The following is a 122535-nucleotide window of genomic DNA, read 5'->3' as shown; positions in this document are numbered from 1 at the left end:
GCCTCAAGGCCAAACTCCGTTTATATCCCTCCGCCGAACAGCCTCCCCCTGGGAACCACCCATTCTGGACAACTACCACTGGAGCCCAGGGGTGCACACAGTGACGTCCCTGCCAACCTGGGAGATGCTGGCACGGGCCCTCAGATCGCACTCGTGACCTCAGGCAGGGAATTCTGCAGGCCAAGGTACAGATGGCTTGCAAAGAGCAGGGTCCTGGGGCCCCGGCGCGGGCGGGGGGTGGGGGTGGGGCAAGTGCCTTTTGTACGGTGGGCAGAGTGGGGTCCTCTAAGAGCCCCAGCACCCCTGGCTCTGACGGAGGACCGCGCACACTTCGTGGGGCAGGGATACCACCTGGGCGTGCGTGCTGATGTGCCCCTATCTTGTGCCACGGGGGACATTGCCAGTCTGTCGCTGCGCTGAGCCCGGCTACCGCGGGAGCCCTTCGTGTAGGCGCCGTCGCCGGGTCTGGGAGCAGCGCTGTGGGGCTGGAGAGGTAATTTAAAATGTCCCACCATTGGGAACCTGTGATCAGTCCTCCCAGACCGAAGGGCGTTATCTCAAAGCGGGCCTGCAGTGCTCGAGGGAGAGGGACCCAGAAACCAGCCCCGAGGACCCTCCACCCACCATTACGTCCCCACAGAGTCTAGCATGGGGTCGACACCGCTCTGGGGAGCCTTTGGGCCCTGAGATTCTGAGGGGCACGGCCCCCTCTGCCCCTCTGGAAAACGGCAGTGAAAGCGTTTGCCGTGCCTACCTCTGGAAACAACATGATCAGAAAATGCAAGAGACGACGATGTGGGTGCCTCCCGGGGGTGACATTGCCCCTGGGGTATTCCTGGAGTGGGGGCCTAGGGGGCCCGCTCAGCTAGCGGGACCAGATGAGCTGTTGGGTCTGCCACCGGAGTGGGCCACAGTCAGAGTTTGGGTTCCTGAAAAAGCCCCCAGACCTCCACCTGAGCAGTCCTACCCCTGCTCCAGTCCCCCTGTGACCCTTTCACCCTGCAGGGACTGCTGGCCAGGGCCTTGGGAAGCCCAAGCCACAGCCCTGACTAAACGTTACCCACATCCTGCTTAGGAGGTAGAAAACTGCAGAAAACTGTAAGAAAAAAGCCTAGTAGTCTACAAAGTGGGACTGTTGTTTTTTTTTTTTTTTTTTAGCTTATCAGAGGGGTGAGGTAGTCAGGCAAGCAGGTAAACTCAATTGCAAAGAGTGACAAGCCCGTGTCAGGAGAGAGGGTCCATAGGCTATTTTCGCTTCGGCAGATCACGGGACGAAGTGGTCCACATGTAAGCAGGTGAGAAAATACCAAGTTTGAAAAAACTTTAAAGGTTAGCGTGACGGTTTGGAATCATGACGCACCCCAGGCACAAGGCGGGGTGGGGTGGGGTGGGGGGCTGTATTTACTCATCAGCTCTTGTCCACGGGCCTCTGCTGGATGCATGCGAGAAAGATCTAGAGGAGGACAGTAGGCCCGTGAGATCACCCCTCGGGGCTCCCGCCAAGTTGCAGAGTGCAAATTAAGAAAGCAATACACATTCACAGCGCATCAAGGACACAAACTACCTCTCCGCAGAAAACCCTAAGAATATCTAATGGTAGACTGTTTATGAATCCCAAGACTCGGGGTTAAGATGTCAATTCTACCCCCAGTGACCTGTAAACGCAAGGGCATTCCAATCAAAAATCCAGCAGACTGTTTTTTGTTTGTTTTAGAATTTGGCAAAGTCATTATAAAATCTTTATGGGCATAAAGAGGATTTAGAACAGCCAAAACAATTCTGAAAAGGCACCGAGTGGCAGAATATACACTGATTTCAGGCTTACTGTGAGAACCAGCAGTAATCAAGCCAGTATGACTGGTGTAAGAATCAGCATACGTAACAGTGGGGCACAACGGAGAATCCAGAAATCGACCCACGTGGCCGTAGTGCTGAGGTGATTCAATAGGCGATGCCAGAAAATGGGAGGCTCCGGATGGACAAAAGTAAACCCCCAGCTCTCACGTCATATACAAAGATGGACTCAGTCCAAGCCATCAACTTAAAGGCATGAACTGAAATTATAACACTTCTAGAAGAAAACATGAACAAAAAATACCTTTGTGACTTTGGGTCAAAAGATGGCACAGAAAGCACTCGCCACAAAAGAAGGGGTGGACAAGCTAGACGGGGTCAAAAATGGGAACTTTTTTATTTTTATTTTTTTTAAGTTTATTGAGAGCGAGGGCATGAGCAGGAGTGGGGCAGAGAGAGAGAGAGAGAGAGAGGGGGAGAGAGAGAATCCCAAGCAGACTCCATGCTGTCCGTGCAGAGCCCGACACGGGGCTCAGTCTCACAAACTGTGAGATCATGACCTGAGCAGAAATCAAGAGCCAGACTCATAGCCGACTGAGCCACCCAGGCATCCTAAAACGAAGAAGTATTCCTCAAAAGACGGTGGCAAGAAAGAGAAAACACGAGAGGAAATCTTCTCATATCATCTATCTGGAATTGAACCGCATCCGAAAGACCTCACAGACTCTCAAACCACCCAGTAAAATCTGTGCACTTTACTAGAGGAGACGTCCAATGACACATACACACATGAAGAGAGTCTTTAATGAAATGCAAATTAAGAGCCCAGTGAGGGGCACCTGGGTGGTTCAGTCAAAGCAGGCTCCAGACTCTCAGCTGTCAGCACAGAGCCCGACGCGGGGCTTGAACCCACGAACCGTGAGATCATGACCTGAGCCGAAGTCGGACGCTTAACCGACTGAGCCACCCAGGCGCCCCGATGTGGGCAGATCTTGATAAGAAACATATGCTTCTCCTCAACCTAGTGATGCCTCTCCTCTGTATCCACAAGAGGGGAATGAAAACATTTGTCCACGAAACGACCTGGACACGAATGTCCACAGTGACTTTATTTGAAATAGACTCCAAATGGAAACAACCCAAATGTGTATCCGACAGGGACTGGACAAGTAAATTGTGATGCATCCGTGCGGTAGAATGCCACCGAGCAGTAAAAAAGCATAAACCCCTCGTGTGTACATGCATGCACCCTTTTGGCTGGAACTAAAAAGCGTTGTGCTTCGTGAAAGAAGTCAGACTCAAAAGCCTGAACATTGGGTGATTCCATTCATAGGATAGTTTGGAAAAGACAAGACTGTAAGGACAGAAAACATCACTGGTTGCCAGGGCTGGGGGTGGCAGAGAAGGTGGGCTGGGAAGGGGCACAAGGGAACTTTTTGGAGCGATAGGGATACTCTCGATCTTGATGTGTTGGTGGTTGCACACGTTTGTCACACAGTTTAGAATGAATTTTCTTGTGTGCAAAACCCTGCCTCGGTTAAAAAACAATGATTTTTTAGAAACATTAAATTTTTTTTTTAATTTTAGAGAAGGAGTAAAAGTGGGGAGAAGGGCAGAGGGAGAGGGAGAAGAAAATCTTAAGCAGGCTGTGGGCTCCGCACAGAGCCGGATGCGGGGCTCAATCCCAGGCCCCTGGGATCAGGACCGCGGCCAAAATCAACAGTAGGACTTTCTTTCTTTCTTTTTTTTTTTTTTTTAAATTTTTTTTTTTTAACATTTATTTATTTTTGAGACAGAGAGAGACAGAGCATGAACGGGGGAGGGGCAGAGAGAGAGGGAGACACAGAATCGGAAGCAGGCTCCAGGCTCTGAGCCATCAGCCCAGAGCCTGACGCGGGGCTCGAACTCACGGACCGCGAGATTGTGACCTGAGCCGAAGTCGGACGCTCAACCGACTGAGCCACCCAGGCGCCCCAACAGTAGGACTTTCAACTGACTGAGCCATCCAGGCATCGCCCCCCCCCCCCCCCCCCGCCAAATTTAAATCAAATAACCAAAGTAGTGGAGGATGCTTGGTCCCCCCCAGGACCTCTTAGAACACGCTGCGGTGTTTCCCTAGAGGAAAACATCTTTCCTCCCCCAATTAGGGATTTACCTGATCCCCAGCATCACCGTTTACTAACTGGGTAAATACTTAGATCTGGGAAAGTCACTTTACCTCTCTGAGACTTAGATTCTCTCATCTGTAAAATGGGCATAATTCTTACCTATCAGATTGCTGATCGTATGTCAGGTACTGAGTGCTGTGTCTGGCTCCAGAAGTAATCATTATTCCTTATAATTACAGCATAGTTGGCTCTGCCCACGGAGGCTGCAGGCTACCAGAAGGGTAGCATGGTTCTTTTTGTATTTGTATTTTTCTCTTCTCGTCCCTTGACCCCCAGAGGCACCAGCTGGGCTTCTGGGCTCCCTGCTTCCCTGGCCCTGGCTGGCGCGATGCTGGTTTTCCCCAGGCCACCTTTCTCCAACCTCTGCTTCAGAGCCCTAGGCGTGCTGGTGAGTTGATCTCTGGTTGCCGCAGAAGGCGCGTCTGCCCCCCAGACCGGGCGCCCCTTGCGGGCGGCACTTTCTCTCGATAAATGGAGTACTTGCAGGATACACGGTGACACAGGGAGATGGTGGGTTCTCTGCCTCCCTGCAAGGTCCCCCGGGGCCTTGTCTTCTCACGAGACCCTCCCCGGGCTCTGTCTCCCAGTCCACAGCTCTTTGCATGACTCTGGGAGCTCAGCGGTGAGGGCCCAGCGCGTCCCAGGGCCCATGGAAGGGCCTCGGCCTGCATGCGGTGCTGGCACACATCCACACAGTCCTGGTGCAGGAGGAGGGGCCGGTGGCCCTGAAGACAGGCCCTGTGCCCCGGACGCGCAGTGGAGCACTGCCAGGGAGGTGTCATGGACCCGGTAGAGACCTCCTGATGAAGGGGAGCAAGGGACAAGGTGGCTCAGCCAGTGGGAGGGCCACACCCCGCCCTGGTCAGTGGGCAGAGAGAAGCGGGGCTACAGGAAGCGGCACCCTGAACCCACCGGCAGAGGCCCGACTTCCCCGGGGCCCTTGCCTCCCTCCCAGTCTTGGTCCCTCTCCTTTCCGTAACAATGTCTCCCTGATTTCCTTGTCAGTGTCGCCTCCAGAACTCTCCCTACCACGCCCCCACCCCCCAGACCTGATTGTCTTGTCAGAAAGGACTCTGCTTTGGCCCGCCTTTCCTTCCTACTTCTGGTCTTTCCTCAGGCTGTTGCCAGAAGGAGCTGCCTGCTGCAGTCGTCAGCAGCCCCATCCGTTCAGAGGGGCTGTGCTGTTGGCGGCGAGAGCATGGTCTTTGGAGCCACTGTTGGGGCCAAATCCCAGCCCATTAGCTATGTGCTGGAGCCCCTTCTCTGAGCCTCAGGCTCCCTTCGTAGAGCTGAGAGGGGGGCGTCGAATAAGATCGGACTTCGCAGGACTGGGAACGGTTAGCATCTCCCAGGGCTTCTGCCTCCATGAAGCCCTCGCCCTATCCTCCCAAGGCGAACTTGATGGCCTGGAGAGCGCCAAGGCGGTCAGCCTGGCCTGCTTGCCTTTCTGTGTCCAGCACAAGCCCTACGTTAGAACAGCGTTGTTACATGTATTTCTTTCCATCCCAGAGTTCCTCGGGAAAGAAGAGAGAAGGTATTGTTGGCCAGAGGCGCCTGGGTGGCTTCGTCGGTTAAGCGTCTGATTCTCGGTTTGGGCTCAGGTCATGAGCTCCCTGTTCACGAGATCGAGCCCCAAGTCGGGCTCTGCGCTGCCAGCATAGAACCCGCTTGGGATTTTCTCTCTCTCCCTCTCCCTCTCTGCTGCTCCCCTGCTCACGCACACAGACGCACACACTCTTTCTCTCAAAAATGAATACATAAATTATGAACAAAGAAAGGGTACTCCCGCCTAAAGCCTTGCCTTGCTGTTTACCATTCAAGCCTCTGTCACTCCCCTCGGGAGCCCCCAGCGGCCTCAGCTGCCCTGTCTCTGTGCTGCTGTAGCACCCAGGGCATCCTTTTGGGTGTGACCTATCCGTCTCTACCGATAACCTGAGAACCCCCGAGAGCAGGGGCTGACAGCTCAGAGCCTGGCACACAGCTGGCACACAGTAAATGCTTATTGAATCGTGGGCGGAGGCAGGAAGCACCGAGTGGACAACTCTGGGGGAGTTTCCCATCAGACCCTAGTCTGGACAAAGGGCTCTAGCCTGGGGGCTCCCCCTCTTACCTGAAGGACGTCTCCCCCCTCCTGCAGCTGCAGACACGGTCGCACGGGGCCGACCCGCCCGTGCTGCCGGGGTCACGTCCAAGGCGGTGGGTGACCTTCACGTCCAGCTGGGCTGTCGGCTCAGCACCCCCCTGAATGGTATCCACAGAGGCCTGGAAATCCACTTCCGGGGCAGCCCTGGCGGGGGAGGTCTCCCATTGTAGGGTTCCTGCTCACTCACAGGGAGCCATTAGGCAGATAATCAGGGCCCCACACCCTACCTTGGCCAAGCACTTGCTGAGAGGAAGCTAATAGAAGTCCTGGAACCCCACCACCCATGTGGGGACAGGTCTGAGGGACACCCATTCATCGGGGGGCTCAGGCCCTCCATCCCAACCTCAGGGACCAGGCTCGGAATCTCTCCCTCCCTCGCCCGGGTTTTCGGTTTCTGTGCCCAAAGGCTCACATCCACCTGAACGGACACATCTAGGCCCAGCTGGCCTGCACACTCCTCACTGCCATGCAGCCCTGACTGCAGTGTGGGGGCCTGTGGGAGCCAGGGGGAGCTCAGGTGGTCCCCCCGCATCCGCAGGCCTGGGCTCATGCAGTTCCCCTGCCTTTTCTTTACTCTTCTTTCAAGACTGGGACCAGGTGTCACCTCCCTAGGAAGCACGGGTGAGTTAGTGGCACTGTCTGTGTGCATCTGAAGCTGTCTGCATCCCCTGCCTTCACGTCCCTCATGGTCTCATGAGTTTCACCTGACTATCCCCTCCCCTGGGCTGGGGCTCCTTGAGGGCAGGGGCCAATTTTTCATTACGCAGTCATTCAATCAGCAAACGCTTATTGAGTACCTACTGGGTACACCGGGACCACAGAGAGGTGAACGAGACAGATGTGGTCCGTCCCCACGGGGAGCTTATAGTTTGAGGGGGAGGCAGATAACGAACGAGTCAGGAATGAAGTGAGGAAGATCCTTACAGATCACGGAAGGGCTAGGAGGAGCCACACCGGACAACAGGGTAGAGAAGAAAGGGGTCAGCTGTCCTTGGGTAGGATGGTCGGGGGCCTCTCAGAGGGAGCGGTAACTGTGCTGAGACCCGGGGATGGGAAGGAGCGGCAGGCAAGGGCTGGAAGAGCGTCGTCACCGCTGGGAACAGCATGAATGGGTCCATGGCTCCCTGGCTTGTCAGAAAACCCACGTATTGTCTGAGTGAGGACCAAGGGAGGGCCTCACAAAGAATGAGATGGCAGCAACAGCGGGGCCTGTGGCCAGGGCAGGGTGTTGCGCAAGAGAATGATGGAACACGGTTTTGAAGTCCTCTTCGCAGGGAACGAAGAGGAAGTCAGGAGCAAAGACGCTGCCGTTAGCTCAGAAACGGTGGTGGCCTGGACCAGGGGGTAGCAGAGGAGGAGGAAGGAAATGAGAGTCAGGTGTTGGGGAGGGATTGGCTGTGGGGTCAAGGGTGATGCCCTTGGGCGAATGAGGCATCGTGCTGGAACAGCCGGGTCATGATGCGCTAGGACTGAGGTGTGGGGGAGCCCTGGAGGGAGCCCTGTTGAGAGGCAGGAGCTCGGGGGCAGAGGGGAGGGCTAGACAGGTAGGTGTGGGGGTTCTCAGCTTATTAGGGGTATCTGACAGCAGGATGCTGGAAGGATGGCCACCGGGAAAGAGCCGTCAGGGGTGAGCGGACGGCCCGGGCAGGAGCCCGGTGAGTCTCTGACGGTTAAAAATCAGGCGCCTGGGGCGCCTGGGTGGCTCAGTCGGTTAAGCATCCGACTTCAGCTCAGGTCACGATCTCGCGGTCCGTGAGTTTGAGCCCTGCATCGGGCTCTGGGCTGATGGCTCAGAGCCTGGAGCCTGCTTCTGATTCTGTGTCTCCCTCTCTCTCTCTGCCCCTCCCCCGTTCATGCTCTGTCTCTCTCTGTCTCAAAAATAAATAAACGTTAAAAAAAAAAAAAAAATCAGGCGCCTAAGCAGTGTGTGTTCGCCCGGTGCAGGACCCTGCTGGCCACAAGATGACAGCAAGGGCCAGATGGGCCTAGGGAGACCTTCAGGCATGTGTTACAGGTTGAATTGTGTCCCCTCTCCCACTCATGTGCTGAGCACCCAACCCCAGTACCTCAGAATGTGTCTTTATTTGGAAATAGCATCATCGTAGGTGTGATTAGACAATATGAGGTCAAACCAGAGCAGGGTGGGCCTCTAATCCAACGTGACTGGTGTCACCCTAAAAGGGGAAATTTGGACCCAGAGACACGCACACAGGGAGAGGTCATGTGACCATAAAGGCAGAAATAGAAATCCGAGGAGGATCTCTAAGCCAAGTAAGGCTGACAATTGTTGCCAAACCGCCAGAGGCTAGGGGAACGGCCCGGATCCAACTCTCCCTCGCAGCCCTCAGCAGGCACCCCACCCCACCGACACCTGGTTCTCAGACTGCTGGCCTCCAGAACTGGGAGACAAGAAATTTCTGTTGTTCAAGTCACCTAGTTGGTGGTATTTTGTTATGGTGGCTCTAACAAAGTAGCAAACTGGCCAAGAAATTCAGAAAGGAAAAAAAAAAAAGTCACATGCCAGCTTCCCAGAAAACTGTGAACTTGCTGAGGCTGAGGGCACTGTGTGACCTTGGGCAAATCACGTGCCCTCTCTGGGCCTTTCCACCCCTGACACACTGAAGAGCGGTTCTGAAGTGAGCCATATGCTGAGTGGAGAAAAGCCACCGAGAAGGAAGACGGGCTGGGTAGATGGGGGAAGTCCAGGGAAAGAGGAAGGAGCCAGAAGGGAAAGCAGCAGATGCCGAGAGCCAGGGCGAGGCTGGGCCCTATGAGGTCTGTGACTAGCTGGTGCGGAACCGCACAGGGTGGCCATGGCCCTGGCCGTCCCGTAACGACGTCCCTGGCTCTGCTCGGTGCAGGACGAGGGACATAGTTCCAGGGAGACGGATGTTCCTGTGCCCGCCGGGGGCAGCGACATGGCCTGGCTCACCTCCTACTAACAGAGGCCACTTCTCCGCAGGTGCTCCCGAGTGTCCGGGGCAGCCACAGACTCCAGCAGCGTGCCCTGCTCCGGGCTGGGAAAGTCCGGGAACCCCGAGTGTGGCCAGGGGGGCCTCTGACCGAGCAGAAGTGGAGGTGCCCACCAAGAAGGGGCTGGGGCGGGGGCGTAGGTGAGACCCGGGACGAGGGCACGCGTTGGAGGCCGAGAGGGTAGAAGGAGGGCTCTGCAAGGATTCTGAGTGGGCTGCCCTCTAGGGGTGTCAAGGTCCCAGCTCAGGGGCAAATCCTGGGGGGAAAGGAGCTCAGGGGATTGTTTTACCTGTGTCTGAGCAGTTAGATGGAGGGAGGGGCCTCTTAAGAGGCCTTGGCTATGCCACTTGGGAGGACATTGATACAAGGCAGGGTCCACCAGCACTAGGACTGCCAAAGCCTGCGAGGTGCTGTTGAAGTGCGAGGGGTGATATCTAGGGGCTTCTGCAGAGCTGATGGGGAGGTGGGCGGGAGGGGACCCTTGGTAGAATGGCAGGGGCTGACAGCACAGCTCTTCCCTGGGACCCACACATCTCCAGAGATCCCAAATGCACATCATGATTGGATTCCTCATTGCAGTTGGTGTAGGAGTCCAATTCTGCATCTGGGTTAACGTGAAGGGTGCAGCAGGGGGCAGAGGCCGAGGGGCCCGAGATGCCGTCTGCAGGAGCTCCGGGAATCTGTAGGCTAGGGAAATTGGGAAGGTTCCTGGAATGCCACGGCAGGGGGTGGAGCGTCCCAGAGCCACACGGGACTAAATACTGGGCAGGGGCTCTGGACCAGGAGCCTGGAATGCTGTTTTCTGCCACGTGTGTTAATACTGAACTTGGGTCTGACGTCGGCAGCTTGTCAGTTTGCGAGGTGCTGTCACTAAATGATTTTGTTCTGTTTTATTCTCCCACTTTATACGTGTGGACGTCGATGTCCTGAGAAGTAAAGGGACCAGTAAAGGGAAGGTGTTTGGAGCTGGAATGGGCACCCAGGTGCAGGTGGGGCTCTGTCCCTTTCAGGCCAGGAGGGAAAGGATTTGTCTAAGTCCCCTGGACTGGAGAGACACAGGTGACTCCAAGGGCCGTTCTGAGGGACACCTACTCCCTGCCTCACTTCAGGTGCCCGAGGGCTTGGGGGAAGGCAGAGGTGTGGCTGGGGATGTGACCATAGGGGAGAGAAGAGGGGCATTATGGCTGGGACAGTGCCCAGGGACCCCGCTTCCACTGCCTAGAAAATCCCAGGGCCTCCACCTCAAGTCTTTTCTTCTTTAAGAAATTATACAAGAAATTATATGCTCATTATTGAAAAAAAAAATCTGGAAACCAGATGAGAAAAAAAATCCATATTCCTACTTAGCAGCAATCACTGTTACCCATTTGGTTATCCTTCTAGACACATGCAGATATGTGCACGTATGTGCATGCGTGTGTGCACGTGCACGCATACTCACACGCGCCTGGACGCTATCGTGCATGCCATCAGAAATAGGCCTCCCTCCCCCTCCGCCCCTGCGGCGATGTAAGAGGGACAGCTTGCCAATCTGAAACATGTCAAGCCGCCTTTTCATCCTTAATGACACATAATACCCCATTATATGGCTAGATGATCATTTATCTAACCAAATCCTCTGGTACTGGAAATTTACATTGTTTTAAAATTTTGCTATCATAAACAATGACATAGGGTAAGTCTGTTTCCACTTACCTGGTTTTTCTTAGGAGACATATCCAGAAGTGAATCTGAGTGAAAAATGTACCCAAACCACAGTCGGAGGGCCCTGAACGTATATTTCCCGATTAAGGCAATTGGGAAAGAGTGTTCCAGAAAGGCTGTTCAGATTTTAGTCTCTCCAATGGTATAATAGGACTGTAGCCCAAACATTCTAAATTTGGATTTTCATCATCTTCTCTCAGAACTCTTAGAGAAGTCTTAGGCATCCAAATGGATGACATTGCCAGAACTTTTTGAATTTACTGTCTGCACGGCAAGAACTTGGCATTCATAGCGATGTTCCCAGAAGCCTAGCGCATTTGAGGGGCCTTCTGGATCACCACCACAGCTGATCTCATCTTGCTAAGCGGTCAGCAGGATAGAGGGGGACAGAATACTGGTCGAGGAGGCAGGATACCCAGGTTCTAGTCCGACTCTGCCTGTCTTCACGTCGGACCACCTGTCACCCGTCACCTGCAAGACAGCGAAAAACATCTCTGGCCCGATCCTTTCATGGGGCCGTTGTGAAGATGGTGTGGGAGAGTGGCCAGGAGAAGTTTTTGTGTTAGCCTGTTCCTTGTGTAATGAGTCGCCCAGAAAATAGGTATGGTAACAGTAATGTGGTTTGCATTCTAGATGAATGTTTGGAAATGGGTGCTTGAGTGTAGGGGTATATATTGCTAACATTTATTGAACACATACTATGTGCCAGGCACTGTGCTACGCCCTTCACCTAATATCTCACTAAATCCTTACGACAACCCTACGAAGTTGGTGCCGCTCTTATCCCCACTTCACAGATGAAGAACTGAGGCTCAGAGAGGTTGACTCACTTGCCTAAAGCCACACAGCTAGCAAACAGTAGACACAGTCTCCACATAAGCAGTCGAAGAGAGGCCATGCAGTTGACAAAACACAAGCCTGGGATTCTGTATGTGGGACAGCCTGTGTCATCCAGTAAGTGACAGTGTTCACTAAAAGGGCTCGATCTCAGATAACCCACTTACTGATTAATCTAATGCTCTGGCTGGGAACAGTTCTACCGAAGCGGAAGCTGAGAGAGTAACGAAGGAACTGAGGAGTGTCACACGATGAACGGCTGAGCCCGGCTGTGAAGCCACCAAATCTGTCCTTCCGCCACACCAAGCAACGGCAGACCTGGAACATGGTCGGGGCACAACAGTCCCAGCCGCTAGCTAAAACCAGGCAGTCAATCGACGCTTTTTGCAACGAATGGAATTAGATCTCCTGCTGCTCGTTTTCTGTAACTTAGAAGGAAATGCAACAAAATATACTTCACGCAGAACTTCCCTGACCTGTGGGTGAAACCTTCCATTCTCCAGGGCTCAGCAATTGAACTAAAAGCTCACTCAGCAATTGTTCCGGCCATAAGCGTGCCGGATTGTCTCAGGGCCTTGAGGCCACTGCTATGTCCATGTGGAGCAGAAGGGGGTGGCGAGCTGGAGAGTGAGGGGTGGAGGGGCCAGAAGAAGCAGAACAGCCCATAATGGACAACATGTGTGCTGGAGCAGGGCTCCCAGCCTCAGGGCAAATCTTGTAACCGAACGTAGGCACTATGGTGGGTGGGGACCCATGCCAGGCAGAACAGGGATCCACTGTTTCCATAGCTTCTGATATTTCCGGAAGACACTCCAAATCTTGATTTTTAAGTTGTCGCAAGACATATACTCCAAAGATCAAACGCACCTACCGATGGTCTGGGTTTGCTCCTTTGGCCACGTGCCATCTCTGGTCTGCTGAGCTGGCAAAGGGGGGCTGGGCTGGACCCTTCCAGAGCCACCAGCACCTTTTCTCGAAGCCCCTCCTGTCCTCCTTTGTTTTCTCTCCTAGTGCAGTGCATGCAGTTCTAGGTCAGATTACTTTCAAGGGTCGGGACCTTACAAGGAGAGTCTGTTGGTGATTTTTATCACTGGGAACCCCACTTATTCTCTAGTTTGAACTTAGAATCATCATAGACTGTCCAAGCGGGAAGAGGGGGGCGTGGTGAGTGGAGGGGTGAACAGAGGCTCAAAGAGAGGAGGGACTTCCCCTGGGAGAGGTCGCCAGTTGGGGGCAAGGCCAAGTGCCTCCTTGGTTGTCCCCTGGCAGGCCCCTGGGTCGTCCTGATCGCCGGCCCTTCCATGCTGTCCATGCTTGGGGCTTGCTGATTGCCCACCTTTCTGCGTGGGCAGCCATGTTTGGGGGCCCATCCCCATCTTAGCAGAAGTGAACAGATCTAGGAGAGCAGCTAATAGGCACCATTTTCCCCCTTTCTATGGGCAGGAAGAAAGAATTGAAGCCACCATTACCCTGGGTCAATTATCTCCAATGGCAAATAAAAGATGAGCTGAATGGAAAAAACCAGAGCTGGGCTATAGCAATTTAATACCAACTCTTATAGTCTAAGCAGCCACAGATTGCACAGGACAAGCCTGTGGTCCGATAAAATCAAACTTATTGACTTGGTGCGGTGAGCAGGTGCGGAATGCTATATGCCAAGAGGCAGAGGGAGTGCCTTTTCTAGGGTTTGGGTTTCTACTGGAGAGTTCTGGAAGGGTCCAAGGGAAATAGGGGTCATTTCTGGATTGGTGACTGTTTCTGAGGCAGGATGAGGGATTAACCAGGGGGACAGGGTGCTCTCTGGAGGCAAGGGTGACTTAACAACTGAGTATCCCCAGGAATAAATCAAAATAGCAACACAGATCTGGGGGGCTCATTGGTAAGAGAGTGATCGTCACTCAAAGACGGGGCGAGTACGGCATTTTACAACCGTTGCTTGACCTTGGGCAAACCAGCATTTCCTGTTAATGTTGCAGCTTGGTTTCATCTGTGTCTGTCCCCCAGCCTGATGCATGGCAGGACTGCTTTTGTTTTCAGTCGGAGGTGATTTTCACACTTTTAATCCTATTCGGGGGGTGTTTTTATTCCTCGGCCAAGTCAGCGAAAATTAAAACACAATTAGCACCACGGCATCTCTGTTGCTATTTTAATTTCCTTTTGCATATTGAAATGGCCCAAAGGGAACACAAGTAGTAAGGAATGGGTCACTAGGCACTCAGCAAGGGTCTCGACCAAAACCACTTGCCTCATGAAGATTACCCTAGAGACTATGCCACGATTTGGGCCAGAGTGAACGAACATTCCAGGAATAGATTCGTGCCTTGTTTTGTGAAAGTGGTGCAATGATAGGAGTTGGGCAAAGAGAAGTCTCAAAAACTCATGGTTCCCCCAGTTTGGTGGAAAACGGACTGTGGATTTGTAGGTGCCGAGATAGCGTCAAAACACCTGCTATTTGTCTCCCGTGAAGGATAAAGAGCATCCCAGATAGAGATGGAAGGACGGCACTTTCCCAGGCACTTTCCCCTCCCAGGTGGGAGGGAGAAAATATGCAAACAGTGGGTACCCTGTGTTAATAATCTCTGATGGCAAAAAAAAAGGCTTAGCTGGGTGGAAATAACCAAATGCTGGGCCAGCCCAAGAGTATACAAAAACTTGAGCCCTGTGAACCTAGGGGGCTGGTGGGCTTCTGCAGGGCAATCCCCGTAGAACTAGGAAAGTCCCAGACAGGATGGAGTATCCCCATACACAAAATAGGACCTTTGCTGTCTTACAAACAACATTACATCTGAGCAGACATTTTTTTCCAAAGCAGATGCACAAACGGGATAAGCACACGAAAAGATGCCCAAAATCATGAGGCATCAGGGAAACTCACATTAAAAACCACAGTAAGAGGGGTGCCTGGGTGGCTCAGTCCGTTAAGCGTCCGACTTCAGCTCAGGTCATGATCTTGCAGTTCGTGAGTTCGAGCCCCGAGCTGTCCGCACAGAGCCTAGAGACTGCTTCAGATTCTGTGACTCCCTCTCTCTGCCCCTCCCCTGCTCCCTCTCTCTCTCTCTCTCTCTCTCAAAAATAAACATTAAAAAATGTTTAAATAAAAGAATAAAAACCGCAGTAAGATATCACTTCACGCTCACTAAGATGGTTATAATTTTTAAAAAGACAGACATCAAGCGTTGACAGGATGTGGAGAAATTCACACCCTCATACGCTGCTGGTGGGAATGCAAGATGGTGTACTTGCTTTGGAAAACCGTCCTCAAAGGGAGTAATCCGATAACCCAGCAATTCCACTCCTAGAGAGCTACCCCGCAGAGTTGAAACATGTACGCACACAAAAACTTGTACATGACGGTTCCTAGCAATATTATTCACAAAAGCCAAAAGGCAGAAGCAATCCAACTGTCCATCAGCTGATGAATGGATAAACAAATGTGCTGTGTCCATAGAATGGAATATTACCTGGCCATAAAAGGAATGAAATACTGACACACGTTACAACATGGATGAATCTTGAAAATGTTATGCTAAGTGAAAGAAGTCAGGCACAAAAGCACATGTTATATGATTCCATTTACATGAAAAGTCCAGAATAGGCTTTGTGTGTGTGTGTGTGTGTGTGTGTGTGTGTGTGTGTGTGGTGGCGGCATAGGGCAGAGGGAGTGCTGAGGGAAAAGGAGAGTACAGGAGTTTCTCTTTGGAGTGATGAAGATGTTCCGGGATGGGCTATATTGCACGACTCTGTGAATTCTAAAAACCCTTGAATTTTGTACTTTAAACGGGTGGATTTTGTAGTCTGTGAATTGGATTTCAATAAAGCTTTCATATAAAAATAATAGTGGGGGAAACTGGGTGAGGGAACTCTTTGAACTATTTTCACAAATTGTCTGTAAACCTGAAACGTTCTAAGATTAACCCCTTATTTTTAAAAAACTTACAGATGAAGTGAACAGAGACCAGACTGATTTCCTGGCTTCCCAGGACCCAGTCTTTTCCAATCCCTCTATCCCAGGCAGCTTGAAGAGGGCAATAGGGAACATATAAACCAGTGACACTCAGCCCTCAAGCTAATGTTCAGAGGGAAGGATGCAAGCAGGGCCCAGATAAACAAAAGCAAATGGGAGGGTTGGCTATAAATGTTCCAGATCCAATGTAAGCAAAGGCAAAAAACGGACATGGTGCCTAGATAAGACTTCCACAGGAAAAAAGGGAGGAAGGAATCAAAGAAGAAAGAAACGAGAGAGAAGAAGGAGAGCCTACAAGGGAAAGATGAAGCATCCATTCTGGAAGAAGACACCCCCAGGAATTGGAGAAAACAGACAAATGTTTTGCGTTCTCAAGAAATTAGAGATGACTTGAATTATCTGAAACGAGACATTCAAGTCAAGACGAGGCAATAGAATGAGTTGACAAGGACGTTGTGGGGACTAAGAAAAGAAACCAAGGACAAAAATAACACCGCACTGCGAATGGTTATAGTAGAGTCAGATCAAGGGTATAATTGACACGATAGCAAAATGGAAGACAGATTTGAGAAAAGTCACACAGCCTGGGGCAGAAATTAACCCAATGTGCAGTAGAGGTAAACTCGGAGACCGCCAATCCTCCCATGGGAAAGATACACCAGCAAGCTGTTTCACCTCTCCTCTGATTTCTCATCCATGAAGTCGTGCTAATAACAATATCTGCTACACAAAGTTCTGGGGTGTGCAGGCTCAAGAGGATGGGCTCTGCCCATTCAAGCTGCTCAGGATTTAAATCCTGAGTCTCATTCTTATTACGCGTATAACCTTGACCGACTTACTTCTTTCTTCAGCCCCTTATCTGTAAAATTGTCCTAACAGCAGTCACACAGACTTTGTAAGTTTCCAGTGTGGATTAAACACTTAAGAACCGACGGATACTTCTTGACATAACTTAATGAGTATGTGATTGTTTCAGCTCATGTGAACTTCATAAGTAACGTGCATACTGATGACAAATGAGAAGCATCCCCATTACATAATATTAAAATGCTCACTGTCATCATTCCTATTTAACATTAGTCCCTGGAAGTATTAGCTAGTGGAATCAGACAAGAAAAAAAGTATTATTAGAAGGGAGGTAGGTGTGGTCTGATTGAGACTTACAAAAGAGTATTGACAAGCATAAGATTAGGTAGCCAGAGGAAGAAGGTAAGACTTGATCTCGGTGGCTGGGGACAGAACTAAGGTTTGAGAAGCCAGGAAAGGTAGTGACATCTCTGTTACTGTACCTCCAAGGTGAAGTTGGATACCACGTCACGGGTGGTCCAGCGAAGGTTACCCATGGGCTGGGAAGGTTGTTAGAGAGCTTCTGAGGGGTATCCAGCCATGGGATTCTAAGGTGCTACCAGTGAGGATACAGCCTCCCCTGCCTTTGCTGCAAATGGGTCTCCCGCCTATTCTCCTCTATTTATGGGGAGTGGGGTAGGGGAGGGGCGGTTGTTGAGCCAGCACGCTGGGCCGGGAGAAGCTGACCCCCACGTGTGTCCTTCAGCTAGAGTCCCAAGTGTCTCATCTTTAAACTGCCATATGTTCTAGTCAATGTCACCCGAGGTGTGGGCGACATAACTCTGGGGGGTGCGATGATGAACTTAGGTGGCCCAAGGAGGAGGAGTGTTGATACACTGCTATTTATCGTCATGTGTTCGAGGAACTTTTATAAAGAACGCATCGAAAGCATGATGCCATGGGCATTATTGCTTAGATCAAAACAATATTTAAGTAAACAAACTAAGAAAAGTACCTTTAAAGAAACCTTAGGAATAGCACAGAGAGTGAAGCATCATAACACATTCGCGATGGGGGGCATCAGAAGGGCTCAAGTTTGGGAACCCAGGGCTCTTGTCAGTGACTCCGGAGTCTGACAAACCTGGATTCTAATTCTGGAGGCTTCACTTACCAGTTGCATGGCCTTAGATGATCCGGGATCCCTTTCATCATGTGGCATAAAAATCAATACTTTTGCACACTCATCTCCTTAGCAACCCTGTTCACAACCCAAAGGTCCGTCGATGGATGAATGGAGCAACAAAATGTGATGCACACATTCGACGGAATGTTATTCAGCTTAAAAAGGGAAGGGAATTCTGATGTGGGCTGCAACACGGACGAATCTTGAGGACGCCACGCCGAGTGAAATCAACCAGTCACAAAAAGGACAGCTACTGAATGGCTCCACTTACTCGAGGGACCTGGAAGGGTCAAATCTATAGAGACAGAAAGGAGAAGGATGGTTGCCCAGGGCTGTGGGGACGGGAGGGGGAGTTCGTGTTCAATGGGTGCAGAGTTTCAGTTCTGCAAGCTGGAGAGAGTTCCGGGGGTAGATGTGGTGATGGTCGCACAACATGCACGTGTTATTACTGGACTATACACTTGACGATGGGTAAGGTGGTGAGTTTTACGTTAAAAATGCATAGAAATCAACTATAAGAAGTAATTTTATGGACTCATATAATGGGGAACGATGGGGGACAGTCAGGGGCTTCAGGTGTGACCGATGCTTTCCAGTGATGGCATCCCCTCAAAAGCCAATATTCCCCTCCTCCCCCCAAATCCAAGGACAGTCTGTGATTGGCCCAGCTTGGGTCACATGCTCATCCTACCCCTGAACCAGTCCCTGTGCCCAGGGATTGGGGGCTGTGGTTGGATGGAACTAGTTTCAGTCCCACCCTGGAAGGAGGGTGGGGGACACCTTGGGCAGGCACAAACAGCGGCTGCCACAGTGGCTAAGGAGACTGGATCCCAAGAAAGACCCAGAGCCATAGGGGAGAAGGTTGGAAAGGACAGTCTATCTTCATGCTTCAGGCAGAGAGGCAAACGGTAGGGAGAAACTTCAGGGTCTGGAGCCAGGGGAAACCTAAGAGTGACCTAGAAGTGGCCAGTGTCCTGGCACCATGATGTCCAAGTGGGTGCATAGTCACCGCAGACAGGGGGCGCTGCTAAGCATAGAGACTGCAGAGCCCTTAGGAGCCAGCCTGGCCTCCAAACAACATAGGATCTGAGGGCACAGGTGACGAGGAAGGCAGGCTGGATGCCACTGGCATTTCCAAGAAGGCCAGTGACAACTCTGACCAGTGCTTTGTGATATGTCTGGAACCTCCGAGTGCCCTCTGCTGCCTGTCCCCGTGGGGGTTAGCGGTGATTCCCTTAAAACCTGGAGATAGGACGTGGGCCAGTTGAGGGACTTTGAAGAGAGTCAGGGAGTGACAACAAAGCCCGACTTGCTCCGTATCTGAGAGATGGGGGAAGAGGAAGCAGGAGGAAGGTGGGCGAAGTGGCTGGGAGTGAGAAAGCAGCAGGCCAAGGGTGGGTGGCCCGCAAGAAGGCGGCGTAGAAGGAAAGAGCACTGACTGAGGAGCCCCGCAGCCCTGCGTCTGATCCACTATTTATTGGCTGTGTGAACTCTGACGTGTTACTGTTGCTTATGCTCTAAGCCTCGGGTTTTCCACCTGTAAAATGTGGTCATGACGCCTGCCTTACAGGTTGTCTTGGGCGCCCAATGGGGTCAGGGTATCCGTACGAGCCCAGCTTGGTCCTCCACGTCCCTGCAAGGTAACAGTTTCCCATTGGTAGAGATTAGTGTTCTCTTCCACAATGTTTTTCTGTGTGCGTTGTTCAGCTCAGACCCTTTATCTTTCTTTCTCCCGATAGACCGCAGGGCTGCGGAGAAAGATCTGTTGGCCATCTACCCTCCAAATATATGTGTAAGAAGCCAGGCCCAGAACACCCTGTCTTTTAAGCGCAGTGATAAAGGGTGCAAAGGCCAGGCGGTGACACAGGCATTTTGCAGGGAGTTGCAAAAGCAAAATAGATAAATAAATCTCAAGGACCAGCTCAGCAGCTCTGGAGAGAGGGATACTCTCTGGAATAAGACAATGACGAGAATCTGCAGTGGCAAATATTAACCTCTTGGTAATACTTCCCGAACAGTTAAAGGGGAGGTAGGAGGCTTACTGAAACAGCCAGGTGTTCTGTGCCAACAAGTATGATTTATTCTGGAAGCAGATACCTTCTAGGATGTTCTACTGTGTGGATGGCTAAAAATTATTCCTAAGGGAGGAGGGAGAGATTGTCATAACTACAATTGCCAAGGGGCAAGGGCCCTGGTCCAGGAACAGACCTCTAGGTCAGCCCGTTGACGGAGCTGGACAGCCCAAGGGAGGGGCTGGAGAGCCAGGGAACGGGGACCAGGGGGGGGGGGGAGCTGAACTATTGAATCGGCAAAACTATTAAATGAGAGAAAATTCCTACACGGGCTACAACATGGATGAGCCTGGAGGACATCGTACTGAGTGAAATAAGCCAGTCACCAAAGGATAAATACTTTGTGACTCCACTGATACGAGGTACCTAGGGCAGTCCAGTTCCTAGGGGGGTGCTGGGGGCAAGGAGGGGGAACGCGGAACAAGTGTTTGATGGGCACACACATTCAGTTTTGCAAGGTGAAGAGAGTTCTGTGGACAGATGGTTGGTGATGTTTGTACAACAACGTGAGTGTACTTAATCACCGAACTGTATACACCTGAAATGTGGGTAGAGTGGCAAGGTCTATGCTATGTGGATTTTAGCAAGATTAAAAGTATGGAGAACAATGAAAGTACAATGAACGTGGGCTTTCTGGAGGCGAACGCGTGGTAGGGGTGCAGACGGGGGAGGACGAAGCCAGCAAGATGACAAGGGGCGTGGTTATAAAAGAGGCTGCCGCCAGGGGGACGTCCTCCGTGGGAGAGGGGACTTTAAAAAAACAAGGCGATCTCATACGGACGTGAAGCTGTTGGCTGGATCCACAGCCAATCCCCGTCCAGCCCCTGATCTGGACAGAAGCCTGCGGCACACACAAGGTTTGCGTGAACGGGGTATTTGAGGAAACCTGGAGGGACGCAATCGGTCTGAGGTGCCCGTGAGGTGGGGCCGAATCGAGTGGCCAGAAGAGGACGGAGCGGTGATCCACGGACCTAATTCAGTGGAAGCAGGAGCTCAGAGCCACAGGCGACCATGACACTGTAGATCCTCAGCGCCTCCCATATCTCCGCGCCCCGGCTTCCCAGGGAATCTGCAGAAATCCCAAGGCTCACGCTGGACTCCCCAGAGGGTCAAAGCCCATCTTCTCTAGATCGTAAAGGGGAGCGAAACCCCAGCTGGGTCACATTTCCGCCACGTCCCCTCCTTGATCTTGCCGACCACCGTTTTTGTTAACGCTCACGCTTTTTGCATTGCAGCCACAACCTTTGGTGAGGGTTGCTGTCCGCAAGGCAGTAGAGCACAGCGGGGAAGAGCGGGGGGTTCCCGAGCCAGACGTGCTGGATTTGGGTCCTGGATCCGCCACTTACAGTGTGGATTTGGACAGATGGTTCGAGCCCTGATTTATTCATCTAGAAAATGGGAGCGATGATATTAGGAGAGCTTCTGGGAGAAGCTGGTAGTGATGGAGGTATTGGTATTACTTTATGGAGGGCTGTGGGTTCTTGACCTCCGCTCTGACCTACCCAGAGTCCTGTGTGTGTTGGCTCGGGAAGGACAGAGCCTCGTTCTCAGGCTGCCTTTCAGCTCTCAGGAACACAGAACCAGCTGAGCCCCGCGTGAGTGATTCCACTTGGGCTTTCTTCAAGGGAGTGGGGCACAGGCCTACTACCGAGAGTAGGCATGGAATTGTCCTCTTAAAGGGAAGGCAGGTTTTTAATAGGCTCCCTGTGATAGGAAAGTCGGGGTTGCTGTTGAGGCCGTAGGGCTGGGAACAACCTTGAACCTGGGGGCTGCTCTTGAGCAGGGCGGGCAAAGTGGCTCAGACTCCTCAGCATTCTGCCTCTGGCTTTGACGGTTTCTCTGCTGCGTTCTGGCTTGAATGCATTCGGAGGACTTGGGCTTTCCCGAAATACTCTGGGAGAAGGGAAGACATCGGTCAGGAGAGGACAGGGAGGGGACAGGCCCCAACTTGGGAGCTGCTCGGGAGACCCAGGTGGACCAAGACGTGGGTCAAGCCCCGCTTCTGCTCTGGGCTCCGCTGGTGACTCGGGAGGGGCCGACTCCCCTCCCTGAGCTTCACCACTGCCTCTCTGTCTACACCCAGGGAACAAATACCCAAGGAGTGCCTACTCTGTGCCAAACACTCAGTCGGGCCCCTGGGACCCCTTACAGTCTAGTGAGGGAGAATCGTGTACATGCTGGATATCTGTCCTCTTCTCTCCCCCTGCCCTGGCCTAAGGCACCAGAACCATGTAGCAGCCTCCTCCCCGGTCTCCCCTCATCCCCGCCTGCCCCCAACAGTCCATTTTCTACTCAGCAGACAGAGGGGTCCCCCATGCCCTGCATATAACCCTCCAGTGCATGCCTATGCCCTCTGCATGAGACCATGGGCCGGCCCTGCCCACCTGGCCCATTTCCCTTCTTACTACTGTCCTGCCCCACAAGGCCCTGGCCACCCTGGCCTGCTTATGCCTGCTCGTGCTCTCACACACACACCAGGCGGGTGAGGGCCCTACTTCTGGGCTCTCCCCAGACCTGCACAGGGCTGGATCCTGCCTGTCGTTCAGCCCAAGGAGCCCTCCCCCGACCCTGCCAGTCCTTCTTGCTGTCCCTCATTTTACCCTGCTTTATTTTCCTCTGGCACCTGTCCCCTCTGGCACCTGGTGTTTTTATTTGTTGTCTGCACTCCTCCTCACAGGGGTAGAAGCTCTATAGCAGCAGGAACTTGTCTGGAATCTTCCCCAGAGCCCCACTCACAGCCGCTAAGCAAGCCTCTCTCAAATGAATGAGTGAATAGATGAATGGATGGAATGGGCAGCTTCCCTAGGACTGGGACTCATCTCTGGGGTCCTTGACCCCCCCCCCACCCGAGGAGTACAGCCAGGGTGGGCCTCGAGGAGCCCCCAGGATGATCCGCTGCGTGGAATCTTACCCGGTTTGTCGCCTTTGGGTAGAGGCGGTGTCTTCGTCTTCTTCAAGGATTGGCTATAACCGACACAAAGACAAATCTGGGAAGGTGAGGCCTGAGCCCTCTGCTGCAGAGTGGAGGCAGGGAAGTGCTCCGGGGAGACGCAAGAGCCCCCCCTCCTGGAGAGCCCCAAAGTATCTGTCCCTGGCTGGCACCACCCAAGCGGGACCCCGACAGACAACTGTGACTCCATTGCCTGCTGTGGCCCCAAGGAGCCAAGGCCCTTCTGCCCCAGGAGCGGTAAGGGAGGCCCCCGCACCAGCCCACCCCAGCCCTCGCTTGGTCCCTGCTTCCTCGCAGAGAGGAAGCCTTCCCCCGTGAGTGGAGAAAACAGAATTTCTGCTGCCCTGATAGAGGACTTCAGCTTTGCACCAAAGCAAACCTTTTTACGCACCCAGTGTAATTTTCTTCCCTAGGGGTCTGGGCGAGGGGTTTTGAGACGTGAAACGGAGGCCACCAGATGGGCGGTGGCTTGCCCCAGGTCATAGTGAAGCCTGCCTTCCTTCTGTGCCTCCCCTGGTCTCTCAAAGTGGAAAAGAGCACCCCGTTCCGGGCCAGAGCAAGAACCCAGGCCTTCTGGTTAATGAGCACGAACACCTGCCTCCTTCCCCCCTACCCATGCTGCAGCCACCCCACACGTGTCCCCTGGAGCGAGCACGTTCTTGCCTTCCCTTCCTGACTGCCCCCACGCTCTCATCTGCTCCTGCAAATCCTCCCTACGTCAGTAGTGTTCCCCAAGCTCTATCAGAAAAGCTCCGGAGATTGTCCAAATCACGCATCCCCCGGTTCGTCCCCAACCTGCTGTGTTGGAATCTCTAGGTATTCGCATTTTTAACAAGGTCTCCGGCAAATCTGCGTGCGGCTGGGCTCAGAAGTTAGACCAGCCCAAGGCCGAATCAACTGTTCTCGAGCCTTAGGTCTCTCATCTATAAAATGCAGGCGGTTGTATGGACCACAGGCGTGTAAAGTGTCTGTCTGGACATGCCAGGCAGGCACGGTGAGCACCCGCTATTGCTAGTTCCGTTGCTGACGCCCAGGCCCTCCTCACCTGCTTCGTGAGGGCTTCCCTTTCCCAGTCTCCTCCAGCCATCCAAGGCGCTTAACCCCGGCATTAAGGTATCTCTGCTTGCCTGTGTTAGCTTTCCTCCTCTACTTGTCTTCTCAAAGACCAAGAGCATCTGGAGGGGTAGATGCGGCTTCTCCAGCCCTGCCTTGTTTATAGCTGACACAGGTCACCCCTTGGGCATCCCCCACAGCCAGCCGCCAAGGTCCGGTCTGGCAGAGGGGCCTTCATGCAGCACCGGCTGGACTGGAGGGTCCCTGAGGAAGGGCCCGGGCCCGCTCCCGCTCCCCCAGCATCGGCTCCGGCAGCCCAGGTGGTGGCCAGCGCCGGGATGCCTTTTCTGGACCACCCTTGGCCTCACCTGGGAGGACAGGAGGCTGAATGCGAGGGAACGGTTCTGGGAACTGCGGGGAGGGGTGCAAAGCTCACCTGCAGGGTGGCTGTTTCCTCTCTTGAGATGGCTCTTGGCCTTCCTGGAGCTGATCCAGAAGTTTTTCTACTGGGATGGAGTCTAGGGGCTGAGGAAGGAGCTGCGCCACCGCTGTCTGCAGGAGCCCCAGGGCCAAATCTTTCTCTGCAAGCACAGCCAGGGGGTGCAGTCCTCAGTGGCTACACCCACCCTGTCCTGTCCCCACAAGGGACGGGCTGGAAGAGGGGCCTCCAGCTCTCCTGCCCAGCCTGGCCCAAGCAGCTTTCTGCCTCCAGCTCCCTCTTCTGTCGTGGCCCCTGTGGGCACGCGGCCCTCCTCGCCCCCCCCCCCCCTTCTGTCACTACTCTTTCATTTGTGTACACCTTGTTCTTGGCCCCCTCTGGCCCGCCCACCAGCCCACCCACCAGCCCACCGGTCCTGCCTCCTCCCCTGCCTTCTGCCCCTCCCCCGCCCCGCCTCCCCTCTCTCTGCTCGGCCCCTGCTGGGATACACCTTCCGGCCTGTGTGCCAGCGTGCGCGCGCGCACGTCATGCCCGTGTTCGCGAGCATGCGCCTGTGTGCTTATGTGCACGTGTTGCGTCTGTGTGTGCGTGTGCCCCACGGCGGTGGGTGAGGGGGTGTGTCTGCTGAGTACACCTTTGGACCCGGCCCTCCCAGGTGCCATGGCCAGTGGTCAGCGCAGAGGCGCCTCCGAGAAGCAGGGTCGGGGCAATCCCACTGAGGACGGAGGAGGAGGGTGCAGGGGCGTGGTGCAGCTGGGAAAGGTTAGTTTGGGGCTCCAGAAAAGGAGAGGGGGCCCAGGCGGAAGGCCCTGGGCGGGAGCCGAATGACACCCAAGTCCTGCAGAAGCAGAGAACAAGGCCCTCCACTTCGAGAAAGACGTGGGCACGGGCTGCGTCCTCACCTTTCGGGGGAGCATATAGTAGCCAGAACTGGATAGCGCTCAAGGAGTCTGTCTGCAGGATTTGGCAGAGGAGCTCCAGGATCTGTGGGCAGGAGGACAGGCCTTGGGTCAGGGTGCCCGGGTGGCACGTGCCAGCCAGCAGCGCAGGCCCCCCTCCCGCTCCCACAGCCACACGCTTGGCTAAAATGGTCCCCGCGATGGACCCTGCCCCCACAATGGTCCCCTTCCCTGTGACTTCGCACTTTATGGAATGCTTTCTCTCCCGCCAGTCCTGGAGGGACATTCCTAACCTCCTCACTGGCCAGATGAGGAATCTGAGGCCTTGAAAGGACACCTAGCAGGGACAGTGTGGCAGAACGCAGCCTCTGAATCAGGTACGTGGGCCCCTCATTTGTGAAGCCTGCGTGGGCTGATTTTACCCCAAAGTCCCTCACTGGGGAGGCAAAGGCAGAGCTGGCCAGTCAGCTCCTCGGAGACGCACCGAATCCTTGGTGTGGGGGTTTCAGGGACCACACAGGCCTCCCCGCCCTGGAGTTCCCAGGGTCTAGAGATGCCAGCAAAGAGGTGGGGTGATCCCAATGGGCGGGCTGAGGGCCAGGGCTGGCTGATGCCGCAGATCGCCCAGCGTGGGGCTCCGTCCCGCCGAGCAGTGTGCACACTTTGCTGTCAGCCGGTTCCTCAGCCTCTGGCACCTTTGCCACTTCGGGGCCCTCTTTCCCCCGTGTTCTCCAGTCACGGGTCATCGGGGGAAGATCCAGCTCTGTGTCAGATGGGCTAGGGGGGCGGCTGTGCCTATGGTCGGCCGGAGTTGGGGCCTGCGGTGGGAGGTGGAGCCCCTGCAGTCCTGGGAAAGCGGGGTCCCCTTAGTGCTTGGCGGTCAGTCTTCCCATGACCTGAAGGGGCCCCATCAGTCCCCAGCAGGTCTGTCTCATTCTTGGCAGAGTGGGAACTAGGCCAAGGCTCTTCCCAGGCCTATGCCTGCTAGGGTGCCCCCTTATCCCCAGATACCCGCCTGCTGTCGTGACCCCCACCCTGGGTGTGCCCCTGGGCCCTTCTCCGTTCTCCGCATCCAACTTACCTGCCCTGTGCCCCCTCCCCACAGGACCTGAGAACCTAATTCCAGGCAAGATGAGGCCGCCCTATGGTGGAGAAAGTACTGCTCTAGTCCCAGCTATGCTGCTCCCTCTCTGGGGACCTGGGCCACAGAATGTCACCTGGCAGGGCCTTAGCCTCCCTATCCGTGGAACGGGGATCCTGGGCCCTGTCTGCTCTATCCACTTCACGGGACTGTTGTAAGTCTCCAAAGGGACCGCGTGCTCGGAAGTGCTGATCACGGGGAGGGTGTCGAGATGCTGGCTCAGTGTCTAACCTTTCCTGGAGAATACGTATGCGTTGTCACAGGGGACCCTCAAGTCGCCTCAGCCCAGCGGAATCAGTCACGGACTCATGCCAGGCCTCGATGGGAAACTTGCACGCGGTGGAGGTGGGTTTCTGCTTCATGTGGTACAGACCAAACCCCCCAGAGTGTGCGGGGACCGGGCTGGGACTGGCCTTGCAGCCTGCAGGCTGCAGCACACCAGGGCGTGGGCTGGGGACACGGCCGGCAGGACCCTGCTCTCCACGCGTCTCACTCCCTCTCTGAACTCATCCACTGCCACGGCTGGAGCAGCCCCTCGAGACATGTTCCTGCTCCCAGCTTGGGTAGATCCTGGCACTAAAGCCCCGATGGGAAAGGCCTTCAAAGAGCGGGGGTGGGGAAGGCTCACACAGAAACCTGGAGGCCGCAGGGGATTGGATCCAGGCTCCTGACTCCCAGGTCTCACAGCCTCGGGTACAAGCGGCCCTGGGAGAGGCCGCACTCGAAAGCAGTTTGTAAGCACCTTGTTGGGATTACTGTGAGCCTGGGAGCAGCAACCACCACGTTCTCAGCCCTCAAGACGAGGCCTCGGTTGGGCCTGTGGCCCCCAGCCTTCCCAGGGCCTCACCAGCAGCTCCTGATCCGGCAGCTTGAAGGTCTGGACTCCTCCATCTTTACCAGAGGGATAAATCCGTGGGTCCTGGCGGGAGTGACGGTGGCCAATGGCTCTGGTGCCAGTGGGGATGAGCCTGCCGGTCTCAGCTGAGTATTTTGCTCCCTGCTCCCGCGGAGGCTCCTCCTTCTGCTGGGAGCAAAGTAGCTAGAGACTCCAGGCAGTGAGAGACAGAGAGAGGCTCAAGGAAGAAGCCAGAGCAGAAGAGAAGGAGGCCCAGTCACACCTCCAGGGCACCATCACCTCCTGGAATCCCAGCATCACAGCGTTGCAGGGACCTGGGAGGATGACCGGGCCAGCCCCACCCTGTTCTGGACCCCTCTCCCCAGCCGGGAGCCCATCAGTTAAAGCCAAAGTTCTTCCTCCTGGAACTTCTTGAATGCTGGAGCCCCTGGTGGTCCTCTGAAGTCCTCATACTTCCTCCTGGGTAGACGCTCCCTGCCCAAACCCCCCAAGCCCATCAGAGATTTGAAAGCAGTATCCTGGGCCAAGGCCCCCGTCGCCTACCTTAATTCCTAGCTCAGCTTCCCCCAGGTCTTTCTCCCAGAGCTTGGCATCCTTTCTTTGCCCTGGGAAAACCCTTCTGAGCTAGGCCTGTGGGTACAAGGCCTGGGACCTCCTACCCATGCAACCCCAGTTGAGACTGGTAGTATCTTTCTTCCCATTTTAAAGGTAGGAAAAGTGAGACCCAGACAGTTTAGCTGAGTTGCAGTGAGCATTGCAGTGAGTTAGCTGCAAAGCAGGGATGAGAACTCTGCTGCAGAAGACAAGGGCAGGGGGTGCCTGGGTGACTCAGTTGGTTGCTTTCAGCTCAGGTCATGATCTCATGGTTCGTGCGACTGCACCCCATGTTGGGCTCTGTGCTGGTGGTATGGAGCCTACTTGGGATTCTCTTCCTCCCTCTCTCTCTGCCCCTTCCCCGCTGTTGTGCTCTCTCTCTCTCAAAATAAATAAATAAACATTAAAAAAAAAAAAAAAAAAAAAAGACAAGGGCAGGACCAGACTCTGTCCCCAAGGGCCAGGCCTGTCCTAAGTCCAATTCCAACTACCTTCAAGCTGCCTCCCAATTGCCTTTACTGGCTTACCAGCAAACAGCACCCGTGAGGCCACCCCATCCTGTTTGAAATCCTTCAGTGGTCCTCCGCTCCTTAGGAGATCTGACACTACACTAAGTTGAGAAACTAAGAACAAACTCCTCTTTTTGCCCACATTCAAAGTCGGCCCCTTCCCACCCTCCCCCCGATGGCTGCCCACTTCAATTCCCTGGACCTCAGCCCCGGTCTCTAAAGATGTCCTGCGTTTCCCAGCTTCTGAGCGTTTGAGCCGCCTGCCCCCACGAGGAATGCCTCCCCCGTCGGGTTCTAAACATCCCACCTCTGTTATGAACCCTTCTTGGACTTCTCCACCTAGCCACGATGGACCCTCCCCCTTCCGCTGGTGCCGCGCAGCCCCTCCTCCCGGGCCAACAGAGCACCCCTCGTGAGTGCTGTCTCTGCACCCCATTAGGTGGAATCCACTCGGGAGGGATTCCAAGGGACGGCCCCGTCGCACCCCTTCCCAGACAGCTCCTGTGTTCCGCACCCACCTCTTTGCTCTTCAGCTCGTTCTCGGTGAAGACGGCCACCCGAGAAGCCAGGTTCTTCAGTTCCTTCTTCCAGGCCTCTGGGACGAGGGGACAAGACGTTGCCAGCTGATACCCGGGGTCCTCCTCTTTGCCCTCCCTGCGGCACTCACACTGGGAGGGCTGTGGGGGGTGGGGAGAGCCTGCTCACCTCCCCAGCCTTCTGCCCTGTGTCCTACAGGGAGAGGGGGAGGCGGTGCCCTTGAGGGAAGGAGCGGCAATGCCCCCATTGGTAGGTGAGTGCGGTCGCTACTGGAGGGGGCTGAAGTTCATATCCCAGCCTGTGGCTTCCCCGGGGAGGTGCTGGAGATGCTTGGCTACAGGGGCCGAGATGCCTGCGGTTTAATCTAGCTTTGCCTCTTTTAGGAGCCGGAGGCTGGCACCGAGGTTGGCTCAGTTGCTATGCTGTGCCAGTCACTCAGATACTGGACTGTTCCTGGCGAACCCTCCCAAGCCTCTCTGCGCTGCAGGGCTGTCCTGGTTCCTCCTCCTTGGGGGCTCTCCCCACCCCCACCCCCGCCGGCGGGCTTTCCCTTGGCCCTTCCAGAAGGGTCAGACTGGGCAGGGCAGGGCAGGGGCCTCCGGAAAGCTTTTGCTCCAGCCCCGTCTCTGGCTGGATGGCTCTCACTGACTGGTGCCTGAACATACAAGCTGCTCAATATTTCCAATATCATTCCTGCCTGTAGCTGTCAATCACGTGACTATCTGCCCGTCCTCTGTGATAACGCCTCAAACACCTCAAATCTGAGTAGGGGCCACATTTCTGAGGACCTGGGCAGTGGGGAAAAACGCAGATTCTGCTGTCAGAGGAAATGTGGAAAACTCTAGGGTGCCCCACGGAACCCCACTGACCTAAGAGCACTGGTCCTTTCCTTCCCAGGCACCTGCCGAAGTACCCACCATAAGGAAGCCAGGGGTCCCGATTGGACTGCGGGTCTCCAATGGGGACAGGGATGGTGGGCATCGCCATCAGACAGCGGGATAAGAGTGTGGCTTGAGGCAACGGGGCCAGAGAGAACTTGTCTCTGACGACACAGACGGGCTTCCCGGTGAAATCTGTGAAGGGTTAGAGGCTGTGGGAAGGAGGGCCTGGGCCTTATCTCTGATTATCTCCAGAGCAGGGCCACTAACTCTTCCGCTGCTACCTCCTTGGTCTACACCACCATCAGGCAGGCCAAGAGAGTCACTCCTGTCACTTCTTTGTCTTCAACCTTCCAGTGGCTCCCACTGACTCAGTGAGATGGTTTAATGGTAACTGGGGTGACCTCTAAGGCCCACACAATCTGGACCCCCCCCCCACCTCCTTTCTGGTGTATCTCCCTTCTACCCCTCCTTACTCTGTTCCAGCTGTACTGGCTTCCTTGCTGTTCCTCCAGCAGAACCAGGACACCTGCCTCAGGGCCTTTGAACTTGCTGTTCCCAGCTGGGACGTTCTTCCCCCAATAGCCACACGGTTCACGCCCTCTCTGCTTTAGTTCTTTGCTCAAATCCCGTGCTATTAATCAGGTCTCCTCCCCTCTAGAGCCTTGGCACTTACCACACTCTGACACTTATCTATTTCCTATCCTTCCCCGTCAGAGTCAGCTCCATGACGGCAGGGACTGTCTTACCCTGCTGTGTCCCCGGGGCCTAAAAAAAGTGCCTGACCCAGAGTTCTCACTGAATAAGATACCTGATGAATGGATGGCTAAGTGGATGAATTGGCCTGCGTTAGAGAACGGAGTACAGTTCCGGGGCCGAACATTCATCCATTTCTCTGATTTTTAAAATGGCAGAATTGGCAATGAGGGAAATCCTGTAGGGCTACACGGTCTGCCCTTGAGGTCTGCCCCACAAGTCCAGTCTTCCCTTGACCAAGTGCTTGCCAGTGGCCAGGCAGCTCTGTGACCCAAATCTCCATCCTCTCTGGGCCTCAGCCAGGCCCTGACCTCCCCCAGGCCTACCTTGGATGTGGGTCACGTGTTGTGGGTGGGGGTGGTGCCGGGAGAAGAAGGAGTGGTGGCTGAGGCGGCCAAAGCGGTAGGCCCCGGGGCTTTGGGCCTTGGGGGTCCTCAGCGCCGCTTGGATCAGCTGGAAATCCACGATCCCTGGGATCATCAGTTCTTTCCGTGGTCTGCCGTTCCCGTGGCTCCTTGGGCTGTGCCCTAACTTCTTTTCAGGCTTCAGATGAGCCCTTGGACTGAAGGAGAAGGTCAAGGAGAAGCTAATGGAGCCTCCTGGCTGCAGTGCCCACCCAAGCTCAGAGCTCAGTGCTTATATGGAGTCTAGTCCCGAGACACGCTGAAGTCGCTTTCCAGGATTTCACTTCCACCCCCATGGCACCCAAAGCCAGGCCCCCCCCTCCCCGGGGTCCTTTCCCAACTGGCGCAATCCAGTCCCAGGGAGCCTTCTGTCTTCCTAAGGTGCTTCCACAGGGAGCTAGGATCTACTTGAGAAAACTCAGATGAATCTCCCAAGATCTCCGTTTTCTCCCGGAAACCATCTCTAAAGCCGGAAAAAGGACATAGACCCACCTACTCATCCAAATACGTGGGTTGGAGCAAAGGTGCATCGTATACACCTCCAGGGGCAGGGGGCAGACAAAGAGCCTCTCCCCAAGCCAACTACTGACAGCCCAGGAGAAGCCAGCTATAGGCAACACCCCCCCACCCCCCACCCCACCCCCACCCCGTCCCTGTACCCTCCGCGCAGACTTGGCCCAGACTCAGCATCCAAGGGCCAAAGCTGGAACAACAAGGCCAGACCACGTCAGCAAGTCCTTTGCGGTGGGGGCCGCTCCCAGGAGATGCCGAGCTGACGGGGCAGCTATCAGAGTTGCAACGCTTCGGGGAAGCGTCAAGCTCTTGCTTGGCTTCGCTGGAGACAAGCTTCTCAGGTTGTTTGTCCTCCACCCTGCACCCCTTCCCTCTCCTGACGATGCTGGGCCCTGCCTCCGGAGGAGGAGCTCAAGGTCAGTCCAGCAAGGATCCAAAGGGGGGTTGCTCTCCACCTGGGGCCTGGTGAGACCACCTGCCTTCTCGCTGTCTGCATTCCCTTCTCCCGGTGGCCCTGGCTGAAGGGAGTCCCTCTGGAGAAGAGACGGACTCTGGATATGCTAAGCAAGACGCTCTGCCCCGGGACCCTCTGAGGATTTCGCTGACCAGGCCCCTGAGTTTTCGGTGCCGTCCTCCATCGGCCTCTAAGGGATCTGGGACTTAAAGAAATAAAGCAAACCTTCTCTGAAAGGTGCAGTTACTTGGTCTCTCCTACCCCAACTGACAGAGGGAGTCACCCCTTAAAAACCCCAGGAATTCTTGCACTCGGTGCCTCTACCCCCTGCCACCGTGTCCTTTCCCTCCCCAGGGAGGGACCCAGTCTGTGACCTGTGATAACTCAGGCCTGAGAACCCACGGGGGGCCTGGCGGATGGCAGCAGAGGGTGAGGGAAGGACTGCGTATCTTGGCCCCTGGGTCAGGTGAGTTCCCCAGGCCACGCCTGCCCCCCCTGCCCCACCCCCCCACCCCTTTGGTCAGCAGGGCAGGAGCTTGGGGTCCTACCTCATCAGTGGATGTTCAGCCAACGGGGTCTTCGCCTCTGTAGCCATCGTAGACTTTCTAATGGATAAAGGCCGGCGCACTTAACCCTAGCGTTGAAGTTGGATAACAGGAACTCTCACAGACTGGCGGTTCCTGGAGTTGTAAACCGGCACAGACACTTGGGGGAGAGGAATGGACAGCATCTCATAAAACCGAATACTTGCGTATGCCGTACCGCTCAGCAATTCCCTTCCCAGACATTCAGCCAAGAGAAGGGCGACCGGGGCCATCTGTGAGACTGTTCAGACTAACATTGTTCAAACTGGCAAACACCAAACATCCCATGGCGGAAGAATGGAGCTGTGCTCTGTGTGGTCAGCTGAACATCACCTTGCAGTGAAAACGAACCACAGCCACACGGAATGACATGGGTGAATCTCACAAATACAATTGCAAAGTCAAGGCAAGCAAGTCCCAGAAAACCTTACGGCCTGAGATCCTTTTTAAAAATAAAGTATAAAGGCAAGCAAAAGTCTCACAAATGTGATCAAATGAGGGGAAAAAGGCAAGAAAATGCTGACTGCGGTGATTCAGCTAGTGGCTGTTTCCGAGGGAAGTTGGGGGTGGGGGTGTTGAAATGGGGAGGGAGTACATAAGGCGTGTTAATGATGATATTCTCATTCTTGGTTTGAGAGGCGCACTTGCTGGTGCCCATTATAATATGAAATAAACTAAATCAGTGGAGTGGATGAAGGATGTAGTTGTTGAGGAATTGTGATCAGTCTAAATCTATAGATCCGAATATAGCTATACAGCTATGCATATACACTTACATTTACATTTACATAGATGTATCTATTTATCTGTCCCCAAAGTGCAGGGATTGCGGGTGCTAGGAAGGGGGCTGGGACAGGAAGTCAGTGCATTCTGAAAATTAACTCTCGGTCACAAGATCTGCAAGGGACCCCAGAAATCCCCAGGGCCAAACGCTTATCAGGCTAGGGTGGAACTCGGGGTGGGGGGGGGCAGCACTGCCTGAGACTGGGGAAGGAGAGACTTGAGGTCCCAGAGCAAGGACCCAAACATCCTGACTTGACGCCTTTAAGGAGAAAAACAGTTGGCAGAACTTCCTTGGAGGGAAGCTGTGGATGTTCTCGATGACAGGGGCTGCGATCTAGAGCACTTACATGCTGCAGGCTTGAGAACAGGCCATTTGGAAGCCCCAAACCCATCTGCCTACAGGAGAAAGTACTTGTTAGAACGGAGACTTTCGAACGCTCTTGACTGCGCTCATAGTAAGAAACTCATTGTTACATTGTGACCTGATTCACATGTGCGTGTGCACACGCTTTTGTGTATGTGAAACTGAAGCAGGAACATCCCGAAGCAACACTTATCCTTGCTACATCCGATGCACAGTGATATTTTCATCTCACTTTTTGTTTTTATTTTGTAAATGTTAGCTGTGACCCATTAAATTGATTTTATAAGCCACTGATGGGTCACAACCCACAGCTGCTGTGGAAAGGTCACCAGGGACTCGAGCAGGCCAGGCCTGCTTTTCCAGAGCGGGATGGGACGGGCCCCACTGTGTCTGCCTCTGCCCTCGCTTCCCTCTCTGCCTGGGGCCCCAACCAGCTGAGTCCAAGGGGTCTGAATGCTCACACCAAGCCTGAGACCGAACATCCCTTTCCTGTCTCAGCTCCCCCTGGGCCCCTGTCTGGCTCTGGTGTCCACTTCCTCCCCTGGAGAGATCCGTGGACTCACCGAGGTAAGTGCCTGCTACAGCATGTGGGTGAGAAGTCCCTGGTGCCTGAGCAGAAAGGAGCAAGAGGGCACATCAACAGGGAAGCTTGGCTGATTCTGCGGGCAAGCCTGTTGGGCTTTGTGACTACGTGAGCCAGTGGTTGCTAGGTTACCCCTTCCCCACAACTCCAGAACCAAGCTCCCCAGCGCCCCTCTCCTCACCACCCCGGCTCCTCTTACCCCTCCAAGTTCCCTTTCCCCCTGGCACTGTGTTTTCAGTGGGGGCCCAGGAAGACGATGAGAGTCTGGGGTTGCTTTCAGCCAGCAAGCAGCAGGCAGGGAGAGAGAAGCTGGCAGAGAAGGCTGATGGAGCTGGGGCCCTGCTCTGTCAGCCCGACCAGGTCTGATGCCACCACAGCGGGCTCTGCCTCCACACGTGCCGGCCCGTTTCTGGGGACTGATTGGCAATCAGCTGTCTCTTAGCCGGAGGGAAGGAGGCTGCCCAAGTGACCCAGAGCATCCCTCCAGCCCCGCTCTAGGCAGGATAGCTGGGTGGAAAGACTGGTCTTCAGTTGGGCTGGGGTTTTGGCTGATTTGTCAGATGTCCCACCTTAGGTAAGTCGCCTGTGCTGCCAGGGACACAGAACCGTAGTAAGAAGGCTCGATTCGAATACCGGTTGTGCTCCTTCTCAGCTGTGTGGCCTCAGACAGATGACCTGATGTCTCTGACCCGCGATTTCCCATGTCTCTGAAATGGAGATGCTACTTCCACTCACTCTCATGGGATTGTTGGGAAGACTGAGTGACTCAATGCATACTGAAGTGTTTCCGACAGTGTTAGGCACTAAGTAAGAGCTCCTACCTCCTTGCCTATAAGGCGGGGTGGCCTCACCTGTTCCCGCGATTAGGGAAGCAATGCATCGAGGCTTATGCCTGGCACACAAGAGGTGCTCTAAAATGGTAGAAATAATCATTATGTCTTGATGGAGATAGGAATTTTTTTTGAGGGAGACAAAAAACACGCATGTGTGAGTGGGGCAGGGCAGAGAGAGGGGGTCAGAGGATCTGAAGCGGGCTCCGCACAGACAGTAGAGAGCCCGATACGGGGCCCGAACTCACGAACTGTGAGATCGTGACCTGAGCCAGAGGCAGATGCTTAACTGACTGAGCCACCCAGGCGCCCCTAGGGATAGTATGTAGGTGGGATGGGTCCTTAGTCTGAGGACTACCTTGGGTAATTCACTTGATTGCTCTGAGGCTCAACTTGGACGTCCGTAAAATGAGATGAGGCTATCCCTCAGTCCCTACGGGTGTGAGGAGATCAGACACTGTGGCAGGGGCAAACAGGTAAACTAAGGGAAAGTACCTGATGCTGTGTCCTCTTCTTCCAAGGGAAAAAAGGAAGGAGGAAAGCTAGAGACAGACCTGACTCTTTCAAAAGTTCTACCCCTCCCAGCTGAGGGTGCTGACCACTGGTGGGGTACTCCCTGATCTGTTCCTTGCCTCCCGTGCTTCTCCATCCATATAGGTCACGATGGTCTCCTTATAAGTATGGCTTTTCCGGGGCCTGTCTCTGCAGGAATGAGGGGACCCCTTTGAAACCATTCTGCAAGCCCCCTCTTCCACCCTCCTGGGAATCCTGGCTACTATTGCGATAAACAATACTGTGTTTGAAAAAAAAGACAAAGCTTTCTTCCCTCCTGCCCAGCCCCTCCCTGCTGCTTCCAGCTCACTTGGGGGATCTAAAGCCCCCCTTCCCCTTCCACCCCTTCCATTGTATTCTTCAGGACCAAACACCAGGCCTGCAGGCAGATTGCAGCTGCCTGGCGTGGAGAGAATACCTCAGGGAATACACTGTTCGGTAAGGTTGTTACCAAACTTGCTTCTAGTCGGCTTCTATTTAGAGCATCCAACACAGGAAGGTCTGTCTGCCTGGAAATGCTTTGAAGTTTAGCCCTCCTGCCTGGATGCCTCAGTTATAAGAGGAGCAATATAAACTTTTATAGAGAGCACTTGCTATGTGCCAGGCCCTGTGCTCATCCTTTCAGATGGGTTATCTCAGTTAGCCCCGTAGATGAGGACATTAATGATCAGAGAAGTCCTTAGTGACAGGTGCTACAAACGTTTATACAATTTCTAAAATTGCCACTTTGTTCTTTATAGCTTCTATTTCTTTGCTGCAGCTTTCTATCCCCACCCCCCTTTATTGTAAATGCGTTTCTAAGTGCTCACTGAAACAATATTTTTTATCATGGCTGCTATAAAATCTTCATCGGATCATTCTAACATCTCTGTCATTTTGGTGTTGGCTTCCATTGTGTTTTGTGAGGAATTTCTCCAGAAATTTTCAAGTTTGGAGCATAGGCCGTACCTTTGCATTGTCTCCAGGAGGTATGGTGAGGCCTGCGTTTTCATTCCTGATATTGGACTGGATTTGTTCATTCTCTCTTTCTTTCCCTTTTGTTTTTCCTTGATTCATCCGGCCAAGGGTTATTATTTTTGTGAGGTTTTTTTCCTTAAAAAGCTCCATTTTTTAGGGAGTTTCTTTGGGCCTTGTGTTCCTTTCTTTGGGCCTTGTGTTCCTTTCATAATTTCTTGATAGGGATACTTACGTCATTGACCTTCGGTTTCCTTCTTTCCAAATCCATGCTACGTTTAAGGCCACAATAGCTGCATCCCACACATTTTTCAAGTTTGCAGGAGATGAATGCTGCCTTAGTTCGGCTTTAATTTGCATTTTCTCTAGTCAGATGGAGTATCTTTTCCTATGCCGAAATGCTATTTGGATACTTTTTTTGTGTGATTTCTGTTCATATCTTTTATCCACTTCTTCTGTTTGTTAGTCCTCATATGAATATATGCATTTATATATTAGAAGTTATCCCTTTGTAACATAAGTAAGAAAACATTTTTTTCTGGTTCATTATTTTTCTTTTGACGTTGCCTAGGCCTTGAACTCAGTTTTGGATCCCCGTCCTGCGGAGGGCTTACTCACTGACTTCTGGAGTTCAAACAGGAGAGCTCATTTTGACCCTTTCTGCCTTGTTGGGCTTTCATTTATCGCCACGTAAGGTCCACAGAACAGAGGCCACAAACACAGGCTCCAGAGACCCTTGGGCCTGCCATCTCCTGGCTATGTGATCTCAGATAAGTTTTGACAACCTCTAGACCCCAGGTTCCTCTTCTGTAATGTAAACATAATAATTCTGCCCCTTATGGGGCCGTTCAATCCCTAAATAAGATAACGCACCTATAATCACTCAGCACAGTGCCTGGCCCATAGTGAAGACTTGGGGCATGGTATTTTTTTTTAGATTATTGTTTACCCAAATCATGTGAACATTTCATGAATAGCTGCTGTGTTACCCTAGTGCTGTCCCCCATCAGTGCGGGAGAAAGTCCCGGGGTCACGTGCCTCTTGGCTCACCTGCTGTGTCTTTTCTGTTTCGTATGTGGAGCTCTGGATTGTGGCCAGTACCACTGGGTGCTTTGATGGCTGCCCTGAAAACGGAGAGTCGGCCAGGCTCTTGGGGTACACCCGCCATGGCATTGCCTGTGCCTCTGTTGTCTCCAAGTCTGTGTGACTAGCCTTCTGGTGGTCTTTTAGAGAAGAGGGGAGGAGAGAAGGGGTGTAACTAAAGACCACACATGGTTCCCCTGGGATGATCAAAGTTACCTGGTTACCTGTCAGCTGAGCAGGACTCACAGCTCTGGAGCTGACAGGTATAGACTGGCCTAAGCCAGCGCTCAGGAAGGTCACCCAACTGGAAGAGCAGGCATCACAGAAGAGAAAAGAAGCCTGAGCCCTCTAGAGACATCTAAGGTCATGGAACCACACAAGCTTCCTATATTCATCCTTTTGCGAGCTAAGTGTCTCTCTGACTCCCACCCCAAGTTGTCCCGTCACACTCCCTTTTGACACCCAATAACTCATTCAATTACGTCTATTTCTTCGCCGCCGGGTCGGAGGCCAAATCTGCCTTGTTCATCGGCTCGCATAGGCCGCCACTCTGCACGGTGGTTACACGGGTGTGTTTGTTCTGTGTGAATTCACTGGGTTCCTGGTGCAATCCCTGGTGCCCAGTAAATACTAGTTGAATAAATGAATGGATGAATCATGGAGCATAAGGTAGTTATTTAGGCCATTCACCCACTACATGCCCAAATCCTTGCCTCAAGATTCCTACCAAATGTGTGCCAGAATTTGTCAATAAAACAGCTCTGGTGACAGAAAGCTCTCTACTGCTCGACGCTCCCTGTTTATTTTGTGTAGTCCTGTTGGGCAGCAAAGCTCTTCTTAATACTGAGCTGAAGTATATTTCCATGAGGCTTCCAGTTGGTATTCTTGTTCTTCCCTTAGGGTCTCATAAAGCAAACGTAGGTCTTCCTTGTGATCACAACCCTCCAGACAAATGAAGCTAGTGGACACATCTACCTCTTGTCCAGGCTAATTATAAAATCATTGACTAGATACCTATTGAGTACCTACACCATGGAATAGACTAGAGCGTACAAAGATGTCTTCAAGAGGTTATAGGTCTTGGGGGCACCTGGGAGGCTCAGTCGATTAAGCGTCCATCTCTCGATTTCAGCTCAGGTCATGATCTCACGGTTCATGAGTTCGAGCCCCGCATCTGGCCCCGCACTGACAGCACAAAGCCTGCTTGAGATTCTCTCTCACCCCCTCTCTCTGCCCTCCCCCTGCTCATGCTCATGCATGTGCCACTTGTGCACCCTCTCTCTCTGTCTCTCTCTCAAATAAACTTTAAAAAAAAATGGAGGCTACAGGTCTTGTGGGGAGTCAGGGAAGTGGAGATAGAATGTGGTAAGTGCTGGGGACAGTGGAGACACAGGGAAGGAGAGCCCAAGCCCACCTAGGGGTCTTGGGGAAGGCTCCACGGAGGGATGGGTTATAGACAGTAGAGCAGGGAGGAGAGATGTTCCGAGAAGAGGAGAGCGTGTGCAAAAGTCTGGGGATACGAGAGCCGGAGGCATGTCGCAGGAACTCTAAGTAGTTCCACACCGCTGATGAGACCAGAAGGCCCAGATTGGGCCAAACAGTTCAGTTTCCACCTGTTGTCCCAGAAACCTTCATGTGTCCTCGGCCTCAAAAGTGTCCCGGGTTGGATGATAAGCTATGTGGGCCCTCGATGTCTGGGAAATGAAGTCTCAGTGTGGGGTAGAAGTGAGGGAGATGACGGTGAAGAGAGGCAGAGACTGATCATAAGAGGCCTTGTGGGCCAAGTTCAAGAAAAGCATTCCGTTGACTGAACTTTGTATGGTGTCTTCCCTTTGAAGTCATCTTCTCCAGAGGTAAGCTAACTCGCAGATCAGTGCATCTATCGACAGATGATTATTGCGATGGGCTGCCATTTATGGAAGACTTACTGGGCAGGTGCTTTCCACACAGCCTGGGCTATGGCCCCGGCAGCCTTGGCGGACCCTTGTTCGCGCCTATACTGTAACTGATTCTCTGCCGGGAGACCTTGGTTTAGACTTGTTTTTTATGGTTGTAAGGTTGTGTCCTGAGACAACACTGGGAAATCCCCTCAGGCTTTCCGTTCCCAGCTAGAAACTTTGTAAGGCTTCCCTGGAGGGGGCGAACTCCGGTGGAGAGTAGGCTTATTAGCGATAAACAACTTGCTTCAAAGGACTGGAATGATTTGTGTACTGGAGAGACTTGTAAGAATATTCGAATGAAATGAGCTTAATTGGGTCTACCATGATGCAATAACCAGGGAGCCTTGACTTACATGTTTGAAGGGCAGCCAATGGACATAGTTTAAATTTTTGCAATTCTTGAGATACACGAGGAGTAGACAGTCAGAGTGGGCATCTGAACTATGTCTGAGCGAGCGGTTTCCTTTGTAGCGCCTCCTGCGACATTCGGAAGTGGCAGGTGTTGCTGTATGCCCCCAAGGCTAAATGTAGCAGTCGCCTCAAGGATTAGCTTCAGGCTGCTTTTGCCCACCAGCCAGCAGTGGACCCGAGGGCTACTGGGGGCTCCCCGTCTCCGACCATTGTTCTGACACTTGGCTCAGAGGGGACATGAGGTTCCTAGGAATGGATAGGTCACCCCGCCCTTCCCATGCTGCCTGTGTCAACCCACCGAAGTTTGAGTTGAGTTTGGGAATCTCAGTGTATTAATTTGCTAGGGCTGCTGCACCACGGGACCAGAAACTGGGTGGCTTGAATGACAGACCCTGTCTCATAGTTCTGGAGACTTAGAGATCTGAGATCAAGCTGTCAGCAGCACTGGTTCCTTCTGAGTGCTGGGAGGAAGAATCTGGCCCATGCCTCTCCCCTCGGCTAGTGGTTTGCTGGCAATCTTTGGTGTTCTTTGGGTTGGAAAAGCATCATCTCGACCTCTGTCTCCATCTTCTTCGTGGCATTCTCCCTATGTGCGTGTCTGTGTCCAAATCTCCCCCTTTCGAAAGACCTCTGTCACACTGGCTTAGGGGCCCACCCTACTCCAGTACGATCTCATCAGTCCAAGCACCCATCTTCTCTAGAAGAGAAGGTCATCTTCTCCAGGTACAATCTAACCTCACAGATAGATCAGTACATCTACTGATAGATGATTATTGCGATGGGCTGCCATTTATGGAAGACTTACCAGGTAAGTGCTTTCCACATAGCCTGGGCTATGGCCCCAGCAACCCTTGACCTTCCCTGGAACCGATCAGCTCTACTCCTTGCCTAGATGAATGCAGAAGCCTTGGAACTAGTCTGTCCGTTTGTACCTGCAGCTAACCATTCTCCACAGAGTGCAGAGGGACTGATTTAAGACCCAAATGTGATACAACCAGCCCCCTGATTAAAATGACTTCAATGTCTGCTTGCTGATATTTGGATAAAGATAAAAGTGCTTCATCCTACGGGGCCCTGTGGCCTCAGACAGGAAGCTGAACATTCGCCCCCAGCCTCAGTTGCTTTCATTTAAAAAACAATCGAGGGGCACCTGGGTGGCTCAGTCGGTTGAGCGGCCAACTTCGGCTCAGGTCGTGGACTCGCGGTCTGTGGGTTCGAGCCCCGCGTCGGGCTCTGGGCTGACAGCTCAGAGCCTGGAGCCTGCTTCGGATTCTGTGTCTCCCTCTGTCTCTGCCTCTCCTCTGCTCATGCTCTGTCTCTCTCTGTCTCAGAAATAAATTAACATTACATGCTGGAATTTTTTTTTAGAATTGCATTAAATTTGTAGGTTAATATGGATATAATTACCATATTTTGAACTTGGAATATTACCACCAATAAATATTGTATATCTGCCCATAAAAAAAAAAAGAAAGAAACATTAAATAAATAATTAATTAATTAAATAAAAATAAAAAACAATCGAATTGGCAATGCCCTGTTCCTTAGTAGAGGTGCTGAATACGGCTGTTGACTCCCTGAAGATTCATGAAGCTTGACTTTGATTTGTGGACTTGTGTGTCCACGGGGTATATTTCAATTAAAAGACAAAACTTCAAGACGTTTGGATAAGTTGCCCAACGTTCTGGGAGTTCCTTGGTCACATTCCCCTTTATAAAGGGCTTTTAGATCTCTTGACAACCACCATACAACTACAGATTCTGTCTCCCTCCCTCCCTCTCTCTCTCTCTCTCTCTCTCTCTCAGGGGGAGGAAAGCAGGAATTAACAAACCGGGGTGATTCAGCAAGTTACATCATGGTCACAAGATGAATTATGGAAATTGCAACAAGAAAAAACGACATGGCCCTTCAGCGTTTTTGAGCCCCTTTTGTCCGGAATTCATGCTGTTTCCTGTTGCTAACGGAGAATAAAGAGTGATCTGTATGTTGCATCTGTCTCCCCAGTGCCCAGAGGGGTCAGGAGTGTGCTTGGGTGTCAGCACCGCGCGTCCTTTCTGCTCTAGGGAGGGCGGCTTCTCCGGAGCAACAGTCTTCCCGGCAGAACTTGGGCGAGCAGCAGGTTGTGGCCAGCTCCTCCGTGTCTGCCCCAAGGGACAGGGACTTCGAAATCGCTTGGGCACCTGTGAAAACAGGAAGAGCTCTCCACACAAGGCTGAAGGCGTCACTGGTAGTCACTGAATGTGGCTTCTTTGGGGCAGTGACCGGCCCTGTAACTGGGCTCTGTCTCTCTGGGTGCTAAAGGCACTACAGGAGTCCTAGCAAAGAGAAGAAAGTAACTGCTGACTCTAGCAGGCTCCCAGGACATCACGATTTTAACATTGAGAGATTTTACCAAAAAACTCTGGATTTATAACTTACCTTGAAAAATGGAAACGTTGGGCCTATTCTCCCATTCTGCTTACAACCGCGGCGCCCATGACACCCTGCCTCATGCCCCACAGTTTCGGTTTCCCACACTCAGCTTTTATTTTATTTATTTATTTTCTTTGCTCCGTCCTGGGCACTTTCTACCGAACTGTTGTAGTTTACTTATTACATTTATTTGTCTGACTCCTTCCACTAGACTCTAAGTCATACTAGGAAAGAGATCTTTGTTTCGTTCAGTGAAACATCCCCTGCCCAGGATACTGTCACCTAGTATTTGAGTGAATGAATGAGTGAATGAATGAGCCAGAGGCAGTCACTTCACCTGCTTGGGTCCCTGAAGGTGCGGCTGTGCACTTGCCCTACACAACTGTCCCTACTGACCTGCACCCCGGCCTCTCCCTCTCCTCCCTCTTCCTCTTGTCTCTCTGGTCACACCGGCCTTTTTGTCCCTGCCACTGGGCCTTGGCACATACAGTGTCCTCGGCCAGAACACTCTCTCTCTTCCTCTCTGTCTGGTTAACTCCCGTTCATCCTGTGCACTCAGCTCAAGCTCTCCTTGATCCCTCAGCCAGGTCAACCCCCCTGGGCATGGAGAATGACTGCCCTTAGTTTTTTAAAAGCCTGCTAGAGAGGGGCGCTTGGGTGGCTCAGTCAGTAGGCATCCGACTTCGGCTCAGGTCATGATTTCTTGGTTTGTGAGTTTGAGCCCCATGTAGGACTTTGTGCCGACAGCTTGGAACCTGGAGCCTGCTTTGGATTCTCTGTCTCCCTCCCTCTCTGCTCCGCCCCTGCTTGTGCTCTCTCTTTCTCTCTCTCTCAAATATAAAGTTTTTTTTTTTTTTTTAAACCTACTAGAGAAAATTACTTTAACTCTGTTTCTAACCCCCAAGGTTTTTATTTGCTGGTGGGGATGGACGTTCTCCCCTCCTCTGCTGACCCTGAGCTCAGTGTAAATTCAGAGCTCCTCTGAGTGAGTCAGCCTGGGAGCTGGTTCTGCGGGGCCAGGAAAGGAGTAACCACGGGCCAACGCTCGTAATTACCCCCTTAGTCCTCTGTTTACACCGGACTTGTATTACCTGGACCTCTTCATTGCACCCTATCTGTGTCAACACTGCTGGGAGAGGGGGAGGGGGCCTGGCCTCCTTGGGCATTCTGGCCACACTGCTCACCCTGAGCTCAGGACTGGGACAGACACCCACCCCAACCAAGTAACTGCATGATGGAGGGCCCTTGCCAGGAACCTGGGGACAGAGAGGTGGAGTTTCCACACAGAGGCCTCTGGGAAGTATAACCAAAGTGAGGCGTAGAGAATTCTAGACTGCCAGAGTTGGACTGTAGCTTCCCCTCTGTACCCAATTTTGAGGTGAGAACATTGAGACCCAGAGAGGGTAAACGGTTCATCCAAGGCCACACAGCGCCCGAGTCCCAAAGCTGGCACAAGAACCCATACATTTCATTACATTTCCAGAGCCTGGGCTCCTGGAGCTGAAATGCCAGGAATTCTAGGTTCAGTCTCCACTAGCTGTGGGACCAAGGCATAGAAGCTGATGAGAATGGGTAGAACGTGGCAGCTCTCACCTGGGAGTGTTCAAAATACAGATGTCTTGGCCCCACTCCCCATTCACCGGGTCTGCAGGAAAGCCCTGACATGTGGATTTGGAAAAGGTTCTTGGAGATTCTGACATGCAATGCTACCTGGGGAGGCTGGGCCTGGTCGGTGCTCAAGTCCCTTTTAGCTTGACAGATACTCAGCCGCAGATAATAAAATGAGGCTTGTGCTCAAGTGCATTCCTGGCCTCAGTCCACGGTAGCAGGTCTCAGTGGGTCGGCTCAGCTTCCAAGGGGGCATCCTGCAAATTTAAAAATTTTGCTTGTCACATGATGAGGATAGCGATCTTGCCATACAGACATTGCAAGGGCAGCCCCTCACAGTGAAGAATTGCCCCTGGGTCCTGCACATCTTTTTGACATTTTGCCAGAATGTTCATGTAGGTAAAAAACCAGGTCATGGTCACATGAGCCAAAATCCCAATGTCACTTTCATGCGAGGAGTAGATTTCTTTGAAAACATGGTTTTTTTAGGGGCACCTGGGTGGCTCAGTCAGTTGAGTGTCCGACTCTTGATTTTGCCTCAGGTCATGATTTCACGGTTCGTGAGATCGAGCCCCATGTTGGGTTCTACTCTGACAGCATGGAGCCTGCTTGGGATTCTCTCTCTTCCTCTTTCTCTGCCCCTCCCTTGCTCATGCATGCTCTCTCTCTCTCTCTCTCTCTCTCTCTCACATGCTCTCTCTCCCTCCCCCCCAAAAAAACCCCCATGATTTTATTATACATGCTTCCTGAAGTGCAGCCACCATGTGGAAAGTTGAATGTGAGTTGTCCTACCTTGCCTGAAACTTTACAACTCTAATGCACCATTTTGGAAAATCACATCACCCATGGCAGGGCTACTAACATAGTATTTGAGTCCCTGAGACAACACCTCCGTACTGGTGTGCATTTGCAGCTTTCCAGGTCACAATGATTGTAGGTAGTTCTACAAGGATCCTGATTTAGCCCCCTTTTTTTTCTTTCAAATGTCAACAAAGGAAACGCGACAATATTCAAATAATTACTGTTTTCTCTTAAAAACCTGCTTATCCATTGTAAGTCCACGTATCTGCCAACTTCATGTACGATTTCATGACCTGGCTTTCACTTTTAAAATTAGGTCACTGTACTGCTTTGCGAGAGAATTATATGCGTAGGTCGGTACACCCCCTGATTACAACAAATATATTTTGTAACCCCCATAACCAGAGAGTGTGAGGTCTGGTTGATTTGAGACGTACTGGTCTGCCAAGAACAAAACCTGTAGGAACAAATAGATCTGAGGCTCTTGGAAAAGACTTGATAAGGCCTAGGGTGCCCATATGGGGCAAGGGGAACTTTAGAAAGACTGACCAACCATGAGGATGGGGTCCCGGTGGGGAAGGAAGAGGGGCCAACAGTAACACGGTGAGGGGGCTGGGCTTGGTTTAGCCAGTCACAGAGCCCAGATTTGGATCTCAACTGAGCTCATCCTAGACATGCGTGGTTCAGATTAAACTGATGTTCTTGGGTCCCTCTTGTGGGTCTGGGCCTGTGTTGGGTACACATGTTCCCCTCCCAAGGTACCACCACAGCCCTGGGGTAGATGCTATTAACCCTTGTTTGACAGCCGAGGAAGCCCAGGCTCAGCCCAGCAGACTGAGTTGTCTGAGGCCAAGTAGTAATCTCTGGGTGGAAGCCGCTCTGCCTGCCTTCAAAGCCATTTTGTCAGCACAGCCCCAGCTGGTTTCCTTCTGCCCCAGGAAGTTTGTATTTGTTTGCTTTCTGATAAGCAGTCACTCTGGTTTTGATGCTTTGCTAGGAGTGATCACGCAGCCTAGACGGCAATGGGTGGCTTCCTCAGGAAAAGCGGGCTTCCTTGGGAAATGACTCTTGTTTCTCAGGGCTCGGCCGCTCCGACTTTTGGCACCTGGGACATGTACCTCAGTGGCCCACTGCACCTTGCAGTCTATCCCAGAGCGGCAGCCTCTGGGCACATGCTCCCGGCCTCAGGTGCTCCCATGTCTGGCTGACCCTTAGCCCTCCTTCTTCTCAAGGCCACTTCTGTTTGTGTTGGCTGGTTCCGTTGTGTCACCCCAATCTGCTGCTGTTGCCTAGTTTCCCACCTCTCCTTGGGGAGGGCATTTTAGACTCCATGAACAGAGGTCCTGCGGGGGGCTTTCCTGTGGGCCCTTCCTTTCCAGGAGGGGTTCAGAAGCTACGAGGACATCTGCCCACAGCCCTGTCTTGAGGTGAGCTTCCACAGAAGGTCCCCAGTTGGGAGGGGAGGTGTCAGGGACAGGAATGGAGTCATGGGTAGCATGTTCCTGCGTTTTAGAGTGGGGCATGTGTCCTCATGGATGGGGGGAAGGCTGTCACTAACTTGGCCATGGATAGCTGTCATTTTAAGCAGCACCAGATTTGCTGGCAAGAATTGTTTTGAAAGAAGCCTTGTAGGGAAAAAAAAATCCCAGACCATATTCCTTCTCACTCTGCCCCCTGGCACCCCAAGCCCTCTGTCATCAGCATGAATTTCAGTCCCTCACCTGGTTCCCCCTAGGTATTCCCAGTCCCTCCCAAGTGTTTGTTACCCTGGAAGGCACCATGACGCCACCAACGTGGGGAGCATTAGTTCTCCTCCTCACCCCTCTAAATATTCACCACCCCCCTTAAACCGTCCCAAACATACAGTCTTAATAAAAACACCATGCTTTCTCTGCAAGCAGGGCATCCTGGGAAGTACTTCTCAAACTTTCTGGTGCATGTCTATCACCAGGGGGTCTTGTTTAAACGTACCCTCGGATTCAGTCTTCTGGAGTGGGGTTCCAAGATCCAGCATTTCTAGCAAGCTTCCAGGTGATGCCAGTGGTGCTCCTTGGGAAACCACACTCTGGGTGTGGAAGTCAGCCCGCCTCTGTCTCCCACCAGCCAGCGAAGCCTCTCCTAGCGAAGCCCCTACTGTGGGAGTGTCTGATGGGGGCAGAGGGGAAGCAAAACTGCCCGTGTCCCTTCTTGAGCCCCCTCTTCTTTTTTCCTATCCCTCTTCCCTCGGCACTGTAATTCCCTCTTTTATTTGTATCTTCTTTGTTCTCATTCCTCTTGCTTTCTCCCAAGGGCCCATCAGTATAGCTAGGACATGTGAGGTCGATAGGCAGTGGGGATTTTGTTCCATTTTGGTATAATGTGATTCCCCTGTGAAAGCTGAAATTATCTCCCTTAATCCCCATGCATCTTTTATCTTTGGCAGCTTTCTACTTGATGTTTCTCTTGTAATCCCTGATGTTATTGTATAGTTAAGGGGAGTGTGGGGTAGAGGAGCAGGGGGCCTGAAGTCTCTCTCTCTCTCTGTCTCTCTCTCTCTCTCTCTCTCTCTCTCTCACACACACACACACACACACACACACACACACAGATACAACTTCTGTGCTCTGCAAGGAACTTCCAAGAGTCAAGTTCCTTTCTGGTCCTTGGTTTCTTCATACATATACTATGGGGTTGTGCTGGCAAATAGGGGAAGGTTCCTCTCCCTCTAACATTCTTTGAGCTTAATAAATCAACCAGCATATTTTCGTTTCTCCCTACAAAATCTGGGGCTTTAACTTGCCATCCAACTCTACCCCATGCTTCTGTGTGTCTTCTGAGTGATCACTTACCTTCTCTGAGCCTTTGCACCCTCGTTTACAAGTTGGGAGATGATGAGAGTCACCTGATCTGGGCAAGTTAGGACACAAACAGGGCCCCGGATGTGAAGGTGCCTATCATAGTTCTTGGCAAAATAAGTTTCTTACTCAGCTCGGGCTGTTATAACACAATGCAAGATAAAGGTGCTGGCAGATTCAGTTTTGGGTGAGGAGCCTCTTTCTGGCTTGCAAACTGCTGCCATGGCATCATGTGCTCAAGTGACCTCCTCTTTGTATGTGATTGGAGAGCGAGAGAGCTCTGGTGTCTCTTCCTTTTCTTGGAAGGACACTAATCCCATTGCCGGGGCTCTGCCCTCATGATCTCATCTAAACCCAATGACTTCTCAGAAGCCTCACCACCACATTGGGGGTTAGGGCTTCAACATACGATTTTGGGGGGGGGGGAACAAACATTTAGTCCACAACAATAAGGATTAGTCAATGAGGCCGAATTGGTTGGTTCATCTGGGAAGAATGAACAGACCGTTCACGATGCATGAGGAGCAGTGAAGTCGCACCACAGAGGTGTGGGGAGGAACCAGAGATGGACCCTGTCCTCCAGTCAGCTGGCACAGAGATTTTAGAGTAAAGGATGAGAGGTGGCAGCTAAGAAAGAGACCAGGGAGAGCAGATCCTGGGATGTGAAGAAGAAATAAAACACAGGGGTGGAAGTGGGGGTGTGGGGAGAACGTGCCTGGAATCCCAAAGTAACTCTTGATGAATAGGCATCGGCTGGAGGTCCCAGGACATTTTTCTGACCTCCGACGCTGAGAATGCGAGTCTGCTGGGAGACGGCAGCAAGAGCGGTAAGGGTCTGGGGGTGTCAGAGCCTGATGCAGGAGCTCTGAGAGGCAGACGTATCTCGGACTTCTGATGGGGTGGGGCTGAGGGCAAGGAAGCCCAGGGATAACTTGCTTGACTCTTTCAGAGGCTTCACCATTCTGGCTGGGAGTTTGGGAAATGCTGAGGGGGTGTGCAGAGAAGGGCCGGGCGATAAGGGATTTCATCCTTTTTTTTTTTTTTTTTTTTAACGTTTATTTATTTTTGAGACAGAGAGAGACAGAGCATGAATGGGGGAGGGACAGAGAGAGGGAGGAGACACAGGCTCCAGGCTCTGAGCTGCCAGCACAGAGCCCCATGCGGGACTCGAACTCACAGACCGCGAGATCATGACCTGAGCCGAAGTCAGCCTAGGGATTTCATCCTTGAGAGCACTGGAGGAGTAACGATGGCGGTGATGCCACCCTAAGTTAGCGTCAGGAAGACATTTGCAAGGGGATGGAATTGGGTACCCTCGATTGGTGTCATCTTTGTTAAAATTTCAAGATTCCGCCTAGGGGTCGTTCTAAAAATCGGTTGCAGAAAAATACCGTATGCTGATCGCTATCAGTTACATGTCACTGTGGTGCCTTTGATTCTGCTGTATTAGTGTCGTGGGTAAGTCATGCAAAATGTGTTTGAGACTTAGCTATTTCACCTGGCAATGAAGGGAGAAGGGGCAAATCTCTGAGTCACCTATTAAAATCCCAAAGGTCTCTCTAGAGACCCATCTTGGGTGGTTGCCTTGGATCAACCTGTACAGTGCTCGGCAGGCTGACTCTCCAGGGCCTCCAAATGACCAAATGTGACCAGGAAGTTCGTTTTTATAACCAACGTCTAGCCTTAAGGAGAAGTGGCGGACCCTCTGCCTCCAGCGGGTCGCACCTCCCCCGCCCAGGGCCCTGGTGCTGGCCTCTGTCTGGCCAGCAGGCGGCGCGCGGGGCGGGGGGGCCCGGAGGGGAGGCGGGCCTCTGGCCCGGGCCGGGCCGTGCGCGCGCCCGACGTCGGCGCCGCGCACGCCGGGGCTGGGGAGCCATTTCCGGGCGGGGAGGGGCGGGGCCGCCGGCGGTGGGACCTCCAATCTCGGCGGCAGCGGCTGCAGGGGGAGCCCGCGCTCCGCCGCCCTGCGAGTCTGTCGCGTGGTGAGGAGGAGCCGGGCCGGCGAGAGGGAGAGGCTGAGGGGAGGAGCGGGGAGGCGGACTCCGGGCAAAGGAGTGCAGGGGGGCCGTTGCGGCTCCGGAAAAGGGACGGTCGAGCTGGGGCCGAGGGCTCCCGGGTGGGCTGGGCAGGGCAGGGCCGGGCAGCGCGGGGGAGGAGGGAGGGTCGGGCAGAGCGAGGGGCTGGCGGATGCCCGCGGGCGCGCGCTGAGCCTGGGCGCGGGGGGCCCGTGAGTGGGTGCGGGAGAGCGCCGGGGCCGATAGGGAGCGGGCTCCGAAACCCCAGTCCCGCGGAGGTAGGAGCGGACGTGGGGCAGCCCGGATCTGCGGCTCCTTGCGAAGAGAGGAAGGGCTCCGGGGTGGGAGGGATGGGGTCGCGGACGAGGCCAGGAGGCTGGACGCTGGGACGGGCTACCCCGGCGCCCGTCCGACTCTTCGCCCCGCTGCGTTTGTGGGCTGGGCCCCGGGCTCCGGTTGGCGGCGGGCTGGGCGTTTCCCCGGGGTGTCTACCTGGGGGGCTTGCTTCGTGGGAGGCTGGGCCTGGATTCGTTTGCTCAGCTGTGGGAGGGAAGGCCGGTGCCAGCAGGGTTCTCATTCGCTGGCCCGGGTGCTGGGGGTGGAGTGTCCTATCTGGGAGTGAAATCTGAGCTCTCAAAGGAGGGAGAGAACCATTTCTTGACTGCTCTAGCGACTCTGGGCGGGCAGACGCGACAGTTTAAAGCTTTGGAAGTAAACAAACCTGGTTCCCTTTTGCAGAGGGGAGGCTCCGTGAGGACAGCTGGAAGAGGAAGATGCCGAGTACGGACCTTCTGATGTTGGTGAGCTTTCCCAAACATCCCCTTTGTCATAAGGCGCTTGTCCCTTAAGTTTTATTTTTAGTCCAGAGGATCTGAGTGTGTAACTCTCACTTCTGATGCTTGCTTTTCGTAGCTGAGCCTTCCTGCTACCTTTATTTTGGGTTTAATGTTTGAGATGGGTAAGTGACTGAACTAAACATATGAATATATTTGTATTTAATGAATGCGAAGAATCTTTTACAGAATTCTTGCAACTTATTTTAATCTCTCCCTTCCCGTACTACCAGAGCAGTATTAAAACTTGTATTTAATTTTGTTTGGGTCTGCCGTATATTCGTTTATAAGCGTGTGTCTCCCAGACTAGAGTTATGATTCCTCAGAAAGCAGATATCCTGTCTTACTTGTTTAAAGAGGAATAAACAGGGGCACCTGGGTGGGTCAGTCGGTTAAGCGGCCGACTTCGGCTCAGGTCATGATCTCACGGTCCGTGAGTTGGAGCCCCGCGTCGGGCTCTGTGCTGACAGCTCAGAGCCTGGAGCCTGTTTCAGATTCTGTGTCTCCCTCTCTCTGACCCTCCCCTGTTCATGCTCTGTCTCTCCCTGTCTCAAAAATAAATAAAAACGTTAAAAAAAAATTAAAAAAAAAAAAGAGGAATAAACAGCTGTCATGGTGCTCTGTGTATAGTAAGTGCTTAACAAATGCTTGTTGAGTTAAACTGGTTTGAATTTGAGTTATTTTGTTGGACTGAGAAATATGCCTGCTTTGGTAGAAGCTATTTTTCCCTTTTGAGATTTTCTGTGCCTTTTTTTTTTGTTTTGTTTTGTTTTTTGTTTTTAAATAACTGAGCAGGGAGAATAGCATTGCCAAATGCATGTTTACCAAAATGAAGTTTTATTCTTGGGACCTTTATGATTCCATAGAGGCTCTTTATTGTGAGAATTGCAGGGAGCCTATGGTTTTTCAGTAGCTATATAGAAAAAGAGCGTTTCATTTTTTTTTAAAGTTTTTTTTTTTAGTTGTTTTACATTTATTCATTTTTGGGAGAGAGAGAGAGACAGAGAGCATGAGTGGGGAAGGGGCAGAGAGAGAGGGAGACACAGAATCTGAAGCAGGCTCCAGGCTCCAGGCTCTGAGCTGTCAGCACAGAGCCCACGCGGGGCTCAAACCCACAGACCATGAGATCATGACCTGAGCTGAAGTCGGTCGGCCAACTGCCTGAGCCACCCATGCGCCCCAAGCATTTTATTTTTAATAAGCTATTTCTCTGAGTCTGAGGTCTCTTTGTGCAAAAGCATTGATTTAAAAACCATTCCTTTCCCTTTTTTTTTTTTTTTAATCTCACTATCGCAGAGAATTGGTAGCCATCACTGGGAACTTGGCAAAAGTGAGTAGTGAGGGTGTTTTTTGTACCCGGTGCTGACTTTCTGTAGTGGCAAAACCAATAAGGTCTGTGGGAAGGGTAAAGAGGGAAACTAAGTTGTGATTAGTTCAGGTGTGAGGCAGAGGGCAAGGATGATTTTAAAGACAGGTAAATACTTGGTTTATCCACAGATCCTGGTGAAGAGTTCCCCTAAAATAGTTTCTTGCCTCAGATGTCATGGATTGTCAGTGGATAATAAATAGCCTTATGTGATTTTAAATTCTTAGTGCAAGAGCCATATGTTAGGAAAATTGGGAGCTGTAAATAAGTAAAAGGAAGCAACCCCCAATAATTCCACTACTCGGAAATAACTACCGTTAGTACCTTACAGGGTTAATGCAGAATGATTTGTAACTATTGACAATTTGCTTTTCCTCTTACAGATCAGCATTTTTATGTAAATTAGGATTTCTGTGTGTGAGTAGGATATACCCTCGTGCCCAGAGATGTGCTTATTACTTCTAAGGCCCGTGGGCTCTCTGTAGCAGTGCTTTTATTCAGCATGTTAACTTTGGAATCAGTTTTGTTTCGAAACATTTCTGTAGCAATCACCACTACTTTTCATTTTCTCATTTGATGATCTAGAATATTTAGGGTGTTGATTTGCTTGTTGGTGTAGAGAATTAAATTCACACGGATAATGACTGGCCCTCAAGAATCCTCATGCTCTAAAGATATGGCACTTGTTCCTTGAGGTGCTTTCTCTGGAAAAGTTGTTATTCCTACTTTTTTTTTTTTTAATTTTTTATTTAAAAAAAATTTTTTTTTAACGTTTATTTATTTTTGAGACAGAGAGAGACAGAGCATGAACAGGGGAGGGGCAGAGAGAGAGGGAGACACAGAATCTGAAACAGGCTCCAGGCTCTGAGCAGTCAGCACAGAGCCTGACCCGGGGCCCGAACTCACAGACCCCGAGATCATGACCTGAGCTGAAGTCGGACGCTTAACCAACCGAGCCACCCAGGCGCCCCTTCCTACTTTTCTTTTTCTTTCTTTCTTGCTTTCTTGCTTTCTTGCTTTCTTGCTTTCTTGCTTTCTCTCTCTCTCTCTCTCTCTCTCTCTTTCTCTCTCTTTCTCTCTCTCTCTCTTTCTTTCTTTCTGTCTGTCTGTCTGTCTTTCTTTGCCTGTGCTGTGCTAAAGAATCAATGGCCAGGGCCCGGTGTTCAATGGGGGCATTAAACCATCATTATCTGTGTTCTTTAGTTACTTTGTATGAAGCAGGAGACTTGTTCTGGGCCCTTTAACTGGGAAGAAAGGACCCTAGTTAATAAAAAATAGCCTGCATGCAGGGCAGCGTATTGTAGAACCTTAGAACCTCAGAATTAGAAGTAATCTTGGAGGCCATATGATGCAACTTCTTACTTACGTTGTATATGAATCCTTTTTTGAGCATCTCTGATAAATGATGTCTAGTCATCCCTCCTTTCTGCTGGGGAAATAAGATGGACATAAGCTAGGAGATGGTACACGGTGGATCCAGGAATAACAGAAGTCTGATAGTTAATATTTATTGAACAGGTATTACATGTTAGGTGCAGAAATAGATACTCTACATATTTATTTAATTTTCACAATAACCCGTGGAAAAGTATGCTGGCATCCTCCTTTTGTAGATGGAAAACTAGGCTTAGAGAGGGTACCACAGTGATGAAGTTTTAACCACACTTAAGTCTTACTTCGAATCCCTCCTTTTCTGCTTTGCAATGCTGTCTCTGGGCCACGTTCCCCATAAGGGACAGAAGAGGTTGGTGAGCTTTGTGACTGATGGGAGGGGGTTTGTGTGGACTGGGACTGGGGCAGGCTGAGTAGGATAGCTGTGCCCTCTAAGGGAGCACTTTGGAAGCGAGTGTGTGGGGTGCTTTTGTTTTCTAGTACGATCTTGTCTGAAAATCCATATTTTTAAAAAAATGTTTTTAAATGTTTATTTTTGAGAGAGAGAGAGAGTGCGAGCGAGGGAGGGGCAGAGAGAGAGGGAGATACAGAATCTGAAGCAGGCTCCAGGTTCCGAGCTGTCAGCACAGAGCCTGACACAGGGCTCAAACTCATGAACCGTGAGATCATGACCGGAGCCGAAGTCAGATGCTCAATCAGCTGAACCACCCAGGCACCCCTACATATTTTTTTATACAGGTCTTGTTTATTTTCTCTCACCTTGCAGTTAGGGCACTATATTGCAAACTTAAGAGTTATATTCATATAAGTGTAATGCTGCAGTCTTTGAATTTCATTTCAGAATCATAAAGGGGCATACCACATATTTGTTATAAAGAGAGGGCGTTGGGTTTGGTAGGGTTGGAAACTATTGTGTGGACAGGATACTGTGAACCCAAAGCATGAAGATGAACTGGGGTCTGTCCATGACAGACTTTGTATTCCAGACTACAGAGCTTGGGCTAACAGCCCTCAGCGCTTTCTTGCCCTTAATTTTGTCCTCTTTTGATAAGGTGGTTTGCCTGCCTTCTTCCACTTGCTTACTTACCGCACGTCACGGCCTGTAATACTTTCCACCTGTGTCTCACAGAGAGTAAGAGGGGTGAGAGTATCCATCGGACCCTTGCGATGCCTTCAGAAGAATGTCAAGTCCAGAAATTTTTTTAGGAATTTTTCTCCACGTTGGCAACCATTCTTTTCATCCAAGTTCTCCTCCTTCCTAGTGCTAGGGAAAGAATACTTTATGAAGCCAAGTCTTCTCCTTAGGTGGCTTTTCTCTTGTGAATGGTGTGGTGAATCGTATGCACCATGACAGTGCTGGGTAGAGTTTGAGATAGTTTATCTAGGGCCAAGGTTCTCAGATAAGTGTGATTTTGCCCCTCCCCCCCCCCCCCCCCCCCCCCGAAACATTTGGCAATGTCTGGAGACATTCTTGGTTGTCATACTTGGGTGCTAGTGGTCAGGGATGCAACTAAAGGCCCTACTATGCACACAGTCGTCCACTCTCAAGAATTATCTGGCCTAAAATGTCCGTAGTGCTTGGGTTGAGAAACCCTGGTCTAGGGTTCCTTACCATAGGTAATGGCATCTGGGTAGTCCTTGCATTCATACAGGTAGGGGACTGAGTCTTGTCTTAGAGTTTAATGGGCCTTTTACAGTGTTACTTAGGGTTGTTTTGCCCATGGATGAAGTCCTGCTTTGGGATATGTATATTGGACAATATACAGCATAATCTTCCATAACACAGTAAAATTGTAAGAAATGTTTTCCTTTGCAACATTTCTGCAGCACTCTCTTGATTTGGAAACAGTAAGCCTGTCTCCATTTTGTGTTTTGGGTTCAGATGGAATGTTTCTAGACCTTAGAGCTTTATCTTTGAGCCTTGAATCTTTTCCAGGCATGCTTTCTTTCTGAATGTCTGATAGGATTTGAGCAATAAACCAAAAAATCGACACTAAAAGCTCATTTGTAGTATTTGAATCTGGTGTCTTATTTGTAGGATTGTCTAGAAGAAAGGGAAAATTCATTGGGACTGGTAGGACCTTTAAAATTTTGTTGACAATTTGAATGGCCCTCATAAGATAAGTACTGTATTTGGCATTGTTCCAGCCTTATTAGTAAAGTAAAACTTTAACGGCAAGTTTGATAATTTTTCCAGCTGTTGGTCTAAAGGAAGGAGGGGTTATAAATAGAAAAACCTCAGATCCCAGTTTTTGGCTTGGCTTTGCTGTCTGGGTGTCAGGAACTTTTAGTAACGTTTGCCTTCTTAACTAGGCTTTGCCCAATGTCCTGTTACATAGTTTGCATACATTGGTGGCACAATTGGCCGTCATCGTGGGATTAAGAATTTTCTATGGGAATTGATTTATAGTGAATCAGGAAACATGCAGAACAGAACTACTGGGAGAAAAACCATGCTGTGGGGTAAGAGGAAATACGAGGCATCTGGGAAGATAGAGTAGTACAGGCTGAGTCATCGGTTGGATATATCGATTATCTCCTGGGAGCCTCCAGTAGTGGGACTGAGGAGATGAGAGGACTATTTACAAACTGGGCAGAGTCGAGGAAGACCAGTAGGGGTTGGCGAAACACCTCGAGGCCAAGAGCCGTTAGCATTGTTAGGCTTGAAGGGGCAAAGGTGCAGTAGTTTCTGGAACCTTGAGAGGTTAGCTGTAGGCGAGAGTGACCCATAGGCTTTCTGCCACTGCCAGCCGGTAGCCCTGCAGGAAGGGAATCCAGGGGAATAAATACCTCAGACTCTGTCAAAATTTTCCCACCCTCTGATCTCATGCTGGAGCCTTTCGCTGGCCAAACCCAACCGGAAAGGGAGCCTGGGTGATTTACTTCATGGAGGGCAGCCCGTTGAGGCACATAGAGGTGGAAGGTTGGGCTGAGGGTGTGGAGGAACCAAGGGAGGATAGCCAGTGTGCTAAAGTTGAGGTCAAGTTAGTTTTGAAAGGCACAAGTGAGAAGACAGCTTGTTAGCAGAGTCTGGTAAAATGGATAGGAGATGGAATGTTCTAGAGAAGGAATGTTCTCGCCGATAACAGAAGGATAGATTCAGAGGCAAAGTGTCGCCACGGCTTTGGCAAGGCCAGAGCTGCTTTTTTCCAGAGGTAGCCTCAGAATCTTAATTGCCTCAAGGGCCTTTAGAAATCCTGCAGTCCAGCTTCCCTTTGCTCTGTGGAAATCCTTCCCCCAGTGCCCTGCCAGGGGTGGGTGTGGGATGCTTTCTTAGGGAGCTCTTGCCATTGTTGGACAGCTTGAATTGTCAGAAAGGTTTTCATTTGTCCAGATCACTGAACACATCCATTCCGGTTAGGTTTGGCTGCTTATGAGAGAAAAACTAAAGTCATGGCGATTTTTAAAAGGTAGAAAAAGACTTCTCTAAAGTAAGAGGAACCCAGAGTAGACAATTCATGGCTGACGTGGCCATTCCTAGGTCTTTGAGGAGGTTCCCCCGCACATGGTGTGTCCCCTCCTGGTCCAGGATAGCCGTGCTGAGCTTGAGCTGTCAGGTTCATGTTTTCTCAGGTAGGAAGAGGAAGGGCAGGAAGAAGGGCTTGCCCTGCTTTTGGGTTGAAGGTGTTTTCACGTGGAACTTAGCATACATACACAAGACTGTATAAAGCACATCGCTACGTTTTAATAAAAACAGTCATAACATCTATCCCCCAGGCTAGAAAATAGAACATTTGGGGCGCCTGGGTGGCTCAGTCGGTTAAGCGTCCGACTTCAGCCCAGGTCATGATCTCACGGTTAGTGAGTTTGAGCCCTTCACCGGGCTCTGTGCTGTCGGTGCATAGCCCGCTTCCGATCCTCTGTCCCTCTCTCTCTCTGACCCTCCCCCACTCATGCTCACTCTCTTTCTCCCTCAAAAATAAATAAACATTTACAAAACCCTTTAGAACATTTACCTCCAATCCCTGATGACATCTCCTTTCCTTCCCTCTAGGGAGAACTATCCTGATTTTGGGAATAATTATTCTCTTGCTGTGTTAAAGGAAAAAAAAAAAGAAAAAAAGTGTTACCCCCATGTATACGTTCCCTAAGTTCAGTTTTGTTTGCTTTTTCACTTGCTGTAAATTGATTTATATGTATTTTTTGTGGTTTTCCCATGTTGCTCGGTGTTTGTGAGACTCATCTATGTTGGTCCGTGCAGTTTATTGGTTTTAGGTCCTTGATTCCCACTGTTGCATAATATTTCATCGTATGACTGTCACAGATTATCCGTTCCATGATGGGCACTTGGGTGGCTTCCAGTTTGAGGCTTTTTTGAACATTACCGTTAGGAACTTTCTGGTATGTGACAGGGGGTCAGAATTGCAAGTTTTTCTGGGATTTAGTCCTCCTGGTGGAACTGCTGCATTATGACTTCGCTAGATAATGGCAGACTTTTCAGAAGAAGCTGCAACAGTTTATACTTCTAGCAACAGTATATGAGAGTTCTTGTTCCTACACAGCTTGGGAAACCTGGTATTTACAAGGCTTTTTTACTTTTTGCCAGTCCAGTAGGGGTGAAGTCTAATTGATTTCCAGGTGAATTCCCCTAATTACTAGTGAGGGTGAGTGTCCTTTTCAAGGTCTGTTAACTCTTTGGAGCTCCTGTTTTGTGTGGGCCTCTTCCAGCCTTATGCTTTATCAATTATTTGTTTCTCCTTGTAGTTCTATTAGATTTTGCTGTATGTGTTTTGAGATTTTGTTACCAGGTGCATACAGATTTAAAATTGTTATATCTTACCCAGGAGGTTGTGCTTTTTATCTGACAGTGCTTTTTTGAGTTCATATAATACAGCTGTGTGAGCTTTTTGTCATGTAATGGGCAGATTGTAAGTGTTTGAAGGAATGGCTTGCCTGTTGCATAGGCAGAAACTGTGGAACAGTCTTCCTCCTAGTCCATTTTTATGGCACATTGTTATTTATATGTCCTATTATCCCATGAAGTGGATAAATCACTTTTATTTTATTTTATTTTATTTTGTTTTGTTTTGTTTTTTTAATTTACATCCAAATAGCATATTGTGCAACAATGATTTCAGGAGTAGATTCCTTAATGCCCCTTACCCATTTAGCCCATCCCCCCCCCATACCCCCTCCAGTAACCCTCAGTTTTTTCTCCATATTTAAGAGTCTCTTCTGTTTTGTCCCCCCCTCTTTTTATATTATTTTTGCCTTCCTTCCCTTATGTTCATCTGTTGTATCTTGTAAAGTCCTCCTATGAGTGAAGTCCTATGATACTTGTCTTTCTCTGACTAATTTCACTTAGCATAATACCCTCCAGTTCCATCCACGTAGTTGCAGATGGCAAGATTTCATTCTTTTTGATTGCCGAGTAATACTCCATTGTATATATGTACACCATATCTTCTTTATCCATTCATCCATCGATGGACATTTGGGCTCTTTCCATACTTTGGCTGTTGTTGATAGTGCTGCTGTAAACATGGGGATGCATGTGTCCCTTCGAAACAGCACACCTGTGTCCCTTGGATAAATGCCTAGTAGTGCAATTGCTGGGTCATAGGGTAGTTCTATTTTTAGTTTTTTGAGGAACCTCCATACTGTTTTCCAGAGTACACCAGCTTGCTTTCCCATAAATCACTTTTGAATTTAAAAATGAAGTAGAGGGGTGCCTGAGTGGCTCAATCAGTTAAGCGTCCAACTTTGGCTCAGGTCATGATCTCACAGTTCGTGGGTTCAAGTCCCCCATCAGGCTCTGTGCTGACAGCTCAGAGCCTGGAGCCTGCTTCGGATTCTGTGTCTCCTGTCTCTGCCCCTCCTCGGCTCATGCGATGTCTCTCTCTCTCAAAAATAAAGAAACATTAAAAAAAATAATTACAAAAGAAGTAGAGTTTTCGGGTGCCTGGGTGGCTCAGTTGGTTAAGCGCCCGACTCTTGATCTCGCCTCAGGTCGTGATCTCTCAGTTCTTGAGTTCAAGCTCCGTGTTGGGCTATGCACTGACAGCACGGAGCCTGCTTAGAATTTTCTTTCTCCCTCTGTCTCTGCTCCTCCCCCATTCGTGCACTCTCTCTTTCCCTGTCTCAAAATAAGTCAACTTAAAAAAACATAAAAAAAAAGAGGTTCTTTTTTTTGAGGTATATCTTACAGTAAAGGGCACAAATCTTAATGGTACAGGTCAGTTATATTTGCATATGAGTATGCTGTACTCGCTGCCCAGGTACAAAGAATGGCCAGCATCCCAACAAGTTCCCTCGCATTTGGTACCCACCAAAGGTTATCTTTCTTCTCACTGTAGGTTAGTTTTGCTGATTTTTGAACTTTGCATAAATGGAAACATACAGTTCACGTTATTTTCTGAGTATCCTTTTTGCTGAATCTGTGAGATTCAGCCATGCCCTTATATAGCAGTATATTTTTTTTTTTTAATTTTTTAACGCTTATTTTTTGAGATGCCGAGACAGAGCATGAGCAGGGGAGGGGCAGAGAGAGAGAGGGAGTCACAGAATCCGAAGCACATTCCAGGCTCTGAGCTGTCAGCAGAGTCCGACGCGGGGCTTGAACTCACGAGCCATGAGATCATGATCTGAGCTGAAGTTGGACGCTTAACCGACTGAGCCACCCAGGCGCCCCTGGGTAGCAGTAGTTTTAAAACTCATGGCTGTGTAGTTGCACAATGTATAAAATCCCACCATTTATTCATTCTACAGTTGACGAACATTTCTGTTTCTGGTGTTGGCTGTTTTGAATGACACTTCTACATTCTTGATTGAACATGTCTTTTGGTAAGCACAGAATTGCCAGGTCATGAGGCGTACTGCCAGACAGGTTTCCCGAGTGGTTGTCCGATTTACACTCCCACAAGGTTTTCTTAATATGTAACTTTTGCATTTCGCTTTCCAGCAACAAATCTTAAATTTCTGTTACCTGCATGCTCCATGTGGGAGACAGCATGGAAAACTCTTTCCTGAAGCAGGTTAGGCACTTTTAAAGTGTGAAACACCCCTCCGTTTCTGTAATTTCCCCGGAAAGGAAAAGCCTACTGCATTCTTATTCACCTCGTCCATCACTATTAATAAACATTTGACGTAAAGAGAGCAGAGTTTTCTGTTAAGGGCAGACGTTTAGATTTGCAAAACCCCATTTGTAGCAGATAATTTGAAGGTAAAATCATAGTGCTCTGGAACTCCTTGGAGTCTAAGTAGCTGTTACAGTAGGTTTACACTTTGTGCTCCATATTGGGGAGACCTTTTTTTCTGGAGGCTTTTTCTGAAGGCATTTAAGTGTACTCCTTTGAAATGCATTTTGGCTGACGGATCTAAAAAGGGATACATCAGTTCTGTCTTGAGTTCCAGTCTTACTGGTGCTGGGACAGGTGAGGCAAATAGAAGATAATGTTTGCAAACTCTAACAGGAAGGACCAGAGGACAAAAACAAGAATGCCATGGGAGACCTGCTCCTTGGCTAGCTGCATTGCAGCCAGGGCAGACGAAGGCCTAAGGTTATATTGCCCAGCCCTTTTTGATAAGCTTGTGATTTCAGATGCTTTCCCAAGACTCGTAACTATAGCAGTCAACAGCAATCTGTCCAGATGCCTGAAATCAGCCTTATGATCTGTAAACATAAGTGGGTAACCAGTTTAGTCTTGTTTTGTAAGTAAGAGGACACTTGTAATCTTCTGATCGAATTAAATAGTGGAAGGCCGAGAGTTGATGTAACATGTGTCTTATTAAATGGAGGAGCAGCTCACTGGTCGCCGGCGTCTTCCTACCATCCTCTGTAAGAAAACACAATGTAGGGGTGCCTGGGCGGCTCAATCTGTTAAGTGTCCTACTTCCGCTTGGGTCATGGTCTCACTGTCCGTGAGTTCGGGGCCCTGCGTCTGGCTCTGGGCTGACAGCTCAGAGCCTGGAGCCTGTTTCAGATTCTGTGTCTCCCTATGTCTCTGCCCCTTCCCCACTCACACTCTGTCTCTGAAAAATGAATAAACCTTAAAAAAAATTAAAAAAAAAAAGAAAAAAAGAAAACACGATGTAGGCATGGGAATCAAACCACTTACAGCCTCTCCCCGCTCTATCTGTGGGACTTTGCTTGAGACATTGCAAAGGTTACTTGTCCTTGCTGCTTACTGAAAAGGAAAGGGGAATGTTTCCTCACAGAGATTCCGATTCCTCAAATACTTAGTGTTTATTATCTGCGGTTGCTTTCTTATTACCTTACTGCACTGAATACTCACAGCAGCCCTGAGAGTAGATAGATGGGGGTATCTTTTTGTCCGGTGAACTTTTTGTTGAATTATAGCAATGGCATCTGTTTTTGCAGATGAGCAAAATCCTGCTGCATCGAGACTTAGTAATGTGCCAGAGGCCACACAGAGCTAAAATTAGAGTAGAAGCTTTTGATTACCATTCCAGACTTTCCAGGGCACCACGGCTGCCTATAGAACACTAGTAACAGGCCACTCGGCGATCCCACAGAAGTCGTGACGAGTGTCAGTTCAGCACGGCACTCAGAGGTGGCTGTCCCTTTCACATACCCCGGGTAGTGGCTGGAGTGTGTGTTTATGAGCTGCCAAAGGAGAAAGTGTTTTTTAAAAACCTCATCTAAAAATGTAGCAGTTAATAATTCTGTTTATAAACTCTTAAAAATACATACCGTAAGACAATAGTGATCCTCTTTGTCTAGTTTGTATATAATTTCTAAGTTAGTTTTAGACATCTAGGGTTGATTTCATTTGGAGTCCAAAGCTTTATTCTGTGTTTCTGGAATTGCAGAGTTTCTGCTCGTTTTTGGCCCATATGGCAACTTGTTTTCAGAAAAGGCTTTTGGGTTTTTGGGGGGTTTTTTGTGTTTTTTTTTTTGTTTTTGTTTTTAAAGAAAGCCTGTGGATCTTAGGTGGTTGGTCTTAGCTACGTTTGGTAGACAGAGATGAAATTGCTGGGTCATAATGCCCCCCCCCTTTTTTTTTTTTAAAGTGTACAGTTCATCAATTTTTTATCGTGTTCTCATAGTTGTGCAGCCATCCCCACAATCTCAGAACATTTTCAGAAGAAACCCCCCAGTTGTAGCACTTACTCCCTTATGTGGCTGCAGTCCCCGGGCCTGGAAGCCGCCACCCTGCTTGTTGTCTGCACATATCCTTATTCCGAGTGCTGCATACACACAGAATTCTACAGTGTCTGGTCTTTCGTGATCAGCTGTTTTCCTTAGCATGGTGTTTTGAGGGGTCATCCTGTTGTAACATGGATCAGAATGTCGTTCCTTTTTATTATAGTGCTGAGGCTTGTCCTGGAGAATTTGAAGTAATGGATGCTACTTCTCCTACAGGGAACACAGGAGTCTTGGGTTTACTTTACATATAATAGAATACTTCTGTGATTCGTTTTAGAGAGGGGGTCATTAACCTGGGGAAGATGGACCCCAGTGATGGCTTTTAGGATGTCCTGAGCCCTTTGTAATTATCTTCAGGTTTCATGTTCCCAAGCATTTTTTTTGTGGGGAAGTTTGGGGACTGAGAGTTTTTAGCTTTTGTTAAAAGATAATTTTCAAAGGGTGCCTGGGTGATTCAGTTGGCTAAGCCTTTGACTCTTGATCTCAGCCTAGGTCCTTTTTTTGTTGTTGCTGAAAAAAATTTTTTTTAATGTTTTATTTAATTTTGAGAGAGAGAGAGAGAAAGTGTGTGTGAGCTGGGGAGGGGCAGACAGCGAGGGAGACTCAGAATGTGAAGCAGGCTCCAGGCTCCGAGCTGTCAGCACAGCGCCCGATGCAGGGCTCGAACTCACGAGTTGTGAGATCATGACCTGACCTGAAGTCAGGTGCTTAACCGACTGAGCCACCCAGGCGCCCCTCAGCTCAGGTCTTGATCTCAGGATCATGAGTTCAAGCCCCACGTTGGGCCCTATGCTAAGCAGGGAGCCTACTTAAAAAAAAATTCACAAAAGGTAAAATCATGACACTGAAACAAATACAAAATGAACACACATTAAAATTTTACTTTGCTTATAAAGAGGAAACCAGGCAGATGTTCTAACCGGTTTGAAAGAAAGGTCCAAAGAACAGACACATTTTTATTTATTTTTTTATTCTTTATTTTTTTCAATATATGAAGTTTATTGTCAAATTGGTTTCCATACAACACCCAGTGCTCATCCCAAAAGGTGCCCTCCTCAATACCCATCCCCCACCCTCCCCTCCCTCCCACCCCCCATCAACCCTCAGTTTGTTCTCTTATGCTTTGGCTCTCTCCCACTCTAACCTCTTTTTTTTTTTTTCCCCTCCCCCATGGGTTTCTGTTAAGTTTCTCAGGATCCACCTAAGAGTGAAACCATATGGTATCTGTCTTTCTCTGTCTGGCTTATTTCACTTAGCATCACACTCTCCAGTTCCATCCACGTTGCTACAAAGGGCCATATTTCATTCTTTCTCATTGCCACGTAGTACTCCATTGTGTGTATAAACCACACTTTCTTTATCCATTCATCAGTTGATGGACATTTAGGCTCTTTCCATAATTTGGCTATTGTTGAGAGTGCTGCTATAAACATTGGGGTACAAGTGCCTCTATGCATCAGTACTCCTGTGTCCCTTGGGTAAATTCCTAGCAGTGCTATTCCTGGGTCATAGGGTAGATCTATTTTTAATTTTTTGAGGAACCTCCACACTGTTTTCCAGAGTGGCTGCACCAATTTGCATTCCCACCAACAGTGCAAGAGGGTTCCCATGTCTCCACATCCTCTCCAGCATCTATAGTCTCCTGATTTGTTCATTTTGGCCACTCTGACTGGCGTGAGGTGATATCTGAGTGTGGTTTTGATTTGTATTTCCCTGATGAGGAGCGACGTTGAGCATCTTTTCATGTGCCTGAAGAACAGACACATTTATAGATTAAGAACATTAAAATGAGTACACAAATGCCACCCAAACTATTTTCTTCCATAGTGGAGAGGGAAGTCACTTGAACCTTTACCACGTGGCAGGTTTTACGTGTTTATAGATGAAGAGTGGTTTGCATTGCTGTAATCATTTCCAACTTCCAGAGTTGTAAAATAGCTTCCTTAGAATCAGACTCTGGTAGTGTAGAGGGACATCCTAGACAATGTATAATTTTCCATCGAAATCACACATTGTCTTCTGCACTTTTGACGATCAAAAAAGTTTAAAACTCTTTCAAATGTTAACTTTAAATTGAGTGTCTTACCTCAGTTTAAAAAAATAGCTCCTTTGTGACTGGATTTTAAAGGCTGACTTGCCAAAGGGTGTTTTACATCAATTGAGGGCCAGTCAGAGACCCAGGGATTGGTCTCTGGTTTGTGCTTTTGAATAAGATTACATGTTCGAAATCTCCAGAGAGGTAGACTTTGCAACTGACTTAGGTTCCACTTCTGGGCATACACTCAGTGTTTCTTATCTCTGACAGCAGCAGGACTATTGACAATGGAGATTTCTATAAATATAATCTGGAAAGTCTAGGTATCTTCACTCAGGGACAAAGGTAGATAATCCTTTTAGTAAACTAAGTCTGGGAAGGGAGAAGCCCTCTGACTTCTTCCCCAACTGTGGTATACTCAGGGAAGTCAAGACTTCCCCTCTATGTGTGTAGAATACAGGATTATTTCTGCTGGTCCTTGCTTGCAGTCTAAGGAGTTACCATTTGTAGTGCTCAGAGGATAGTGAACTTTTGTAATTTGAAGATGACTTCTGTGTATGTGCACACTGGGCTACTTACCACGAGAGACTGGGAGTTAAGGCCGTCAAGTTTGAGTAGTACCTTCTGCCCACATCTTACCGCCTTGCCTTTGGGTGACCATCTATTTAGCAAGGAAACCCGTAATTGCTCTTACCTCAACATCCCTCAGCCTGTTCCTCTGCTTATTGAACTTGGTTTTCTGCATTTAGCATTCGCTCCTAGTTTAAGCTCCCCATGGTGCCTTTCTTGATGCAAGACAGGGGCTCAGAATCCTTAGTTGACAGAAACCACACCAGTCTTCACTTGATGCCTTGTCCTGACCATGAGTAGATAAATCAAAAACTGATCCACCCGTTTGGCAGGTTTAGGGCTGTCAGCTTTTACGAGCTCAGAAGCTTTGATTTTCCATGAGTACACTTTAAAAAAAATTTTTTTTTTAATGTTTTTATTTATTTTTGAGACAGAGAGAGACAGAGCATGAGCAGGGGAGGGGCAGAGAGAGAGGGAGACACAGTCTGAAGCAGGCTCCAGGCTCTGAGCTGTCAGCACAGAGCCCGATGCGGGGCTTGAATTCACAGACTGTGAGATCATGACCTGAGCTGAAGTCGGACGCTCAACCGACTGAGCCACCCAGGCGCCCCATCCATGAGTACGCTTCTAATGACTTGAGAACATGGCATGTCAGTCTCCTTTCTGAGGCCAAGATTGTGTCTCCGTGATGGTAAGGTGCTTTGCCTGAATAATCTAGGGCTAAGTGTAGGGCAGTTATTAGACTTGGTAAATGTTTGTGGAATAGTACCAAGCGTGTACCTCTGACTCTTGAGCCATGGCTGGAAGGGAAAACGTGGACTGTTAAGCTTGTTGAGGTGAACTTCTCAGATACCGGATCTCTTGTTTCACATAGTGGAGTTTTGGAGGAAGTGTATGGTTTGCCCTTTACCTCCTAAGAAATGATGATTCAGTCCCTTCAAACATTTCTGTATTTGGTTTCATTGCTCGGTTCTTACTTCTTTAATGACCCAAGGGAGTTTTTCCTTCAGGCTTGTGATCTGGTTTTGCTAATAAACATTAATGCCTTTGAAGGCTCTAAAAACAATAGTGTTTTCTTACCTGTTTGCGCTTTGAAATTCTGCAGAATGTGATATGAAAGAGAACCATTTAATTAGCTTTGTTTTCTGTGTTTTTAGGGCAGAAGGGAAGTAAGAATGACTACACTAACTCTTTGGGGTCTCCTGTCCTTGAACTTTACTCCTTAACCTTAGTCCCGGGCTTTAGAGTACCATCTGATCGCAAGACATTAAGACAGTGGGTGAACTGGGTAAAACAGGTTTTTCTTTTACTTAGCAGCCCATTCCTGCTTTAAAGCTTGGATTTCTGGCTCTTCTGGAAGAACTGTTGAGTGGTGAAGTGTGTAGTTGTACTAGACGTAAAAAAAGTGGACGGAAGAGGAAAAACAAGTCCCTTTTTCTCTGCAGCATTGCAGGGTGGTGGCAAGTTTTGATTTTCATTAGTGTTTGGCTTAAGAATAGTTATTAGCCAGGAGCAGTGAAGCGGTCTTATGGATTGACGTGACTGGGCCCTCACACTTCCAGGGATGCTTGGGGATGCCTTTTTACCCTCATCTGAAAGATGGATAGCCGCCGAGTTTGGTGACTGAGTCTTCGTAATATGTTAAGTCAATTACTGAGCGAGTCTTCTGCAAAAGAAGGGGTGGGGAGGCTGTGTGACCTTTGGGTTTCAGCGTCTTCATCTGTGAGGGATGGAGAGTGGTCATGTACTGGTCTTTAACCTGTCGTCCCTGGTGGCTGTGAGACGATGTATCTTGTGAGCTCATCAGAACGGTGCTGGTGTGTGCAGTCTGGTTACAAATACCAGCGATTCTGCTCCACAGGTTCAAGTCAGTGGGAGAGATGCAGGAGAGGGGAGGCCGAATCCTCCCTGGGGTCTTACAGAGCAGTGCTGAGTAGATGCGGTACTGTAATTACTTCATTTGAGTAATTGTTGGGTTCTTACCACATTAAAAGTAGTGTAGGACATAGAAAAATTTTGTTGTTTGTATTCTAATCTGCACTTGGTACCATAAGAGAGGTCACGTGTGAAAACAGTTACTTGGCTGTTCTCCCCCACCAGGGTTGAATGCTTTGCTGCTGGGACAGATGAACTCACAGTGCAGTTGGCCAGTGCAGTTTGGCCCTGACTGACTCTTGAGAAATAGCCCGAATGGAGGCATACTGGATATCTGGCATAGTAGAAATGCAAAGAAGTCATTGTGCTGTGATAGGAAGGTGAACCTTTAGCAGAAAAGTGGCTTTCCCAGAATCCCGATTTCACAGTGACTCCACGGTGATACCGTGAGGCGTCACTGTTGTGAGTTTCTCCTTTCTCCTCCCGTGAGAGACAGACTCACGCTTGGACTCTGGTCTGCGTGTGGCCAGCAGCCCTCATTTGCACAAGCGAGCATTTCGAGTGGCACAGGGTGTTACTGGAGCCAAAGGAAGCTGGGGAAACTAGCTCCCGCGCTCTTTGATTTTGACCAGAAAACCTTAGCCGACTCTGTGCTGGGTAATAATCAACTGAACACGGTTGCCACATTTTCTTTGGCAAGGAATCTGTGTCGCTGTGGCAGTTCGGAAATTATTAGTAGAGTCCGTCAGCCTGACAGTGGGAATGTTTTTCTTTGATCTTTAACCTGCTTTTCTTTGAGGTGGGAGGGGCAGGAAGGAGAACCTATGTTGGAATAACTTGTTGCTTCCTCTGCTGGGCCTCACAGCATTTGGTTTTCTTGAGTTCTCTTCTTTTAGGTCCGACTCCTCCAGCAAACGTTTAGGTGTGTGTAATATTGTGGAGCCCTGAGAGATGGTTCCAGACATCTTGGAATTCAACTCTGCTCGTGAAGTCCTGTGTTTTAGTTCTGACTCTGCTACTGAATACTTTGCTGTAGAGCAAACTTAACCTTTCTGATTTCACTTTGCACCACCTAGGATGTGAAACTGTTTATTCTATTGTTTTTAAAGTTTTTATTGCTATTTTATTTTACATTTATTATTTCTTTGAATGTTTACTTTTGAGAGAGTGAGAAAGCATGCACTCACACACACACACACACACACACACACACACACACGCGCGTGAGTTGGGGAGGGGCAAGGAGAGAGAGAATCCCAAGCAGGCTACATGCTGTCAGCGCAGAGCCCTGTGCGGGGTTTGGTCTCATGGACCCGTGAGATCGTGACCTGAGCCGAAATCAAGAGTCGGGCATTTCACGGACTGAGCCGCCCAGGAGCCCCGAAACTGTTCATTCTTAACCTGAGGACGTGTGAGATTATAAAGTACAAATAAAATAATATGAAAGCCATCGAAAACTTTAAGTTACATAAATATTACTAAGTATTCTCTACAAGTAAGTTAATGCTCCTGAGTACTTCGCTCTTTCTTCTGCATGTTTGTCATGGCCCCTCTAGCCTTCTCTCAATTTTAGTCCCTCTGTGATCAGGTGGTCACGTAATCTTTGAGTTTGGCAGGGGAGAGAAAGTTCTAAGTGAAGCAAACAAGTGATCTCTGATCCTTATAAAATAGCACGTGTACAGTAGGTGCTCGGAAAATCATTGTCGAGTGGCGGGGAGCTTCAGTAGCCGTGGGCATGTGCTGCCGAGAGACCTCCTCTTACGGGTGGGGGTGTGGGAGGCAGCCCTGGGGCCGCCGCAGCCGCCCGAGATGCCATTGCTCGTGAATAAAACGAGTACAGACGGTCCGCCCTGGGAGGTGCTGGAGAGAGGATTGTTGTTATTTGTGTTAGCTCCGAGGAGGGAAGCACCGTCCGCTGTGGGCCTGGAAACGTCTGCCGGATGGTTTTTTTCTCTTGGTCCTATTCAGTGTTTCTTCTGGTATAAATTGGCAGTGAAGAAATTCGACGTGGAAAAAATACCCCTGCCTCATTGGCAGTTGATCAAGTTCAGTGCTAGTTCTCGAAGGAGTTTTTTGGGGGAAGAGGTGTGGGTAGTGCCGCGGTGGGAACTTGCTTGTGGAATCTTGTGCTCTTGAAGTCATTTAGGGACGGGAAGAGTTAGCAGTTGTTGGGAATCGCCTTGGGCTGGTACCAGTAAGGAAGAAACTTCTGCATCTCTTTGACTGACTTGTTTCATCACATCATAATCCTGGCTTCGCAGAAATGTGAAGAGAATAAATCATAAGTGTAAAAAGCGCTGAGACCTTGTACGCTGCACAATACCTCTGTGTTAACAGCCTTCACTGCATTACACAACCGCCTTCTCTAATTAAAGAAGCCGGGAATACCATCGCTGAGGCACTGCTTTTAAACCTGAATGTCAGGATCCATTTAGAGGGATGCAGAATCAATTCAATGGGTCAAACATCTAAAGAAAGAAAGTAGACCTAGAAAAAAAAAAGTGCATCACAAGTAATAAGGCGTTAGGTACATTATTCTGGAAACTTTTGTTTTGGTTCCATATCTTTCTGTTGCTATGTGTGTAGATGGTTGTAAAATGGTTTCTGTGTGTCTGTATTGGAAAAGTTTGAAATCCCATGGTCTAACAAATAACATGTCTCAGATTTTCAGAATTTGTAGACTTCCATTGCTGTGTTACTTTTAGGAAAGTGTCTTGCTCCCTTGAAGTGATTTGGGGGTTGAAAGAGTTCAACATGATTGGGAATAGCACGCCACCAAGCTCCCATGAGTTCTTGCAGCTCCTTTTGTCTAACAATGATTAGGATGATTGAGTACTATTTCGATGTCTTCCAGGCATCAGCTCAAACCTAAACCATTTGATTAGACATGGAATGAGTAAGAAGAGAAAGGCCGTGTAGTTTCCTCGTCCTTATTTGACAGTAGCTTCTTAAAAGAGTTAATATTTTGAATCCTCCTACCACGAAGGTTTGTCTTTTCTTCTTTAATATTATGCTTTACAAAAATTTACGGTATTCTTTGTCACCATTTTACATATATTCGGTGGGCAGAGTGTTCTGTTTGTTTTTATCCTCTAGAGGAATACATTCCCAATTTGATGACAGACTGGAAAGGAAGGAGTACTCTACTTGCGGAGTTTTTACCAAAACCACCGTTCTCTTAGGGGTCGGAGATAAATGCCCACACACCCCCCCCACACCCCCACAGATACGCATAGACACAAACACAATTTATTTATTCTGTGACTGTTATTCTGTGTCCCTTTTTCTAGATAAAGAGTAGAGGCACAGCTTGGTGAAATAATTTGCCTGGCGCTGCACAGCAAGCTAGTGGCCTTCGTGGATGACCATTCAGAGTTCTTGTGTTTCCAGAGACAGTATGTAGGTTAAGTTGACATAAACAAAAGCTTGAGTATTGTAATCATTAATATATATGCAGGTGTATATAGACAAAAAATGTACTTCTGTAAGCAAAAAGACACGGTGGGAAATAGTAATTATAACTATATTAAGTTTCTGTGCTGTTTCTATGTAGACCTGTTTACCTGTAGTCATGACCCATGCATACAATTTTAGTTTGTTATGATCTGTGCAGTACATCCAAGGTAGATTCTGCCAAGAACATAAATTAGGAGAAGGAAACCCTAGGGATAGCACTGGAGGGTAATGTGTTAAGAGATCCTCTGTCAATGAACACTTAGAATGAGGAATTGAAGGAATACTGAACACTGAGTCAGGAGGCTTGGGTTCTGACAAGCCTGTCTGGATGGGCCTGGGCATGCTGTTTCACTTGGGGGCTTCTGTTTTATAAAGTGCAATTGTAGGCTTTATCTCTAAAGTTCCCTTCAGCATTTAGATTGTATTCTTCCCTAGGGCTGGAGTATTGCATCAGGATCCAGCCTGGGGTTTGTGCTGTTTGCAAGGCTCCAAGGGACTGCCTCATCCTTTTTTCCAAGGAGATAGCACACCTTAGCCCACAGAGCCCTATAAAGCAGTGAGCCATTAGTGCTGTGAGGTGCTTATTCGTTGGGGACTGAGCCTAGGTTGTTTGTAGTAACCTAGAAGGACCTGGGACTGAGGCCAGGAGATGTAATTTCCGTGACCAACTAGTTGCCTACTCAAAAAGCTCACTAGGACCTTTCCAAATACAGTATCATTCTGTCTTTGGAGTAGGAGAATATAGAAATATATCTCTTCTTAAGGAGATGTGTTTAAGGACTTGGAATCTAAGGACTCGCATTATCTTCTTATAGCAGTTGGCAAGAACATATATTCTTGCTGAAAGTAATTTTATAAATATTAGCGAGGAATGCCTTCATATCTTAATAGGCTTTTTAAAAATTGACATAGTTTGCATTTGCTGATTCTTTGCTCTCTCCCTAATGCTAATTATATTACTCTTTGTTAAGTGCTAAGAAAAGTTGAGAATATCTACGGGCATCTTTTGACATAGATAACCTCTATTTTCTGGGTTAATTAGGAACTAGTATCACCAGAGGAAAAGCTGATCTGCGTGATTATTTCTTCCGTCATCCCATTCATACACACTATCTATCTATCACTCTATTTGTTTATTATTTTTTGAGTAGGACCCATGCCCAATGTGGGGCTTGAACTCCTGACCCTAAAACAGTTGCAGGCACTTCCGCATAAGTCAGCCAGGTGTCCCATATAACTATTTAGCCATCTGGTTAGATCATAGCGTTAACACCAGAAGATTCTTTATGATGATGGAAATCATGATACATCTTTGATGATGGTAGAGTCCTCTGGTCCTCCTCAGGTCCTGACCAGCACGGTCACTGCTGTGCAGGATTGAGGTTGTTGATAGCAACAGTGGGCTCTGGGGAATGGCCAGGAGCTATGAAGGAGTTGCAGATAAGCTGTGTTTCCATGGATAGCCCTCTAGGGAAGCCAGCACTTGCCTGATGTTAATGACCTTATACCGAAATCTAATTGCCAAGGATAGGAGTGTTTTCAGTAAACATTTGTCGAGCACCTGTCCTCCTCCTAAGCTTTCACACTCCTACTAGAACATTGCATGTAGATCTCTAACAGGCGCATAACTCAAACTAGTATCATTATCTTTATCTCAAAATCTCCTTTACCTTCTTCAGCTTCCCTTTCTCGTCTAGTCTACCATGGTTTAATGGTGACACCACTTGCCCAGTCTCTCAAACATGAACTTGAAAAATTGGAATTACCTATATTCTTCCCACTCCTTACTTCTATATGCCCTACTTACTTCCTGTATCTGTGAAATTAGAAAACCCTGTTTGTACCTCCAAAAAGCATTTTTAAATCTGTGCTGCTTTTTAGCCCCAATGTCATGACTGCAAACCCAGTTTATTTCTCCCCTAGACTGCTTCAGCTCCTCTTAACGAAAATTTGTGTCTCTGACCTCTGGCTTCCTTCTCCTCGTCTCCCATCAGGTTGTTTACAAAAAAAAAAAAATTGCTCTCCTGATTAACAACCCATGCCTTTTGTTTCCTGCTGTTCTGCAATTTGCCTTTTTTTTACACTCAACATTATGTTCTGGAGAATTTTTAATGTGGTTTATTCAGATCTTTTTTTTTAAATGCTGCATAGTATGAATACATAAAGTGTGTGTATTATAGATTATTTAAACATTCCTCCATGAATGAAATTTAATATCCCAAATGTCCATTGTTATAAAGAATACTAAAGTGAATGTCCTTGAACCTGTCTCTTTGATATGTAGATATCAAAAAGGGGAGTATCTGGGTCAAAGTAAGTATGTTTAAAACGTTAATAGGCAGTGACAAATCACTTTACAAAAATTGCCTGTCAATTTATATTCCCACTGTACGTGGTTTTTTTTGTTTGTTTGTTTGTCTTTTGTTTTTAAGACCATTTCTAATCTTTCTAATCTGGACCTAGTGTACTTCTCCCAGTCTCTGTTCTCCAACTGACATGTTCACTCATGCACTTGGTCCCGGTCAGCCACTATCCAAGTGCTGTGTGGTGTGGCCTGTGTGCTGGGCACTCTGCTCTGTGTTGCGGACCTAGACGTGCTGAGACAGATGGGTCCCTGTCCTCATCTCTGCTCTTAGACCATGCTGAATGTTTTTTGCCATCCCTAGACTTTTTTTTAATGCTTTTGCAGCTGTCGCTCTCTCTTCCTGGTATGACTTCTTTTTTTTTTTTTTTCCTTTTAACTTTTTTGCCAAGAGAATTTTCTTTGATAGATCTTTTAAACCCTTTGAACCACATTTTCCCCACCTCCTCTTAGGTGAGTTCGATAGGCCTTCCTTAGTGGTCTCTCTTAGCACTTTACTTACATCCTTTCTGTAGTATTGATCCTAATGAGTTTGAATGATTTGTTCATGTATGCGTCAGCCTGTGTATGTTTGCGTGTGTGTACATATATATGCACACACCCACACACACACCTCTTTCCCATTAGATTGTAAGCTTAGTGAGGGCAAGACCTTGTGATGGTTACCATAATGCTTCCCCAGCTTAATGCCTTAAATACTGATGATCCTTTGCAAATGTTGAATAAGTGAATGAATAACAAACTATCAGATGAACTTGTTTTGTACAGGGCACTGTGGGGGCTTATAAATATGATTAAGATCTGATCAGCCTTCAAGGACCCAACCACGTAGTCAGGGAGATAAAAAACAGATGAGTAGACTGACTGCAGGGCACAGTGTGATAAGCTCTGTGTGGAGTCACAAGTGACTACCTGAGGAGAATTTAATGGGAGAGATGAATTTTCATGAGTGGGTCATGAAATTTTCAGGAGTCCAGATGAGAGGACTTTATTCTTGCCTGTGCCAGATATTGTGAGGGATACACATAATGATAAGAATTTAAGAGTTTCGTAGTCAGGGGGCACCCGGGTGGCTCTGTCAGTTAAATGTCTGACTCTTGATTTCAGCTCAGGTCATGATCTCATGGTTTGTCGGATCGAGTCCCACGTTGGGCTCCATGCTGATAGCACAGAGCCTGCTTGAGATTCTCCCTCCCCACCCCCCCCCCCCCACCTTCTCTATCTCTCTCTTTCTCGAAGTAACTAAACCTTTAAAAAATTTTTTTAAAAAGTTATGAAAAGAGACTTTTGTAGTCAAGTTGGGCTTGAGAGCAGAGATTGGCAGACTGTGGCCTGTGGGCCAAATCAGGCCTGCCGCCTGTTTTGGTACAGTCCGTGAGCTAAGAATGACATTTTACATTTTTAAAATTGTTTTTACAAAAAGAATATTTTGTGATCTGTGAAAGGATATGCAATTCCAGTTTTAGCATCTGTAACGAACTCTTGCTGGAACAGCCGTGGTCACTCATTTCCCACCCTCCATGGTGGTGTCTGTGCTACCAACGGCAGAATGGAGTAGTTGTAACAGAGACTGGCTGACCTGTGACACCCGAACTGTTTCCTCTCTGGCCTTTTACAGAACGGTCTGCCCACCCCCTGCGTTAGCAGATGGGAGAGATTCCAATAAAGTAGAGAGGAAGAGAGAGCCCTTCGTATCCAGCGGATTCCTTTGAGTCAAGAGAGTGGGGCAATGAGCACTGCAGTCGTAGTGAAGCTTTAGAGCTGAAATGTTGCAGCTGAACCATTTATTTTATAGACAAGGCAGAAGATCAAAACCCTTGTCAAAGTCCACCTGACTCGGAAGCAGAGCTTTGAGGACTGTAGAGCATGATAAGAGTATTGCCGGGGTGGGGCCAGGTCATGAATGGCTTTGCCCTTGAAGAAGGAGGGCCGCAGAACAGAAGTCCCTTCTCTCTCTGAATGTAATGTTCCTTTTTTTCCCCTTGTATTTCTAGAAGGCTTTTGAGCCCTACCTTGAGATCTTGGAAGTATATTCCACAAAGGCCAAGAATTATGTAAATGGACATTGTACTAAGTATGAGCCCTGGCAGCTGATTGCCTGCAGTGTCGTGAGCACCCTGCTGATAGTCTGGGTATATGGCTTCGTCTTCCAGCCAGAGAGTAAGTATACCGCCCCCTCCCGTCTGGAAAGGTAGAGTGGAGTTTCACCAGCTTTAGAACTCATGGCTGATGGATTGGACTAATTTCTTGCCTTTGGTTTTGTTCTGATTTTTAAAATCTGTTTAGATAGGAAGTGGGGCATTGTCTTCTGACTGTAAAATTATAATAAGGTTGTCTACATAAAGTTATAATAGCTACTCGAATGTAACTGTTACTACTTTTGTTGATTTTTCTGGATCTGCAGCTTACATAAAAAGTCCTGAGAAATCAGTTGTTGTAAGGATCCACAGGTATCTCAAAGTATGGCTTAAGCCTTTCTCATGTTTAGTTTCTTGCCTGGAACATAATTGTATTGCCCAGAGTTCCCCAAGCAGGAATTTATTACTTTCATTTTAGGCCATCCTTTCACTACAGATTGTGTGAAATTGGGACAGCCCTGTTGCAGTGACCATTTGAATGTCTGCTGTGTGCCGGGCACCGTGCTGGAGTCCGGGGATAGCGACACAGGTTATACAGGGTCCCTGTCCTCTTGGAGTTGAACTTCTGATGTCAGGGGGCAGACAGCACACTTTGAGCTTCCCGGGTGGTGACTCAGGGAGCCTGAGGGACATAGTGAAGAGGAGGTCCCTTCTCGGGAGTGCAGGAAAGGTGAGAAGTGACGTGTTTGCAGGTCCGCCATCCTTCCTAGGGTCGCACCCACCCTTCCTCCCCGGCCAAACCTGGTTGTGCGTTCCCTCCTTGTGGATTGTTTCCTCCTGCAGGTTGTGCTTGGTGAGTGAAATAGGAGTGGTGGGTGTTTCTGTAACACTCCTCTGCGCCCCGTCCCCACCCGTAGCAGCGGGCGCCTGAATTAATGGGATTAAAAAACCCAATAACATTGAAGAGGACTGCTTGTCATTTCTCACTTGTTTAAAATTTCCAGGACCCTTTGCTTCCCTGATAACATCTGTTTCAAGGGGCTCCTTCACTGTACTTTGTCTGCTTTCCTCTCCTTTCCCCGGGAGAGTTGACGTAGAAGCCACATTCTGTCTTACCTGCTTACCCTGCAGAGAGCCACTGAGCTGTTCCAGTAACAATAAAGGGTTATGGCGTAGTAAACATTGCACTTAAAGTGGAAACGAGGGTTGATTGCCCTGTCTCAATTGTAGTTCACTCCAGCTTTCAAAACCCTGCCCTCAGTTTTGGCTCCTGGTCCTTGTAAGATTTTCCCTTAAACTCTGATGTATGGGACTGGCTAACCCTTCCGCCACATCTGCTCCGTGGCTTGGAAGGGGACACGCAGAGACACAAGGCCCTGTGTCTTTCTCAGGCTTAGCCTGTCCAGGGAAGCATTCTGTTCAGTGGTGCCCACCATCTTGTCCTTCCAGGTGAAGCAGTCTGTTGCAGAGGACTCTAAGGAGTAGCAATAAATATACTTCCCTTTCTTTCTTTTTTATTGTGATTAAAATGTATGTGACGTAAAATTTACTATTCTGTGCATTTTCAAGTACATTCAGTTTGTGGCACAACCGCTCCTGCCATCCATCTCCAAAACTTTCTCAGTACCCTGAACTGAAACCCTGGCCCCATTAAATGATAAGCCCCCATTAGCATGTTTCCCCCCAGCTCGTACCAGCCGCCACTCTAAGTACTTCTCCTTTTAAGGTGGTGCATTTGTATAAAGCAACATAAGGTTAGAAGTCTTGAGATTTATATTTCTTTGAGATTTATATTTCTTTGCTCTGATGAGTATGAGCTTCAGGCATTGACTTCCGGCTTTACTTCTGCGGGCCACGGTGCCTACTTACATTTTGCTCACCTGGTGGGAGAAGCATGGCCGTCTTAGGTCCTGGTACTTACCTGCCTTTAATGTCGCAAACAGAATATGCTGGCCTCTGTGCACTCTGTGAGAAAATTACTAGTAGCGGTGTGTTTGTGGTATGTGCCATGTAAATCTTTGTAAGCCCAACTCCACATTATTTAAGTTATTTTTAAAAAAATTTAAGTAGGCTCCATGCCCAAGGTGGGGCTTGAACTCACAACCCTGAGATCAAGAGTCACATGCTCCACTGACCAAGATACCCAGGTACCCCTTAAGTCATTTTTTTTAACTTTATTTATATATTTTTTAATGTTTATTTATTTATTTGAATTTTTTTTAATGTTTATTTTTGACAGAGAGAGAGAGAGAGAGGGAGCGAGCATGAGTGGGGGAGGGGCAGAGAGAGAGGGAGACACAATGGAAGCAGGCTCCAGGCTCTGAGCTGTCAGCACAGAGCCCGACGTGGGGCTCGAACTCACAGACCATGAGATCATGACCTGAGCTGAAGTCAGACACTTAACCATCTGAGCCACTCAGGCACCCCATAAGTCGTTTTTAATAACATGTTTTTCTTATTATGAAAGTAGTACATGTCCACTGCAGAAAAGTAGGCAATACCGATAAGCCATGAGAACAAAATGAAAATCTTGCTTCCTAGAGCTACCCACTATTTACATATGTCTTTTTCTACATTTAAATCCAGTTGAACCATACAAAATCTCTTTTGTAGGTCAAAAGTTTTGAATGTCAACAATTTCATATAGTTTCACACACAACACACTTTTTATTTTGTAACTTCTAACTTGAATTTTAGACACAGATCAAAATGTCTTCTCTCTAGAGGTTGGAGATAGTCTTGATAAAATTGCCGTTTTTTCAGTACCTTGCTCATGTAGGGGAATTGTGCTTACCACTGAACAGTCGAGTTATTTTTAGCATATTGCCCCAGAGGAGTCTAAAGTCTGGACTAGAGATAAATTCTGCTGATCTTCAAACTCTGAATACACTTCTGAGAGGAGAGGATAATTCTGGAACACAGGATGGACGCTGCTACAGATAAGAACAGGAGGCTGTAGGAAGATGGGGGTGGGAGTGTGGGCAGGGGTCAGCAGCCCTCTACGGTGTTATCTCTTCCCTAATTCTGCTCTGTGATTATCAGCTCATATCGCTATAACTTGATGTTGATTTAACTGTGGGGTTGTCCATAGTTCATGACTAGGAATCAGAGTTATGTGGTGGGAGGAGGTCATAACACTCCCAGTTTCTAGCCTTGGCACCTTAACTAACACCCATAAGCTCTCTCAGCCTGTTTCCTCACAGTAAAATGGGCAGAAGTACTACCCGCCTTCCTTAGTCATAGGGTAATATGAGTATCGAGAGGCATAATTTGAAAGGAATCTGTAAGCTGCAAGGAACCATACATTGTTTTCCTTTCATTGGCACTTACTATTTTATTACCTTAAAACACTATAATTACTTTTCTTTATGTACCTCTGGGGACTTTTACTTTTGAGATTATCTTTTCAGGTCATGACCACATGATCTTTTCATTTCTAATTTCTCCATCTCCGATCTTACACTTCTGTTCTTTCTACCTGTACTGTTAAATCGCACGCAGAGTTGACTCTGTCCTCCCCGACCCAGCCACATTACTGTACTTCTGCTCAAGGGACTCCTTTTTGCTGAGTTTTAGACCTCTTTCTGCCCCATTAGTTATTTATTTCATCTGTTAAATAAGGGAATTGTTCTGAATTTTTACAGCTTTAATACAGTTAGAAATATCAAATAACAAGCAGCTTAAACGTCCAACGCTAAATTTACATGCATTTGATGGGCTGTTACGGTAGTATTTAAAACTATGTTTAGGAAGCGTTCTTCACGTAGAAAATTCTGTAATCGAGAAGAGGGCACGGCGTTGTACATGCTCTAGGATCACAGCTATGTACTTCAGTGTGTAGAACTTAAGAGTGGAAGGAAGTACAGTAAAACCTTGGTGTGCGAGCATAATTTGTTCCAGAAGCATGCTTGTAATCCAAAGCACTTGTATATCAAAGTGAATTTCCCCATAAGAAATAATGGAAGCTCAGATGATTCGTTCCACAATCCAAAAATATTCATATAAAAATGAGTATAGTACTGTAATATAATACAAAATAGAAAAATAAGCAGCCTGCACGTTAGAAAACCTTCGTGACTGGTGTGTGGGAGACAAGAGAGAGGAGGGTTATTGTGTAGGACAGCTTTCACTATCACTAACAGATCACTGCTATCTGTTGACTCAATGGAATCTTTCTTTTTGTGCAATTTTAACAAGGAACCTCTGCAATGACCTAGAATAAAGCAGAGCATTCCTAAGCTCACTCTTGTAGGGAAAAGCAAAGGGCCGTCCATTGGTGCTTTGAAGTGACAAAAAATACACTAGTGCCAGTTGTGGGCACCTTTGAATGGTCTGAAAAATCACCGATTTCTGCCAAACACTGTGGCCTGAGACCGTGCATCCGAGCATGGGAGATGATTACCCACAATCCTGCAGAGAGAGAAAGAGAGAGGAAAGAACCATTGGTTCAGTTGTGATCATGTGACGTTGGGCGTCATGTACTGCTCGTATTGCAAGACATCGCTTGTTTGTCAAGTTAAAATTGATTAGAAATGTTTGCTCGTCTTGTGGAACACTCGCAGAACAAGTTACTTGCAATCCAAGGTTTTACTGTCTTCCAAAGTGTAAACAAAATAGCAACTACAAACAAGTGATTTCAATCCCTTTGTCTTCTTAGTCAGTCTCAGACTCAGTTACCTGCTTTGCTCCAGGCATTGACAGAGTATTGGCTCCAGTGCTGGGCCACAGAGGGCAAGGTGGAAAGACAGGCCTGCAACCCAAGCAAAACAACTAGTAAAGATGCAAGGTGTCCTGTCGTCAGTGCTGACAGAAGGCACAGATGTAGTCTATGCTTGTCGGAGAGAGTTCCCCTGGCTGGGGAAGTTGGAATGCCCACATCTAGAAATGTAGCAGAAGTTCATATTCATTTCCTGCCTGCACAGAAGCTAGGTCTAGGTTCCTTATAGACTCATTTGGGATAACTGAGAATTCCTGCTGTGCATAGAGTCCTGGGTGTCTAGGGCTAGGAAAATTGAGGCTTCAGTGTATTTATTTATTTTTTAATGTTTATTTTTGAGAGAGAGAGAGACAGAGGCAGAGTGTGAGCAGGGGAGGGGCAGAGAGAGAGGGAGACCCAGAATCTGAAGCAGGCTCCAGGCTCTGAGCTGTCAGCACAGAGCCCGATGTGGGGCTCGAACTCACGAAATGTGAGATCATGACCTGAGCCAAAGTTGGACACTTAATCGACTAAGCCACCCATGTGCCCCTTGCTTCAGTTGAAGTCCGTGCTCCATCACTGATGTGATCTGTGGCCTTGAGCAAGTTATTAATGCTTGATCCTTAGTTGCCTTTGGATGGTAGGCAATGCTTTCTGTATTGAATCTGAATTCATTAAAAGTTATGATGGTCTGTTTAGATGCCATGCACTTACAGTTATTATAACGGACAGGATCAGAATGCCCTATTTGTCCTGTACTCTGCCTGACAGGGAGTCCGATTGGTGTCCGTGATACTGAAGCCCTTTTTAGGTCCAAAAAATGTTGAAATGCTGTCAGGGTGTATGTTGAATGAGAGACTGGAGCATAGATCCTGAAGAAAAAGCGTGGCTTGGTCATTTGTTTTGGGGAAGGGAAGAGAGCTTTTGGGCATCTGAAACCTCGGGAAGGTCACCAGCTCTGAAATGATGTTATTCGACCCAGCATTCTGTTTCTGGGAATTTATGCTCTAGGCATGCGCTGAGGTGTGCAGTACCTGTTGCAAAGTTCTTGTTTCACTGTGGTTGGTCATAGGAAATACTAGAAATAACCTAACTGTCCACCAGGAAGGAGCAGGTTAAATCAGTTATGATACATCCATATGGTGGAATATTTTAGAGCTACAAAAATGAGTGAGGAAGCTCTGAGCTTTAAGAGAATATTCCTAAGTAGAAAAACAAGGTCTAATACAGTTACTAGAGTATGCTACCTTCTGTTTAAAAGGTGAGACAAATAAGATTTTATTTTTATTATTGCTTGTATAAGCATAAAGAAAGAAAAAAAAGAAAAAAACTCTAGGTAGGTATTGTAGAAATGAATAGTAATGGTGTTTCCCTGAGGGTAGGATGAAAGTCTAGGGAACCGATAAGAGGGAAACTTTTAACTCTGTGTGTGTTTGTTAATTTAAATAACTTTTTGAACCATGTAAATTATATTACTTATTTGAAAATTTAAATGTCAGAGCTTTTTTTTTTTTACAAAGGAAAGAAACTACATTTACAATCGGAAGGCAGGTGAGATCACAGAAGGCACGCGGAACAGTTCATATATTATGGCTAGCAGGTTTCATCCATGCAAACTTAGGTGGGTAACGGAGCCAATTGTATCTTTTAGGTTTATGGTCAAGGTTTAAAAAGAGATGTTTTAAGCTCATCAGGAAGATGCCTATTATTGGTCGCAAGGTAAGTGGAATCTGTACAGATCTTCTCCCCTACCGCCACCCCCATAATCATTTCCTCTTTCTTCTGTTTACCGAACCTAGTGTGAATTCCCAAGGGTGAGGGTGATTCCGTTCCCCACCTCCAAGGAACATCTGACAATGTTTGAAGACCTTTCTGGTTATCACAGCTGGAGGGGAGTGCTATTGGCATGTAGTGGAGAGTGGCCGGGGGTGCTGCTAAATATCCTACAGTCCCCCACAGAAAATTATCTGCTCCAAATGTCAGAAGTGCCGAGGTTCAGAAATCCGACTTAACCCTTTCTCGAGCATATTGACCAAAGGAGAAAGGCCATGTCTGTTAAGGAAGAACTTGAAATTAGAGAACCTGACAGAAGTGGCTTTAGAGCAATATCTGGCCGTGCTGACTTTAGGTATATATCTGGGGTTGGGTGCTTACTTGGTTTAGACCAGGGTTGGCAGACTTTCTCCGTAAAGGACTAGATAGATAGGAGAGGTCTAGACTTTGCAGGCTATCCCGTGTCTTTCCGAACTCTTCAAGTCCGCCCCTGCAGCGGGAAAGCAGCACAGGGTGATGGGTAAAGGGATGAGCTTGGCTGTGTTCCAGTGAAACTATCTTGACGAAACAGGCCGGGGTCAGATTTGGGCTGTAATTTGCTGACAGGGTTAGAAACTTAGCACTGTTCTCTTGCTCTTTGTACCTGTCTGCGATATAGTATGTTCCCTTCACTGTGTCCTCTCTCCCCTCACCCACGCTGAGGATAAAGACTGTCACCTCTGCACCCTTCCCTCAGGTTCCTTATCACAGAAGAAGATAACAGTGCAGGCCCTGGGTATGCTCGGAAGAAGGCACATGAGTCCTGAATGTTGTCATCTCTCCCAGGGTCCTGCCTGCCCCTCAGCTTTCCTTCAAGCTTCCTTTCACTTTTGGCTCTCAGTTCCCTTTCCCTTTTCCCCTCTCAATTCCCTTTCCCTTTTCCCCTCTCCTGACCAAAATTCATTCAGACCCCTGTGCTAACTCTCCCATAACTGTGTATTTATTTTCAGGTGCATTTCCTATAGGGGAAGTAGAAGCAGTTATTGGAGGTAGAAAAGGGGAATGGGAGTGGATAGGCTTTGATTTGACTCCAAATCACCGTAAGCCCTAAAAGGAAATCTCCTTGAGTCCTGCTAGAGTTAAGGGATAGGGGGAGGGTGGACTGGATCTCGAAGGATACTAGCATTTTCCCTTCTCACTCCCTGGATTTGTCTGCTCTTTTTCTTCACACATTTCTCCTTCAGTTTCAGATTTTGAGACAAATAAATTCCAGACACTATTATTAAATTCATAAAATAGCAATTGGAAGGCACTTAAAACCCATATAATCACCTTTCGTTTTTTAGAACCAGATTTTGAGGCTCAGAGGCAAAAGTTCTTTGTTTCGAGTGAGCGTGTGTATCCTTGTGTCATTCATTCCCGTAAATTCACTTACTCAACATACAATTAGTGAGCACATGCTCCGTCAGATACTACTCTGGATGCTGGGGATATAGAGGGGAACAAGACCAAGTCCTTGCTCTGTGGAGCTTATATTTTTGTAGGAAAATCAGAAAATAGGTAAACACATAAGAATTTCATTTTTTTCAACGTTTTTTTTTTTTTTTTTTTTTTTTATTTATTTTTGGGACAGAGAGAGACAGAGCATGAACGGGGGAGGGGCAGAGAGAGAGGGAGACACAGAATCTGAAACAGGCTCCAGGCTCCGAGCCATCAGCCCAGAGCCTGACGCGGGGCTCGAACTCACAGACCGCGAGATCGTGACCTGGCTGAAGTCGGACGCTTAACCGACTGCGCCACCCAGGCGCCCCAAGAATTTCATTTTTTAAAACAGTTTATTTATTTTGAAAGAGACAGTGCAAGTGGGGGAGGCGCAGAGAGAGAGACAGACAGACAGACAGAGGATCCCAGGCAGGCTCGATGCTATCAGCACAGAGCCCAACACAGGACTCGAGCTCACGAAACCTCGACATTACGACCTGAGCCGAAACCAAGAGTCAGATGCTTAACCAACTGAGCCAGCTAGGCACCCCAAGAATTTCATTTTGAAATAAATGTTGTGAAGAAATTAAAATGTAATAGAGGTTCTGAGGCAGGAATTGGGGGGGGGTGTGCTTTCTAATATAACTCATTATCATTTTTTGTCTCTCTTATTACAACAGCATAGTCTGTGCGTGGAAACTCAGCTTTTTTTTTTCATGTTTATTTATTTATTTAGAGAGAGAAAACACAAGTGGGGGAGGGGCAGAGAGAGAGGGAGACAGAATCTCAGGCGGGCTCCACGCTGTCAGCACAAGAGCCCGACTCAGGGCTCGAACTCACGAGCTGTGAGATCATGCCCTGAGCTGAAATCAAGAGTCAGACACGGAACCGACTGAGCCGCCCAAGCGCCCCCAAGGCCCAGCTTTCATAGTTTGCTCCTGTTGCACGCTCTCCATTTATGCGGCATAATTCTTCACGTACATCTTTAAAAATATTTTCGCTTCCGTCACACGCCTCGCGTCCATCACGTGCCCGAGAGTGTGGCCTCTGCTGTCTGCCGGCGCTCACTCGCGAGGCGGTCGCAGGCGTGTTTCAAAGGTGCGGCTTTCCCTGTGGTTTCACTGGGGGCCACGTCTAAGGAGGTGCTCTTGTGTTGGAATCATCCGAGGCTACAGATGGGAAAATCTAAATGTTTGCAGTCAGATCGTGGGCCTGACACTTTCATCAGTGTGTTGCTGAAACCTTCTCGCTGTCACACACACAAATTGTGACATGTAGCCCTTTTTCCAGATCTAGCGCCCGACAGTCTCAGCACAGATAGCAGCCCCTGCTCTGTTTTGTTTTGTTTTTTTAAACCCTGTTTCTCCTCCCCACCCCTCAGCACGCCCCCAGCACTTTTCACTACCTGACCTTCATTTTCGGTCTCTGCTGCTAAAGATAAGCCTCATGAGAACAGGAGTTATTTTCACTTGTACTGCCTCCCTTATTTTGTCCACTGCGTATCCCTGGCCCATAGTAGTAGTTCAACAAAGTAGTTCACAGGCTGTTGCGGTGAGGATGAAGAGAAAATAGCCATAGTTGATGAACTGTAGCAGAAAGGACCCCAGCCCCTCCTAGCACTCGAGGGCCAAACAGCACAGGCGGTGGACAACCTGAGGAGGTAGAGCGCAGTCCCCCTGGCATTCTACCAGGGATGTCTTGTGCATGCACATGAGAAGTTGTGGAGGGCCTCCGGGTTCTGGGTGTGCCCTGCGTGTGTCTGTCTGTTCAAGGAGCTCATCACCTCCTCGAGTACTAGGATCCCTCTTACCGCTTGGCTTATTTTCTGGTGGCTGTTTGTGACTCTACCTCTGTTTCTTTAGCACACACATTGTAGGTGTTGCCAGGACAGGAATAAGGTCCAAGTACTGCTCTCAGAGAGGTGCCGACCCTGGCAAACGCGAAGCGTTCACGTTTACGCGCTCGCCACGTAAAGCAGTGGTGAGGTGAGCACGGCAGAGGAAAGGTGTGGGGAATTGGATGCATCTTTGACTTTCAGAGAGAAAGATGACGTTTAGTCTTCTAAGAGACATCATTCCAGAAAACAGCAGGTAGTCAGAGTGTCACCATATCTTGTTAACAAGATGCCGTCGTCCCCGTTTTGCACGCTCGTGTCATGCCCGGCCTTGAGCGGCTGACTTGGTCTCTGCTCACCACACTGTATCCTTCCATCTCCGTGTTAACTTTCTCTCCCTTATCTTTGGAGATCCAAGATAACTTGAACAAGACCAAGGATGATATTAGCAAGAATATGTCGTTCCTGAAAGTGGACAAAGACTACGTGAAAGCCCTGCCCGTTCAAGGTCTGAGCTCGTCGGCGGTTCTGGAGAAACTCAAGGAATACAGCTCTATGGGTATGATTCTCGGCAAATGCGAGCTGTTGACTTCCTTAACGTGGCTGGTCTGGTCATCGTTTCATGATTGTACAGGTTAAGAACAGTTCACCCTTGGAACTTAGATGCTCGTGAGGCCCCGTCTCAGAGGCTGAATTTCTTTCTTTCTTTTTTTTTTTTAAAGTTTATTTTTTTTTTTTGACAGAGAGAGAGACAGAGCATGAGTGGGGGAGGGGCAGAGAGAGAGAGGGAGACACAGAATCCAAAGCAGGCTCCAGGCTCTGAGCTGTCAGCACAGAGCCCGATGCGGGGCTCGAACTCACGGACTGCGAGATCACGACCTGAGCCGGAGTCAGACACTCAACTGACTGAGCCACCCAGGTGCCCCTGAATTTCTTTTTTTAAAAAATTATATGTAAATTCATCCTTCATCCATAAAACAAAACAGTCTCCTGAGACAGTGGAACTTGGTCCCATTTCCTTTGGTAAGCCTGAATAAAATAAGTACATTTGTCTTTTAAAAAAAGCAATGAAAATGAAATACGGATCCATTATAGAAATTGTGAAATCTGCACAAAGGCACAAAAGAAAATAAAAAGTGACTCTAATTCTATCATCCAAGATAAACACAGATGAGATCCACATATAAGTCAGAGGTGTCAGTGTTTTTGTGTAACACAAACACATGTACACATACATGTACACGCATGAGTGTATAAGGGAAGGATGAATATACCGAGTAGCTCAATGTTTAAGAGTGTAGCCCACGGAGTCAGCCTGGATTCCCACTCTGGTTAGGCCACTTAAATATGGTCTTGGGTGCGTTACTTGACCTGTGTCTCAGTCTCTGTCCTTCTACAGTAGGGATCATGATAACAGAACTTACTTGAATAATCCAGCCTGGATTCCCACTCTGGTTAGGCCACTTAAATATGGTCTTGGGTGCGTTACTTGACCTGTGTCTCAGTCTCTGTCCTTCTACAGTAGAGATCATGATAACAGAACTTACTTGAATAATCATAGAGCTCAAACAGGATGATACAGGTAAATGTATAGTAACTGGCATATAGTAAGTACTCAATAAATGTTAACTTACGAATACAAATACATGTTTGTTACAGATTAAGATCATATTACAAATATTTAAAAAAATAAGCTTTCTGGTTTGTCATCATTTTAGATTTAAAGAGAACTTGCAAATGTCATACATACAGAGATTTCCCATACGCCCCTCACCCTGCTTCTCCTGATGTTAACACCTAAACCCACCACGTTAACACTGGTTAAAACAGTAGTTAACTAAACTGCAAATTCTGTTCCTGTTTCACCAGCTTTTCCTCTAGTGTCCAGGATACCACATTGCATTTCAACAAACACACTTAAAATTTTCTACATGACGTGTTGAGTTTTTGACATCAGATTGTATAAAATTAGATGCAGTCCAGGATTTATAGGTGATGGAAAGCAGGGATCGGCACTCTGAGACCTTTGTATTAAAAGTTTCCATGATTATGAGGGCAAATTGCTGCCACTGTATTTCCTTCCTTTCCATTTTTTACTCATTGTCCATTGCCATATTCTGTACCACAGGTAAAATGACAGGAAATGAAACCATGTATCCTATTTTCGAAAGGCTGGTGGCCTCTAATCTGAAGACATGCATAATACAGTCAGTCCAGTGTCCTTTAAGGAAGAGGGAAAGTCACACTGGCAGCAAGCCAGAGTTTGGCAGATGAGCTGAGAGTGAGGACGTTCACTGCTCAGTCTTCTCTCTTGTGGGAGCTGAAGATCTTGGCTTGATAGAGCCCGTGGCTACAGTTTTCAGCCCGTGCCTCTCTGTAATTGCCTTCTCACTGTGCACTTTCAGTAGGGCACAGCCGTCCTGTAGCAAAAGGACCTGGGATAGCCACGCCGGCAGATTTGTTGATAACAATGTAGGCTGCCTTTGGAGAAGCACGTCAGACAGGAAGTGGAAAGTTAGACCTCACGTTCTGGTCAGGAACCTTTCTTCTGAGCTTGATCCCGGTGTTGACCGCGTTCCTGATGCTGAGTGCTACTACATGTGTTGCTAGAAGGATGTGGCTAATTGTTGGGGGGGTGGGTTCCAGGCTCATGCGAAGGAGGGGACACTGAGACCAGGGGCCGATGGTACATGCATCATCATGGTTTGTCTGGTCAGGGATTCAGTTCCCGGACTCCAACTCTGATGAGAGTGTACTGCCAGTTCATACTTTCTGCCAACTCTGCTCGTAACGCTCCTCACACTTCTTTGACTGGGTAGGAAGGGAGAGAAGAAGGAACCTCTTGCAGAAAAAAGTCAAGTTAGTCATACAGAGACCAGAAAATGAGTAGAAGTAAAGGAAAGTTTTTCTCCTTTATTTTATTTATTTATTTTTTTTAATTTTTTTTTTTTAAGTTTATTTATTTTTGAGACAGAGAGAGACAGAGCATGAACGGGGGAGGGTCAGAGAGAGAGGGAGACACAGAATCGGAAGCAGGCTCCAGGCTCTGAGCCATCAGCCCAGAGCCCGACGCGGGGCTCAAACTCACGGACCGCGAGATCGTGACCTGAGCCGAAGTCGGACGCTTAACCGACTGAGCCACCCAGGCGCCCCAAAATTTTTCTCCTTTAGAAGATAGTTGGGGCTGATGACAGCGTCTTCGTTGGACTATATATTTTTTTAATGTTTATTTATTTTTGAGAGAGAGCATGTACAAGGGGAGGGGCAAAGGGAAGGGAGACACAGAACTCGAAGCAGGTTCCACACTCTGCGCTGTCAGCACCAGAGCTGGATGCAGGACTCGAACCCACAAACTGATATCATGACCTGGGCCATAGTCAGATACTCAACCGACCGAGCCACCCAGGTGCCCCTGGACTATCTGTATTATACCTGGGTGCTGTGAATATCTTTTCACACTGTTGTTGATAGTAACGGAAGATCTTTCATCTTTATTTTGCATTTTGCTGCGCTAGCTCTTTATTGGAATGCTTTTTCTTGATTTATAAGAACACCTTTGAGTTTCCACTCAGACTTTGGGGTTTCTTTTGTACCAGTGGGGTTAACTTCTTATTTCTTCCTTATTAGAACCTGAGTGTAGGGGCGCCTGGGTGGCTCAGTCGGTTGAGCATCGGACTTCGGCTCAGGTCATGATCTCACAGTCTGTGAGTTCAAGCCCCACGTCGGGCTCTGTGCTGACAGCTCAGAGCCTGGAGCCTGCTTCAGATTCTGTGTCTCCCTCTGTCTCTGCCCCTAGCCCGCTTGTGCTCTCTCTCTGTCAAAAATAAATAAATATTAAAAAAAATTTTTTTTTAAATAAAAAAAAAAAGAACCTAAGTGTCTTCCCAAAAGTTCCTGTTTACTGACTCACTGGTCTTAACTTTCTCTACAGATGTCTTCTGGCAAGAAGGGAAGGCGTCCGGAGCTGTGTACAGTGGGGAGGAAGAGCTCACCGAACTCCTCGTGAAGGTGAGTGCCAGTCAGTTTCTCTCCTTAGTTGGGTAATTAAAATAAAATATTACGTAGGGGCGCCTGGGTGGCTCAGTTGGCTAAGCATCCGACTTCCACTCGGTTATGATCTCATGGTTCGTGGGTTTGAGCCTTGCGTTGGGGCTCTGTGCTGACAGCTCAGAGCCTGGAGCCTGCTTCGGATTCTGTGTCTCCCTCTCTCTCTGCCCCTCCCCTGCTCATGCACTTAGTTTCTCTCTCTCTCTCTCTGAAAAATAAATAAACATTAAAAAAATACTTAAGGAAAGCTTATTGTTAAAAATAACTTCAGAGAGTCTCTCTTTACCCACACATAGGTGAATATGAATCGTACTGTTAGAGATCTCTTCAGTCTGTAAAAAAGTACAATATGACCTATGTTTTTAGGCTTATACATGCCCTGTGTAGAAGGCAGATTACTAGGGAAGGTAGTCCCCCATCATTTGAGGTTATTAATGACCAGACATATTTTGTTTGCTAAGAAGGGATGAGGAACAGAAATTTGGTCATCATTTTCTATACTACCCACATCTCAAATCAGATGATCTGAGAATGAGCAGTAGGCTCACTTATGATTCAGATAATTCTTGTTTTCTGTTGACTTTAGAGTTGCCTATAGCTTCTTCCTTTTCTAATCACATTTATTTCTTAAAACCTACTTTGTCATGTAAAATTGGCATGGGCCTTATAGTCTCTAAGGTCTTTGTGTTTGATTATAATAACTATGAAACTGCTCATACCTTACTAAATATTACAGGTTTTGCTCTGCTATGTCTTGACATAGTGCTCTGATCTTATTCTCTGCTTAAAAATCTTTCAGTGGAGAGGTGCCTGCGTGGCTCAGTCAAATAAGTGTCTGACTCTTGGTTTTGGCTCAGGTCATGATCTCACCACCATGAGACCGAGCCCTACTTTGGGCTCCATGCTGAGTGTGGAGCCTACTCAGGATTTTCTCTCTTTCTCTCTCTCTCTCTCTCTCTCTCTCTCTCTCTCTCTCTCCCCCTTCCTCCCTCTCCCCAAAACAAACACACAAAACAAAAACAAAACCATAAAAAAATAAAAAAACTTTCAGTGGCTCCCCACTACCTACAGGATAAAACCCGAGCTGCTTTTGTAGCAGAAGATGTAAGCCCCGTCATGAGCCAGCTTTCTACCTGTATTTTTAACCACTTTGTTACTTTCCCACATAAACTTAAACTTTCGCCTTTTCTCTTTGCGGCAGGCACATAGCTCACTCATACCATGTTTTCCTCCCCTTCACTCCGCCTGTTCTAAATGATGAATTCCTATTGATCTGTCACATTCCTAGTAATTCCACTCTACAGACACCTCAGACCCCTGGGGATGTTTGTTATTCCCCCCTTAGGGCCCCTTCCTTCGCTTGCATGCTTCTGGTACTGCACTGACCACAATAGCTGGTTTGTGCTGGATCCCCTCCTAAGTGCTTTGCATGCGTGTTATGTTATTTACTCATCGCTAGAACCCTAGCAGGTAGGGACCATAATTATCCCCTTGAGCATATGAGGAAACAGCCTCAGAGAGGTTATTTGACCTAAGATTACACAACTAGAGGTAACAGGTGAAGCTAAGATTGCAAAATGGGTCTGTTTGGTGTTTTATTTTATTTTTTATTTATTTTTTTTAATTAACTTTTTTTTTTAACGTTTATTTATTTTTGAGACAGAGAGAGACAGAGAGTGAATAGGGGAGGGGCAGAGAGAGAGAGAGACACAGAATCTGAAACAGGCTCCAGGCTCTGAGCTGTAAGCACAGAGCCCGACGTGGGGCTCGAACTCACGCACTGCAAGATCATGACCTGAGCCAAAGTCGGCCGCTCCACCGACTGAGCCACCCTGGCGCCCCTGTTTGGTGTTTTAGTATGTGCTTTTAACCACATCTACGCTTCCTTTCTCACCATGCTGTAAAATAATTTATTTGCATGTCTGTTTCTTCCACTATATGTTGATCTTCTTTATGTTGGAGAACACATCTTACCATTTTTCCGGTTTCTAGTGTTGTGCCTGATACTTAGAAACTTTTGTGTAGTGCATGGTTCTTTGTCCCATGCGGTGTATTTATCATACTTCATATCTGCTTGCATTTCTTTGCAGGCTTACGGAAATTTTGCGTGGAGTAATCCATTGCATCCAGATATCTTCCCAGGACTGCGAAAGATCGAGGCAGAGATTGTAAGAATAGCTTGTTCCCTGTTCAATGGGGGACCGGATTCCTGTGGATGTGTAAGTATATGCAGGGGCCTCCAACTATCTTATTTTGTTAGCTTAAAATAGAAGAGTTTGTTGAAAACATTTTATTATACAGATAATATGTGATTATTGTAGGAAGATCCATTTTAACAGCAATGTAAAAATGTTAACTTTTGCAATTAAAAAAAACTTTGTTTTTAAGTTTATTTATTTTGAGAGAGAAAGAGAGCAGGAGCAGGGGAGGGGCAGATAGAGAGAGGGAGGGAGAGAATTCCCAAGCTGGCTTCACACTGTCAGCACAGAGCCCCACATGGGGCTCGATCTCACAATCTGTGAGATCATGACCTGAGCCGAAACCAAGAGTTAGGAGCTTAACTCACCGAGACACCCAGGTGCCCCAACTTTTACAGTTTTTAGAACATCGACATTTTATTGTACATTTTTAAAAAAATTTTTTCATGTTTATTTATTTTTGAGAGAGAGAGAGAGAGAGAGACAGAGTGCGAGCAGGGAAGGGGCAGAGAGAGAGGGAGACACAGAATCCAAAGCAGGCTCCAGGCTCCGAGCCGGCAACACAGAGCCCGATGTGGGGATTGAACTCACAAACTGTGAGATCATGACCTGAGCCAAAGTCAGACGGTTAACCGACTGAGCTACCCAGGCACCCCTTATTGTACATTTTTAAAGATTTTTTTTTCATTTCAGGTTTTTATTTTGAAAAATTTTAAACTTTATATGAGTTCCTATAACAGTTTAGAGAACACCGTGGATTCGCTAAATGTAAATGTTGTGCACATCTGCTCTGTCTATTCTTTTCTTTCTCTCCCTCCCTCTTTCCTCCATCCACTGACACACCCACTGCCTACCCATTGGTCTATATAATTTTGTCAAGCCATCATAGTGTTTTTGATATACTTCTCATTGTACTCGAGCTGGAAGTTTATTATTTTGCTATAAATCAAATCTCTTTTAGTTGGTTTAGGAATAAAAGAAGGGGAAGTTATCATTATATTTAAAGACACATGTAAGGATTTTTTGTTTCAGCTGTTCTTTCTAGTAGATGTTTGTTCATTTTCCTAAACTGTGATTGATAAACGTCTGTTTAGATTTGTTACTACAGACCGATACTTGCTTTCTCTAGAAGAAACTCAGGTCTCTCAATCTCTGCTTATGCAGGGTAGTTAGATTTAACTCAGCATGCTGTAGTGGTAACCTAGAGGCACTAAGCCTATCAGATACTTTTATAATCATTATAATATCTACAAATTTATTTTTTTTTATTAAAAAAAAATTTTTTTTAACGTTTATTTATTTTTGAGACAGAGACAGAGCATGAACAGGGGAGGGGCAGAGAGAGAGAGGGAGACACAGAATCTGAAACGGGCTCCAGGCTCTGAGCTGTCAGCACAGAGCCCGACGTGGGGCTCGAACTCACGGATCGTGAGATCGTGACCTGAGCCGAAGTCGGACGCTTAACCGACTGAGCCACCCAGGCGCCCCTCTGCAAATTTAACTATTGAAGGGCCTGTCCAAAGGCAAGAACATTTTATAGTTTTTTGTTTTTTCCAATAAGCAGTAGTCGTTTTACTTTATGTTGGCACCATGAAAAATCAACACATTCGTATATTCTGTATCTAACAGAATGGTATTCCTGGCATTCGTTCCCCCCCAGAATTCCAAAGCTGTTAAAAACTGAGCCAACCATAATCCAGCAATGGGTTCCTTTATGGCATTTATATGAACAGGTGGCATGGTGGGAGAGGCCAGTATACTTAGAGTATGTGGGTATTCTCCTGTGCCACAGACTCTGTGGACTTCTAAGAGGCCATCAGTGAAGCAACCGGAACATCGTTTGGCCTTGTGTGGTCAAGTCAAGGATACACGTATCTCATGACCCTGAAATGTCACTACTCAGGACGTACCCTAGGAAAACTGGTACATGTGTGTGTCGGGATGGATGTATACTCATAGCAGCACTGTCCATGGTAGCTGCAAACTGGCAGTAACCAGTGGCTGTCAGTAGTGTGGTGGAACATTGTAGAGTAATTTGCTTCAGTCCATTGGAGCTGCTGCTCCGATTAATGCTCAAATTGGCCCATTTTGACCAGTGGGAGCCTCTTAGTTTTGGCTCTTGGGTCCTTTTGTGTGACTCATGTAGTCTTTGAAAGCTTCCTTTCTTTTTCCCTTTTTTTTTGAGAAAATACTTTTATTTGATGAAATATTCCAGGTTGACCTTGCATGCTTCCAGACCCTGATTCAGCCACTTGTCCAAAGAGCCCGGTCTCATTTAGAACTCTGTAAAATACTTACATGGTTTGTGAGTCAAACTTACGGAACAAGACAGATAAAAACTCAGCCAGAATAAAATCCAGAGAGACAAATAGAAGGCACAGAAGAGGTTGAGAGCCATGAGGCTAGAGTAAGAAGGGCTGGCTGACACACATCCGACAGGTGGTTAATTACCCAGGAGACAAGGGGAACTTGGACAGGCGTAGCTGTTAGAGCAGCGATGTTCTCCGTAGCAGCAGTGGCTGGGTGTCTGTGGGTAGAGGGAAGAGGGGCTGTGAGGTGATAATCGTTGGAGCCAGGAGATAATTACAGAGCTTTCATTGATTCAAGTAATTGATCAATGAGTTAATTTTTAAAGTAAGCTCTGTGCCCGATATGGGTCTTGAACTCCCAACCCTGAGGTCAAGCGTCACATACTGTATGCACTGAGCCAGCTAGGCACCCCTGCGTGGCAGTTCTTTATCGTTCCTTTGCTTGGCGTATATTTTGTTTCTTTAAATATATTGCACGTGATTATTTTCTATTCTGTGTCTAATTCCACCACTTCTGAGCCTCAACCTGTCTCTGCCGGTTTCACTCATGTTGTCTTGTGTTGTCATATTTGTGACTTCGTTGTTGTTTCAACTGTGAGCCACTCGTCTTCCCGGGAACCTATCTTTGAGGCCTAGATGGAAATGAAGGTCTGGCAGAGAAGATGTGCAGCAGCTCCTGCCAGATGCCGGGGAGTCGCTGGGAAGCGATCTGCGTCCGATGCTCAGCTTGCAGTTTCGTGCTACGGCGGTGGCGTGAGTTCACACCACAGACTCATGTGAAAGCGGTCTCGTTATCCGTTCCTGAGAGTTCTTTGTTTTTCTTCACCTGCCCGTCAGAGCCGAGAAAGCAGTTTTCTTGCTGCCCTCTTCTGCACCACTGGGGTATTTCTCGTTCCCCTGAGAATGTGGGTGCGGGTCCCAGGTCTTCAGCCGTGTGCTGTCAGAGTCTTTCCCGGGGGCAGGCCCTGAGTTGATCTCCTGTCAGTTGTCACAACGGGAGTTTGGTGTCCGGGGGCGGCAGCAGCCCTCACGGCCGAGGCCGGCTCTGGCCCTCCCGTATCTGTAGGATTCTCGACGTCGCTTTGTCCGGGTTCAGTTTACTCCTTCGTGTTAGCTCAGTGGCGGGTGTAAAAAACTGTTACTGTTTCCTCAGGCTTTCGGTCGTCTCTCGCGGGAGGCCCAGCTATACGGTCAGTGTTGCCGGAGATGGGGTTCCGGGGTGGTTGTTTTCCCACGTGACCGTGCGCACTTCGCAGCCTCTTTCCCTCTGGATTTTCTCTTCCCCACTTTGTCCTAGGCTGCTCAGCTCTTCCTTGGAGAATAGGATTTCCCAGATTTGCGACCGTCCCTGTGTTTCTTGTTGGAACCCCGTTTGGTTCCCCGTGTCTAGCCAGGAGGACGCAGCTCTCCATGTGCGGAGCGGCGTCCGTCTTTCAGTCTGTCGTTTGCTAATCTGGTTCGCTACACTTGCCTCAACCTTTCCTCCAAGTCATTGTTTTTGTTCTCGGCAGGGCTTATTCTGTTTCCTATGCCTTAATTCTGTGTTGGGATCGTTTGGTACTTTGTGCTTTGGGGTCTGTGGTCTCATCATCTTGTTTTTGGTGTCCAGTCATTCAGCGCTTGTTCTCTTGAATCCACGTTTGTTTTTTTTTTTTTTTTTTTTTTTTTGAATCCACGTTCTTATCATATTGTCCTATAGTGACCAACAGGTGCGTGGATTTCCCTTCTCCTTAGGCTGTTACCATTTTTTGAGTTCGGCTTTTGTTTTGCGTGCTGCTTTTTTTTTTTTTTTTTTTCTTTTTGAATCTTTGCATGGTTACCGGGCCATTTTCTTTCATCATGGCTCATGCTCCTCGGAACATTCGAGTTTGTTCTGCTGCATGGTGGCCGATCTCTCATGTGAGAGCATTTGGTTGAGCGCCGCTTTGTTGCACCTGTGTTGGGTTCGGTGGGTCTCGTCTGAGATTTTGTTAAGAGTTATCTCTTAGAGTTCACTCTGCCTAGCTGGAAGAGAATAACACCCTTGGGCTTTGATTGTTTCTTTAACCCGTTCTATATCCCTGAAGCCCTGACTTCAGGGGTCGGTCCCCACATTCTCTTCTCATTTTGCTGGTTTCTCCTTAGCTGCCAGGGCTACCACTCACTGATCTGAAGATAACGACACCCCCTCCATTGTTTCTCTGAAGATTTGGGGGCTTTAATGAGCATTCTCAGGATTTTGCCGGCCCACAGGACAGTTTTCAGGGCCTGGAGGGGGGATTAGGAACTGTATTCTGCTGTCTGCTGTACTTCAGAAACTTCTCCTTTTTCCTTGCCACTATTTGAAGTATCTTGCTTCCGAGTATCTGTCTCTTTGTTCGGTGATTGTTACTGCAGGTTTCTGCTGCTTCTTTTCTTCCTTCTTCTAGGTCCTGGGGGAGAGAAGGTAGTTGTGGAGCGGTTTCAGCCTTCCATCTTAATCCAGAAGTCCAACCCTGGTTTTTGTTTTTGTTTTGTGTTTTGTTTTTGCGTTGCTACAGTTAAACCATGCCTCTTCCGTTTTGATCTTTTTTAGTGGCTGTGTCAGGGATCAGGAGAAGGATGGAGTCTGAGATCTCCAGTCTTTTCTATTACATAAAATTTTATAAGAGAACTAATTACCTCTGGGATTATTTCAGTTTCTCTGTTTCTCTCACCCTTCTCTATTTCTGTCTCTCTCTTATATCTCTCTGTCTCTCTCTCACATCTCTCTGTCTCTCTCTCACATGTGTCTGTCTCTGCTGCTTTTGGTGAAAACAGTTCGGGGTTCAGAGATGGGAAAGAAGACGACAGAGCCTCATGGCTGGGCTGTCTGTAGCATGCTCCCAACTAAGATCTTAGCTCTTTTTGTTCTTTGTTCTTCAACTTAAGCTGTTTTTCCTTCTATTAACTTCACTTGCCTCAGAACGGATGAGAGGTTATCTCGTATACTAAAAGAAATTCTGTTGCCACGGAGAACAGTCTTGGCTTGCGCAAATGCCTTTGGCTACAAACAGCATCTGAAAGAAAATTCTCCAAGTAGGCCATGTTCTACTCTTGTTCTCTGACGTACTTACATATTAACAGCGAGAGTTGTTATAATGTTGGAAGAAGTTGACTAACATTACAAGTAGTTATTGAGGCTTTTCTCACTTCACGATTAAATTTCCATTTTTTTCTTTGGGCACACAGGGCAGTGGGAGATTAGCAGCATAGTTAAACGCAGAATTGGAGTGCCTGACTGGCTCAGGTGGAAGAGCATGCTACCCTTGGTCTCAGGGTTGTGAGTTCAAGCCCCATGTTGGGCATGGAGCCTACCGAATAAAAATTAAACAAAAATAAATAAACATAGAAATTGGGGGATCAGCAATAAAAATCAGAAGTAGAATGTAGATATTCCTGCCTTTACAGTCAAAGTGCACTGTTGTTTGCCCAACAAATAATGATGTTGATTTGATTCGTTATTGGACTAAAAATAGGGTGTGTGCGCTGGGTGACTAGGGGTTTGGAAATACTTTTGCTTAGGTCATCACGTGACCTTAGTAAGAGACTGACGCACTGGAGACTTGGACGTTGCTGGTTCTTTCCTGACTTTCTTCACAGCTGGTTTGGCTCCTCATGTCACATCCTGAGGTCTTATGCTAGACCACAGGACGTGCTGCTGGCTTGCAGAGCTGACCTCCTCTGTAAGCATTTTCATTGTCTCCAGCACAGAAGTGCCGGGATTTGTAAACCGGTCTCCCTTGCCCAAGTTCAGTGCATTACCTTGTGGGTGATGGTCACATGTTTCACGAAGACTTCCTGAATCAAAATGTGACTGACTTCTCTCAGCTAATCTTCCATGTAACTGCTGACCACTGGGATTTTGTAGCCAATGGTATTTTTGTCCTATATGTGGTTACTTTAGGAAATTTCAGAAATTACCGTCTCTCATTCCATCTCCTGTTAAGCTGTACTAAATGAACAAATGTAGAAAGTTTTACTTCTCAGCAACAGATGCTAATGGATGGCATTGGGTGAAATATTTTAGCCTTCGGGGCTTCTCAGCTGTACAATGAGGAAGTTATCTAAGCTTGTATGAATCTTCGGAGATGAGAAGTCTAAGAAAATAACCACCTAGCTCAGTGCTGTGGCTTTTTGTTTGATTGTTTGTTTGTTTTGAAATGATTCATTCTTAGATGCTATCTAAGAAGATAGCCTGATGGGTATGACATGCCTGTGTTGGTCATGGTTTATGAGAGTCACATCAGGCTTTGAATAGTGTTAGTTGAGGTTGTATTAGGTGTCAGCTATTAGGCTAAGTGCTCAGAATATTGTCATGAGCAGATCGGTCCCCACCTTCATGAGTTTGTAGTCCAATGAGGGAGATCGGGCTCATGACAGGCCCTCTGAGTGTTGGGAACCAAGATTGGGCTTAGCTGATAAAGCCAGATTTCCTTCCGGAAGACATAGCAGTGTCTGCTCTGCAGAATGCATTCGAGACCTTATCTGCTTCTGCATCAGACCACCATCAAGATCAAGGTGGCATCGATGTGCTTGCTGATCATTGTCCCTCACTCCACTCCATGGATGTCGTCTCTTCTTTATTACAGGTGACCTCTGGGGGGACAGAAAGCATACTGATGGCCTGCAAAGCTTATCGGGACCTGGCCTTTGCGAACGGCATCAGAACTCCAGAAATGTATGTATGTGTGGCCTTTAGATTATCTGTTTGGAGTACCGCTGTTGCAAACAGCCTGACCATCTGTTGTCTGCTTCTTGTCTTCCCTCTTCCTCTGGCAGTTCCAGTCCTCATTCTTCCTTTCCTTTGCCCTTGACCCTCATCCCTTCACATTCTGCAATGTCCTGGGTGGATCAGCCAGTTAATTTTAAAGGTCATTCCCTTTCCCAGCTCGCAAGTTTGTACACGGCATATACGGATAGCAAGAATGAGATCCTTTTTCTAAAAGTGACAGAGTGACGGGACTACATCTTTGAATTCTGTGATTTTATTATAAGTAATCTGGAGCCTAAGGAAAACTCTAATTACCTAGTTCAGTGAAAGTTACTTAAATATAATAGGCTGCCTCGGGGTGCTTCCTGAGAAGATTTCAGCCTGAGGGCTGTTTTTTGGGAGGAAAACTTTAAAAAATTTTTTTGAGATTCATCCATAATGGCACCCCATGGGCATAATTTTGATAGTTGGCTGCATTTTTTTCTCTAGACCCTCTCCTTATCCGGTGTGTTTATACTGCATCCTCTGGGTTACTGTTTTCCTGCAAATGTCACTAAGGGTTTTGTTGCAGGTGATCTCAAGCCTGAGAGAGTAAATCATGGTGCCATCTTTCTCACACATAAATCTTAGTGCCTGGTACTTACTCAGTAATCGAGACTTTCCTTCCTTAAGGGGAACAGATTGATTTTGAGAGTGTAGTAATTGAGAGAAGTCTGAAAGCAAATACATAACCATGGCTCAGTCTCCTTTTCAGTGCTATTTGTCTTTTTTTTTTTTTTTTTTTTTTAAGTAAGCTCTGTGCCCAGCGTGGGGCTTGAACTCATGAGATCAAGAGTCACATACTCTACCAACGGAGCCAGCCAGGCGCCCCCCATTTCAGTGCTATTTGAAATGCTGCTTCCAAGTTTACAGGAACAATGGGAATTTTCGTTTCTCACAGGCTGTGGGCTTTCAGAGATGGAAGGAACCACTGACTTGGTAGAACACCCCAGCCAAGCGGTCTTGGGTTCCTGCTTGGCTGTGTATTGTATCAGGCAGCACGTTCCCACCAGGGTCTCCCGGCTTTGGATGGCCAACACAAAAAGGCTCTGCCAGATGCTGGTCTGATCCAAATTCCCAATCCCTCATCTTTTACCTGTCAGCCCTCATTTATGCTTCGGATTTGCTAAATCACAGGGAGAAATTTTCTATAGAAAATCATTTGACCTCTTTTTATTTGTGGTTAAAAAGAAAAACAACATAAACACTTGTAAAAATGTGAGGAAAAATAATTAGAAGTTTGCTCTTGGGGATTTAGATGAGCTGCTAATGAGGCTCTCTCTTGAACCCTGCTTTTATCTGAATTTCATTATTTTCCTCTTCTCTATCATTTAGTGTGGCCCCCCAGAGTGCCCATGCTGCATTTGACAAAGCAGCCAATTATTTTGGGATGAAGATTATACGGGTTCCACTGAACAAAATGATGGAGGTGGATGTTCGGGTGAGTTCCCCTGAAGGGCCATTTCCTGCTGGGGACTGTGAGGTGCAGGAATGTACCCGACCGGCTGACTTTTTGCAACGTCGTGCGCACGTGGGCTCCAGAGGCCTTGGACTGTAGCGGCCAGAGCCGACGAGCTGCTGCTGGCAGTGGTGATTGAGTGTTTTCATAAATTCAGAGGTCTGATAGCAAGATGATCTATCTAGTCCCTGACTTGAGACTTCGCAGACCTTGATTTTGCTTCAGCAACATCACTTTCCCCTTTGTCTTTGTACCGTGAGCATGGACTCACCTGCCCCCAGACTCTTCTTGTGGTTTTTATTGGCCTGAATCGGTATCCTTGGCAACAGAATAGTAACAATATTTATTCAGAACCAAACTACCCAAGTTATTAGCACTGGCGTTATTTCTGCCTGCCATCTTTACTGATTTATTAACTGACAAATTAATGAGTTGACAAATAAAAAATATATTTAAGGTGCCAGCTTGATGTTTTGAGATGTGTATACACTGCAAAATAATCCCCACAGTCATACTATTGAACATACCCATCTCCTCAAATAGTTACTGTTTTCTTTCTTTTTTTTTTCCTCCTTGGTTGGCATACTTAAGACTCCCTCTTCGACCTCCAGCTGATTTCAAGCATACAGTGCAGTATTGTTGTTTCGTGGTCACATGGCCATCCACTAGCCGTCCAGAACTTGCTGTTAGAGATCACTGAAACTCGGTGCCCCTCATCCCCCAGCCCCCAGCAGGCAGCATTCCACTCTCTGCTTCTGAGATTGACTGCTGTACCTGCCGTATGTGAGATCATGCAGTATTTATCTTTCTGTTCCTGGCCTGCTTAGCAGTATGCCTTCCAGATTCATCCCTGTTGTCATAAATGGCAGGCTTTCTTTTTTTAAGACTGAATTGTAGTCCTTTATTTTTATGCCTTGCCTTTGTGGAGAACTTTCTAGTTTCTAGAGTGCTATACAAATTGCATCTGAGCTTTATGACAGCCCAGGGAAGTTGTAGAAGCTGTTAGTATTTTTGCAGCGCACAGGTGAGGAAACAGACCGGGGCGGTTAAGTAGTTTACCTCCGGTTTCAGCGCTAGTAAGTGGGGCCGGGACATGCTCCGCGGCATCTTCGCCCGATGCTGTTTCCTCCCACAGTGATTTGCTGTATTGTGGCCTCAGGCTGTTTTTCCCAGATGGACCCCTCTGGCCTGGTTTTCTGTGCCGCCCCCATGGCAGGGGCGGTCTTCTCTCGGGTTGGAGAGGTGGAGGCAGCGGCGCTGGAGGAGCGCAGACCCTGAGCCAATAGCGACAGAGGAGAGTAATGTTGACGTGGCTTCTCATTTTCCTTTCGACTTTAACCCCTAGGCGATGAGGAGAGCCATCTCCAGGAACACTGCCATGCTCGTCTGTTCTACCCCCCAGTTTCCTCACGGTATCCTAGATCCTGTCCCTGAAGTGGCCAAGGTACGCGGGAGAAATGGGCCGCTTGCTAGGCAGTCAGGTTGAGATTTTATAATAGAATCTAATGGTGCGGGACTCGGCAAGGAGAAGCAAGTGCGAGTTCAGGTTTGTGCACAAATCCCAGGAGCCACAGAGGAAGCCGTCCAGCTCCCTTCGGAGCCTCTGCTGTAGGGGAGGGATGACACAAGGTAGAGCCTTTGTTGAAGCTGGATACTCTGGATACTCTGAAAGAGCGCCGCTGTTTCCATTCAGCCGGGAGATGGGCTGCTTGTTAAGGGTGTGCCTCGCAGGGGGCCGTGTCCCTCAGGCTCCCCGCCCCGCCGTTACTAAAGCAGCACCTTTCCCCCCCTAAATCAGAGCGCTGCTTGTGTCCTGTTCGGCTTTGCATTGCGTTTGGGGCCCTGCAGTATTTAGAAATAAAATGCCACATTTCAGATGAATTATTTTGAAGGCTAAATACATTTGGAAGATGAGCTTTATTAGGAATGTCAAAACTAGCCAGTTTTTTAAAACATGAAAGCCATCGTGCATGACGGCCTTGGGAGTACAGCACACCTTTCCACCTGTGTCTTACAAAGTTTTTGTTATATGGCTATAAATGAAATTCTCTTGCGGTCTCTTTTGGAACTAGCTGGCTGTCAGATACAAAATACCTCTTCATGTGGACGCTTGTCTGGGGGGCTTCCTCATCGTCTTTATGGAGAAAGCAGGATACCCGCTGGAGCAGCCGTTTGATTTCCGGGTGAAAGGCGTGACCAGCATTTCAGCTGATACCCACAAGGTGAGGCGGGGAAGGACCGAATGTTAAAGTAGCCATTTCATTATTTCGATTACTATCAACAAAATAAATTGGTTGGAGCGTTAGCGTCTGCCAGAAATGTAAAATTAAGTCCGGCTCTTTGCTCTCACCAGGGTAGCTGGTTCAGGTGACAAGTAATAGTGAAAAGAGACCCATTATCTTGGCGGCATGTGGCTAAGAGAATTTCTGTGCCCGCTGACGGCATGTGACTGGGACATGCTAGGACCTAGGCATGTGGCCCCCAGAGCAAAGCTCCCTGAAACTTTCGGATCCTTTGGGGTGAGGTCGATGATAGAACTCCTAAGAGGGTGTATGCTAGTGCTGTAGCTACGCGCTCCTGGGGCTCCTGCCCTGAGCGACCGGTGCGGGCTAACGGGAGAGTCCTGTGGAAAAACGGAAGAGCTTAGGTGCTTGGGAATGTTCGGATGCTGCCGCCCCTGGGGGACCGAGACCGAGTGTAGGTTGGTCAGGAACGCTCTTAAACGGCATCCGGATGTGGAGACGGAATAGCGGCCTCGGGCTGCGTGCTTTGTCTTGGCTGCACCGGCAGAGTTCATTTTAATTTCCAGTGTAGTGGGGACCTGGTTCTCAGACTCTGAATAATGTGTACGGATCTTCCGTCAGGATCTGATCCGATTTCACCTCGGCCCCCAGCAACCCCTGTGCCCCCTTCCTTACCGTCTCTCCCGGTGTCTGTCAGGGAGTGAACTTAGCTCCACGTGAGCTGCAGGGACAGTTCGTTAGGAGGGCACATTTTCTATAAGGAAACCAAGCGCACAGTTTATTTTTCAGCTGCATCAAGTAGCTTCTGGACTCTGAGCACTGTGATTTTTTTAAAAGGAAGTATAATACCAATAAAAATAACGGGAAGGGAGTCAGCTCGTGATTTGAGTTGTTCCGAGTGACACGAATTCCACCCTTCTCCCCTCAAAGAGAGTTCCCTCCAGCCTTTAACCTTCTGACTTTGAATTCTTTTTTTTAATTTTTCAAGTTTATTTATTTTTGAGAGAGAGGGTGAGAGCAGAGAGAGAGGGAGACAGAGGCTGCGACGTGGGCTCTGCGCTGACAGCGGTGAGCCCACGGCGGGGCTTGAACTCCCGAACCGTGAGATCGTGGCCTGAGCTGCAGTTGGACGCTCACCCGACTGAGCCCCCCGGGCGCCCCCTGACTTTGAATGTTCCACGTGGGCGGGAAGCAGAGAGAAGCGGGCGCGTGAGAGAGAGGTTTGCGGGCTGAGTTTGTGGGGCAGGCGTGCCCGGCAGAACCGTGGACTCACCTGTGCTTCTCCCCCTCAGTATGGCTATGCCCCCAAAGGCTCGTCCGTGGTGCTGTACAGTGACAAGAAGTACAGGAGCCATCAGTTCTTCGTTGCTACCGATTGGCAGGGTGGTATCTACGCTTCCCCGACCATCGCGGGCTCACGGCCTGGAGGCATTAGCGCGGCCTGTTGGGCTGCCTTGATGTACTTCGGTGAGAGTGGCTATGTTGAAGCTACCAAACAGATCATCAAAACCACTCGCTTCCTCAAGTCAGAGTATGTGTGCAAGATCGGGATTCTGCCTCGTCTCTTGCTTTGTCTGCTCGTAGGTTCGAGGCGTCTGCCTGGCCAAGCACCCGTACTCCCAGCCCGTTTACCGTCCTCTGGAGACCGGGGGTTTAGGACAGCAGCTCAGGAGTGTGGTGCCGGCCCGAGAGGATAAGTTCCCTTGGTCTGCTGTTACTCGGAGGGTCAGATCCAGGCTTCGTCTTTAGCCATCGTGTCTCGAAGGACGTGTCAGCAACCGGCAGCTCTTACCAAGGGCTGATAGTTCAGTGCGAACTTGAGCATGTGTCCTAACCATCTGGAGGATGTGTTTAAAATGCAGAATTCTCATTCAGTAGATCTGGAAAGGGAGTCTGAGGCTGTGCGTCTCTAGGAAGTTCCCAGTGGGAACCGAAGCTGCCAGTCTAGGAATCACACGTGGAGGGAGAATCGCTAGTGTAGGAAAAGAATCGGGGATGAGGCGCTGCCAGTCTAGGAATCACACGTGGAGGGAGAATCGCTAGTGTAGGAAAAGAATCGGGGATGAGGCGGAATGAATGGGGGCGGGGCAAGTGAGGAAATCCAGGGCTGAGCTAAGGCTGGAACTAGGCTGCGTGCTGGCTGGCTTACCTGTGCACATATTACCCGCCTGTCTCTGTGGCTCACCCGGGCTGGGCAGGCTTTTGCAGAGTCCTGAAGGTGAATGAAAGTGGCCAGTTAGGCCTGTCTCATTTGAAAGAAGCCTGCATATACCCAGCTGGTAGACCCGTGTGTTGAGAGCTGCTGTACCATTTCATGCATTAGGCATGACATGTAGGACTTTAAACTGTGGAGATCGATGATTTTGCCAGGATTTTCTTTTCTGTACATCTTTTTTTTTTTTTTTTTTTAATTTTTTAAATGTTTACTTATTGTTGAGAGAGAGGGAGAGAGAAAAAAAGTGCGAGTGGGGGAGGGGCAGAGAGAGGGAGACAGAATCCGAAGTAGGCTCCAGGCTCCGAGCTATCAGCACAGAGCCTGACGTGGGGCTCGAACCCACGAGGCCCGAGATCATCGCCTGAGCTATCGGACACTCAACTGACTGAACCACCCAGGCGCCCCTTAACGTGCATCTTTTATGCCTCAGATGCCTCTCAGGCATATCAGAATTTGGGAGTTGGGCAGATAGGGTAAGAGCCGATGATTCTGACTCATTGGAGCTTGGTGGGATTTGGGCCTTTGAATACTTGTAATGTTTGGGGACCACTGCTCTCAGTCTAGCCACCTGATTTTAGAAGGTGAGAGAGCTGAGGCCCTAAAAGATTAGATTGTGTTATAGGGGAGACATTGAATGATTAGAGAGGTGATGGCCCGAGGAGTATATGTGGCTGAACTTCCTTTCTGTTCCTTTTTTTGTTTTCAGGCTGGAAAATATCAAAGGCATCTTTGTTTTTGGGAATCCTCAGTTGTCAGTCATAGCTCTGGGCTCCCGAGATTTTGACATCTACCGACTGTTTAACCTGATGACTGCCAAGGGATGGAACCTGAACCACCTGCAGTTCCCACCCAGGTAAGCTGGAGGAGCCTCTTCCCTTCCCGCGCGCCGTGGCTGCCAAAGAACTCGGGTGGCAAGGTGACCCGAAGCGTAGAGATCGGCTATGAGGCCGGGCACCGCAGTGGCAACTGTAGTAGCTGTAGGGTTGCGTCTTGCCATCTGGAATTACTCTGTATCCAGAACAAGGCGATTAGCTTTAAAACTAGCAAAATTAGGTGGCAGCCTCTTGAGACCAGTGGCCGGTCACGAGACGCCTCCCCACCGCCCCTGCCGTCTTTCTAGGGTGTGCTCTCTCTACCCGTCTTGTGTACCGCCATCACATGGTGCCTACAAACTGACTGCTTCCCTCAAAACCTCCCTTAGGGCCTCTAATCGTTCAGGCCCGCTGCTCTCTCCTTTAATATGCCTTTGTAATCTAACCTTCCATGATGCTTACAAATAAATAAACCCTCCACCCCAACGGCAGAGGTCTCTCCCGTGTCTTCTACGTACCCCGATCCCTTTGACTTCGTGGTGCCACTGCCAGTCCTGTGTGGACTCAGTTTATTCCTCTTCACTATCCCTCTGTTCCTCGGTCTCCCTCCAGGGGGAGTTAGAGTTTCTTCTTTGCCTTGAAGTCCTTCAAGACCCCAGCCCTGTGGCCCTGTCCCCATGAAGGTGTATCATCTAAGGTGAAAGCATCCCCTTGGTGGTCACGTGGCTCAAGGCCTAGCAGTTGACCGTTTTGGAGGGGAGGGGTGGGACAGAGCTGGCAGCTGTATTCATTCTGTCAGGATGTTCTCGATCATGCTGAGGCATGAAGCCCTCGCGTCAGCCCATGCTCGACAGCCCATGTATTGATCTCCCTGATTCCCAGGACTGGGAACACTCGTCACAAATCACATGAAGAAGCCAGCGATAGATTCCTGTGTGGGGGCTGCTTTATTTTAGAACTTTTTTCCCCCGCGGTTCATCTCTGTCTGTGTCTGTCTTCTCCCGTAGTATTCATTTCTGCATCACGCTGGTACACACTCGGAAGCGAGTAGCCATACAGTTCCTAAAGGACATCCGGGAGTCTGTCACTCAGATCATGAAGAATCCTAAAGCAAAGACCACAGGAATGGTAGGGACACTTGGGATTTTTTTCTTCCTGTGGACGTTTAGGTATCCTGGGGGGGTTGGAAGAACCAAATGACCTCGAGTCTGTTCCTGCCTCTGTTATGTCTCCACAAACCTTATCACTCCAAGCTGATAATCTCTGCCTCACCCGTGTCCAAGGTGTTTGGTCTCAGATGAAGTATGCTATGTAGAAAGCACCTTGTAAATTTAAAAGTGCCATACAAAGGCAGGTGGTGGTCCTGTCCCTTTGAAAAGAAAGTTTTGACACAGGAAAGGCAATAGCCTGCCTTTTCTGGAATTTTCTACAGCAAATCCCATAGGCTGGTTCCTTTGGGCAGAAAGGCAGACTGGCAAGTACCTGTGAAAAACTGTCTGGGTGGGCATGGAGTGGGGAGAAGAGGGACATGGAAGTCAGGGATGGGAGGAGGGGGAGATCAGAGCCACAGCTTCATCTCCATCCCTGTCCCCCTCATTGCCAGTAATGATCTCTGACTGCATTTGTAGGGTGCGATCTACGGCATGGCCCAGACGACCGTCGACAGGAACCTGGTGGCAGAATTGACCTCAGTCTTCTTGGACAGCCTTTTCAGCACTGACGCTGTAACTCCAAGCAGCCAGATGAACGGTTCTTCGAAACCCCGCTGAGTATGGACCCTTCGTTGCCCCGAGGGGCTCCTGGCCTTCAGAAGGTTCTGGGGGTGTGGAACAGGCCGCGCACAGTTCGAATATCTGGTCTTGCTCCGTAGATCACGACGAGATGGACCACGAGACGGCTTGATCCTCAGGATTCTTGTTCCTCCTATCATCCTTTTGTGGTTTTGAATGTGGAGTTCCCAGAGGAGTCCATTACCTAATTATTTTGCCCTTGCTCTCAAATGTTACCCTAGGAACCATTTTAGCCATTTCCTTCTCTAACCTTCTAGCTTTCCACTTCACTTCATCATTGTGTGACAGCTCTGACCTGTCCTGATTCCTTAGGGAGACTGGGGTATGGTTTATGCGATACGAGAGGGTTTTCTTTGTTCTCTCAGGCAGCTGGGCGAGGCAGCTCGGAAGCATCCGTGTGACACGCGTCTCCCCGGGTGGGTGTTAGGTGTACTCTAAGCACGCGGCCTTCTCGGCCCTCCTCTTTGAGTAGGTGAGTCGTCCGTCTTAGAGTCGCTTTCAGCACACCTCACTGTATTTTTCCAGGACACAGCTGGGCAGGCCGCTGTTCCTGGTTTGCAGGATTGGAGTGGCCGAGCAGATCTGCTCAGTCTATCAAGGCAGGCTCTGGAACGGCCCTCTTTTGTGCTCCAGGCCCTGGTCTGATACTTGGTTGCTGCCGTCTTTGGAGATACGTGTTTGAAGTCATGCTCTCATTGGTTTGCTGTTGTTCCCCTGGATTAAGAGAACGTGGTTTCTAGAGAACCCAGGACTTTCCGGCCCTCGTGCTGCCTGTCCGAATTGGCAGTGTTCGGAGCACACCTGTACCCTCTCCCAGGCTGGTGATGATCGGAAACCAGGGCCCTTTCCCTGCGTCTCTGAGTGTCAGAGCAGGATGAGTGCCCAGAGTCACATCTCTGTCGCCAGAGTTGGTGGTCCTCCCCTCCCCACCCCCCACCGTTGTAAGCCATCATGTGCGAGTATGTTCACTTGAAGGAACAGCTCAGAGCACCTTCACGAGTTGCCTTGACTTACCCTAGGTGGGTGCCAGTAGGGTGTGAGAGAGAGCCCCCACGGCAAGGAAAATTTTCTCCCCGTTAGTGTGTTCGTCCTGCCTCTTTCCCTATATTCATCTCGCAAAGGTACTATGGCAGTTTAGCCTCAGGTACTGGACACTTCTCGGCCCTGGCTAGAATGAGACAAACTTGTTAGGATAGGAAAGCATGACGGCAACCGTCAGTTGCGGCCTAGGGCCTGGGATTCCTTCCTAAGACTAGTTGCTCAGGGTGGTGCAGGGACAGGACCAAACCCTGCACCCACTTCCTACCCCCTTCTCCCTTGCATGGGGCCCTGATCTAGGTGGAGCCACTGTCTTCCTCTGAAGACGACATATTGTGTGCCTTTTTCCTCACAGTGAGCAGTGGTGGGCTATTCCTGACCCAGGCCCTGGGGGAGGTGCAGCAGTCTTTGAGATTTTTGTTTGGGTAGGGGAGTACTTTAGGATGAGTCAGGAGAAAATCTCCTCTGTTCCATTACCCTTCTCAGGGACTCCTGAACCATTCAGCCTCTTGAGGCTGGTATCCTCTGGCCTCCCTCACTGGGAATGCTGGCCAGGAGAGCCAAGACGACCAGACTTTCCCCGCCCCCAGGCCTTTAGCACTGTACTTCCTCCACAATAACTGTGATTAGCTGGCTGTGTCACTGCAGGGCTGGTGTGGTATGTGTTCCTCCTGTCCATTGTGGGTTCCAGGAGAGGTTGGGGCGTGTGTGTGTGTGTGTGTGTGTGTGTGTGTGTGTGTTAGAGGGAGAGGCTAGGATCCTTTGGACCCGGGGGTCGCGTTCCCTCCAGTTACCGAACTGGTGGGCACCCCCCCAGGAGAGGAGCTCTGTGTGAACTGTCTCTTGGGTCTCCGGTGCATTCGTGGTGCTGGACAAACCACCCAGCAGGCACCACTGTGGTCTGTTAGCTGCTAAACTGGAGAAGCACATGCCCTGCAGAGCAAGCTGTTGCTTCCAGTGTCTGCAGGCCCCCCTCTTCCGTGACAGCACTGCTGCCCCGGGGGCAGTGGCATTTTTTAAAGGGACCTACTGTAGCCACTTTATGATCATGAGCCTTAGTTTGACTCAACACTTGTGGGCTTTCCATTCTCTGTGTATCTGTGCACCTAGTAACACCTAGTCTGGCAGAGGTGGGCAGAAGTCTTCACGATGTCATGTTGCTAGCAGATGTCACATTGGCCTCTGCAGAAACCGTACTGTCTTGTTTCTACATTAAGTACTCGCGTGAATATACTGCCGTGTCACTTTTAATATTACCAGTTTTATACTTGGAAAATGGTACTTGCCTCTTCTAAATCTTTTCTGTATTTAACCTCCTTCTTCCCATCTCAGTGCTCCCTTCCTAACTGCAGCAATAATATCTTAAAAAGCAATTAATTAAATGTCCCAAATCTTAACTAATGTGGATGGTTGTATTCAATGATTTGGATGCAGGTGGTTGATCCAGGGGGAGGGGGTCGGGCTGGGGCGGTTCTAGAACGGGCTGCTGGTGGGACATCGCCCCCTTGTGGTGAAACGGTTGTGTGTGGCCGCTGATACTCAGGGCCGTAGCCCTGGGCGAGAGCACCTTTGCAAGTGGCTTCTCCAAGAGTGGTGGTCATACCGGTTTTAAGGAGTTCTAGAACTTAGGTCTTTAGCTCCCCAGGACCTGGGCCCTGCCTTGTGTTTTCTGTCATCTTCATCATTACTTCTGCTGATACCTTAATGATGGATTGAGCCCTCTGAGGTGGGCCCCAGCCAGCTGGGCACTGGCTTCGAGGCCCGCATTTGATTTGGGAGTTGGTGGAACCCCTCAGAATAGCTCTGCACATGTAACCACTGGACACCTTGTTCCGTTACGAATAACAAGTGAGCAGTCTTTCCAAAGGGTTATTCGGGTCTTGGAGGCTGTCCTTCAGGTAACCCAGTTTCTCAATTCCATTTGGACTTTGTCAGAATCAAGCCAAGGAATGCGGTCTTTGCTATAGTTTTCTGCTAAATGACTTGGTTTCCTGAGCACCTACTTGCTCTGGGTAAACCCTAGAGAATAAGAGGCCAGGATATGCTTGGTTAGGGGACCCGGTCCATCCAAGAGTTGTTGTTTGAATGCTTACTCCTGCTACTTACTCTGTGAACCCTTTTGCCTTCCCTGTGGGTTCTTGGTAGCAACGAGCCACTTTTCACTAGACCTGGCAGTGACAGAAGTGATGATGGAGGCCGGATTTGATAGCCACCAGCTACAGCCTGGCTAAGCAAGAGTCAGCTGTTTGAGAACCTTTCTTGAGTTGGGAGTCTTAATTGCCTTTTTCTTGGGCTTGCTTTTTCATAATCTCTCCTTAACATCTTCCCATATAACTTCAGTTATTTGCATGAATTTTAGAACATTTATTTTGGAAAAAGTATTGCTTATAGGTCTTTGTCCCACAGAAAAGTCCTTCATATGACTGTAGTGTCCTCCAGGATGGTGTTTTCAACCCCTGACCCCTGAGTAAGCAGAGGCAGGAAGGTGACGTAACATGTGCTCCATACTTCATGTCTGGTGGCTTCTGTCCCCTAATCCGCAGTCATCAGATCAGAGCCCACTTAGGAAAAGTTAAGTCAGAAGTGGGGCAGACGGGAGAGCATCTGAATCTCATTGGTTTTGATATTAAGCTTTGCTAAGAACTTGCTCTTGACCTAGGTATTGTTATCTTTAGATCCTGCTAGTACCTCTTACCAACAGTATGCTGACTTCTCAGCCACCAACCTCTGTCTCTTTTCTGGCCCTTGTTGCAGGACCAACTCATCCAGGGTAACTGGGTTGTGACACCCTGTTCCAAGGGACTGTGGCATTTGCAAGTCAGCTTAGTATGCCGGCATCTTCAGGCTAGGGGGTCATAGGTGAGGGAGAAGGGCTTCCCCAAATCTTGCATAATGGCATCCGCAAAAGGACATCCATGTGTCATGCGCTGGGGAGAGAGGATACTGTGCTCTGTGGCTCCCGCTTCTCCCAGACACAGCACATTATGGGAATATTCTACCCTAGAGTCACTAGGTTGGAGAACTGGTCTGTAGGAATTGGCTCCTTAGCTGCTCAGGTGGTAAAATAGCCCATCACCTCCTTAAGCTAGGATTTTTGTCCTCTCCCTTATGTAGTAAAAGCAAGTAATCCTTGAGGATTAGAAATCTCCCCATGGGATGGGGCACCTGGGTGGCTTCATTAAGCGTCCGACTTTGGCTCAAGTCATGATCTAGCGGTTCGTGAGTTTGAGCCCCGTGTTGGGCTCTGTGCTGACAGCTCAGAGCCTGGAACCTGCTTCAGATTCTGTTTCTCTCTCTCTCTCTCCCTCCCTCTCCCCCACCGCCCCACTCATGCTTGCTCTCAAAAATAAACATTAAAAACATTAAAAACAAATCTCCCCATGGGATGTAGACCAGACAGATCATACAGCCTAAGACTGCCTTTTTTTTTTTTTTAATTTTAGTGCAAGTGTCAGTGGGGGAGGGGCAGAGAGAGAGAGAGAGAGAGAGAGAGAGAGAGAGAGAGAGAGAATCCCAAGCAGCCTCAAGTCAGCACAGAGCCCGACATGGGGCTTGATCCCACAAATGGTGAGAGCATGACCTGAGCCAGGATCAAGAGTTGGACACTTAACCAACTGAGCCACCCAGGCGCCCCACGCAGACTGCCTTCCTAGTCACAGGTCCCACCACGGATAAACACAGTGTCCTACACACCTTTACTTGTATTCATGGTGCCCCCTCAGCCATCTCTGCCTCAAGAATTCCATTCAGGTCTTCGAAGCATAATTTAAATGAAGCCTCCAGAGTCACCCTTGTCAATCGCCTCATGTTTCCTTAGCTCATTTCTTATCCTCTCCTCTAGCACTGACTTCATTCATCCTGCCTAGTGATAGTTAACTGCTTCCTGCTTAATTCCCCTACATGACCATGAACTCCATGCAGACAGGGTGGCTCGGTCCTGCTTTTCCTCCGGTGCCTTCATTGAGTAAGTGCTCTAAATGCCTCTTGACTCCAGTTTGGACTGACCTGTGGAAAAAACCATGTTCCAGAGCTTGAGGCCAAGTGAAACAGTAGTTTTATTTGAGGCATAAAAGCACACGTGTTTCTGTCACATACGATGGGGTTGACTTTAGGGTCCTGGCTTCTAAGTTAAGACTGTGGCATCTTAGACACAGCTTCTTGGGAAATGAATCCGAAAAGGAGCAAGACACAGCCTGGCAAGAAGACCATTACTGTTGTTGGGAAGTCGCACAGAAGGGGAAGATAGTACTCGATTAGCATACGTGTGCCAGAGCGCTGGGGATAAAGAGTGGTCGGCAGTGAGGCTGGCACCTCCTCTTACCACAGCAAGGACTCTCCCCTAAACGGAGGCAGCGGAGTCCACTTGGCAATTCTGGCTGTAGAACATCTCAGGGCTCCCCAGCTCCCTCCCTGGATTCCCAAATCAGTCCCTCCACTTCCCCCAAAGACTTCCACGAGGAAGGGCAGGGCCTATGTCATGGACACTGCTACTTGTTCGATGAAGCTGGCCAGGTTTATGTCCCGTTCTGAAAGGCCTGCACACTCATGGGTGCTCAGGGTGATGTGGACCTGAAACAAAACCAGCGATTAGGGCCCAGCTCATCCGCTGCCTTCGCCAAGAGCAGGAGAGGGTCGCGGCTACGGGGCTCAGCCACACCAAGGATTCCAGAACAGCGGCCAGGCACTACAATCTCTCCTGGGGGCTGCCTTGCCTGCCTGAGAGTCTCTAGCAACAGTGTAAACCCGCCACTCGGCACAAGGCGGGCACTGAATGACCGCGTTTGTTCGGCAGGCAGGCCGATCTGTTTGCTGTGCGTGGGTATTCTTAGCTCAAGTTACTACTTTTTCATTCCTCCACACCTCCGGGAGGATTTAAGTCATTTGGAGCTATTAGCAATGACTACTCCCGATTCCCACAGTCTTGCCTTTTGTGGGTTTTGCCGCCTTAATGTCTCCTTACTCTCTACCTCAACCGCAAGTTGTCTCACGAGTGTTTTAATTTGCACCTTCTTTAATTTTTAGTGAGACTGACTGTTTTGCAGGGGTGTTCACGCTGATTCCAGGAACGAGCTGAAAGGACCAGGAGGAGTGGACAGGCAGCCTCTGGGTGGTGAGGCCCCTAGGGAAGCCCAGGGAAGGGCCTTCAGAACAGGCTGGGCTGGACCCAGCAGGCAGGCATCGCTCACCTTGTTGTACACGTTAAACCATTCGGGGTGGTGGTCCAGTTTCTCCGCCTGTAGGGCCACCCTCGTCATGAAGCCAAAAGCCTATGTAGTGAAGTGAGACCCGAGTTAGTGCTCTGAGAGACAGAGGGCTGCTAGGCCCCTTTTCGAGCTGGCGTGAGACCTAGGTGCAGGATGGACCGGCTCCCCACAAGGAGACCCGTCCAGCTTTAGTCACCCCCCTGGCACCCTGCGGCTGGTTCTGCGCCGGAGTTTGAGGCGGTCCTTCCGAAGTGGGAAGAAAGTCTGGTTCCTAGGGCCCCTACCTAACTAGGTGGAAACACCACAGAGCTATTTAGTTCTGGCCAGTCTTTTGGTTATCTACTGAGATGTCTTGTTTCCTACTTGACCCGTTTCCTCTAAGGATTGTTTCTAAAAGTTCCAGGTATGGAGGGCCCAAGACCCATCTCCCCCCCTCTCCAGTCCCCAAGGATGACACTCCCAAGTCATCCGGACCAGGGTAGTGTCTGAGGGTCTCGGGTAGGAGGGCTTTAAGGGAGACAACAAGTCCCGGAATGGGACCCCGTCGCCCCAGTCTCAGACACTCTGTCCCACCCGGTGCCATACCCGATTGAAGTCTTTGAAGTGGAACTGCTTGAAGATGGCATCGCGGCCTTCCAGCTCATTCCACCCCACGGCCCTCAGGTTTGGCAGCAGCTGGTCCCTCTCCTCGGCACTTAGCCTGTGTGCTTTGCCAGCCTAGGAGAGGAAATCGAGGCCCAAGGGCATTTCTTTTTGCGATCCAGGAGAGTGCCCCATCCCTGGGGAAATAAATGTAGCCAGCCTGGGAGGGCTGTTCTAAAGCAATTGACAGGGAGGTGTTGAGGGTGGCGCCCTGCCCTGGAGGTGGGACCCTGGCTCAGGCACTGATCCTTTCTTAGATTTGGACACTTCTCTCTAAGAACAGAAAATCCTGAGGTGTGATGCAAGTCCCTGGGGTTGAGCAATACTCCCCCCTCACCCCACCCCAAAGCCTGACAGATTCCCCCCTCCCCCCCGCACACACACCAAATAGGTCTCTTAAGTTAATGAGACAGATCAAGCCCAGATTCGAATGTACACCACCTTTCAGAAAAAGAGTACCCAGGATTCTCCAACCTTTTTCTGTTCTGGACTTCATCTAGTTCACCCTATGCCAGTGCTGTTGTTACTCAAGGAACCTGAGGCCTAGAAAGGCAAAATGACCACTGTGCTCCTCCCCCTACTTTCCCCTCGGTCCAAGAGAACACAGGCATTGTTCTCAAAGGGGTTCTGAGTCTGCCTCCTGGGGCTGGGCAGAGGAGCCAGCACCTAAAACACCTTCCAGATGACTCTTAGCCACAGCACAGTTGACATCCACTGGCCCTACCTCCCAGTGGGTATTCATCGTGGTCCCATGTAGCCTCTGAGTACTGGCTGCCGGGCCTAGGGGTTTCAGACTCCCACCTTCTTTTCTATTCTGTCAGCTTGGGGAGTCTGAGCCAACAGAGCTCAGTCCCAAAGTGGAAGTAACTTGGCCAAGGGCGACTGGCAAACCTTGGGCCTCATCCTATTTACCTATTGTGCAAAGTGCCCTCAAGGCAGCCCAAACTGGCACAGCCATGGGTGGAACCCTCAGAGACAGAAGGAAGCCAAGGTCAGTTCCACTCCCTAGGAGGATCCAGGCCTGGCACCAGGGATCCCAGAATCGAGACTTCTGAAAAGCACTCCCCCAGGACAGAATACAGAGTGCTAAAGGAGAAGTGAATCAATGAGATCAGGGGAGAGAACGTGAGGGAGGTTAGTTTAGCTTTCCTGAGGCAGCCGGTAGGCGTGGGCCGAGTTGGCAGGGCCGGTTCAAGCCCCAGTCCTGCCATCCTCCAGCCAGGTGACCCTGTGGCCCTCACCTCCCTTGGCTTCAAGGGCAGAAGGGGCCAAGAACTTCCACTGTCAGATCAGCAAGAGGAGCCAGTGGGACACTTTTAGTAGACTCCACTGTTACCAAGGGCACGGCACCTGCATTTATAAAAGGAGGCCCCTGGGGCTGGCAGGCCTGATGGGCCTCTCCGGTGTGGGGGTAGATCTGGAAAAGGATTGCAGCCTCCTCGAGGTTCATCTTTCTCTGCCTCCTGAAAACACTTGTTTTCTCTGGACTGACCTGGCTTCGTCAGGCTCCTTTCCTCAGCTCTGAGAGGTCTGCATCCAGTGCCCCACCCCTGCTCCCTTCCCAGAGCTGGCCCTTTCTCAGTGGCTGATAAGCCTGGTCCACGTATCCAGGCAACTGGATTAACTGATGTCAGCCCAGGCATCAGAACCCACTGCTTAGTTCTTTGGCCCAGAAATAAGTGGATGGGTACCCTTGTCCTCTGGGAGGCACCCCTTCCTCGAGAGTCTTCTGGGGACCCCGAAGTGTCACAGCCTGGGGCTGAAATGACAAGCTGCTCCCAGATCTGGGATTGGGTGGGGGGAAGGGGCAGTGTTTGCTCGGTAAATCACAGGTCAGGCCTGGCCTCTGCCTTGTGGGGGAGTGTGCTGTCGGGTTACTGATTACCCGCCCTGCCCTGCATCTTTGGGGCCTCAGTGCACCACACAATCAGCCTCACTCCCCACCGCCCCTCCCTCCAAGCCACAGCTTTCCAAATGCCCTCTCAGCTGTTATCACAGTCCCCCCTGCTCCGGAGGCTTTGGGACCACAAAGGGGCTGTTTAGTAAAGCTTCCCCAGGCTAGGCTCTCCTCCCCTGCCAGGGCCCACCTTCACCTGCCCAAGAGCTGAGCACAGGGCCAGAGCCCTCCTGGGGGGGGAACCCAGCCTGGAGGAGGGCTGATCCTGAGCAATCAGGCCCCTATTGCTGAGCACAGTCCTGGAGCTAGGCACCAGGGGCTGGCTCTGAGGCCAGGGGGCAGCACAGGGTGCACAGAGGGCTTGGCCGGACCCTGTGCCAAAAGTGCACGAGAGAAAGGTGGTAAACAGGCGCGCAGAACACAGAACCAGCCTCCCTCCTTCTCACACTCACACTCAGACGCCCCCCTTCCCTCAATACGGAAGAGGACTGGCGACCGAGGGGGAAGAGGTCTGCGGGCTCACTAGATGCCTCTCCCCACTCCCCTGACCGCCCTGGGCCCACCGCCCACGCCCCGCCCGCGGCAGCGAGGGGGCCGGGTTATACGGGCCTGGGAGCAGGACCAGGCCTGGGCTCCCGCCTCACTGTCACACGGACCCGCCACCGCCCCTCTCCCGGTCTCGGCTCACCCTGGGATACTACCAGGGGTGCGGGTGGCCGCGGGGCGGAGACCCCGGCTCTCCGAGCCCGCGCGCGGCCAGAGGGCGCAGAGCTCGCAGGCACCGTACTCCACCCTCGTCGCCCCCCGCCGCGCCCCCGCGGTCGGACCCTTTCCTCTCCTCCGCCCTCCCGCGCGCCCCGGCCCCCACGGGCGGCGGGCGCGCGACCCCCTCACCATGGCGGGCGCGACGCAGGTGCGGACGCGGCCGAGCGGCAGGTGGCGGCGGGGCGACAGGGCGGCGCCGGGCGCTCGGGGCAGCGGGCGGGGCGGGACCGCGAGGGCCCGCCCACCGGTAATCGTTAACTCGGCCGAGATCCGCGCTGGGCCTCTGCCCCGTTCCAGCACTTTCTTCAGGGCTCTAGTCACCGGGAGCTCAGGGACTGAGAACATGGGGCTCTAGGTGCGGACTTCTGCGTCTGGATCGCTCTGTGCCACTTAACCAGCCCTGTCACTCTGGGCGCGAGATTACCTCTTCCTTTTTTAAAGACAACTGATTGAGGTATTGACCTACAAGAAACTGCGCGTAACCAAAGGGTACAGTTTGCTGCGTTTTGAGGTATGTGTGCTCTCGTGCAAGCATCGCTGCAACCAAGTTCATGAACATATATACATCATGCCTACAAGTTTCCCCCTTTCTCAGCCATTGATATGCTTCTGGTCACAATATGTTAGGTTGCATTTCCTAGAAGTTTATGTGAATGGAAATCATACAGTACATACACTTGTGTCTGGCTTCTTATCTCTCAGCATAATTACTTTGAGGTTCACCCATGTGGTTGCGTGTATCAATAGTTTCTTCCTTTCTATGGCCAAGATAAAATAAATTTTATCGTATGATATCGTATGGATATACCACAACTTGTTCATCCGTTCTCTTGTTGATGGGATTTGGGTTGTGGGCAGTTTTTCACTATAACTAATAAAGCTGCTGTGAACTTTTCCATCCAAGTCTGTATACATGCATGCTTTCATTTTTCTTGAGTAAATGCCCAGGAGTGGAATGACTAGGTCATATGGCAGACGTGTTCATAAGCTTGTTAGGAAACTGCCAGACTGCTTTCCAAAGCGGTTGTACTGTTTTACGTCCCACCAGCAGTGTCTGAGAGTTCTAGTTTCCCTATGATGAGGAAAACAAAGGCAAGAGAAATGCAGCTTAAATTACGTCTGCGTACAGCTTGCAGCCCACGGAGAGACACCTGAAACATGCAGAGTGTGACGTTGCTCAAGGCACTCATGGCTGCCTTACTGCATTGATGTTGTTTGATTAAAGACCAAAAGTAACCTTATCTTAATAGCAGCCAGACCCTCAAGGTCCTGAAAGCCTTGCTTCCAAATTCCTTAGAGACTTACACTATCCCTAAGCCCCACTAACCTAAGAGTATATAAGCAGTCACTCCTCACAACCCCAGTGCAGCTCTTTCTGCCCCCCCGGGTCCTGTCGGTCCTGTCCCTGTGCTGTAATAAAATCACCTTTTTGCACCAAAGATGTCTCAAGAATTCTTTCTTAGCTGTTTGCTCACAAACCCTCGCAGATGCCCCAATGCTTATTATGGTCAATCTTTTTTTTTTTTTTTTAAGCTTATTTATTCATTTTTACAGAGAGACAGAGGGAGAGAGAGCATTTGCACACTCATGAGCGGGGGAGGGGCAGAGAAAGAGAGAGAGAAAGAATCCCAGGCAGGCAAGCTCAGCATGGAGCCTATCCCGAGCCTCAACCTCAGGACTGCAAGATCCTGACCTGAGTCGAGATCAAGAGTCAGGCACTTAACTGACTGAGCCACGCAGGAGCCCCAGTGGTCAATGTTGTTCATTTTAGTCATTCTAACTGGTGTGTAATGGTATCTCACTGTGGTTTTCCTTTGAGTTTCTGTAATGGCTAATGATATTGAACACCTTTTCATGTGTTTATTTGCCATTGGTAAATCTGGTGAATTGCCTGTTCAAATTTCTTGCCCTTTTTGTTTATTTGTTTGTTTGTTTGTTTTTGAGTTGTTTGTTTTCTTACTGGGTTTTGAGGGTTCTTTATTCTGGATACGAACACTTTATCAGAGATCTGGCTCGCCATTTTTTAAAAATGTTATATATGTTTTTATTATCTATATAATACAAACATGTTATGTAAACCCGGAGATGGTCCTAATACAAGTACATGTTCATATGCCAATTCCCAGAACTAACGACAACTATTTTAATCTACCTACTTTTGTGCTTTCTTTTTAACTTTTTTCTAAGGGAACATAGTGTGTATTCAATTATTTTAAATGCCCAGTCTAATATACTAACCATATTTTTTAAAAAAATTGTTTATTTTTAAATTTACATCCATGTTAGCATATAGTGCACCAATGATTTCAGGAGTAGATTCCTCAATGCCCTTTACCCATTTAGCCCATCCCCCCTCCCACAACCCCTCCAGTAAGTGGCTGCACCAGTTTGCATTCCCATCAGCAGTGCAGAAGAGATCCTCTTTCTCTGCATCCTTGCCAACATCTGTTGTTGCCTGAGTTGTTCATGTTAGCCATTCTGACAGGTGTGAGGTGGTATCTCATTGTAGTTTTGATTTGTGTTTCCGTGATGATGAGTGATGTTGAGCATTTTTTCATGTGTCAGTTGGCCATCTGGATGTCTTCTTTGGAGAAGTGTCTATTCATGTCTTTTGCCCATTTCTTCACTGGATTATTTGTTTTTTGGGTGTTGAGTTTGATAAGTTCTTTATAGATTTTGGATACTAACACTTTATCTGATATGTCATTTGCAAATATCTTCTCCCATTCTGTAGATTGCCTTTTAGTTTTGTTGATTGTTTCCTTCGCTGTGCAGAAGCTTTTTATCTTGATGAGGTCCCAATAGTTCATTTTTGCTTTTGTTTCCCTTGCCTCCAGAGACGTGTTGAGTAAGAAGTTGCTGCAGCCAAGGTCAAAGAGGTTTTTGCCTGCTTTCTCCTCGAGGATTTTGATGGCTTCCTGTCTTACATTGAGGTCTTTCATCCATTTTGAGTTTACTTTTGTGTATGGTGTAAGAAAGTGGTCCAGGTTCATTCTTCTGCATGTCGCTGTCCAGTTTTCCCAGCACCATTTGCTGAAGAGACTGTCTTTATTCCACTGAATATTCTTTCCTGCTTTGTCAAAGATTAGTTGGCCATACGTTTGTGAGTCCATTTCTGGGTTCTCTATTTTGTTCCATTGATCTGAGCGGCTGTTTTTGTGCCAGTACCGTACTGTCTTGATGAATACAGCTTTGTAATACAGCTTGAAGTCTGGGATTGTGATGCTTCCAGCTTTGGTTTTCTTTTTCAAGGTTGCTTTGGCTATTCAGGATCTTTTCTGTTCCCAAACAAATCTTAGGATTGTTCTAGTTATGTGAAGAATGCTGGTGTTATTTTGATAGGTATTGCATTGAATATGTAGATTGCTTTGGGTAGTATTCATATTTTAACAATATTTCTTCTTCCTATCCAGGAGCATGGAATGTTTTTCCATTCTTTCATAAGCTTTCTATAGTTTTCAGTGTATAGATTTTTTCACCTCTTTGGTTAGATTTATTCCTAGGTATTTGATGGGTTTTGGTGCAATTGTAAATGGGATAGATTCCTTGATTTCTCTTTCTGTCACTTCATTATTGGTGTATAGGAATGCAACCAATTTCTGTGCATTGAGTCTATATCCTGCGACTTAGCTGAAATCATGGATCAGTTCTAGCAGTTTTTTGGTGGAATTTTTTGGGTTTTCCATATAGAGTATCATGTCATCTGTGAAGGGTGAAAGTCTGACTTCCTTCTGGTCGATTTGGATGCCTTTTATTCCTTTGTGTTGTCTGATTGCTGAGGCTAGGACTTCCAATACTACGTTGAATAACAGTGACGAGAGTGGACATCCCTGTCGTGTTCCTGACCTTAGGGGGAAAGCTCTCAGGTTTTTCCCCTTTGAGGATGACATTAACATTGGGTCTTTCATATATGACTTTTATGATCTTGAGGTATGATCTTTCTATCCCTACTTTCTTGAAGGTTTTTATCAAGAAAGGATGCTATATTTTCTCAAATGCTTTCTCTGCATCTACTGAAAGGATCGTCTGGTTCTTGTCCTTTCTGTTGATGTGATGAATCATATTGAATGTTTTGCGGATATGCCAGTTTTTAATTTGCGCTCCACACTGTCTTTCAAAGAGAAAATGCTCTTAATTTTGATGAATTCCAATTTATCAAATGTTTCTCTTATGAATTAGTTTTTTTGGTGCTGCAACTAAGAAATCTTTACCTAACCCAATGTCACAAAGATTTTTCTGTTATGTTTCCTTTTTGTGATGTTTTCTCCCATGTTTTATAGTTTTTGGTTTTGCATTTAGGTCTGTGATCCATTTCGAGTTGATTTTTCCTGTGCTTTGAGTTATAAATCCGAATTCACTTTTTGCATATGAATATTCAATTCTTCCTTTCTCCACAGAATTGCTTTTATACCTTTGTAAAACCTCAATTGAAGGTGTATGTGTGGTTTACTTATAACTGACCTATACGTGTGGACTCTATCCTGTTCCATTGATCTGTTTGTCCATCTTTTAAAAAAATGATTTTTTTAACATTTATTCATTTTTGAGAGACAGAGACACTGGGTATGTGTGGGAGAGGAACAGAGAGAGAGGGAGACACAGAATCCGCAGCCGTCTCCAGGCTCTGAGCTGTCAGCACAGAGCCCGACACGGGGCTTGAACCCACGAACAGTGAGATCGTGACCTGAGCCGCAGTCGGGTGCTCAACCGACTGAGCCACCCAGGCGCCCCCAACTGTAGGTATTTTTAATTTTTGTAAATGGATCACTGTGCCGTATCTCATTCAGTTTCTTTCACCCATGTCTGCTATCTGTGTACTTGGTCTGTAGCTTCTAACTGCTGCTGAGTGTCCCAAGTTATCCTTCCTCCAGGGAGGGACACTCAGGTAGCTTCCGGCTCCCTGCTCCCACCACCACCACTACCACCCGCCCCCCCCGCCCCCAGCATGTGAGTGTGCAACACACACATAACAAAACAACAAAGAATGATGTCGCAGTCGGCACCTCTTCCAACCCTATGGCTCCCCGGCTTCTGGGGAGTTAGGCAACTTAAATATCAATGTCAATATATAAATATGTAAATATATATACATATATAAATACAAATATATAAATATGTAGCCTATAAATCCAGCAATCCCCTCATGGGTACGTATCGCAAAATAGCTTCCGATGCTCTGGACAATGGCCATGCTGGTCCTTATGTCACACGCATCGTGTGAGGGTTCCTATCACACCTAAGGCTACACTGGACATTCTCCAGCTTTTTAATTTCTGCCAAGTGAATAAGTATAAGCTGATAGGTCACTGCTTTACTTTGTGTTTTTCTTATTACTAAGGATTCTGAGCCCCTCTTCATATGTTTGTTAGCACTTGGGGCTTATGGCTTGTCAATTACCTTTTTTTTTTTATTTTAAAGATTTTTTTTTTTAATCTTTAAGTAATCTCTACACCAACGTGGATCTCAAACTCACAACCCGGAGATCAAGAGTCGCATGCTCCATAGACTGAGCCAGCCAGGCCCACCCCCCCCCACCCCCCGTAAATTACCTTTTAATAGTCTTCCCATTTTTAAAAGAGTTTACAGTGTTCTCTCTCTCTTTTTTTTAAGTTGATTTGCAAGAGTTTATATCTAGACACTAATCGCTTTGTCCACTTTCGATATTGCAAATATGTCCTCCCGTTTGGCCATCGACATACTAACTTCTTCCGTGATGTCCTTTGTTGGGAGAAATTTTGTGTTTTGGTGTACTAGGCTTATCTCTTTTTTTTTTCTCTGCCTTATAACTTTGTGCCTTTGAAGATTTATCTGATAATTTCCCTGCCATGACAATATTCTTCCTTTTCTTTTGTTAACTCTATGGTTAGATAAATGTAAGACCTAAATGTAAAGGGTCCCCTTTTATATGCAGTGTTAGGCAGGATGTTAGCTAGTCTCCAAAGACCACATCCAATGAACCTTGACTGTCTGAGTTCATGCCTCGTGGCTTCTGCTCATCATCTGCCAGTGTGGGACTGGGGCTCCGTGGCCGTCCAGACCTTCAGATGACTTCAGCCCCAGCAGACATCTGCCTGCAGTCCCAGGTGAGACCCCAGGTAAGAACACTGCCCAGCAGAGACCAGTCAACCCATGGAATTATGAAAACTAGTAGTACGTTTTCATTTTAAGCCACCAGATTTGGGGGTGGCTTGCCATCCAGCAATATAGGGAACAGGACACATAGATTCCCGAACAAAACTTAGTACCTGGAAGTGGAGTGCTAAAAACCAGCTGCCTGGGAATGGTGGGTGGGGAGAAGGCAGAAGGAAGGCTGCAAAGACAGTAAGGAAGGTGCCCTCGCACTCAGGAGGTAGAAAGCTACAAAGAGTGTTGCTCCCACACTACCATGGGGAAGGCTGGATATACTACAAAATCATCACTTTTCTTCTGTTGGCCATGAAGCTGAGCTCTCAGGGCGAGGAGCCTGAAGTCCAAGGGAGGAATGCAGACTGGCTCTGGCACTTAGGAGGGAGGTGGGGGACACACACAGCTTCCCTAACAGTGGGCAAGAAGAAATCAGCTAAAACCTTAACAAGTAGTTGGGAGCCAGGGCGCATGCCGGAATAGCAGCCCAGAAGAGCTGGGGCCACAGACTTGGGGACAGTTTGCCTTCCGAACTCCAGCAGGTGCAGAGGTGAAAGATGGGAGGGAGACCTCTCAGCGGGGCAGGGACCGGAGGGGATTGGCTGCTACTGTGGGGAAAGTGCCAAACCCCGCCCTCCTCCAGACCCTGGTCGCCAAGGAGCAAAAGCCTCAGTCACTCGGAGAGGACCCACACACTCTCACTTCCAGAGCCCAGATAAAGACCCACCGTGGCTTTATTTCCAGTAGGAGAAAAAAAATCCCTCTGCCCCTCAGGTTTGGTGCAGGAAACTGTTCCGAGCCCGGATCCTATACCAATACTTTTAGACGTCAGCTACCTGTTG

General features: G+C 48.7%; 3 protein-coding genes across 19 annotated transcripts; 1 reads left to right on the top strand and 2 right to left on the bottom strand.

Moving 5' to 3' along the window:
- Positions 1 to 21297: 21297 nt before the first annotated feature.
- TBATA (thymus, brain and testes associated) lies at positions 21298 to 34016 on the bottom strand. 10 transcript variants are annotated; one of them, XM_060642507.3, is made up of 13 exons: positions 33902 to 34016; positions 33322 to 33370; positions 32156 to 32312; positions 31633 to 31812; positions 30563 to 30798; positions 29520 to 29675; positions 28771 to 28794; positions 28584 to 28660; positions 26954 to 27145; positions 24969 to 25050; positions 24064 to 24208; positions 22536 to 22588; positions 21298 to 21517 (listed from the first exon to the last, which is right to left on the bottom strand). In XM_060642507.3, the coding sequence occupies exons 3-13, from the start codon at positions 32200 to 32202 to the stop codon at positions 21432 to 21434; spliced, it is 1278 nt and encodes a 425-aa protein (XP_060498490.3). In that variant the 5' UTR covers positions 32203 to 32312; positions 33322 to 33370; positions 33902 to 34016; the 3' UTR covers positions 21298 to 21431. The 10 variants fall into 10 exon arrangements, with proteins under 10 accessions (XP_060498490.3, XP_060498492.3, XP_060498493.3 ...); XM_060642509.3 differs by having other exon boundaries at positions 26954 to 27130; XM_060642510.3 differs by having other exon boundaries at positions 26954 to 27127; positions 33902 to 34015.
- On the top strand, positions 33617 to 108459 carry SGPL1 (sphingosine-1-phosphate lyase 1). 8 transcript variants are annotated; one of them, XM_081790533.1, is made up of 15 exons: positions 33617 to 33905; positions 50100 to 50161; positions 74354 to 74519; positions 80785 to 80852; positions 84613 to 84760; positions 88133 to 88209; positions 90339 to 90467; positions 97345 to 97433; positions 98841 to 98946; positions 100310 to 100408; positions 101037 to 101186; positions 102500 to 102738; positions 104129 to 104275; positions 105242 to 105362; positions 105863 to 108459. In XM_081790533.1, exons 1-15 carry the CDS (start codon positions 33632 to 33634, stop codon positions 106001 to 106003), a joined length of 2016 nt encoding a protein of 671 aa, XP_081646659.1. In that variant the 5' UTR covers positions 33617 to 33631; the 3' UTR covers positions 106004 to 108459. The 8 variants fall into 8 exon arrangements, with proteins under 8 accessions (XP_081646659.1, XP_078290462.1, XP_078290464.1 ...); XM_078434336.2 differs by lacking the exon at positions 33617 to 33905 and adding an exon at positions 49240 to 49328 and having other exon boundaries at positions 84613 to 84835; XM_078434338.2 differs by lacking the exon at positions 33617 to 33905 and adding an exon at positions 49307 to 49325 and having other exon boundaries at positions 84613 to 84835.
- A 2640-nt stretch (positions 108460 to 111099) lies between these two features.
- PCBD1 (pterin-4 alpha-carbinolamine dehydratase 1) lies at positions 111100 to 115880 on the bottom strand. Its single transcript, XM_060642517.3, has 4 exons — positions 115700 to 115880; positions 112852 to 112983; positions 112249 to 112329; positions 111100 to 111631 (listed from the first exon to the last, which is right to left on the bottom strand). Exons 1-4 carry the CDS (start codon positions 115700 to 115702, stop codon positions 111533 to 111535), a joined length of 315 nt encoding a protein of 104 aa, XP_060498500.1. The 5' UTR covers positions 115703 to 115880; the 3' UTR covers positions 111100 to 111532.
- Between the last annotated feature and the right edge of the window lie 6655 nt (positions 115881 to 122535).

This window comes from Panthera onca, chromosome D2, assembly GCF_046562875.1.
Source record: "Panthera onca isolate mPanOnc1 chromosome D2, mPanOnc1 haplotype 2, whole genome shotgun sequence".
Lineage (NCBI taxonomy): Eukaryota > Metazoa > Chordata > Mammalia > Carnivora > Felidae > Panthera > Panthera onca.
Note: the sequence above shows the minus strand (reverse complement) of the source record. Positions and strands in the feature narration are given on the sequence as shown.

What these genes read in the sequence shown, in the direction of transcription:
- TBATA (XM_060642507.3), bottom strand. Translation starts at nt 32,202, where the DNA reads ATGGCTACAGAGGCGAAGACCCCGTTGGCTGAACATCCACTGATGAG. An exon ending in ACACGTGACCCACATCCAAG is followed by an intron (nt 29,676 to 30,562) that starts GTAGGCCTGGGG and finishes AACCCTTCACAG; the next exon opens with ATTTCACCGGGAAGCCCGTC. An exon ending in ACTATATGCTCCCCCGAAAG is followed by an intron (nt 24,209 to 24,968) that starts GTGAGGACGCAG and finishes CTGTGCTTGCAG; the next exon opens with AGAAAGATTTGGCCCTGGGG.
- PCBD1 (XM_060642517.3), bottom strand. An exon ending in ACTTCAAAGACTTCAATCGG is followed by an intron (nt 112,330 to 112,851) that starts GTATGGCACCGG and finishes TTCACTACATAG; the next exon opens with GCTTTTGGCTTCATGACGAG. An exon ending in GGTTTAACGTGTACAACAAG is followed by an intron (nt 111,632 to 112,248) that starts GTGAGCGATGCC and finishes GTTTTGTTTCAG; the next exon opens with GTCCACATCACCCTGAGCAC.
- SGPL1 (XM_081790533.1), top strand. Translation starts at nt 33,632, where the DNA reads ATGGGTCACAACCCACAGCTGCTGTGGAAAGGTCACCAGGGACTCGAG. An exon ending in CAAGGAATACAGCTCTATGG is followed by an intron (nt 84,761 to 88,132) that starts GTATGATTCTCG and finishes CTTTCTCTACAG; the next exon opens with ATGTCTTCTGGCAAGAAGGG. An exon ending in CTGTCCCTGAAGTGGCCAAG is followed by an intron (nt 100,409 to 101,036) that starts GTACGCGGGAGA and finishes TTTTGGAACTAG; the next exon opens with CTGGCTGTCAGATACAAAAT.